This window comes from Nomascus leucogenys, chromosome 24, assembly GCF_006542625.1.
Source record: "Nomascus leucogenys isolate Asia chromosome 24, Asia_NLE_v1, whole genome shotgun sequence".
Lineage (NCBI taxonomy): Eukaryota > Metazoa > Chordata > Mammalia > Primates > Hylobatidae > Nomascus > Nomascus leucogenys.
The window spans coordinates 8,631,635-8,744,050 of NC_044404.1; the positions used below are offsets into that span (position 1 = coordinate 8,631,635).

The window sequence follows — 112,416 nt, forward strand, 5'->3', positions numbered from 1 at the left end:
TGGCTTTCTCAATAAAACGTCAACTCCCTGGGTGGCAGGGACTTTGGGCCACTGTTCTATCCCCTGGGATTCCAAGCGTCCCTACCCAGATCTGCACGCAATAAATGCTTGCTGAACGAATGCAGTTTGACAAAACCCAGCTTCGGAGGAGAGCAAGCCAACCTAGAGTATCGCTTGGAAGAATATGGTTTATTCAATACCTAACATGAACACTCACTTCACTTTTCCCCTCTTCCTTTACATACAATTTCATCCATCCAACAAATACTGAATATTTTTTTCTGTACCAGGCAGCAGAGAGGGGCGGCACTCTGCGCTGTACCTTTCATTTCTAACGTGTTGAGATACAATCTAAACTGAGATTTCAAGACATTTTTTTTAAAGGGCTCTACACCTTCCTTTTCTGAAACAGTGTCTTTTACGTTTGTCTTCCTCCAGTTGCCAAATGAATCTAATTTTAGGAAGTGCAGGGAAGTGTTTTAAGTTCTACCGTCAAAATTCTGTTTCTGGGCCGGTGCAGTGGCTCACGCCAGTAATCCCAACATTTTGGGAGACCGAGGCCAGCAGATCACTGGAGCTTAGGAGTTTGAGACCAGCCTGGCCAACACAGACCATCTTTACCAAAAACACAAAAATTAGCCAGGTGTGGTGGCTGCACCTGCAGTTCCAGCTACTCGGGAGGCTGAAACAGGAAACTGGCTTGAGCCCAGAAGACGGAGGTTGCAGTGAGCCGAAATCGCGCCACTGCACTCCAGCCTGGACGACAAAGCAAAACCCTGTCTCAAAAAATAAAAAATCTGTTTCTAAAAATCGGGTGGGCTTTTACCAGGGCTGCTTTATGGCCGGGTTCCTCCAAGTCTACCCCACTCACCTAAACAGCGGAGAATGTGGGCGGTTGGGGTGGGCTCGGTAGGTCACGGGCGGTGAAAACCGTGTGAACCCAGAAAGACGCCCAAAGCACGATGAGGACCGCTGCCGGCAGCCCGCCCCACCCTGGGCTCCTCCCCACACCCACTCGGGCAGCCGGGAGCCGCTACCCCAGAGAGCTGGCCTGGGCCGCCCCTGCCCGCCCCTAGTCCACGCCTCTCCCTCCCCCTTCTGCCCCCGCCCTCGACACCCTCGCCCCCCCGCCCCTGCCTCTCGCTCCCCACGTCTCTCGGCTCCCCCGCTCCCATCAGCCACCCCCGTCCCCGCCTCTCGCCCCCATCCGTCCCCATTTCCAGCCTCCCCCTGGCCCCGACTCAAGCCCCCGCCCCACCCCGCCTCTCGCCCCTCGCCCCTCTCTGCCCCCGCCTCTCCCCTCTCCTTCGCCGCCCGCCTCTCACGTGGAGGTTGGGCCGGACCTGCCCCGCCCCACAGAGCCCGGGTCCCGCCCCCACGTGGCTGGCAGGTTCCTGGCCCTATCATTTCTGCGCTGGCTTCAGCGGCTCCGCCCCGGCGCCGTGCCAGGGGGCGGGACACTCCAGTCGCGCGGCACAGGCCCGAGGCCGCTCAGGGCCATCCCGCCCCCTGCCCGCGCGCCGGCCTGCCGGGATTGGCCGAGCGCCGGCCTCCGCCCGAACCAGCGCGTTATGTAACGCGCCCCGGGGGCCCCGCCCCCTCGCCCTGGCTTATATAACCCGGGCGCACCGGCTCGCGCCCCGCCCCAGGGCCAATGGAGGCCTGCGGAGTTGGCCCCGACGGCCAATCGCGCGGCCCGGGGGCGGGGCCGGTCACGCGGCGGCGGGGGGCGCGGTGCCGGCTGCTGACCGGCACGCGGCGGGCCTCGAGACTGCGCGCGGGCGGCCCAGAGAGCGAGCGGCTGCGCGCGGGGCCGAGGGCGGGGGCAGCAGGTGAGTGCGCGGCCGGGCGGCAGTTCTGGGCACCCGGGCGCGGCGAAGGAGCCCCGCGAGCCCTGCCCTCGGTACTGGGGGGCCCCCGGAGCGTGGCGCTTCCGAGCCACCCGCCTCCCCGGGCCCCAGCCCTCGGCGCGCGGGAAAGTTGGGGCAGGGGTGAGGACCGCGCGGTTGGGGCGCCCCAGCCAGCCGGGCCGCTGGCGTCGGACTGTCTGTTCCACTTGTCCCTTGTTACCCTTGTCTCCTCCCCTTAGGCTGGACTCCTGAAAGTCGAGCGAGCTCCGGGTTTTGGAAATGCTGGAGGGAAAAGCTCCTCGGAGATGAGCGTGACCCCCTGGCTCGTGGTGGCCGCTTGTTCTCACTAACGCCATGGCGTGGACCAGAGTGAGAAACCGGTGTCTGTCGCTGACTGCAAAGTGAGCGAGAAGCAGGCTGCGGGCCGTCCCAGCACGACGTGGAGCCCCGCGGAGACCTCGAGATGCCCCGCGGGGAAGCTCCTGGCCCCGGGAGACGGGGAGCTGAGGACGAGGCCCTGGGCGAAGAATCGGGGGAGCCGTGCAGCCCCGAGTTCCATCTGCAGAGAAAATTGGCGGACAGCAGCCACAGGTGACGCGCTGGCTTCAGGCCCAAGGCCCCATGCGTTCGTTGTCCTTCCCTGGAGCAGGGAAAGGGGGACCTAAATCTTTTTATTCTTTTGTTTTGAAGCCCGGGGGAAAGTGTAAGGGGGAGACTTGGGCAGTGTAGGATGAAGTGATCCGTGACACTGAAGAAAATTACCGAAGAGTATCAGGAGGGAAAAGTGCTTACAAAAGTTAGCTGAGTTGGGGCTCAAGTGGATTAAGGGAAAGTAAGTGGAGAATGTTTGTCATTCACAAGTTGCTTTGCCTGGAGTTCCCCACCTGGAGGAAGAGGGGTCACCACCTTGTGGACTGAATGAACTGATGCCGGTAGAGCACTTAGAAACTTACCTGGCTTGCAGTTTGTGTTCCCTAAACTGCAAGATGCTGTTGTATTCACGGGATGAAGTTGTAATTTTTTTTTTAATCTTCCAGTGAACAGCAAGATCGAAACAGAGTTTCTGAAGAACTTACCATGGTTGTCCAAGAAATGAAAAAATACTTCCCCTCGGAGAGACGCAATAAAGCAAGCACTCTGGATGCCCTCAACTATGCCCTCCGCTGTGTCCACAGCGTGCAAGGTAAACAAGCCGGAGAGAAATTTGGTCCTACCAATGCACCAGGACTCACACAAGCAGCCAAAGGAGTGGTCAGTGGGGTCTTAGACAAATAATTTGAGCTTTTTCTGGTGCTTTGTGGAAGATGAGCAGATCTATGCCGATTCCATTCGTGTCTTAATTGTTCACATGTGAAAGACCAGGAAAATTTTATAATAGTGTATAGTAACTATGCAATGTTTTGCTCATTTGTTGCAAGAGAGTAGAGTTTAGCATAAGCACATTTTGAAGGCTGACCTTTTAAAGAAACATTGTCTTCTATGGAAGTTATGGGAAAAAAATGCATTCCACGAAATAGTTACCTTTACATGCCATACACATACTTTCAAAATGCGGTAATGAGGCCGGGCGCGGTGGCTCACGCCTGTAATCCCAGCACTTTGGGAGGCCGAGGCAGGCAGATCACAAGGTCAGGAGATCCAGACCATCCTGGCTAATACGGTGAAACCCCGTCTCTAGTAAAAATACAAAAATTAGCCTGGTGTGGTGGCGGGCACCTGTAGTCCCGCTACTCGGGAGGCTGAGACAGGAGAATGGCGTGAACCCGGGAGGCGGAGCTTGCGGTGAGCCGAGATCGCGCCACTGCACTCCCGCCTGGGCGACAGAGCAAGACTCCGTCTCTAAAAAATAATAATAATAAAAATGCAGTAATGATATATCAGGAATTTACCAAACTAAAAATGAACCATTGTAAACACTTCTCTCTGACATTTCAAGGGATTTCATTAAAGCCATATTCTGTCTAGCACAAACCTCAGTGCTTCATATATGATATGTTCCTGAATGATGGAGTACTGTTTCTGCTCCCCCCCCAAAAAAAATTGTGTATGCATCTGAAATTTTTAGTTAGTACCTTAAATGTATCTTGCTTCCTGTGATCCAGAACATGCAGAATTCATAAAATCAAATCTTAAGTTTGCACAACTATCAGTATTTTAGGTAAAAGCAGAAAATGATCTGTTTTTGAGAAAAATGCACTGAGGTGTTCTCATCCGAAAAAAATAATCCAGCTTGATAGTGATAAAATGGTTTCCTAAAGATACTGTTGTCACTGGACTACCTGTTTATCTCCCTGTGTTTCTTAGCAAACAGTGAGTTTTTCCAGATTCTCAGTCAAAATGGAGCACCTCAGGCAGATGTGACCATGTACAGTCTTGAGGAGCTGGCCACTATTGCTTCAGAACACACTTCCAAAAACACAGTAAGAATTCATGCATTTTGCCATATCAACCTGGGTGACTTTTCCTAAGGGCCTGCTCTAGATGTAGGTTTTAAGAAGGATAACAACGTTTCAGCAACCACAATTTGAAAGAAGCAAAGGAGGAACTGCTGAAGAGGCATGGTGTAGCTTCTCCACCCTTGCCAGAGAAAACATCTAAAAGCAGAAGCAGCCCATTCTGTGTGCTGTGCAGTTCAGTGACTTTGGTTATGAGATGCTTTTAGCTCCTTAGCATTCCTGAGCTCTCTTGAATTAAGAGAAAACAAAAATTACACTGCAGAGTAATTTCCTGCATCCTATTCTAATCTCCAAATTGTTAATTCCTATTTATATCATTCTTAGTTCCAATACCTACTACTTCAAGTTGTAACAACTGGATGTTATAGAACAGGTGAGTTGAGATGCTGTCATTTTTCCTAAAATTTTAGAAGAGACCTTTAGTATATCTTTTTAATCTCTCTTCTTCTTTGACAGAGTAATTGAGCCTCATATTTGGTTGATACAGTGGAGATTACTTATTTTTATGTACAGACCTCAACATAATTGTTACTTAAAGATTTTGTAATAGTGGAACGTGAGCTATCCCTACTATTATAACAGTGCCTATTTTATGTGCTGCAGGAGGTGCTATGGAGATTTTTTAAAATAGCTTAAGAAAATATTTGTCTTGTAAGGTATTTAAAATAAAGCTAGAGAGGAAAGTATGCCAATGCTAGCAAACACAAACTGCTGATTATAAGTAAGTTTCATTTATGTGTAATGGAAGAAATTAGAGCAGTGATGCTTATGTAATGAGGTTTGTCAAGGACAGCTTCTTGAAGAAGGTGAATCTTTAGCATGTCCTAAAGCATAGAATCTGCGTTGATGACGAGAACACCGTCCACCCAGGTGTATGGCACAGTTTGCAGAAAAGTTACGTGCCATACGTATGTTTAGTCTGCATAGAATAAGCTAGTATTTTTTTGGCATAGAAATTGAACCTTCAGTAGGTGAAGTGCAGGTCTTAGGAGAATATTTAAGAAGGATGTTGGAGAAAATTATTTGAGGAGTTTTGTTGCATTTGTAGGTTGTGCCTGTGTATTTTAAGATACTGATCATGTTAGAGATCCAGAAGAAATTTACCTTTCAGGGAATATTGCTAGTGAGTATCTCAATATTTGCATTTATTTTAAATGTTTTTCATAGGATACCTTTGTGGCAGTATTTTCATTTCTGTCTGGAAGGTTAGTGCACATTTCCGAACAGGCTGCTTTGATCCTGAATCGTAAGAAAGATGTCCTGGCATCTTCTCACTTTGTTGACCTGCTGGCACCTCAGGACGTGAGGGTATTCTACGCGCACACTGCCAGAGCTCATCTTCCTTTCTGGAACAACTGGACCCAAAGAGGTAACAGGACCAATGTTCAGATGTCTATCTTTCCTCATCAAGATCAGTTTCATTCTTAAAGGAATAGTACAGAAATTAACATTATTTAGAACATGCACACTATCTGGTTTTTCTTATTCCTGTTACAGAAAGTCATGTGACGAAAACAGCATTTTAAAAGCTTCTGATAACATAAAGACTCAATACATTTGTTTCCATTTTGTCATGTCTGTTTCACAGATTATATGTCGTAAATATTATTTCATTCCCAGCGTATTGTATAGTGGTTTAGTTGCTATGAAGGCTCTGTTTCCTTTAAGTTAAAATTAAATGTTTTTCCTCCTTCATGATTTCCTTGTATGAGAAATTTTACTTTGGAGATAAAATTCGGATCATTAGGCTGGGCATGGTGGCTCATGCCTATAATCCCAGCACTTTGGGAGGTTGAGGCAGATGGATCACCTGAGGTCAGGAGTTCCAGACCAGCCTGGCCAACCTGGTGAAACCCCATCTCTACTAAAAGTACAAAAATTAGTCAGGTATGGTAGTGCATGCCTGTAATCCCAGCTACTCAGGAGGTTGAGGCACAAGAAGCGCTTGAACCCGGGAGGCAGAGGTTGCAGTGAGCCAAGATCACACCGTTGCACTCCAGCTTGGGCGACAAGAGTGAAACTCTGTTTCTGGAAAAAAAAAAAAATTCAGATCATTAGCTCTCTTACAGTTTTTCTTGCCCCTGAAACTTATGAGTCTTATTACTTTGTTTTCCTTCTGGAATGCTTTTTTTCCTAATTCAGAGATGTCTGTTGCAGTTTTCTTTGTGACATTCAGTCTCGTGTGATCTTAGTTTATTTCTTTTTAGTCATCCTTTATTATTTTATATTTTTCATGAAGTATCTCTTAAAGAGCTTTAAATATATATATATATATATATATATATATATCAGCCTTCTCTTTGATTCCAAGCCTTTCTCTCTAATAAAAAAAAAAAAATTCATTGTAGTAAAAAACACATACAGTTTACCATCTGTTATGGTTTGGCTGTGTCCCCACCCAAATCTCGTGTTGAATTGTAACTCCCACAATTCCCATGTGTCGTGGGAGGAACGCTGTGGGAGATAATTGTATCATGAGGGCATCTTTCCCATGCTCTTCTCGTGATAGTGGATAAGTCTCATGAGATCTGATTGCTTTAAAAATGGGAGTTTCTCTGCACAAGCTCTCTCTCTTTGCCTGCTGCCATCCATGTAAGATGTAACTTGCCCCTCCTTGCCTTTTGCCATGATTGTGAGGCCTCCCCAGCCATGTGGAACCGTAAGTCCATTAAACCTCTTTCTTTTGTAAATTGCCCAGTCTTGGGTATGTCTTTATCAGCAGCATGCAAACGGACCTAATACACCATCTTAATCATTTTTAGGCATTCACTCCATTGCTGTGAAGGATGTTTACATTGTTATGAAACAGATCTCCATAACTTTTTCATCTTCATATCTGAAATTCTATCTACTATTTCTAATTTTTTACCCAGTAGTTAATTTAATGAAGGATAGCTTTGCATGTTTCTTCTTCCAATTATAGATTGCCCCATCTTTTAAAAATATTTTTACATAAGCTCCAGAAAACATGCGTGTTATCCCTGCTTGCTTCTAGCTCATCTCTTTTCCCATCTTTCAAAAATATTGATTTTATTTCTCATCCCCTTTCCTAAATACACATTTTCAACCTTTAATTGTCTGTATTTGTTTCTCTGCTTTTGTTAGCTGTTCATTCCATAAACATTTATTTAATAATCACTGTGGGTCAAGAACTAGTCCGGATGCAGATACAGCTGTGAACAGGACATACACAATATTGTCTGCCAGGTCTTTCCCATTTTTTCCCCCAGGTATTTTTCCTTCAGCACTGCCTGTGTCTTTTCAACCTTTTCATTTTTGCTGATTACTGGGATATTTCCCTTCTGTATCAGTCCATTCTTACACTGCTATAAAGAACTACCTGAGATTGGGTAATTAATAAAGGAAAGAAGTTTAATTGACTCACAATTCCACATGACTGAGGAGGCCTTGGGAAACTTACAATCATGGCAGAAGGGGAAGCAAACATGTCTTTCTACACATGATGGCAGGAAGGAGAAGAATGGGAGCCAAGTGAAGGAGGAAGCCCCTTATAAAACCATCAGATCTCATGAGAACTTAACTATCATGAGAACAGCATGGGGGAAACTGCCCCCATGATGGGGAAACTGCCCCCATGATTCAATTACCTCCCACCGGGTTCCTCCCACCACACATGGGGATTATGGGAACTAAATTCAAGATGAGATTTGGGTGGGGACACAGCCAAACCATATCATTCTGCTCTTGAGCCCTCCCAAATTTCATGTCCTCACATTTCAAAACACAATCATGCTTTTCCAACAGTCCCCCAAAGTCTTAGCTCATTCCAGCATTAGACCAAAAGTCCAAAGACTCATATGTGACAAAGCAAGTCCCTTTCACCTATGAGCCTGTAAAATCCAAAGCAAGTTAGTTACCTTCTACGTACAATAGAGGTACAGGCATTGGGTAAATACACCCATTTCAAATGGGAGAAATTGGCCAAAACAAAGGGTCTACAGGCCCCCTTGCAAGTCTGAAATCTGCTGAAGCAATAATTAAATATTAAAGCTCCAAAATAATCTCCTTTGACTCCATGTCTCACATCCAGGTCATGCTGGTGCAAGAGGTGGGCTCCTACAGCCTTGGGCAGCTCTGCCCCAGTGGCTTTGCAGGGTACAGCCTCCCTTATGGCTGGTTTCTTGGGCTGGCATTGAGTGTCTATGGCTTTTCTGGGCACACAGTGCAAGCTGTCGGTGGATCTACCATTCTTAGATCTGGAGGATGGTGGCCCTCTTCTCACAGCTCCACTAGGCAGTGCCCCAGTAAAGACTGTATGGGCTCCAAACCCAAATTTCCCTTACACATCTGTCTTAGCAGAGGTTCTATATGAGGGCTTCGCCCCTGTAGCAAACTTCTGCTTGGACATCCAGGTATTTCCATACATCCTCTGAAATCTAGGCAGAGGTTTCCAAACCTCAGTTCTTGTCTTCTGCACACCTGCAGGACCAACACCATATGGAAGCTGACAAGGAATAGGGCTTGCACCCTCTGAAGCTATGGCCTGAGCTATACCTTGGTCCCTTTTAGCCATGGCTGGAGCTGAAGCAGCTGGAATGGAGGGCACCACGTCCCAAGGCTGCACAGAGTAGTGGGGGCCTGGACAGGCCCAGAAAACCATTTTTTCCATCGTAGCCCTCAGCCTGTGATGGGAGGGGCTGCTGTGAAGTCTTTGACATGCCCTGAAGACATTTACCCCATTGTCTTGGTGATTAACATTTGGCTTCTTGTTACTTCTGCAAATTTCTGTAGCAGGCTTGAATTTCTCCTCAGAAAATGGGTTTTTCTTTTACATTGCATCTTCAGGCTACAAATTTTCCAAGTTCTTAGGCTTTGCTTCCTCTTTAATGCTTTGCCGTTTAGAAATTTCTTCTGTCAGATACCTAAATCATCTCTCTCAAGTTCAAAGTTCACAGATCTCTAGGCCAGGAGCAAAAATTGCCAGTCTCTTTGCATAGCAGAAGTGTCCTTTACTCCAGTCCCAGCAAGTTCCTCATCTCTATCTGAGACCACCTCAGCCTGCACTTCATTATCCATATCACTATCAGCATTTTGCTCAAAGCCATTCAACAAGTCTCTAGGAAGTTCCAGACTTTCCCACATTTTCTTGTCTTCTGAGCCTTCCAGACTGTTCCAGTGTCTGCCTGTTACCCAGTTCCAAAGTCACTTCCACATTTTTGGGTATCTATGGCAGCACCCCACTCTTTGCAGTACAAGTTTACTGTATTAGTCCATTTTCATGCTGCTAATAAAGACATACCCAAGACTGGCTAATTTATAAAGGAAAGAGTTTTAATTGACTCAGTTCAGCATGGCTGGGGAGGCCTCAGGAAACTCAACAATCATGGCAGAAGGGGACATGTCCTTCACGTGGCAGCAGCAAGGAGAAGCGCCAAGCAAAAGAGGGGAAAGCCTCTTATAAAACCATCAGGGCTCATGAGAACTCACTATCACGAGAACAGGATGATGGCAACCACCCCCATGATTCAGTTACCTCCCACCAGGTCCCTCCCTTGACGTGGGGATTATGGGAACTACAAGGTGAGATTTGGGTGGGGACACAGCCAAACCATATCACCTTTTATGTAAAATCTTAATATGCCCTGAAATAATTCTTTTGGATCTCAAAATTCATTTATGCCATAAGGCACGATGTAATTCTAGTTTACTCTTTATATTGTACTTTTGCCTTATGAATCTCAAGGATTGATACTCTTACTGAGAGCAGTTGGTTAATGCCACCCCCTTTCTAGGCTATGCCTGTGTTACCCCCTTCGATTCCTTACTGTGAGCACATAGAACATCAAGAGGACTTAGGAAGCCATCCACTCAGCTGTTGTCAACCTCTGGTCCTGTATTAGAATATGTTTCTATTTAACATGTCTTGTACAAACCTGTTAGAAGGATCTGACCATTACTTCTTCAGAGCACGCTTTTAGAAACAAGCATCACATATTTACAGCCTAGGAATGGAAATACATTGTGGGCTCATGTCTGCTGTCTTAGATCACGTAGTCTGGCTTTCAGTGGTCCAGGACTTCTAGTGAGTGCAGCTGGAGTTCAGGTGTCTGGTGTGATGAATAAATGGTATAAGCAAACTGACCTCACAGTAGAGGCCGTTTTCTGTAGAAGATTATACCAATCTTCAGTGCTTTATTAATGCTTTTTGACTCTTCGGTGATCGTCTCTTAGAAGTATCAAGACCTGGGCTGCTTATTCAATATTTTAGTTCTTTTGGATTTTCACTGTTTATGCTACCTTCAGTGTATATTTTTTGAACTTCTCACAGTTTTCCATGGTTCCTATAACTGAAGACTTCTTGTTTCAGTGAACAAATGCCCAAAAGATATTCAGGAAGCTCTAATTAGAGGAAATACATATAGTCAACAAACACTGGGCAGAAATTTCAGTCTCCTCATCTCCTAAGGCAAGTTTAGACATTTCTGAATTGTCACCTCATAAATCAGTAAAACTGGTGCAGAAATCAAAAGAATTGCTAGCAAATGATTGGCATGAGGGTTACGAGAAAACATTAATAAAACTCTGAAGATTGGTACAGTTTTCTGGAGGTTTATCCATACACAATAAAGTCATAAAACGATTCTATCATTTAACCTAGGAACACAACTTTTTGAAATTTATCCAAAGAGCTTAAAGAAAAAAAGAAAATTATATATCATATAGCTAAGAAGCTGAAAATAGTCTGAATTCCCAATTTTTTAGAAAGGTCCAGACTATTACAATGGGATGGAATATTACCACCAGAATAATTGTGTCCAAGGATCATTACATTGACCTTTGAGATGATGAACATGGGCAGTTTGGGAACTATGAAAAGTAGTAAGGAGAAGAGATAAAGCCGATTCTCACTGTTATACCTGAGGCTCACAGTTCCAGTACGAAAACCAATACTAGTATTTCCCAATTCTAGTATTGTGACTGGATCTCAAAATGAAGGAAGAGGGTTCTATTTTAATCAAGGAGGCCTCTCTGTTTTTTAAAAAATAGTTTGTTGTTCGGTAATGGTACAACATTGTTTCACTGAGAAAGACCTGGCTAAGAGGGAGTGACTGACTAGGCATCTTTCTTTCTAGCAGCTCCACGGTATGAATGTGCTCCGGTGAAACCTTTTTTCTGCAGGATCCGGTAAGTATAGTGGCTCGTGGAAGCCAGCAACAGTAGATTATGCTCTGAGTTTATTTTGCAGTTAGTTTGATTCTTGTGTATTCAGCTCACTTCTGTTGTGAGATACAAAAAATAAGACTTGGTTCTTGCCACAAGGAGTTCGTATTTTGATTGAGAAGAGACATACTCATGAGAAAACTAGATAATAATGCAATAGGAGGCTGGGCACAGTGGCTCATGCCTGTAATCCTAGCACTTTGGGAGGCGGAGGCGGGCGGATCACAAGGTCAAGGGGTCGAGACCATCCTGGCCAACGTGGTGAAACGGCGTTTCTACTAAAAATACAAAAATTAGTTAGGCGTGGTAATGCACACCTGTAGTCCCAGCTACTCGGGAGGCTGAGGCAGGAGAATAGCTTGAACTTGGGAGGTGGAGGTTGCAGTGAGCCGAGATGGCGCCATTGCACTCCAGCCTGGCGACAGAGCGAGACTCTGTCTCAAAAAAAATAAAAATAAATAATAATAATAATAAATGCGATAGGAAAAAAGTCTAGAAAAATCTTAACTCTAGGAGCATATAAGAATCACTAGATGTGAAGTACACTTTAAAGTGACCATTGTTTTGGGTGCTTTTTTGTTTAGCTTTTTGTTTTTCAGTCACATTTAAAATTAATTTTTGAAATTTTTAATAGCTTTAAAGAAAGCAAGAGATTTATATTTGTGAGAAGGATTTAAAAGATCTAGAGACAGTGAACCAGAAGAAAATAGATGAAAATTTTAACAGTAGTTGATTGCTGGTAGGAATTACTACTGAATTTTTTATCTTCTAAATTTGTTGCAATATATTATTAGTGTTCCTTTTATGTTATATACATAATATATGTAATATATTCTGTTATGTTATATATATATAAGATGACATAATATGTTCTTTCATAATAAAACAAATATTTTAAAATGACATCGTGATTGCCAGTTTTAGTATTGAAGTTACTAAATGCTCAAGATGTTTAGAGAGAAGAAAAACCCTCATGATGAAATAGTCTATTCCAGTGCTCCATGGAATTGGGGGACTTGAGCTCATAGGCTCTGGATGCTTGGGAGGGATGGCCTGAGGAAGGGCGCAGCGGTGGGAGGGGCTGTCTTGTTCCAGTGGGTCATTCACAAGTGAGTTGTATGAAGATCTTAGAACAGTTCCTGCCTCCTAATAAGTGCTATGTGTGTTTCTGATGTTAATAAATATTTTGGGGTGCTTTCTCTGAGCCAGGCACTTTATCAGTGCTGGGATCCAAACAGAGTTCTTGCCTCATGTACCTTAAATTCTGTGAGGAGGAGACCAATAATAAACACATATTCAAATGCCTGTGTTGGCTGGTGGTGATAAGTTGTGTGTAGACAGTAAAGCAAAGAGCAGGAGTTCTGGGAAGTGGGAGATTGCTGTTGTATTCAGGGTGATCCAGGAACTCTTAGGAAGCCTAATTGGAAACAGTGACCAGAAGGAGGGCTGGGGGTGAGCCACACCAGTATCTGAGAGGTGGCAAGTGTCTGAGAAAGTGTGTTCCAGGCAGAGGGAGCAGCAGGCGCAGAGGCCCTGGGGTGGGCCATGCCTGGCCTGTGGGAGGAGTGACACGCAGCTGCTGTGGCCCGAGTGGAGGAAGGAACGAGGATGGAAGAAGACGGGCAAGCATGGGCCACACCACAGGGAGCAGTGACTTCTGCACGAAGTGTTTTATTTCAGTTCATCACTTACTTATTTTCAAACATAACACAAAAGAAGAGAAGATAATGTAATGAACTGCTACGGTCTCATCACCCAGCTTTTTAAGAACTTGAACCCTGGCCAGTCTGGCATCATATCTGCCAGCACCAGTTCTTTAACCCCCTCTTCCCAGGTTACCAGGCAGCATAGCTCAGATCTCGTCTGATTTCCTGCATCAGTATTTCAGAATGTCATTCTAAGAGACAAAGTTCTCATTCACGTTTGTGAGGTTCAAAATGGTCCCATCTTTGGCCAGTAGGAATCCCTTCGGGTTGGCCCCTGTACCCTTGTGAGAGTGCCCCATGGTCTTTGACAGTTTCCATTGTTTTAAGCATGAGACGCCCCAGACTCATTTTAGACATTCCTTAACCCAGACTTGGCATCAGTCATTTCTCTAAGGATCCCTGGTTCTTTGTGGTGGGAAATGGCATTCACATTTGGAGGCCAAATCTGGATGGTAGGGATGGTTATTGCTACAGGGTTGTCATTGCTTCTAGAAATTTTCAGTGAACGGAGGTAGGAAATGTTCATTTCAGTTTCCTTTTTTTTTTTTTTTTTTTTTTTTTGAGACAGGATCTCACTGTGTCCCCCAAGCTGGAGTGCAGTGGCACGATCTCGGCTCACTGCAACCTCCACCTCCTGGATTCCAACAATTCTCCCACCTCAGCCTCCCGAGTAGCTGGGGCTACAGGCATGCACCGCCACAGCTAATTTTTATATTTTTTGTAGAGATGGGGTTTCTCCATGTTGCCCAGGCTGGTCTCGAACTCCTGACCTCAAGTGATCCAACCTCCTCGGCCTCCCAAAGTGTTGGGATTATAGGCGTGAGCCACCATGCCTGGCCCGGAAACAGTTTCCATTATGAAAGGCTGGTGTTGGCTGCAGTGTTGAAGATACTTTGGAGGGGGAAGAGGGAAGGCAGGGAGGGCAGTTGGAGGCTGTCACAGAGGTACAGGGTATAGGCCAGCGTTCTGGGGGAAGGTATAAATATTTGTATATTCTGGATATTTTTTACATTTGATCTTAGCCAAAAGGCCAAGAAGCGATATTCTGGATATTTTTAAAGAAATTACCAGAATTTAGGCCGGGCGCGGTGGCTCACGCTTGTAATCCCAGCACTTTGGGAGGCCGAGGCGGGCGGATCACGAGGTCAGGAGATCGAGACCACGGTGAAACCCCGTCTCTACTAAAAATACAAAAAATTAGCCGGGCGTGGTGGCGGGCGCCTGTAGTCCCAGCTACTCGGAGAGGCTGAGGCAGGAGAATGGCGTGAACCCGGGAGGCGGAGCTTGCAGTGAGCCGAGATTGCGCCACTGCACTCCAGCCTGGGTGACAGAGCAAGACTCCGTCTCAAAAAAAAAAAAAAAAAAGAAATTACCAGAATTTATTAATGGGTTATATTTGGAGTGAGTGTGAAGGAAGAGGAGTTTTGGGCTGGAGTTATTTTTTGAGGCAGACGAAATTCTAGGAAAAGCAACTTCCTGGAGGTGGAGGGAAAGAATGTGGTGCTTAGTTTTAGATGAGTTAAGTTTGAGATACCTGTTGAATATCCAAGTTGAGACTCTATGAGAGTCTGGAGTTAAGGAAAATTTCCAGGCTAGAGGTAGATATTTGGGTCATCAGCGTGTAAATGACATTTAAAACCTTTGGACTGGATGAGCCGGGAAAATGCATTCATGGATGTGGAGGGAAGCTGGAAGGTGTGAGCATGGATGTGGGTCGGCAGCACCGGGACACAGCTCACTTCCCGATGATTCTCTTTTCTTGGTGAAATGGGAAGCAAGGTCATCAGTTGAGGGTGCAGAGTGGGAGAAGATTCTGGAGTGTGTGGTAGAAGAGAAAGAGCAAGGTGGGGCCAGGCACGGTGGCTCACGCCTGTAATCCCAGCACTTTGGGAGGCCAAGGCGGGCTGATCACCTGAGGTCAGGAGTTTGAGACCAGCCTGACCAACATGGTGAAACCCCATCTCTACTAAAAATACAAAAATCACCTGGGCATGGTGGTACGCACCTGTAATCCCAGCTACTCAGGAGGCTGAGGCAGGAGAATCAGCTTGCACCTGGGAGGTGGAGGTTGCAGTGAGCCAAGATTATGCCATTGCACTCCAGCCTGGGCGACAGAGTGAGACTCCGTCTTTTAAAAAAAAAAAAAGAAAAGAAAAAGCGAGGTGGAAATAGGAACAGACTAGAGAATCTCTGGCAGCACTAAAGACCCCCTTAGGATTGGCAGTCACACCTTTACGTGCTGGCGAGAGAGTAAACGGGTGATTGGTAAAAGTTGGGGAGTGTGAATTCAATCTTGGGCTTTTTGACTTCTAGGTGAAGTGGCATCTCCCAGTAGAAGCATCCGCTGGGCAGCTGCAGTGGTAACACAGGGTGGTGATCTTTGAAGTCATCAATCAGAGCCGCCCCTGCCGAGAGGTTCTTTGTGAGGAGTGGAAAGGGGTGCGCCCTCTGGGCCAGGGGCAGGGCTTGCTGAGCTCGGTTTTAGCCTCAACTTTTTCTTTCCTCCTCAGCCAGATGCCTTTATAGATGGAGCGCATGACCTCATGCAAGGGCCCTCATCACTGAAGCTGGAGATGAAATTGGTTCTTAGAGAGTGTAGAAAGGGACGACTGAGAACTAGCCCCGGGGCATGATTGCAGGGGACCCTGTTTTCTCTCTTGTGACATCTGATGTAGATATGTGAAATTAGACAGTTATGCTTGTCCCTCTTCACAGCAGAAGGGGAAAAGTCAAACTGGGAATTCAGCACATGGAGGCCAGGAGAAAAGTCATGGAACCACTAATTCTGTTTTTACACTCATAGTAATCTAAGCCAGTTCTTTACACAACCTCTTACTCGTTGAATAATATCGAAAATTTAAGCTAACATATTCTTTCTTTTGAAAACAAACGTGTTTAAACATTTTAGATGTGGGTATGTCTCTCTTGGAAATTACCAATAAAATATTTCTCCCAGCCTTGTTTCGCCATGGGCTAGTAGGATGCGTCAGGACCAGCACTAATATCTTTAATCTCCTCAGTGGAGGTGAAGACAGAAAGCAAGAGAAGTGTCACTCCCCATTCCGGATCATCCCCTATCTGATTCATGTACATCACCCTGCCCAGCCAGAATCGGAATCGGAACCTTGCTGTCTCACTGTGGTTGAAAAGATTCACTCTGGTTATGAAGGTAAGTCACTAGATAAGATGCAGAAATGTCAGCAATCAGATAGGAACATGGGAAAGTCTGTTTACATCAGTCATAGAACAAAAAAAGAGCTCTTGGGTCTCCAATTTGACCCTTAAACTCTTCAGGCATTTGAAGCTGGTTTTCATTGATGTCTCTGTTTACTGACTTTTGGCTTCTTGTACGGTCATTGCCTTCATGGTCAGCATGGCTGAACGAATGGTCTCAGCACAGGACTTGGTGACAGATACAGTTTTCTAGTCCTCTCTCTGCTGGTGACCCATTCAGTGTAGCCTTTTGCTTGTGTTGTTTGAAATAAGAGTGCTGAAATTGTTTCCCAGAGAGGCCACAAGAGTGATTTTATGTTTTTGAAGTCTGAAACTCCCCGAGTAAAATGTGTATTTTATCTTTTACGAGCAGAACTGTATTTCTAAGAGCATATATCAATACATAGGCAGCTTCCACGTATTACTGAAAAGTCAGTTCAGATGTAAAATGACATATGCTTTCCTGCAAATTACCATCCTATGCAACAGTCACACAGTAAAAACCACAGGGCTTATGGGAAAAATGGGTTTAGGAGCACAAAACTCAAAAGCTTAGTTGCATATTAAAAATAAGACAGGAATCGAATAAAAATGATAATCGTGCTGGGCGCGGTGGCTCACGCCTGTAATCCCAGCACTTTGGGAGGCCGAGGCAGGTGGATCACGAGGTCAGGTGTTCGAGACCAGCCTGGCCAATGTGATGAAACCCCGTCTCTACTAAAAAATACAAAAATTAGCTGGGTGTGGTGGCGTGTGCCTGTAATCCCAGCTACTCAGGAGGCTGAGGCAGGAGAACTGCTTGAACTGGGACCTGGGAGGTGGAGGTTGCGGTAAGCTGAGATCACACCATTGCACTCTAGCCTGGGCAACGAGTGAAACTCTGTCTTGAAAAAAAAAAAAAAAAAAAAGATAATGATTTCATACATGTTAAATGATTAGGAAATATACAAACACTACAATAGATATGGCTCATACCACAGGACGGACTGAGGTAGCAGGTAGATGTTTTAGGTGTGTATGCATGTTTTTGTGTATTCTTTTTTTGTTGTTGTTTTGCTTTGTTTTGAGACAGGGTTTTGCTCTGTCACTCAGGCTGGAGTGCAGTATGTGATCATGGCTCATTGCAGCCTCAGACTCCTGGGCTTCAGTGATCCTCCCACCCCAGCCTCCAGGGTAGTTGGGACCACAGGCACACACCATCATGCCTGACTAATTTTATTTATTTATTTTTTGTAGAGACAGGGTCACACTATGTTGCCCAGGCTGGTCTCAAACTCCTGGGCTCTAGTGATCCTCCTGCCTTGGCCTCTTAAAGTGCTGGGATTATAGATGTGAGCCATCACACCTGTTTTTGTGTATTTGTAAGTGGTTCCTTTCAACTGGATGCGTTTTCTGTATTCCCTTAAGGTTTCTTGAAAATGAAATAGTGCACAAGCAAATGAGATATTAGCATTTGCTCATATTGTTCCCTAATATATCAATCACTTCATTTTTTTTTTTCCTTGAATCTTGCTCTGTTACCCAGGCTGGAGTGCAGTAGCACGATCTCAGCTCACTGCAACCTCCGCCTCCCGGGTTCAAGCAATTCTCATGCTTCAGCCTCCCGAGTACCTGGGATTACAGGCGCCCACCACCACACCCTGCTAATTTTTGTATTTTTAGTAGAGACAGGGTTTTATCATGTTGGCCAAGCTCGTCTCAAATTCCTGACCTCAAGTGATCGGCCTCCTAAAGTGCTGGGATTACAGGCGTGAGCCACCAAGCCCAGCCACACTTCATTTTTAAAGCAAGCATTAGAATGGAACTGACCATACCAATTTTATTACACAAAGAATATCCATATGGTACTAAATAACACTTGTAGTATTTTCGTTTGTTTAGTTATATGCAGCTACTAAATCTGATTAAACTTTTTAGTTACTCCAGTTTTAACTATTAAATTATTTATGATGAGCCAGGTGTGATGGCAGGTGCCTGTAATCCCAGCTACTCAGGAGGCTGAGGCATGAGAATCGCTTGAACCTGGGAGGCGGAGGTTGCAATGAGCTGAGATCATGCCATTGCACTCCAACCTGGAGGATAGAGCGAGACTCTGTCTCCAAAAAAAAAAAAGAGAAAACTATTTAATGTGCACATTATTTCTCTCTCTGTTTAAAATTGACTTTAATAGGCTTCACATTTTTACCTAATTAAAATGTAGTTAGTAATGAAATTATTATCATTTAACTGTAACAGCTTTGGCTGCTTGAAGGCCAGGCCCCTAAATGAGATTGCTACCATTTCATATAGATTTGGTTCTCTTTTTAATATGTTAAGTGGTTAGTTAGGTGGATAATTAGTTAGATATTTGCCTTTAAATGGGTCTTTGTTTTTTTTCCATAGCTCCTCGAATCCCAGTGAATAAAAGAATCTTCACCACAACACACACCCCAGGGTGTGTTTTTCTTGAAGTAGATGAAAGGTAAGTACTTCTTTAAGCCTAAAAGAAATTTGTTTCTGAAAATAAATATAAATGTGAAGTTTACATTATGTTTGCATGTTTATACATTATATAATTGAAATCTGTCCATTTGCCTATTTGATTTTTGTTACATGGAAATGTATGTTGTCTAAATTTTTAATATAAATATCTTGCATATTATAAAGTGATTACAAGTTGTATTTGATTTCTCAACAGTATGCTTTAGGTAGGCCAAGAATTATTTCATTTTGCAGAGAAGACAATGAACCCATGGGCCAGTTTGCTGAGAACAGATGTATAGTATCTGATGGCGCTCAAACTGGGACCAAGACTCTGGTCTTCTAGCACTTATTCTGGTGTTATTTCCACTTGCCAAGTGCTTCTCAGATCAGTTTATGATGAAATTTCAGTTAGTCCAAAGTGGGGGCAAAGGTGGGGAGAACAGATTATTTTTTGTAAAGAATTGTTCTTTATTTTGAACTTCTGTCCTTCCTACTTTTGGGGGATGTTGAAATAGTCTTTGTTATTTAAAGGATAGTGATAGTAGGTAGCAGTTATTGCTTAATGCTGTTTTTTAATATCTTTATTTGGAAAAAGTAAATATCAGTATCACTACATCAGTATCCCACATTTTTTCCCCACATTTATTTTAACATTTTACTTACTCATGAAATTCAAAAATCTGGGAACCAACGCACCACACCACACATAACTGTAAAGCAAAAATGTCTGTAAAGCAAAAACATTTTCTTGATAATAACAAAAAACTGTAAAGCAAAAACATTTTCTTGATAATTTTTTATTTAAAAAATTTAACATCTGAAAATCAGTGTATTTGATAGTTTACCCTGAAACCAAATAGTAATGTGTGAGATACTTAATCTGTATAAAGTAAGAAAATTCAGCTAAATATAATGCTAAAAATAGCTTGTATCTCTTGTATTAGAAAATATTTGTGGGTTTCTACACAGGGAAAATATTTATGGAATCCAGTTTTTTCTGAGGCATCCTTAGTCTTACCATTGTAAGTTTCCCGTGAACCTTTATCCTGAAACTATTTCTGTGTACTAGCTGTCTGTCTATCTGATACGACCTTTTGAGTGACATTGTTTTTTTGTTTTATTTTTGAGATGGAGTCTCACTCTGTTGCCCAGGCTGGAATGCAGTGGTGCGATCTTGGCTCACTGCAACCTCCACCTCCCTGGTTCAAGCAATTCACCTGCCTCAGCCTCCCAAGTAACTGAGATTACAGGCACACGCCACCACGCCTGGATAATTTTTTTATATTTTCAGTAGAGATGGAGCTTCACCATGTTGGCCAGACTGGTCTCGAACTCCTGACCTCAGGCAGTCTGCCCGCCTCAGCCTCCCAAAGTGCTGGGATTACAGGTGTGAGCCACCGTGCCTGGCCTAGGTGACATTGTTTTTATGTAATTTTAATTATGCTGTATGAATTAGCAACCTGCATTATTCATTTAACATCATCAGCATCTTTCTATGTTACGATATGCTTTTTGTAGACTTTTTAAATGGCAACATAAACATAATTATGGAGGGCATCAGAGTCCTCTAAGGAACTTGCTAAAAATACAGATGCCTGGTCTTATTTCCAGAGCTGCTGATTTAGTAAGCTTACAGCGAGACTGTGGATCTGTATTTTAGCAAGTTCGCTAGATGATTTTGATGCAGTGTGTCAGATAACCAACATGTGTTACATTATACAGCCATTTCCCCCAGGATGGGCACTTGGGTTCTTTGCTGTTTTTATAAATGCTAAGATAAACAGCTTTGCATAAAATTGTCTCACATTTAGAATGAAATACAGAAGTATTTTTAGAAGTATATAAGAATTACCCTGATGAGTATAACATGCCACCTGTGTTCTGTATCTGTATCCCAGAGCAGTGCCTTTGCTGGGTTACCTACCTCAGGACCTGATCGGAACATCGATCCTAAGCTACCTGCACCCTGAAGATCGTTCTCTGATGGTTGCCATACACCAAAAAGGTCAGGACCTACTCCTTTATAGGAGGAAATGTTTTTCTCTAATTGATTTGTTCTAATTTTTCTTTTCATCTCATTAGAGCACAACCTTTAACCAGAGAGGCATTATATTGAAGCTGCTAAAGCAATTGTTTTCTATTTAAACATACTAAAACAGGCCAGGCACAGTGGCTGACACCTGTAATCCCAGCACTTTGGGAGGCCGAGGTAGGCGAATCGCCTGAGGTCAGGAGTTGGAGACCAGCCTGGCCAACATGGTGAAACCCATCTATACTAAAAGTACAAAAATTAGCCAGGCATGGTGGTACATGCCTGTAATCTCAGCTACTCAGGAGGCTGAGGCACAAGAATTGCTTGAACCTGGGAGGCGGAAGGTGCAGTGAGCCAATATCGTGCCACTGCACTCCAGCCTGGGCAACAGAGCGAGACTCAATCTCAAAAAAAACCACTAAAACATTTACAAATAAATGGCTTTTTTTTTTTTTTTTGAGACGGAGTCTTGCTCTGTCACCCAGGCTGGAGTGCAGTGGCGCGATCTCGGCTCACTGCAAGCTCCACCTCCCGGGTTCACGCCATTCTCCTGCCTCAGCCTCTCCAAATAGCTGGGACTACAGGCGCCCGCCACCATGCCCGGCTAATTTTTTTGTATTTTTAGTAGAGACGGGGTTTCACCGTGGTCTCGATCTCCTGACCTCGTGATCCGCCCGCCTCGGCCTTCCCAAAGTGCTGGGATTACAAGCGTGAGCCACCGCGCCCGGCCAATAAATGGCTTAAAAAGGACATTTGTAATCAGTATCTGTGGTAAGTAAATCCTATTTTTGTCTTCTTATTTTATATAGTCTTGAAGTATGCAGGGCATCCTCCCTTTGAACATTCTCCCATTCGATTTTGTACTCAAAATGGAGACTACATCATACTGGATTCCAGTTGGTCCAGCTTTGTGAATCCCTGGAGCCGGAAGGTTTCTTTCATCATTGGTCGGCATAAAGTTCGAACGTAAGCCAGCAGTTTTCATATTTTCTAAAACATCTCTTGTATCAAATAATATTCCTTAGCTTATTGACTGCCCTCTGACTCAGTTGACACATAAACTAAATAAAGCACAGATTTGTTTTTGGTGCTTTGGGGAGTTAGTTTGACAGTGTGTACCGTGAGCCTTAAAACAAGTCATAATACTGCCTGAGGTCAGGAGTTGGAGACCAGCCTGGCCAACATGGTGAAACCCATCTATACTAAAAGTACAAAAATTAGCCAGGCATGGTGGTACATGCCTGTAATCTCAGCTACTCAGGAGGCTGAGGCATAAGAATTGCTTGAACCTGGGAGGCGGAAGGTGCAGTGAGCCAATATCGTGCCACTGCACTCCATCCTGGGCAACAGAGCGAGACACAATCTCAAAAACACCACTAAAACAAGTCATAATATCAGCCTTAAAGTAGCTTAAATGTCCATCATTAAGTAAACTCTAGAATATTTGCTTGATGTATTATTATATTGGTCAATGAAAATTTTTGCAGATATCACATAACATGGAAAAATATTTGATTTTTAAATATAAAAATCGCATACAAAATTATTTATACCTATGATTATAATTATGTTTGAAACAAACATACTATGAAATAAGGAAAAGAGAATTGAAAGGAAATAAAATATGAATTTTGGTTGAGTGTAGGTACTAGGACCTACAGGTGTTTTTTTTCTTTTTTTTTTTTTTTTTAAAGATGTCTTTAGTGAGCATGTGAAACTTTTTATATCAGCCTTCTGCCATCAAATTCCACTTGTTTGTGTCTTTTTTTTTTTTTTTTTTTTTTGGAGACAGGTTCTCCCTCTGTTGCCCAGGCTGGAGTGCAGTGATGGGATCACAGCTCACTGCAGCCTCAACCTCCCCTGGCTCAGGTGATCCTCCCACTTCAGCCTCCCAAGTAGCTGGGCCCACAGGTGCGTGCCAACACATTCAGTCCATTCTTGTATTCTTTGTAGAGGTGGGGTTTTGCCATGTTGCCCAGGCTGGTCTCAAACTCCTGCGCTCAAGCATCCTCCTGCCTCAGCCTTCCAGAGTGCTGGAATTTTGAAGGTGCGAGCCACTGTGCCCAGCCTGTGTCCATTTTTTAATACTTCTTTTCCTGCCAGCACAGCTGACACCAGCTTGTTTGCTTGCTGTTGCCCATCCACATAACAGCATCATGTGGAATGGAACAAGACCAACCTGGCCCATGACTTCTTGTAGGCTACAGTACCCCCAGGCCCTTGAATCTTTAGTCCTATTTTTTTTTTTTTTTTTTGAGACAGGATCTCACTGTGTCACCCAGGCTGGAGTACAGTGACATGATCACAGCTCACTGCAACTTCTGCCTCCTGGGTTCAAACGTTTCTCCTGCCTCAGCCTCTCCAGTAGCTGGGATTACAGGCACACGCCACCACACCCAGCTCATTTTTTGTATTTTTAATAGAGACAGGTTTCATCATGTTGGCCAGGCTGGTCTCGAACTCCTGACCTCAAATGATCCGCCCGCCTTGGCCTCCCAAAGTGCTGGGCTTACAGGTGTGAGCCATCACTCCCAACCCTTTGGTCCATTTTTAATTGAACTCTAGGCCTTTTGACCTGGCTCTAGGTTTCCCTTTGATGTCTATCTTTTTTAAGCATGGAAATTTTACTTCAGTATCATGCTGAGATCGAGAAGTTACGTTTTTTGGTATCTTGTTATACAGCATTGTCTACATGAACATGAAACTGAGAACAGTAGGTCTACCAGTAAGACGTATTTGATCACCTGTTAATATTACAGTAGAAATGATGCAGAGCCATGGTGAGAAGAGGTCTCAAGGTTGCTCTTACCTCTTTCTACTCCAGGGTTTGGCCTCTCCGCAGAGCACGTCTAGAACTTAATGGAAGAAATGGGCTCCTGGCCGCCCTAACTCATGAGACTGATTTGTGCTAGAAAACGAATTTGATTATTAAGAAATACAGCTGCCAAGTAATTACCATTTGTATTGCTCAGAAAGGACTTTGTCCCTTCTCCCCACCCCATACCCCCCAAGTATGGAAACCTATTGGGAAATGAACATGAAGTCCGATGGTTGCTTGGCATGAATGTAGGGAACCGCAGCCAGTAAGATGCCTTCATGAGGCTTCCATCTGGGGCTCATTGATGGTCTGTGTTCCCCTGCCCCAGTCAGGGTTAAAGATACGGCCTAGATTTCTGAAGCTCTCTTTTCAGTTCTTTGATGAAATATATGTGAAATTACCCAACATATAATGAATATTCAGAATGTTTTCAGTATTTTAAAAAATTACACCAGTATTTACATCTTAATGACAAAGATTATGTGAGGGAAGGGATTTAAGGTCTAGTAGGTATTAATCTTGCTCATAAAATAATTATTCATTATATTTATAAAGTATAAAGCTCTGTGTAAGACAGGGTGCCGGGCCTTGAGAATGTGATGGTAATCAAAACGTTCTCTTTACCATCAGGAAACCCACACTGTAATGGGAGAGACAGTAAATAAAAATGGCACTGTCATGTATAAGTAGAGTTTGGTAAGTGTGACAGTTGAAATGGGAAGGGGGCTGCGAGACTGTTCAGCAAGGGACCCTGCCTGTATCTCTCTCAGTCCTTCCCAGCAGCACTGCCGGCAGGCAGGTCAGGTGTCCTCAGCTCTCATTTTACAGGTAAAATCCCTACTCAGTAAACTAGAGTAGCCTTCCCAGGGATCACTTCAGGAGGAGTGAAAGTGGAGACTGCAGCCAAGTTTTCTCTCTTACTCCTGCTTCACATACACAGCAACATAATAAATACTTCATGGCATTTTTGTTGCTATTTCATGAAGGCTGTCTCCTTATTGCCTACAGATTAATCAGTTTTGCATTACATAATTACTGATTTAAAATACATTTTAGTGTCTCAAGTTTATAATCCCAGCACTTTGGGAGGCTGAGACAGGAGGATCACTTGAGGCCAGGAGTTCAAGACTGGCCTGGGCAACATAGTAAGACCCCATCTCTACAAAAAATTTAAAAGTAAAAATTAGTTGGGCATGGTGGTACATACCTGTAGTCCCAGCTACTTAGGAGGCTGAGGCAAGAGGGTTGCTTGAGTCCAGGTGTTCAAGGCAGTAGTGAGCCAGAATTGCACCACTGCACTCCAGGCTGGGCAACAGAGCAAGACCCTGTCTCTTAAAAAAATATATATATATATATTATATATATATTACATACACACAAACATACACATATATACACAATTTAGTTTTGTAGAAATTTTCACAACTAGGAATATGTAAATCTCATAAACCAATCTGTTCTATTTCCATTTCACTCAAAAAACAAATTCCAAATACCTCTGAAAGGTTTTCAAGCTCACAACGTGTTTATATTAGGAACCAGGTGTACTTTTATTCCCAGATCAATCAATAATGTATTTGTTCCTTTAGCAAATATGTAGTGAGTGCCTGCTATGGACCAGACACTGTTCTAGGTACTGAAGATCCAGGAGTGAACAAAATAGACAAAATACCTCACCCCGTGGCGCTTAACCTGGCAGTGGCATATAGGGAGAGACAGTTACATAAAACGTATAGTGTGTCAGGTTGTGAAATAAGGTTATATATTCAGGTACTGCTTGCCACAGACATATGGTGTACCTGACGCCATGCAGATAGATATTCATCTAGATACAGGCTAGATGCTAAGGGAGAGAAAGGCAATTGGTACAGCTGTTCCACTGTGATGGGAATGTGCAGGGTGAGTGAATAGTCCCTACACGTGGAGATATTCCTGACTGCTTTTATGACACTGTCAGCATCCTATGATTTTCTTGACAATTTCTGCCTTTGGGAAGCTGTTTCAGTTTTTAGGTAACTGACTGCATGTATCAGTTGAGAAACGGCAGGCTGGCATAATGGAAAAAGGACAGCCCAGGCTTGGGGGTCAGACATAGGCGGATTCAAATCCTAACTGCTGCTTCTCGGTTATGTGAACTTGGGCCAGTTCCTCAGACTATCTCATCCCCTGACTTTGTGTATCGGGGATAATTCCTACTTTCTGGGTTGTTGTGAGAACTCCGTGAGCTGATGCAGCTGATTCAGTATGCCTCATGAATGGGACTTGCTTTACCAAGGTACCCACAGGCAGTACAGTGTGGTGGCACACAGGGTGGACTCTGGAGCCCAGACTCTGGTCCCTTCGTGAACACCTGCTTCCCCCTTACCTGCCAGGCCACCTGGAAAAGGTATTTAATCAGGTGAAGGAGAAAATACGTGTAAAGCACTTGGAATAATAAGGATTTTCAAAATGTTAGGTATTCTTGTGTGTTATAAAAACTAGTACAGGCTGGGTGCGGTGGCACACTCCTGTAATGCCAGCACTTTGGGAGGCCGAGGTGGGTGGATCACTTGAGGTCAGGAGTTCAAGACCAGCCTGGCCAACGTGGCGAAACCCCATCTCTACTAAAAATACAAAAATTAGCTGGGCATGGTGGTGTGCGCCTGTAATCCCAGCTACTCGAGAGGCTGAGGCAGGAGGATCTCCTGAACCTGGGTGGCAAAGATTGCAGTGAGCCAAGGTTATGCCACTGCACTCCAGCCTGGGTGACAGAGCAAGACTCCGTCTCAAAAAAAAAAAAAAAAAAAATAGTACAGTGCCTGTCACATAGAACGTCCAAGTAAACATCAGTTCCTTCCCTTCTTTGTGATCCTCTCTGTTGGCATGTGTGCCATTCACTGTATTCAGGTCATAGATTGAAGATGCTCTAAAATTTGAGTATAAGACTGAAGGTATTGTAATAGCTACATTTTCACCACTAGGGTGGGTTGCAGAACCGTCTTAATTAGATAGCTTAAGTGTTAGGTGCAGTAAACATTAAATGTTTGGAAAACTTGGGGTCTTTAAAATTCTTACAGTAAGTTACTCAGTTACTGTCAAATTTTGAAACCAGTTATTTGCTGAAGGTATTTTAGTAGCTGAGGAGGTTACTTGTCCCTGATTTTAAATTTGTACATATATAGCACTGAAACCATTACAGAAAGATGAGTGCTTTAGAGAAACTTAAGGGGCCTGTTAATGTCTCATTTGTTTCTTATTATTTTCTGTACCTTCATGAATAGAATTCTAGCCTCATATTTTCTCTTTGGAGTCAAAGAATTGTTTTGTAAAAGCATAGATCTATTCCTGGAATAGTCTATTAAAAATCATTTTCGACTTCATTTAAATTGTTTGACTCAGTCTCTCACTGGGCATTTTCTAGGAGCCCACTAAATGAGGATGTTTTTGCTACCAAAATTAAAAAGATGAACAATAATGACAAAGACATAACAGAATTACAAGAACAAATTTACAAACTTCTCTTACAGGTAAGGTGAGATTTTTAAAAATGCAAAATTCCCTGAATTGTGTTTTGTTTTAATGCTCAGTAAAGTCACTTCACAAAAATAAACTGTAAAGGGAGACAAATCTTTGCCCTCTACATTTCGTAAATTTTTGTCTTTCTCTTTTCGTTTTTAAATTAAATTTTATCCTTTGTTCCTTATTCTGTGTTACACAAAATATTTTTGTAAGAACCCATTGTAAGACAGCAAACCATGTGACTGAGAGAATTATTGCATTCCAGAGGCACCAGCGTGCTCAGCCTTTGGGTTTTGGCGTCAGGATTTTTTAAATAATTTCAGTTTTAAAGATGGGAAGAGAGGGATGGTAGGTCTCAGTTTCTCTTAACTATTGTAAGGTAAAAGTGGGAAAATGTATGTGTTGAAATAACCAAAGGTGTTTTCTACAAGAGATTCAATGAATAAGTGGTAAATAGAACTAATGGTGTCACGTAGAGTAACTGTCCTCGGTGGTTTTCAGAATGTCTCCCATAAAATCTCTAGGGTGCATGAAACACCTGCCACATTCTTGGAAAAAGTATAATATATATTTAGTTTGTTCTCTCTATTCTAAACTGGGCATAAAGAACTAGAGTTTATTTTCCTGTTTTAAAAAATTAATTATACTGTGGCTTTTTAACAATGTGTCGTCCTGGAAATACCTACCTAGACTAGAACATAAGACCTTGCCCTTGAGAATTACCGAAATGACAGAGGAGTGCCTTTTGTGTCAGTGTCAGCATTAAAAGAACCAACCTGCACACACGTAATTTAGGATTTCAGGAATTGTCATCTTAATTTTTACATGATTCTAGGTGAGCTCTGAGGTGGCTGCATTTTAACATCCAGCAATTCTGGACTTGTTCCTCTTTGTCCTTCCAGCCAGTTCACGTGAGTGTGTCCAGCGGCTACGGGAGCCTGGGGAGCAGCGGGTCACAGGAGCAGCTTGTCAGCATCGCCTCCTCCAGTGAGGCCAGCGGGCACTGCGTGGAGGAGACGAAGGCGGAGCAGGTGCATGGGCTTATGTCACATTCTTACCGTGTTTTCTGTACTACCTCGGTTCTGCATGTGGTGACATCTTAGTATATATTCCTGACTTGAAGACCTCATCTGATAACAGATATTTTCATCCATTTTGGTTTGGAAAAAAAAAGTCTGTAAAAAGAAAATACCACCTTTGGAAAGTGATATTTGAATTAATTATATGCGTTCTAAAAATCAGCATATTGTGAACAGATTTATTTAGAATTTGTTGGTACCAGTATACTATGGCATGGTGCAGGAAACTGAATTAAAGTGATTACTGTGCTTCAGTCATTATAGCTTCAAAGAAACAGAAGCTAAGTGTATTTTCTTTATGTATCTTTTAGTGGACATTTTTATAATTTTTGAAACATATTTTATCATTCCTTTCCCTAAGATGACCTTGCAGCAGGTCTATGCCAGTGTGAACAAAATTAAGAATCTGGGTCAGCAGCTCTACATCGAATCAATGACCAAATCATCATTCAAGCCAGTGACGGGGACACGCACAGAACCGAATGGTGGTGGTGAGTCAGCGAATGGTGGTGGTGAGTCAGTGAATGGTGGTGGTGAGTCAGCCGGCAGCCCCAAGGATCTCCTCCCATGGGCTGTCACTCTCTGCATAGATGTCACGTATGTGATTCGTGAGCATAAAGTCATGACCCTGTGTTGCTGCTTTTCATATTTCTTGATTTGCCTAGATAGCAATAGTAATAGTAATAGTAGTAATAATAATGGCAGCAGCAAATACTGTTCTGAAAGGAAATGGTATTAGAATGTATTTGTAATAGTTGCAGTTCACTTTTACTGAAGAATTAACTTTTCTGTAAATACCAACAAATTATAGATTTCCCTCCCTACATGGGCATCTCTTTAAACAAAAAGAGTGGATTTTAGAATGCATTTTAAATAATGAAGTATATTAAAATGAAAATCCCTTTCTGTCATTTCAAACAAAATCTTTGTGACCTAAATTCAGTGAAAAACTTTGGCTCTTTTCTTGACATGTATTTACTTTTCTCAAATACAAGGTAAGGAGCACTCAAAAAGAGCTGGATCACTAGTAAAACTGGCATCATATTGAAAAGTTAACCTAGTTGCATTGTATGGCATAGGGGAAGTTCAATAATATAGAAATCAAATTAGATTGACATTTAAATTTAGCTAACTTTCCCTTCATTTTTCTTCCTGAATGTTAATATAATTTGGAAGTTGTGATGGATCTTGGTCACTAAATGTTATTAACCTCTATCATTTTCAAATGCAGATGTTTTACACAGTGGGGTGAAATTTCTAAGGTCAATAATGATAACAGCTATATGCTTCAGGACTTGACATGATTTACACCACAAAAAGTCAAACTGCTGCTCCCATAGGTGACATCACTGGGAACCTTCTTAGTTTGTACTGCTGTAACAAAATACCTGTGACTAGATAATGGATAAAGAACAGAAACCTATTTCTTAAAGTTTTGGAGGTGAGGAAGTCCAAGATCAGGGCACCGGCAGGTTCAGTGTCTAGTGAGGGCCAGGTCTGTGCTTCTCAGAGAACATCACTTCCTTGAAGGGGACAAATGCTGCGTCCTCACATGGCACAAGGGACAGAAAGGCAGAAAGAGACTTAGCTAGTTCCTTCTAGCCCTTTTGAAAGGTTGCAAATCCCATTCATGAGAACAGAGTCCTCATGACTTTGTCACTTCCTAAAGGCTGTGGCTGTTCATTGTCACATTGGGTTTTAAGTTGCAACATAGGAATCATGGGGGACACACACATTCAAACCATAGTAGAGCCCATAGGACTCCCCAGGTAGAGCAAGTCCTGTTCTTTCATTTTTTTTTCTTTTCACCTCGATAGGAAGTTGAGCATTCCATTGGTTTCTTCTGCTGTTACATGTAAGGGCACAAGATAGGAATAACAGCTGCTTTTTTTATTGTCCCTTGAAACCCCCACATTTCTCCTCTGCAAAAGAATTTATCTTAAATACAATTTTCACTATATAGATTATTATTCCATGTCCTAGCAGAGAGAATTCTTTTAGGAAGTTTTTAAAGCTAAAGTGTCAAAATGTTTTTCTCATTGTCTGGTCCTGCTAGTCCTGCTCACAGCTGCCTGGGCCTAGGATCTCATGGTAGTATCACAGTTTCACACACTGACCTCTGTCCTTATCTCGGTATAGCTTCCTTTCTCACTTGCTGCATTATTCAATTTCTTATCATCTACCATGGATCTTGTAATGCCATCGGTACTATTTTTTTTTTTTTTGAAGGCTATATCTTTAAGTAGACAGCAATATTCCATCATTGACTTTTTATAAAATTGAAGCTGCAGGTGGCCAGGCGCAGTGGCTCACGCCTGTAATCTCAGCACTTTGGGAGGCCGAGGGGGGCGGATCACGAGGTCAGGAGATCGAGACCATCCTGGCTAACATGGTGAAACCCCGTCTCTACTAAAAATACAAAAAATTAGCTGGGCGTGGTGGCAGGCGCCTGTAGTCCCAGCTACCCGGGAGGCTGAGGCAGGAGAATGGCGTGAACCCGGGAGGTGGAGCTTGCAGTGAGCCGAGATCGTGCCACTGCACTCCAGCCTGGGCGACAGAGCGAGACTCTGTCTCAAAAAAAAAAAAAAAAAAAAAAAAAATTGAAGCTGCAGGTAACTCCGTGTGCTTACGCAGCTACTTTTGAAACTGAAATGTTCCCACTCCTTAGATAGATTCTTACATTTGGCTCTAATAGCACACACAGGATGTGACTTTGGAGAAGAAAGATCTCTTGCCATTTGGCACAGCTTTGGAGAACCAATGTTTCTGGGAGATCTTGATTTTATTAACATTTGGAGACCTACAAGTTTAAAGAGCTACAGAAACCTTTATACTCTTTGCTTGAGAGACATGAGGATGCAACTTAAAAATGTTATAATATAAATGTTAGAAATTGACTAGAGATATATACCAGTGAAAAGGAAAATGCTTAGTTAAGCATGATCATTGTTTACATGTGTTATAGGAACTTAAGTTTAAAATTTATATTTACCTTTCTTACAACATAAGAGCAAATAATGCTTTAAAGAGAGATTTTAAAAGTTAGTATGAGTTAATATGGGAGGGCAAGGAATAACAGGGATATGTAAAGCCCCTTCAGCTACATGTACAGAGGCCAAATGCAAGAGACATCATTGAAGAAATCTGGGAAAAGTAAGTGTCCATGTCTAGGGTGATGTAATGTCTGAGTGAGAGAAGATGACCCATAAGTTGAACAGGTTCAGAGTGAGATTGCTTCCAGTTTCTGCTCAGGGATGTAGAGAGCCAGAAACAGCATCACCCCAAACTTAACAGAAAAATCTAGATGAAAGGCAAGTTCAAGACCTTTCTTGACTTCAGAGTGCTGAGGTTACAGAGCAGCCAGCAGGCCTAAAATCTAAGGAGAGAAACATATTTGCAGGGAGGAGCAAGATGCAGCACTGGATTCCAGTGCACTGACAGCCTGAGTCAAGTAACTTGCAAAAGACAGACCCTCTCCAAGGCACAATGCCAAGGAAAGACCAAAAGCTGAAAGTGAAGCAGATATTGAGAAAAAACAAAAAAATTATCCACCAAACCAGCCACTAGCTGAGGCAAGAAGTATAACTAGAGGAATCTGAAAGCTGTTGTACACGCTGTAAAACCATTACAATACTCAAACCTGGCCTAAAAAATAGATTAATTCAGAGGTCTAAAAGAAGGAAAGGCATGCCCAGTCTCTGTGTCCTACAGAAGTTACGCAGTTCTCAACAAGAAATTATGTAGCATATGATGGGCAAGAAGGGAGAAAAGAAACCTCCCAAAAGACAAAACCATCATCAGAACAAGACTCAGAGAGGACACAGAAGTTGGAACTATCTGACAGGGAACGTAAAATAATTATAAATGATGTATTAAAGGCTAGTGGACAAAGTGGGCACCATGCAGGACTGGGTGGGTAATCACAGCATAGAGATGGGCATGAAAGAAACCCTCAAATGGAAATGTAACATCTGTAACATCAATGCCGGAGATGAGGAACGCATTTGATAGCACTCAACACAGCCTGGAAAAGAATCATTATTCAAGCTGAAACAGAGAAAGAAGAATGAAGCAAACAGAATAGAGCATTCTAAGAATTTGGAGACAGCCTCAAACTATCCAACATAGGTGTAATTGGAATCTCAGAAGAAATATTTGAAGAAATAACAGTCAGGAATTTTCTGCTGAGCCAAAGACCATCAAGTAAGTTAAATACAGAACAAAAAACACTTGGGCATATCATATTCAAACTGATGGAAAAAAGAAAATCTTGAAAGCAGAGAAAAAAGACAGATTACATACAGAGAAACAAAGATAAGAATTATAACAGACATTTCTTCAGAAACCATGCACACTAAAAAGACAATAGAGTAGCATCCTCAACCAGAAAAACTGTCAGCACAGAATTCTATACCTAGTGAAAACGATCTTTAAGAAAATAAAGGTGATATAAAGATTTTCTCAAACAAAAATCATGGGAATTTATTTCCAGCACACTTATTCCGTAAGAAATGCTAAAGGAATTTCTTAAGACAGAAAGATTATGATACCAGACCAAAAACTTGGATCTACACAAAGAAGTGAAAAGCACTGGAAAGGGAATAAATGAAGATAAAAGAAATTCTATTTTTTAATTTTTAAAATTACTCATAAAGATAATGGACTAAAGCAAAACCAGCAAACTGGATTTATAGCATATATAAAAGTAATCTTTGTGACAACAATACTACAGACAGTGGGAGGAAGGTATTGGGAATATACTGTTATTAGGTCCTTACACTGTATTTGAAACAGTATTTTATAATTTGGAGGTAGACACTAAGTACTCAAGAATATATATTGGAAACTTTAGGAAAACAATTCGAAAATATTTTTTAAGTATAAATAATAAGTTAATAGAGGAAGTAAAATGGAATTTAAGACACTTAACCCAAAATGGTGGTCAGAAACCAAATGGACTGAAGCTGGGAGTGGTGCCATGTGCCAGCTACTAAGAACACTGAGGTGAGAGGATCACTTGAGCCCAGGAGTTCGAGTCCAGCCTGGGCAACGTAGCCATACCTCATCTCTAAAAATACACTTAAAAATAAATAGCAAATGGAACAAATAGAAAACAGCTAGTGGCTGGCATATTTTAATCCAGCAACATCAACAATCACTGAATGTACTGAATATGATATGAATCATATTCAATTCAATTATTCATATTCAATATTAATCTCAGTACACTAATTTACATGACTGAAATTGTCAAATTGGATGAAAAAATCTAGCTACATACTATCTACAAGAACCCATTGTGAAGATAAACATAGGTTAAAAGCAAAAGAGTAGAAAAGATATACCATGGTAACACAAAAGAAAGTGGGAAGCTGTATTATTACACAAAGTGAACTTCAGAACAAGGAATGTTAGCAAAGTTAGAAAGAGAGACTGTATAACAGATAAAGGAGTTGATTCCTTAATGTAAGACAGAACAGTCTTACATGTTTGTGTATCTAATATCAGAGCTGTTTATTCTCTAACCACAATGGATTAAACTAGAAATCAGTAACAGAGGTATCTAGAAAATCCTCAAATGTTCAGAAATGAAATAACTTCATACTTGCAAATAATCCACAGGTCAGAGAGGAAGTTTCAAGGGAAATAAAAACATTTTGGGCCGGGCGTGGTGGCTCACGCCTGTAATCCCAGTACTTTGGGGGGCCGAGGTGGGCAGATCACGAGGTAAGGAAATCGAGACCATCCTGGCTAACATGGTGAAACTCTGTCTCTACTAAAAATACAAAAAAAAAAAAAAAAAAAGAAATTAGCCAGGTGTGGTGGCACACGCCTGTAGTCCCAGCTACTCAGGAGGCTGAGGCAGAAGAATTGAGTGAACCTAGGAGGCGGAACTTGCAGTGAGCCAAGATTCTGCCACTGCACTCCAGCCTGGGCGACAGAGCAAAACTCCGTCTCAAAAAAAAAAAAAAAAAAAAATTGAACAAAATGAAAAGAGAACATAAAATATGTGGGATATACCTAAAACACTGCTTAAAGGGAAATTTACAGCATTGAGTGTTTATATGGAAAAAAGAATGGTCTCGACTCAGTAATCTAAGCTTCCTCCTTAAAAAGAACAAATTTTATCTCAAGTAAGCAATAAGAAGGAAATAATAAAGACCAGATATCAATGGAATTGAAGAGAAACTAAGTTAAAGGGTAATAAAATTAATAAGTCTTTAGCCATACTGAACAAAAGAAAAGAAAGGAAGGACAGGTTGGACTTTATCAAAATTTAAAACTTCTCCTTTTTGAAAGAGCTGATAACTATGGCCATACCACCCTGAACGCACCCAATCTTTTCTGAAAGACACTGATAAGACAATGAAAAGACAAAATAGTTGCAAATGATATATACAATAATGAAGTTATATCCAGTGTACATAAAGAACGCTCAAAACTCAAGAAGACAACCCAATTAGAAACATTTTTCCAAAGAAGATACATAAACAGCAAATAGCATATGAAAAGATGCTGAACCTAAGTCATTAGACGAAGAAAATGTAAACCATATGAGATAACACCACACATTTGTGAGAATGGTTAAGGTTTTTTTAAAAAACAGTACCAAGTGTTGGCAAGGACACAGAGTGACCGGAGCACTCACCTATTGTTGGAGGTAATGCCAAATTGTACAGCCACTTTGGGAAAGTTTGACATTTCCCATAAAGTTAGACATACTCTTACCACTGTAACTTAGCAATTCTATTCCTAGTGATGTACCCAACTGAAATAGAAACTTAAGTTCACGCAAAAACTTGTACGTGAATATTTATTACACTGTTACTCTCCAAACATAGAAACCCAAATGTCATTCAGCAGGAGAATGGATAAGCTATGTACATCCACACAGTGAAATGCTACTTAACGGTGAAGAGAAATGAACTTGATTCACAGACCATTGTATATATAAATCTTAAATACGTTTCGTTAAGTGAAATAAGGCAGAACCAAAAGGTTACATGTTGTACAATTCCATTCTGGAAAAGTGTTCTTTCTGGAATGCTGTAGCTCTGGAAAACAGATCAGTATTTACTATGATTGGGTAGAGGAGGAGGTGACTACAGAGGGACAGCTGTAAGAACATTTTTAAGTCATCAAAATGTTCTTTTGGTTACTGTGGTGATGGATACACACCTTTCCGTGCATTTGCCAAAACCCACAGATTTGTGCACTCCATCTCACCCCAAAATGCAGAGAGAACCCAAGATGAGATGCAGGCGTTGACAACTGAGTCCAACTGCATTACAGATGACAGGCCTAAACACACGGAAGGGGTGGGATAGAACGGAGTTCAGTAGCTTTGGAAAACAGTGCTTCAACTGGATCTCCTAGGGCTAAATACAAAATTATGAATGTGCACAAACACTATACTCAAGTTGGTGTATTCGTTTCCCACCAGAGTACGGGTTAGCAATTCTAAAGCGACTTTATACTAGGGTTGAACAAATTGTGGAAGCCGCTATAGATAATGGTAACCAGACTCTTCACTATCAGAGGAAAGCCACACAAAGTGGAAGGGAAGGAACTCCATGGTGCTGGATTGGCGAGAACAGTTTCAGTGTGGACTCATGCCCCTTTTGTTTAATATACAGAGGGATGGATAGACACGGGTCAGTATACTATACCAAATAAATAAAGAATAAAACAGATGGTTCAGGCAAAGATTATCAAGGAATGAAACTAGAGGTGAAAGGTTAATGGGGAACTTAAACTTTGAGAAGTTTAAAAGAAACAGAATACTTGCGTGATCTCAAAGTATTCCTCCAAAACATATTATTTGTTTATTACATTGTAAAATAGTAACTTTACACAGGACAAACCTGAGAGACACCATGTTAACCAATGAACAAGGTAACAAAACATACTGACATCATGTACCCTGGGATGATGCACGAGGAAGGACACTGCACCTCCACCGCGTTCTTTCCCCAAATGCATAACCTCGATCTAATCATGAGAAGACATCAGAGAAACTCAAATCGAAGGCCATCCCACTAAAGTTCTGACCCTGAACGGAAAAACAACATTGAGTGGTAAACTGATAAAATCCAAAGAAGGTCTGTTTTCCAGTTAGTAGAATGGTACCACTGTTCATTTCCTAGTTCGGGTCATTTTATTATGGTTGTAGACCATGGTAACATTAGTGGAAGCTGGGTGATGGGCATATAGGAACTCTATTGTACTATTTTTGCAACTCTTCAAGTCAAATTATTTCAAAATTAAAAGGTAAAAATCATTAATGAGTGAAAGGTAATACAGTCATTTTTCCATAATACCCTCTGAAAATAGAGAAGCCTCTTCCAAGCCAGCTAAAAATGACCAGTGTCTAACACTTCTACAAAACTTCTCAGTAGTACATGACATAATTGGTTACTCCTTCCTTGAGAAAGTTTTCATTCTTGGTCACTGTGAGGCCGAACCTTGCAGGATTTTCTGTTATCTTTCCAGCTGCCCTTTTTCAGTCTCCTTTATTGGCTCAATGTCCTTTATAGGAAGTTTTTAGTGCTGAAGCCTGGAGGTTTTTTCTCCTCCCTGCACCTACATCTACAATGATGTCCACTTGCCACATTTGGCAATTTAAATTCAAATTCAATACAATTAAAGGTAATACAATTAACATTTAGTTTCTCAGTTGCTCTAGCCATATTCCAAGTGCTTAATAGGTACGTTAGCACATACAGTACTAGTCAGCACAAATAATCCATCAGTCATCACAGGAAGTTCTATTGGACACAGGCTCCACGTGGGAGATGCCGTGTACTTCACACAGCATCACGTAAGACGCGCAGGTCTTCCCACATTCCACCCTTAGTGATTGCCAGGGTTGATCAATTGTACAGGCAGCATCAGCTTAACACTGGAAAGTTCCCCATCAACCTTAAACCTATGGTTTCATTCCTTGATAATCTTTGTTGGAAATTTTTGTTTCATTCCTTATTTTTCTAAATACAATTGTAGCCATCCTATGTGTAATGTGCTGTGCACCTTATTTTATTCACATTATTTGTTGTGGATATCTATTAGTGCATTTTAGATCTGCACTCATTTTTAATAGCTGCATAATATTCTATTGATATATACATGATAAAGTGCCATGATTTAATTTTGGTAAGAAAGTATATGTTCTTAATTACATGCTGGGTACTTTTAGTTGCACATTCCTTTATTCTGTTTCAGGTGAATGTAAGACCTTTACTTCCTTCCACCAAACACTGAAAAATAATAGTGTGTACACTGAGCCCTGTGAGGATTTGAGGAACGATGAGCACAGCCCATCCTATCAACAGATCAACTGTATCGACAGTGTCATCAGGTATGAGACCGCAAGTTTGGATACCATGTAAGTCTGTTCCAGAAGCATACACTGTCACTATGGAGACTTCATAGAATTTTTAATAGCTGCTCTGACTTGGTTTTTCATTATAAATCAGTAGATGTTTATGGCGTGCCTAACACATACGCTGAACATTGCAGAAGGCACAAAAAGCTAGAAGATGCATCCCTTCTTTGAAGGAACTGTGGTATAGTTCAGAAGACAAGACCTAATTTTGTCAAAATTAAATGGTGTAAGGCAAGCTTGTCCAACCCATGGCCCACAGGCTGCTTGTGGCACAGGATGGCTTTGAATGCAGCCCAACACAAGTATGTAAACTTTCTTAAAACATGAGATTTTTTTTGTGTGATTTTTTTTTTTAGTTCATCAGTTATGATTAGTATTAGTGTATTTTATGTGTGGCCCAAGACAATTATTATTCTTCCAGTGTGGCCCAGGAAAGCCAAAAGATTGGACACCCGTGGTATAAGATATGAAGGTTAATTCAAGACCACAGTAAAAGAAATGTTAGAATCCAGCGATTGAGGTTGGGATGGTCAGGGAAGACTTTATCAAAGAGGAAAGTAGAAAGTATCCCAAACACAAGTGGCATGAGAAAAGCAAAGAGATGGGAAATGGCACAGTTAGGGAACAGGTAAGAATGTGTGGCCTGATTATGTTGTTACAGATACCTGAAGAGCTACAACATTCCAGCTTTGAAAAGAAAGTGTATCTCCTGTACAAATACAACTTCTTCCTCCTCAGAAGAAGACAGACAGAACCACAAGGCAGATGATGTCCAAACCTTACAAGGTAACAAGAATGCCCCTCAGAGTTAAATTCAAAGAACTGTAAATACATCCTTCTTGTTTCTCTTTAATGTCTTACATTTATTTTGTTGTAAGCATAAAATTCTGGTTTCATATTACCTCTTTATGGCCAGTAAGGTTTAATTTCTCAGTTACAAACTTCTGTAAACTGGGTCTTTTATATAAATTTCTCGTTGGAATGTTTCTTTTCACTGTCGGTTTCTCTTACACCACCAGCTGGTTTGCAAATCCCAGCCATACCTAAATCAGAAATGCCAACAAATGGACAGTCCGTAGACACAGGAGGAGCTCCACAGATCCTGTCCACGGCGATGCTGAGCTTGGGGTCGGGCATAAGCCAGTGCAGTTACAGCAGCACCATTGTCCACGTCCCACCCCCAGAGACAGGTACCACACTCACCTCTTACTTTGAAAATATACTCAACTTTAACTACATTGTGATGAGAAAACAAAAGTCATGAACACCATTTGCTCGGTTATAACTTCCAAACTACACATTTTTTACTTTCTTTAGTTCAGTTAAAGTATTTCTGGAAACATTATCATGTTTATGTTGGTTACATATATTTTGGACAGTATTTCTCAGTTACGTTATTTGTCAGTGAAATCAGTTGACACATATAAAGCACTTAATACAGTACCTAGTAGGTAGGTATTAGCCCTCAATTAGTGTTAGCCATTATTAATGCAATTTTTGATGGGACTGTGTTAGGTTACTTCCTTGCAGACTTTTAAAGAATGTGTTCCTTTCACCTGCATTTCACCATCCTGTATTGTTGTGATGAGCTCAGTCACACATACATTCAGATTTTTGTATTGGTCTGATGGCAATGAATAGAGGACTTTAAAACTCTTCATTTAACACCATAATTTCTTGGTAAATTATTCTACTGTCTTCTTATTCCTCTTTATTGCCACTTGTCCTTTTGACATTTTCATCACTCATAACAATTTGGGTAGATGAAGGAATGGTGACGAATATGTTAAATTGGATTTTCACATGATCTCTGCTTTATCTTTGCTAGTCTTCAGTGGCCTATCAGCTAATATGTGTTGAGCCATTTCTGTGTGCCACTGTCTGCTCTTAGTTCTTCACTGGTGTGATCTCATGAAATCTTTCCAACAACCTGTGAGATGGAGAGCGTGGTACTGACAGATCTGTGGATTGGTGAAGAAAGATCAGAGAGCATTACGTTTCTAATTAGTCAAAAGTAGACTTTCACTGGAACTGAGCTAGCCCCTCCACAGAGGAGCATATGCACATTTTTTAGTGTGCCTTTTAATATTTTGCATTCCTGTGTGGGCATGTAGCTGTTCATAATACAGCCCATACAGGAAGGGAGGGTATCACCCAATATGAAAAGCTCTTTTTTTTATATTCTGCCACTCTGCTTTCTATACTCTGCTCTTATATTACCATTTTTAATGAATTTATACTAAAGTCCGTATGCTTTAGGAAATTTTTACTGCTGTTTGTTTCTTCTGATCTTAAATCAGCCTCAACATTTACAGGGCCACATCTTTATTCCATGGAGAAAAAGCAGAATCAGAGCCCAGATATTCCTTAAAACATATCTCTGTGTCTTTTGCTTTCTGAAAAGCTTATATTCATTAGCTCAGTTTGCATCCTGACTCAGATGAGTTGTGTCTAAGGACGATGGTCACAAATGCATTTCCTTGCAAGTTAATATCTTCATTTTATGTGTGGAACAATTAAGCCACAAATAGGCAAAGTAACTTAACTTGCCCAATATCACACAGCCCATGAGTAGTAGAGTAGGGAATCAAGTGTTGACCATTAGTCTCTAGGAGTCATTGCCATTACAGATATTTTGAACCTAAAGCAGGGTCTAATTAAGATGGAATGTAGGCCAGGCACAGTGGCTCATGCCTGTAACCCCAGCATTTTGGGAGGCCAACACAGGAGGATTGTTTGAATGCAGGAGTTTGAGACCAGCTTGGGCAACATAGACTGTCTACAAAAAAATTAAATTTTTTTTTTTTTTTTTTTTTTTTTGAGAAGGAGTCACACAGGCTGGAGTGCAGTGGTGCGATCTCAACTCACTGCAGCCTCCACCTCCGGGATTCAAGCAATTCTCCTGCCTCAGCCTCCCGAATAGCTGGGATTACAGGTGCCCGCCACCACGCCCAGCTAGTTTTTGTATTTTTAGTAGAGACAGGGTTTCACCATGTTGGCCAGGCTGGTCTCGAACTCCTGACCTCAGGTGATCCGCCTGCCTTGGCCTCCCGAAGTGCTGGGATTACAGGCATGAGCCACAGCGCCCAGCCCTAAAATAATTTTTTAAAAGATGGGATATGAGATACAATGACTAAGCCAATCAATAAAATGAAATTTTAAAATATACTCAATCCCAAAGAAGAACAGGAAAGGAGGAATAGATTAATAAAAAAGAAGCAGAGAGAACAAACCAAATAAGATAATAGCTCTATATCCAGCTGTGTCAATAATGACATAAAATTGACTCAACACTTCAATTAAAAGGCAAAAATTGGGCCAAGCAAGTGGTTCACACCTGTAATCCCAGGGACTCAGGAGGCCAAGGAGGTAAGACTGCTTGAGGCCGGGAGTTTGAGACCAGCTTGGGCAATATAGTGAAACCCCATCTCTACAAAAAATGTTTAAATTAGCCAGGTGTGGTGAACCACACCTGTTGTCCCAGCTACTTGGGAGGCTGAGGCAGGAGGATCAGTTGAGCCCAGCTTGAGCCCATCTTGGGTTCGTTGCTACAGTGAGCTCTGATCACATTACTGTACTCCAGCCTGAGTGACAGAGCAAGACCCTGTCTCTAAAAATAAGTAAATACATGAAAGGCAAAAATTCTCAAAACAGATTTTTAAAAATCAAGAGCTAACTATATGCAAAATACTAATGAAATTCACAAATGGATTGAAAGTAAACGAATGGAAAAAGATGCACAAGTGAAACAGTAAGCATCAGAAGGCTGCAGTGCCTTATTAATATATGTAAAATAGATTCCAGGACATCTTTTCATAATGACAAGGTGGTCAATTCATCAGGAAGACATAACAGTCATAAATGTATATTCACTAATAACAGCTTTGAAAGCTGTGAAGCAGCCGGGCACGGTGGTTCACGCCTGTAATCCCAGCACTTTGGGAGGCCCAGGCAGTCAGATCACCTGAGGTCAGGCATTCAAGACCAGCCTGACCAACATGGAGAAACCCCATCTTTACTAAAAATGCAAAATTAGCTGGGCATGGTGACGCATGCCTGTAATCCCAGCTACTCAGGAGGCTGAGGCAGGAGAACCGCTTGAACCTGGGAGGTGGAGGTTGCAGTGAACCAAGATCATGCCATTGCACTCTACACTGCAGCCTGGGCAACAACAGCAAAACTCTGTCTCGGAAAAAAAAAAAAAGCTGTGAAGCAAAAATAAGGAAATAAACTTTCCATAATTATATTTGGAAAATTGTACACTCCCTCTCTGCAACTGATAAAAACATAGAGAAAAAATAAGAAACAGATGATCCATACAACACTGTCAACCACCTTGATCTAATTGACACTTAGAGAACGTGAGACCCAGTAACTGCATAATCCACAACCTTTTCAAGTACACACAGTATGTTCACTGAGAAATACGACATGTTGGGCTATAGTATGTCTCAGATTTAAAAGGATTGATGGTGTGTGAACTGTGTTCTCTGGCTAGTGAATTAAATTAAAAAGCAGTAATAAGATGTTTCAACCCAAATGTTTATAAATCAGACAACACATTTCTTTTTTTTTTTTTTTTTTTTTTTTTTTTTTGAGACGGAGTCTTGCTCTGTCCCCCAGGCTGGAGTGCAGTGGCGCAATCTCGGCTCACTGCAAGCTCCGCCTCCCGGGGTTCACGCCATTCTCCTGCCTCAGCCTCCCGAGTAGCTGGGACTACAGGCGCCCGCCAACACGCCCGGCTAATTTTTTGTATTTTTAGTAGAGACGAGGTTTCACCGTGTTAGCCAGAATGGTCTCGATCTCCTGACCTCGTGATCCGCCCGCCTCGGCCTCCCAAAGTGCTGGGATTACAGGCTTGAGCCACCGCGCCCGGCCAACACATTTCTAAGTGTGATTCAAAAAAGAAATCACAGAGAATTAGAAAATATTTCCAAATCAATGATACTGAAAGTATAGCATACTAAAATGTATGGAATACAGCTAAAAACGGGGCTTTTAAGAAGATCAATAGCTTTAAAAATGCTGTTAGAGAAGAAATGTCTCAAATCAATGATCTAAAGTTACGGTTTAAAAAGTTAGCAAAAGAAGAGTGAAATAAGTCCAAGACAGAATGAAGGAAATAATAAAGACAAAAGCAAAAATCGACAAAATAGAAAACAGACAATAGAGAAAATTAAAGCTAAAAGTTGGTTCTTTGAAAAGATGAACAAAATTGATAAACTTATACCAGTACAGAGTGGTCTTGGTTCATGTAGCTGTACGGTAAGTCTTGAAATCAGGTAGTTTAAATCCTTCAGCTTTATTCTTCTTCAAGATTGCTTTGACTGTTAGGTCTTTTGTATAAACTGTAGACTCAGTTTCTCGGTGCCTTTTTTCCTTATTATGGGGTTGTATTTTCCTGCTTCTTTGCATGCCTGGTGATTCTTTCTAATTGGATGCCAGATACTGTGAATGGGTACCAAATATATTTGTATTCCTATAAATATTCTTGATCTTTATTCTGGGTCCCAGTGAAGTTACCTGTAAACAGATTAATCCTTTCAGGCTTTGCTTTTTAAATTTGCTAGGCAGGACAAATAGTGTGTAATCTAGGCCTATTTTTCCTCTGCTACCAAGGCAAGACCTTCCTGAGTGCTCCTTGTGGTGCCTCAGGAGTTAGGAGAGTCTCTAGTCTGGCGGATGGGAACTGGCACTACTCCGCAGCTTGCGTGAGCTTCAGCTCTTGTTCCTGCTAATCCTCTCAGATGTTTTTTTCCTCCCATGAATGCCCTGGTGAGTCCTTGGAAACCCTCCAGGCTGCACACTGGGGCAGTCCTCGGGCTCACCTCCCTTGTTTCTTATCCTCGGGGGTCACTTTCCTTCAGTGTCTGAAACCTATTATTTTATATATTTTGGCTTTTTTTTTTTTTTTTTTATCTCAGGAAGGTAAGTTTGGTCCCTGTTACTCCAACTTGGCCGGAAGCAAAGCCCCCTGTGGTACTGATTTAGTCACAGGCCACTTCTGGATGTGGAGTGGGCCACACCCACCCAAACCACCCAGATAACTGCACCACAGGGGTGAGCCAGAATGGATATTGGGGGAGCCCTCTACAGTGTCCACCACAAAATCTTTTGTTGTTAGAAGTAATTTTTTAGAAGCAACCCCAAAATAGATATAACCATTCTATATCAATAAAAGTAATTTTAATGTACAACTATTATATATCAATAATAAATAAAAAAGAGGCAACCCAAAATCCATCCACAGGTGTTCACTTTAGTAAACTGTGCTATTCATATAAACTGGAACCCCACAGCAGTGTAGAAGTATGAGACAACTGTCTAGCCACTGATAAAGTTCTCCAAGGGATATGGTAAAGTGAAAAAGGTGCGTTGATGGCTAATGTACATATGTGCCTTTGGGTAAAGATGGGGTCAGAGAGGAAGATAATCTATATTCATCCTTGTTCATATGTAATAAACTGGAAGGGCCGGGTACGGTGGCTCATGCCTGTAATCCCAGCACTTTGGGAGGCCAAGGCAGATGGATCACCTGAGGTCAAGAGTTTGAGACCAGCCTGGCCAACACGGTGAAACCCTGTCTCTACTAAAAATATAAAATTAGCCCGGTGTGGTGGCACATGCCTGTAATTCCAGCTACTTGGGAGGCTGAAGCAGGAGAATCACTTGAACTCAGGAAGCAGAGGTTGCAGTGAGCCAAGATCATGCCATTGCACTCTAGCCTGGGCAACAAGAGCGAAACTCCATCTCAAAAAAAAAAAAAAAAAAAATTAATAAATAGAAAATTTAGCCAGGCGTGGTGTGGCACACGCTTATAGTCCCAGCTACTTGGGAGGCTAAGGCAGAATCGCCTGAACCTGGGAGGCAGAGGTTGCAGTGAGCCATGATGGTGCCACTGCACTCCAGCGGAATGGTCTTCTGCAGGGGAAACAAATGAGAACTAGACAGAGCGTGGACAGGGATGAGGGGAATTTACTACATGTCTTTATTAATACTTCCTGGTTTTTGAACCACATGAATATATTACCTATTTAAAAGGTAAGTTCAAAGATAAAAAGAAATTTTGAAGAATTCAGGGAGAGAGAAAAACGTTTCCAATAAAAGCAAGATTTAAATAAATGTGTGCATATTATTACAACTGTAAAGTATGTGCATTGGTGCAGTGAATATAAAGGAAGACAGAAAATCAAGAATTTCTGTGCTAGGCTAATGAAGATTTTTTGTATTCCAGACAGAAAATCAAGAATTTCTGTGCTAGGCTAATGAAGATTTTTTGTATTCCAGCAGTTATAATAATGTTTGTAAAAATGAAAGGCAGTTAACAAAGTAAAATAAATAAATACAAATAATTGATAGGAATTAAAATTAAATATGTCTTCTTCCACCTCAGCCAGGGATGCCACCCTCTTCTGTGAGCCCTGGACCCTGAACATGCAGCCAGCCCCTTTGACTTCGGAAGAATTTAAACACGTGGGGCTCACAGCGGCTGTTCTGTCAGCGCACACCCAGAAGGAAGAGCAGAATTATGTTGATAAATTCCGAGAAAAGATCCTGTCATCACCCTACAGCTCCTATCTTCAGCAAGAAAGCAGGAGCAAAGCCAAATATTCATATTTTCAAGGTACGTAAGTTTTTAAAAATAAATGCCATTAATCTTTGTAAATGTTACAAACTATATCTAAGGACTAGGAGATAAGGAGTGAACAACAGGAGTTTTACTTGTAAGAAACTGATGGAGAGATGCTGAAACAATCCATTTACATCAACAATTTAGGTAAATTCTTTCTTAGATCCTAGATCTGAGAAACTTTTTTTGTGAGAAACTGATCGAGAGATGCTGAAATAAGTTTATTCGATAGCAAGTATTTTTATCCGGAATTTTGTTCATCTTTTTAGAGCCACTTTTTGCCATTCTGGTAGTATTGGCAAATGCGCATTCATTTGTCAGCTACCTATAACTACCTGTAAGTGGCATCCTTCTCTTCTTTTTGGGTTTAATTTTCCATAATTTGTCTCTACCTTTATCCTTCCAGGAGATTCTACTTCCAAGCAGACATGGTCGGCCGGCTGCAGGAAAGGGAAGCACAAGCGGAAGAAGCTGCCGGAGCCGCCGGACAGCAGCAGCTCGAACTGGGGCTCTGGTCCCCGCAGGGGAGCGCATCAGAACGCACAGCCCTGCTGCCCCTCCGCGGCCTCCTCTCCGCACACCTCGAGCCTGACCTTCCCACCTGCCGCCATGGTGCCCAGCCAGGCCCCTTATCTCGTCCCAGCTTTTCCCCTCCCAGCCGCGACCTCTCCCGGAAGAGAATACGCAGCCCCCGGAACTGCACCGGAAGGCCTGCATGGGCCGCCCTTGTCCGAGGGCCTGCAGCCTTACCCAGCTTTCCCTTTTCCTTACTTGGATACTTTTATGACCGTTTTCCTGCCTGACCCCCCTGTCTGTCCTCTGTTGTCGCCATCGTTCTTTCCATGTCCATTTCTGGGGGCGACAGCCTCTTCTGTGGTATCACCCTCAATGTCCTCAGCAATGAGTCCAACCCTGAACCCACCCCCTTCAGTCACCAACCAAAGGAGAGAGGAGGAAAAGTGGGAGGCACAAAGCGAGGGACACCCGTTCATTACTTCGAGAAGCAGCTCACCCTTGCAGTTAAACTTACTTCAGGAAGAGATGCCCAGACCCTCTGAATCTGCAGATCAGATGAGAAGGAACACGTGCCCACAAGCTGAGTATGTAAGTGATGCTCATTTTCAACACTCAAGTGAGAAAGTGAATATCTTGCTAAAGTTAAGGTGGTCGCGTTGGGACTCAGCGCTGACATCCTCAGTAGGTAATCTGCATGGCTACTGTGAGTGATCCTGTTAGCCTAATTCTGTGTAAACGCGAAACACATCTGCCTGGCTCTGTTTGGAAAGTAGACACGAAAGAATCATCTATATTCTAGTTTCTTACATACTTTGTGAGGTTTTTTCCAAAGTGCTATCTTTTAAGTTTTCATGTGAACTGGATTCCCTCCACTCTTTAAAATTCGATCCAGGTATTACATGTAAGTGTTCATTGCCTATAATACGTATTTGTTTACTTACAACCGGGGTTATGGTCTGGTAAGATAGGAATAAGCCATATTGACAATTTAACGATTGTACTTCTTCATGCACAGTCACAGGACAACAGGTGTGTATGAAGAGGTAGGAGCTATTTTATTTGTTGTTATCAGTAGAGTAGGCAGTTCATAGTTTCACACTTAAACATGTCATTTTTTCAAAACCAAAAGCTTTTTTGGTCCGCTTCCTTTAACTTTTCTTCCCTTTACCTAAAAAGCCATTCTCAGGTTTATTTAGCAGGTTAAACTTTGGAATCTGATGTTCCTGTATTTAGGTATAGAATCCAAGGCAAGTGTGAATATTTACACAGATTTTTCTTTGACCTTCTCTTTAAGGTATAATACCCTTCTTTAACAGATATTCAAAATCTAGTGATAGAAATCAAGAAAATATGCTCACTTTTGAAAGCCTGGTATTAGTGTGCTTACTAAAAATCTAAGGCAAGGCAGTATATTACAGTGAGTAAAGCCTGGGCTATGGAATAAGACATGGATTCAAATCCCAGCTCAGTCACTAGTTAGGAGGATTCACTTAGACAAGTTATTTAACCTTTCTTTGCCTCTGTTTCCTTATTAGGAAAATGGAAAGATGAATCCCTCATAGCTTACTCTGAGGGCTAAATGATGTATTTATATAGTACTTCTCCCTATGCAGTAGGTGCTCCTGGAGAGCTGGAACTTTGTTTTGTTCATTATTATATTCCTAGTGTTTGACACAGTGCCTAGAACATACAAAATGTTCGATATGTATTTGCTGAGTGACAAAAAAACTACTTGTGCGGGGCCTGGCATGTAGCAGGTACTGAGAAAGTAGTAGTGCCTTAATGTTACTTACAAACGAACTTATTTCTTAGGGATAGGCTGGAAAGTTTTTACTTCTTAGTTATATATGTAAATTTTATTCTGTTTAACATATGAAGTTGAAGATCTGCCAGTTACAGTAGTCTCTCCCTTACCCAGGGGATATGTTTCAAACCCCTGGTGGATGCCGGAAACCGTGGATAGTTTTGAACCCTATATACAGTATGTTTTTTCCTAAACATACTATACATATCTGTGGTAAAGCTTAATTGATAAATTAAGAACAGTAAGAGATTAACAGCAGTAACTAATAACATAGAAGAGTGATAACAATATACTCATCACAGTTTCACGGATAGAAGATTCATTCTTGCCTAAAATTGTAGCACTCTCAGCATATGGGTGTTTCCTTTCCTTCTTGAGAACTTTCACCTTTTCACTTAAATGAAGCACTTTATGACTTCTCTTTGGCATATCCCAATTGCTGGCATCACTCCTCTTGCACTTTGGGGCCATGATTAAGTAAAATAAGTGTTACTTGAACACAAGCACTGTGATAGCACAACAGTAGATCTGATAACCAAGACGGCTACTGAGCGACTAACAAGTGAGTAGCACGTACAGTGTGGAGGTGTGAAATAAAGGAATGATTCCTATCACAGGCTGGAAGCAATGAGACAGCTCAAAATTTTATGACACTACCAGAATGGCTCACAATTTTAAACTTACGAACTGTTTATTTCTGGAATTTTCCATTTACTATTTTTGGACCTCGGTTGAACACAGGTAACTGAAACTACAGAAAGCAAAACTATGAATAAAGGAGGACTACTGTATTTTGTGATAAGAAGATTAAAGTGTCTTTTCATGTGCCCTTACTTTCTAGCAGTGTGTTACAGGCAACAATGGCAGTGAGAGCAGTCCTGCCACTACTGGTGCACTGTCCACGGGGTCACCTCCCAGGGAGAATCCATCCCATCCTACTGCCAGCACATTGTCCATGGGATTGCCTCCCAGCAGGACTCCATCCCATCCTACTGCCAGTGTTCTGTCCACAGGGTCACCTCCCAGCGAACCTCCATCCGGAACTGGTTCAGCAGCATCAGGTAGTGGATCAGGACAACTAATGTTTCAAACTCCATTGCCAGGCATTCACTATGTGACGAGCTCACACTGTGTACCCCAGGCACTGATGTGGAAGTACAGGGTTTTTTTTCTTTTTCCCTTTTTCCTTTTTGTCAGGTATATTGGGGTATATTTATACACAATAAAATTCACCAATTTTAGGGGTACAAACAAGAATTCTGACAGATGTGTACCTTAGTGTAAGCACTACCACAATCACCATATAGAACATTTCTGTCACCCCAAACAGTTCTGTGACCCTCACCAGTCCATCTCTGCCCTGCCCGTTGGTCTCCTGGCAGCCAGTGGTTTGCTTTCTGTCACGTTAGTTTTGCTTTTCCTATGATTTATGTATAGAATCAGACAGTATGCTGTCTTTCGTATTAGGATTCTTTCAGTTAGCATGATGCTGTTGAGATGCACCCTCGATAGCATTTATAGCTTAGATCTGTGATCCATTTTGAGTTAATTTTTGTGTATGGTATGAGGAAGGGTTAATATACTTTCTTTACATTGGGATATCTAACTGTTCCTGCCCTGTTTGTTCAAAGGATTAATCTTTCCCCCATTAAATTGCCATGACACCTTTGTTGAAAATAACTTGACCATATATGTGTGGGTCTATTTCTGGACTGTCTTTTCTGTTCCACTGATCTGGATGGCTAGCTTTAGGCCAATACCACACTCGAGTAATGTAACTTTCAAGTAAGTCTTGAAGCCTGGTGAAGTAAGTCCTTCAACTTAATTCTTCTTTTCAAAATGATTTTGAATATTCTAGGTCCTTTGTCCATGTAAATTATAGACTCCATTTCTCAGTTTCTACAAAAAAGTCTTCTGGTGTTTGGATTGAAGTTGTATTGAATCTGTAGATGATCAATTTGTGAATAATTATCTTCCTGATGATATTGAGTATTTTGATCCACAAGTACGATTTCTCTATGTAGGTCTTTAATTCTTCTCAGCAGTGTTTTATAGTTTTCAGCCTACAGTTCTTACACATATTTTGCTAAATTTATCTCTAAGGATTTTATAATTGTTGATGCTACTGAAAATGGCATTTAAAATTTTCAGTTTGCAATTGTTTGTTGTTAGCATATAGAAATTTAATCAAATTGTGTATTTTTAACTTATATTCTGCAGTCTTGCTAAACTCATTGATTAGTTTTAGTAGCTCTTTTGTAGATTCTGCAGGACTTTTCTACATAGTCTTTATTATCTGCAAATATAATTTTACTTCTTTTTTTCCGTCTGTATGTCTTTATTTATTTGTCTTGCCTCATTGAACTGGCTGGGACCCACAGTGAAGTGTTTAATAGAAATAGGAAAATAGACACTCTTGCCTGGTTCACAGTCTTAATGGGAAAGCAGTCAGTGTTTCACCATTAAGTATGATGTTAAATATAAGTTTTCCTTGAATGCCCTTATCAGATTGAGGAAGTTCTCTTCTATTGCTGCTCCACTGAGTTGACTTTTCTGCGTCTGTTGAGATAATCATGTGGTTTTCCTCCGTTACTCTATTAATAGGGTGAATTACATCAGTTTTCTGATAATAAATTAAACCTTGCATTTGGTCATGCTCTTTTATCCTTTTTTATATATCGTTGGATTATCTTCCTAATATTTTGTTACCCATTATTGCATCTCTGTGCAGAATATTGGTCCATTTACTTTCTTTACTTGTAATGTCTTTGTCTGGTTTTGGTATCAGAGTAATTCTGGCCTCAAAAAATGAGCTAGGAACTATTCTTTGCTATTCTGTTTCCTGGAAGAGTTTGTGTTGAACTGATATTATTTCTTCTTTGTACGTTTGGTAGAATTTACCAGTGAATCTTTCTGGGCCTGGAGTTTTCTTGGTGAGAAGGATTTTAACAACAAATTTAAATTCTTTAATAGATATGGGTCTAATCAGGTTATCAGTTTCTTAGTGATCTTTGGTAATTTGTATCTTTTAAGAAATGTATCTATTTTATCTAATTTGTTGAATATATTGGCATAAAGTTTTTAATATTCCCTTTTCCTTTTAATGTCTGTAGGTTTCACAGTAATGTACCCCTCTTATTGCTGGTATTAATATTTTTCCTGATCAATCTGACTGTATATCAATTTTAATAACTTTTCAAAGAACTTTTGATCTCATTGGGGTTTTGTTTCCTATTTTTTTTTTTTTTTTTTTGGTTTTTTATTTTATTGATTTATGCTCTAATTTTTTTTTTTTTTTTTTTTTTTTTTCCCTGAGACGGAGTCTGACATTGTCGCCCGGGCTGGAGTGCAGTGGCACGATCTCGGCTCACTGCAACCTCCACCTCCCAGGATCAAGCGATTCTCCTGCCTTAGCCTCCCGAGTAGCTGGGATTATGGGTGCCCACCACCACACCCAGTTGATTTTTTGTATTTTTAGTAGAGATGGGGTTTCACCATGTTGGCCAGGCTGGTCTTGAACTCCTGATCTCATGATTTGCCCGCCTCGGCCTTCCAAAGTGCTGGGATTACAAGCATCAGCCACCGTGTCCAGCCTATGCTCTAATTTTTATTACTTCTTTTCTTTTTACTTTGGATTTTGTTTTTTTTCTTATTTCTTAAGGTAGAAGCTTACTTGCTAGATCTTTGAATTGAGATTTTTTCCCCCCAATATAAACATTTAATGCTATTGAATGCTCTAACCATTGCATCCCTCAAATTTTGGTATGTTGTATTTTTATTTTCATTCAGCTGAAATAGGTTTTTTTTTTTTTTTTTTTTTTTTTTTTTTTTTTTTTTTTTTTCTGGAACCAAGGTCTCACTCTGTTGCCCAGGCTGGAGTGCAGTGGCATGATCCCAGCTCACTGCACCCTTAAACTCCTGGGCTCAACAATCCTCTGGCCTCAGCTTCCTGAGTACCTGGAACTGCAGGCATATGCCACTGTGCCTGGCCAGTCTAAAATATTTCTAATTTCACTTGTATTTTCTTCTTTGATCTTTTGGTTATTTTAGAAAGGCTTAATTTCCTAATATTTGGAGATTTTTTTTAGATATTTTTATTTTATTTCTAATTTAAATACAGTCAGAGAACATTGTTTTATATTTTTTAAATTTACCAAGACATTGTGTAATGATCTGGAATTTGGTCCATCATGATAAATGTTTCATGTGCATTTGAAAAGAATATGCTTTTTGCTGTTGTTGAGTCATGTGTTCTGTAAATTAGATCAAGTTCTGTACATTAGATCAAGTTGGTTGATAATGTTGATCCATCCTTCTCTATTCTAACTGATTTTCTATCTGTTTTATAAGTTATTATGATACAGCTCTTATATGTCCAGGTATAAATGCGAATTTATTTTTTCTTATAGTGCAGTAAGTTTTTGCCTTATGTATTTTGAAGCTCTTTTATTAGATGCATATACACTTAAGATTATTATATCCTCTTGATGAATTGCTCTCTTTATCCTGAAATATGTCTTGCTTTGAAGTCTGCTTTGTCTGATATCAGTATATCCAGTCCAGCTTTATTTTGATTAGTGTTTGCATGGTAAATTTTTTTCATCTTTTTACTTTTAACTTATCTGTGTCTTTGTATTTAAAGTAAGTTTCTCGTAACCACCATATAGTTGGGTATTGCTTTTTATTCATGTGACAGTCTCAGCCTCTTAACTGCAATGCTTGCTTAGACTATTTACATTTAATGTGAATATTGATATGGTTAGGTTTAAGTTAAATCTTTCATCTTGCTACTAATTTTCTGTTCGTCTCATCTGCCCTTGTTTTTTTCCTCCTACCCTCCTCCTTTTGGGTTGTGTATTGGCTTCTAAGCATACCTCTTTTTTTTTTTTTTTTTAAGTTTTTGCTCTAGGATTAACTGTTTATTTATTTTTATTTTATCTTATTTTTTTCTTTGAGACTGAGTCTCACTCTGTCACCCGGGCTGGAGTGAAGTGGTGCCATCTTGGCTCACTGCACCCTCCACCTCCCAGATTCAAGCAATTCTCCTGCCTCTGCCTCCCAAGTAGCTGGTACTACAGGCGTGCACCACCACGCCTGACTAATTTTTTGTATTTTTAGTATAGACAGAGTTTCACCATGTTGGCCAGACTGAACTCAAACTCCTGACCTCAGGCAATCTGCCTGCCTCGGCCTCCCAAAGTGCTGGCATTACAAGTGTGAGCCACCATGCCCAGCCTGCCGTACTTTTACAGTGCACATCTTTTACTTATCACAGTTTACCTTCAAATATTATACCTATTGTATCACTTTATATATTAGAACCTTAAGACAGAGTACTTCCATATCCCTTTTGTCTTTTGTGCTATTTTTGTCATACATTTTAACGTGTAAAAAAACCCACAATAACATTGTTATTATTTTTGCTTTAAACAGTAACAACCTCTTAAAGTTGTTTTGTGTGGGTGTTGTTGTTGTTGTTTTGACACAAAGTCTCACTCTGTTACCCAGGCTAGAGTGCACTGATGCAATCATAGCTCACTGTAGCCTCAAACTCCTGGGCTCAAGCAATCCTCCAACGTTAGCCTCCTGAGTAGCTAGGACTACAGGCATGTACCACCACACTCAGCCAATTTTTTATTTTTATGGAGATGGAACCTCATTGCGTTGCCCAGGCTGGTTTCAGACTCCTGGCCTCAAGCAGTCCTCTCATCTTGGCTTCACAAAGTGCCAGGATTACAGGTGTGAGCCACCACGCCCGACCTAAAGATATTTTTTAATGAGGAAAATGTTTGTATTACTTTTTTATTTACATACTTACTTTTTTAAAAAAAAATTAGACAAATATTTGTGTTTTGTATTTTTAATTCCTTCAAAGTCAGTGAGAAGGATCTAGAAGGGTCAAATGCAAGATAGGAAAAGAATGATCCATAAAGCTTCATAGCAGCCATAAAGGGATGGTCCTTGGGATGAACAATTTCTCTGTTGTGACAGGAGGAAGGTGAGGAGGGGGGTACATATGTCATTAATTGTGTATGTTTGGTATCATAAAGGTGATTAATTTGCTTTCTGATGGCTTCTTTTTTCCTTAAAAAATAGGTGAGATTGAGGCAGGAAATAGGTTGCAAATAGTCATTGCTGGGGGTAGGTTAGTGCGTGACCAGAGAACTGTAGCAGGATTCCCAGGCATTTTGATGGTGCATTTGAGGTTGGTGATGATGAGTTTATTGTAGAAACACTGTGCCCTGTTATATGTGACTTTCTGTATGTATTTGGCGACTTGGGTTTAGGTAAGAACAAAGTCAATAATTGGCTTTATTGGAGTTGGCATTTTGACAGTTATGAAAAGTCAGAGGGAAAAAGAAGTCTAAGGTATTGCAAGGTGTGTTACTGAATGATGAACTGAGGACTCCACTACAGGAAGACTAAGACGCCATTAACACATTTATAGTTGAAATAATAGAACAAGCCAATGAGAGAGTGAAGCTGAGATGTTAATGATTTTGGAGATGGAACAGTTATGGGTGATGATAAAGGACAATATGTGTAGCTTTGAGAGTGACAGCTCATTAGGAATGGAAAAAGAGATCTCAGGAAGACCAAAGAACCAGGAGGCTGTCCACAGGGAGAGGAGGAAGTTTCCCGGAAATAATGGTTGGGCTGGCTGAGGAGGAGGACTGTCCAAAGCAAGAGTCTGAAGAATGAGAGCCAGTTTGGCAAATCAGTCAGACAGGTCTTTTCTAATTATTTGTTGTTGATTTTTGACAGGAAGCAGCGACAGCAGTATATACTTTACTAGTAGTGTTTACTCTTCTAAAATCTCCCCAAATGGGCAGCAATCTCAGGATGTACAGAAAAAAGAAACATTTCCTGATGTCACCGAAGAACCCATCTGGAGAATGATACGGCAGACACCTGAGCGTGTTCTCATGACCTATCAGGTACCTGAGAGGTAAGAAAGCACTTTCGAAGACCCACTTCTTATATTTTTATGGTTTCTTTTTTCCTTTTTTTTTCTGAGACGGAGTCTCACCCTGTCACCCAGGCTGGAGTGCAGTGGCGCAATCTCGGCTCACTGCAACCTCCACCTCCTGGGTTCAAGCAATTCTTCTGCCTCAGCCTCCTGAGTAGCTGGGATTACAGGTGCGCACCACCACACCTGTCTAATTTTTGTATTTTTGGTAGAGATAGGGTTTGTTTGTTTGTGAGAGAGTCTCACTCTGTCACCCAGGCTGGAGTGCCATGGTGCCATCTCAGCTCACTACAACCTCTGCCTCCCAGGTTCAAGATTCTCCTGCCTCAGCCTCCCAAGTAGTTGGGATTACAGGTATGCACCACCACACCCAGCTCGTTTTTTGTATTTTTAGTAGAGATGGAATTTCCTCATGTTGGCCAGGTTGATCTTGAACTCCTGGCCTCAGGTGATCTGCCCACCTCGGCCTCCCAAAGTGCTGGGATTACAGACATGAGCCACTGCACCCAGCCTATGGTTTCTTAATGTGTTTTTAAAGACAAAATAATTATTGAATGTTTTATAAATTCCCTTTGAGAAATGTATTTTCAAATTTATTCATTTGAAGTCGTGATGAATGATTTCTTAAAATAAGGGTGGCAGTGGTAGTGTCACCTATATTCAGATCCAGACTAAACAGATCTTACACATCATGAGACAAAGAAACAAAGTCTGTGCTTTCCAAGATGGCACACAAGTACAAGAACTTTTTGTTTTAGACTCTTGATTTTTTTGCCCCTTCTGAAAGAAAAGAGCTAAGGGAAATCTCTTTCTTCCATACACCTCATTAAAACATCATATAGATATTTTCCACCAAGAAAAAAGCCTTTACCAACTTGACAAGGAAATGATCTAGTTATTTTTTTAATGTATGCCTCATGTGTTAGAAACTGTAAGGTGTATTACCAACCAAAAAGAAGTGCTGTTCCTAGATGATAGGAAAAGAACCCTGTGTCTTATTCAGGACTGTTAAGATTCTGTTTGTTTGTTTGTTTTCAGGGTTAAAGAAGTTGTACTAAAAGAAGACCTAGAAAAGCTAGAAAGTATGAGGCAGCAGCAGCCCCAGTTTTCTCAGGGGCAAAAGGAGGAGCTGGCTAAGATGTATAAATGGATTCAAAGCCAGACTATCACTCAAGAAATCGACATTCAAGTAAGCACAGTAATAATGGCTGTCATATACTCATGTAGTTTGGCCAGGTAGTGCTTTTAATATAGGTCATGCTCTTGCATGATCCCACTAAAAACTGTAATCCTCACAGTTTGCCTCTATGGTAGGTGTTATTATTCCCTCGCTACCAATAAGCAACAGGTAAGGTATACACCTGTTAAATAACATACGAGGCCATGCCGTTCATTGGGTTTTGAATACAGATCTTTTTGCCTCCAGGTGGTTTTTTCTTCTACCAGTTGGAATGTTATGGGATGATAAAGAGTAAAAACACCTGCTTTGATGTGTGATTGACTGCATTTGATAGGTCATTTGTTATGTATTTCAAATATGTCTGCATTGTTTGAAAAGAGTTAAAAAAGATGTAAGATTCACACCAGAGGTAGTATTCATACCAAGCAGAAACTTTAATGGGACCTAAGTGTCTTTTTGCTGTTATGAGTGCTTCTCAATGAGATTATTTGTGAATAGCCTGAACAGTAAAGCTTTGATTTACCAATGGTCCCAACCAGTGTTGGTGGCAGCTGTGGTAATGGTAGTGATGGTTGTACTAGTAGTGAGATCTTTATTCCCACATGTATCAAGATATGGGAGGTTGAAGAGTCAAGTTAACAACAATAACAAGTAGGCCTAGTCCAGTGGCTCACGTCTGTAATCCCAGCACTTTGGGAGGCCAAGGTGAGAGGATCAGGAGTTAGAGACCACGCTGGGCAGCATAGCCAAACCTCGTCTCTAATAAAAATCAAAACAATTAGCCAGGTGTGGTGGCATGCACCTGTAGTCCCAACTACTCTGGAGGTTGAGGCAGGAGGATTGCTTGAGCCTGGGAAGTTGAGGCTACAGTGAGCTATGATCTTGCCACTGCATTCCAGCCAGTCTCAAAAAAGACAATTTGTGTGTGTGTGTAAAAATATTTTTAAAAAAGAGAGTAAAGTTAGGTGTTTAAAAAAAGTATGATATTAAGGCTTATGAAGTAAGCAAGGCAATGAAATTCTACTACCCCCTCTTTCTAAAAATTAACACTTTTATTGTGGTGTAATACACGTAACAGGAAATTTACCTTCTGAACTATTTTTAAGTGTATAATTCAAGAATATTAAATATTTTCACATTATGCAACCATCACCACCATCCATCTCCAGAACTCTCTTCATTTTGCAAAACTGAAACTCTGTACCCATTTAACAATAACTTCCCCATTCCTCCTTCTCCCAACCCTTTGCGACCACTGGTCTACTTTATCTTTTTTTTTTTTTTTTTTTGAGACAGTGTCTTGCTCTCTTGCCCACGCTGGAGTGCAGTGGCGTGATCTTGGCTCACTGCAACCTCTGCCTCCTAGGTTCAAGTGATTCTCCTGCCTCAGCCTCCAGAGTAGCTGGGATTGCAGGTGCACACCACCGTGCCCAGCTAATTTGTGTAGAAATGGGGTTTCACCATGTTGGCCAGGCTGGTCTCAAACTCCTGACCTCAAGTGATCTGTCCGCCTCAGCCTCTCAAAGTGCTGGGATTACAGGCAAGAGCCATATGAATTTGACTGCTCTGCACACCTGATATGAGTGGAATCATACATTATTTGTCTTGGTGTGACTGACAGACACACCTACTCTCTTGGTTACTATTTGCATGTAGTAACTTTTTACATCCTTTCACTTTTTGACCTATTTGTGTCTACATTTAAAGTGAGTAGACAGCATATATCTGAATAGTGCCTTTCAAAATCAGTTCAGTCAATCTCTGTCTTTTGATTGGAGAATTTAGCCCATTTACATTTAATTACTGGTAAAGAAGGACTTACTTGTGTCATTTTGCTATTTGTTTTCTATGTGCCTTAAAAGATTTTTTTCCCTCATTTCCTGCATTACTGTCATCTTTTGTGTTTAGTTGGTTTTTTGAAGTGAAATGTAATGCCCTGCTCATTTCCTGTTGTGTATATTGTGTAGCTATTTTCGTTGTGATAACCATGGGGATTACATTTAGCATTCTAACATATCACTCCAGTTTGAATTTATACCAGCTTAATTTTGATAACCTACAAAAACTCGCTTCTATAGCACTCCATCTCCATCTTCTTTCAGTTACTGAAGTTATAAAATTAGGTTTTTATACAATTGTGTTTCCAAAAACAATTATTTTTATGCATTAATCAAATAATATAGAAAGCAAAATATGAGATTACAAATCAAAGTTAAAATAATACTAGATTTTATAGACTACTAGTTTTCTTTGAATGTATTAGTTTCTTAAATCATGTAGAAAACAAAAAGTGGAATTGCACATCGTTGCTGCAATCATAATATTTACCTTCGCTGAGATCTTTATTTCTTCACACAGCTTCAGGTTACTGTCAGTGTTCTTTCATTTCAACCCCTCAGGACTCCTGTTAGCATTTCTTGGATGGTAGGTCTAGTGGTATCAAACTCCCTGGCTTTTGTTTGTCTGGGAATGTCTTCACTTCTCCCTTACTTTTGGCCAAAGGATTTCTTAGTTGACAGTTTTTTTCTTTAAGCACTTTGAATACACTGGGACACTGCCCTCTGGCCTCCACAGTTTCTGACGAGATATCTGCTGATAATCTTATCGAGAATCTCCTGCATGTGTGAGTCGCTTCTCCCTTGCTGCTTTTAAGATTATCTTTGTCTTTGCACGGTATTTAATTATAGTGTGGATCTCCGAGTTCTGAGTACATCCTAGTTGGAATTCATTTAGCCTCTTGGACGTTTACATTCATGTTTTTCATCAAACTTGGGGAGTTTTCAGCCATTGTGTTTTTGAATAATCTTTCTGCCTCTTTCTCTTTTCCATCCTCTGGGGCCCCCATAGTGATTATGTTGGTCCACCTGATGGTTTCCCACATGTCCTCCAGGCTCTGTTGACTTTTCTTCAGTCTTTTTTCTTTCTGTTGGTCAGACTTGACAATTTCAATTGTCCGGTCTTCGCACATGTATTCTTTCTTCTGCCTGCTCAGATCAGCTTTTGAATCCCTCTAGTGAATTTTTCATTTCAGTTTTGTACTTTTTATTTATGGAATTTCTTTCTGGCTTCTTTTTAGGTTTTCTATCTCTTTATTGATATTTACATTGTTTGTACATTGTTTTCTTGATTTTTCTCCATGTTTTTCTTTAATTCTTCTTTTTTTTTTTTTAGACAGGGTCTCACTCTGCCTCCCAGGCTGGAGTGCAGTGGCATGATCATGGCTCACTGCAGCCTCAGTCTCCTGGGCTCGAGCAATCCTCCCACCTCAGCCTCCCAAGTAGCTAGCACACACCACCATGCCCAGCTAATTCTTTAATTTTTGTAGAGATGGGGTTTTGCCACATTGCCCAGACTGGTCTTGAACTCTTGAGTTCAAGCAATCCACCTGCCTCAGCTACCCAAAGTGCTGGGATTATAGGTATGAGCCACTGCACCCAGCTTTTTCTTTTTTAAGACAGTCTCACTTTTTGTCACCCAGGCTGGAGTGCAGTGGCATGATCACGGCTCACTGTAGCCTCTACCTCCTGGTCTCAAGTGATCCTCTCAAGTGTGTACCACCATGCCTGGCTAATTTTTTTTTTTTTTTTTTTTTTCCAGAGATGGGGCCTCAGTCTGTTGCCCAGGCTGGTCTTGAACTCCTGGGCTCAAGCCGTCCACCTGCCTCAGCCTTCCAAAGTGCTGGGATTACAGGCGTGAGCCACTGTGCCCTACCAGTTCTTTGATCATCTTTCAGCTGTTTTAAAATCTTTGTCTTCCAATTCTTTTATCTGGTCTTTCTCAGAGACTTTTACTATTGGTTTATTTTTTCCCTTCGAATGGCCTATACCAGAGGTGTCCAATCTTTTGGCTTCCCTGGACCACATTGTAAGAAGAATTGTCTTGGGCCACACATAAAGTATACTAACAAACAAACACTAACAATAGTTGATGAACTAAAAAATAAGAAATCACCAAAAAAAAAATCGTGTTTTAAGAAAGTTTACGAATTTGTGTTGGGCCACGTTCAAAGCCATCCTGGGCCACGTGTGGCCCATGGACAAGCTGGGGCTGTATTTTGGCGTTTCTTTGTATGCCTTAATGATTTTTTTTTTTAATTGAAAACTAGACATTTGAATCTAATAACGTAGTAATTCTGGAAACCAGCTTCTCCCCTTTCCCAGGGCTTATTGATTCTTGTTTTTTGATTGTTGGAAGACAGGGTCCTTACTGCCCACACTGACTCCCACAAGCTTTGCGCAAGCTGCTCCAGGAATACGTGCCTTGCCCAGAGTCAGGGATGGGTAGTTGCTGCTGTGCTTCAAGCTGAAATTGACCACAGGCAAACACAGCTTACCCTCTAAGCATTTCCCAGAAAGTTGCAGGCCTTCAGATAGACTCGAGTTCCAAATAGTTACCTCGGACTGATTTTGTCAGTCCAGTTGTTGTCTAGGTGAGGAGACAGGGTCCTAGTCTTCCTACTCTGCCATGTTCTCAGAATAATCTCCCCATCTCCATTTTCAAAGAAAAGAATGAGTGTCTGTCATATAAGAATGGCTGGGTAGGGTCTCACCACAAAGCATGAGCTGGGCTGGTTATTGTAAGTGTCTCTGTTCTGGTTGTAAATAAACAGGTATATGAAAAATGAGCCCCACAGCAATTTAAACAAAAGCACAGTCCTTTCGCCACTTAGTAATGGCAATGTTTTGTGCAAGCGTCCTAGAGTGTACTCACAAGCCTCGGTGGAGTAGCTTGCTACAATCACTCCTAGGCTCTGTGGGACAGCCTTTTGATCCTAGGCTACAAACCTGTACAGCTGTTACTGTCCTGAATACTGTAGGCAGTTGTAACACAGTGGTACTTGTGTATCTAAACATAGAAAAGGTACCATAAAAATGTGGTAGGATAATCTTACAAGACCACCATCATATATGCAGTTTTGACCGAAACATCATGTGGCACATGACTGTATTTAAACAATTTGTCATTTGCCTTTTAATAATTAAGAATGAGGCTGGGTGCGGTGGCTACTACCTGTAATCCCAGCACTTTGGGAGGCCAAGGTGGGCGGATCACGAGGTCAGGGATTCAAAGACCAGCCTGGCCAACATAATGAAACCCCATCTCTACTAAAAAACAAAAATTAGCTGGGTGCAGTGGTGGGCACCTGTAGTCCCAGCTACTTGGGAGGCTGAGGCAGGAGAATCACTTGAACCCAGGAGGCAGAGGTTGCAGTGAGCTGGGATCACACCACTGCACTCCAGCCTGGGCGACATAGCAAGACTATCTCAAAAAAAAAAAAAAAAAAAAAAGTTATATTAATAATAAAGAATGAACTATAATGAAATATTTTCAGACGTGAACAAGTTGGGGAGTTAGAAACATGTGACCAGCCTTTTACTGTTTTAAAACTCTTTAGGTGACATTGACATCAAGTAACTCGCCTGCTTTTGTTCTTTTTTGGAGGCCTGTGTCACTTGCGAAAATGAAGATTCAGCTGATGGTGCGGCCACATCCTGTGATCAGGTTCTGGCAGAAGACAGCAGTTAAGTGACTGTGAGGATGAACCTTCATACCCTTTCCAAGACGTGTTACACATACAGACCTTTTTAAGTCCCAGACTTTTAAATGACCATGAAGTTATCATTGAATGTTAAGATTTTTTCTTCTTGATTTTTAAATACACATAATCTTTTTGAAGCAGACATTGTATACAAAATCTTCTCTTTGTCCCTGATATGTTAAAATGGCCAGTTAGGCTCTTTTTGTAGTTGAATTGTCTTCTAAAGAGATTGGATGGCCTCTAAAGAGGTATGTGTATCTTTATTTCAAATGTCACCCAGAGTAAATTATAATTAGAAGTATAGCTAGAATGAGCCCCAAACCTTAGCCTCATTTATTTTGTTCTGTTCATAAGTCATTTTCCTCTTAGAGTGCTTGAAGAAATCCCACCTACAGGTTGTATACTTTTCATATACTTTTCATAATGGTTTCCATGAATGTAGTACGTTCATATAGGCTTCATTCAACCTGGAGTTCCCATCCATAATTAAGATAAAACATTCCGGTTTTCTCACAACACATTAGCACATATTGTCCATTAGCATATCTGGGATAACCAGATTTTGGGGGTTGAGTTTTGACCTTCATCCTTGTAGATCCCTTTCCTATTGATTTCCCACCTTCCAGTGAAATTCTGAAAGTCTTATCTTAAAAATCGATCAGCTTACCATGGGCCTATTCTTGTGAGAGTTTCAATTAGCATTTGCATGTGTAATATTGAAATGAAAGAGCTTCTTACCCAGTGCTGTTGCCCTTTGGAATGTTTTTAAAATAATGAATGTAAAAAGTTTTACAAGTAATGTAAAAAAGCTAGTATCATTCTGTGTTTAAATTTTCATTCTTACCAAAACTAACAGTTAACTCTTTCCAATCAATTTATACAAAAAAGGTCACTCCAGCCCTACCACAGGTCTGATTGGCACTGCCTTTTGTTTGCCCTTGAACAGGGGTCAGTGTCTTGGGGACTGCAAAAGAGAAAACGTCCAGGCGAGCCCAGTTGTCCTCGCCCACGGGGCCCTGCAGGCTCCATCAGTCACTGCTTTCTATGGCATTTATAGTTGTGTCTTTTAAGAAGTGAGTGTGATTGTTTACTTGATAAATCAGCTCACTCTCTGGTGCTCTTTAGAGAAGTCCCTGATTTCCTTCGTAAACTTGGAATGATACATGAAATTCACACCCCTGCAGGTCAGAAAAAACAAATAGAAGAAAATGAAGGTTACAGTAACCTTTTGTCTTTATATAACTTGCAACAAACTAACTTATTTTTTTCTTCCTTTTTTTATGGTTTTTTAAGGAAAACACTTCTTTCTCCTTTGAAGTTTTACAGCTTTTTGTAAATGCATCCCAATAATGGTTAGGAAAATCGACCTTTTTATCCATGATGACCATCCTTGTAGCTCAGATTTCCTTTCGAAGTAGTGGTTTTCTGGATGGTAATTCCATCTTAAGGTGTCAGAACTATTTTCAAATGCTGCCTTTGACAGTTCTTGGAATTTTCTAATATTAAGCAGTTCCATGCATATATTCCTGTTTTATAAATAGCTGTCATAGTCTCCTCCATCTTGATAGTTAAGTGATTTCTGAAGCGTTTGTGTGTGTGTGGATGAGGTTGTGTGATAGTTTTGCTTGATAAAGAATCAAATTTGAAACAGTTAACCAGCCAGTAGATTGTCAGTGACCTTCTGTAGTAATAAAGTTTTTGCCAATGTAAATAAAAACGGTATCTGTAGCTATCAGGATCATTGTGCATTCATATATGCTAAGCCTTATGTTCTCTAATAGAAGCCTTTCTTTTCCATTGTTTCTGGATATTTGTATTATCCAAATGTGCTTATTTCTTTGCCTTAGCACACATTTTATGGAGTACTTGTTATACTAGGTTTGATTTGAAACTGGTGCTTGTCACAGAACTGTCAGAGCATGAGCGCTCCTCCTGTGGGTGGATGCGTTCACTCACTCACAGGTTGCACCTGCTGCTGGCAGTGAGCAGGGGGCTCAGCAGCTTGACCGCTGCCCCCTGAGGGGGCTCTCCCCAGCTTAAACTTTGTTGTTCAAATTTATTAACTTTTTATATTAAAGGCTTCAGTGTTTACATGAATGTTACCCAAAAAGCTGTGTTTTCTTTGGTCAGAGGTCAAGATTTATGAAAAACAAGATGCTGTATGAATGGAAATCCTTTTGCAATTGAGTGAAACTTCATTGTAATTCAGTGTAAATTTAATCCAAACTGAAATTTTGTTTCAACTAAGTTTATAATTAACTCTGAATTTGTTTTTAATCATTAGTAATATTTCAGTTGGGTATCTTTTTAAGTAAAAACAACAAATAAACTCCGTACATGTAAAACGTGAGAAATTGTCCTGCCCTGTGTCAACAACAAATCTTTGAATGTGTATTCTGTATCATTTAGAACTGTTTCTTATGATCTATGGAAGGGCCCTCATATTAGTTAACCTTGCGTTTCTCAGCCACATTCTGTGTTTGCCTTAGCCAATGTGTCTGAGCACCTACTATGTGGAGGATGAAGATGCAGGCACTTTGAAATGTATTGGCTTATTTAGCCCATTTACACCTAGTGTTCCATTATTGGAACGCTAAGCATGTGGGAGCTAGGGTGAACTTGTGTACAAGATCTGACTGTGTAACTGGTGGCAACAAAATCTAAATAGGGAACAAGATCCTGAAGCCAACAGAGCTTTTTAAAGTTTACAGCTTTCAGACCATGTGCACCTTTCTTTTCTATAACAAAAACCATAATAAGAGCAAGAAGAAAAATAGCTAAGTATACTTTGTGTGTATACTACTCTGACAGGTGCTGGTCTAAGTGTTTGACATGAATTATTTAATCCTCACAACTGCCCTGTGAAATAAGCATTGTTATTGTTCTCATTTTACAGAGAAGTAAACTGAGGCAGGGGGAGTCAAGTAACTGGATCAGAGACTCACAGCTGGTGTGCACTGGGAGTAGGAATCTGACCCTAGAAACCTGATGCAGAGCCCCAATCTGTATGAATCATCACCTGATACACTAAAATGAGTAGGGATTTCAGAATTCTGCAGTGAAATTCCACTTCTACATTCTGATACAGGAACAGTTTTATGGTGCCAACATTCTGTTCCAGAGAACTAGTACTGGTTTAATTTCAACACTGAGAGACACACCACAGTGTTATCATAGCTATCCTCAATGTTAGCATGTTTCTGAGCTTGTGTATTCATTCGTTTAAAACATCTCTCCCTTAGATTTGTTCTTGATGGCTTTTTTTTTTTTTTTTTTGAGACAGTCTTGCTCTGTTGCCAGGCTGGAGGGCAGTGGTGGGATCTCCGCTCACTACAAGCTCCGCCTCCTGGGTTCACGCCATTCTCCTGCCTCAGTCTCCTGAGTAGCTGGGACTACAGGGCGCCCGCCACCACGCCCGGCTTTTTTTTTTTTTTTTTTTGTATTTTTAGTAGAGACGGGGTTTCACCATGTTAGTCAGGATGGTCTCGATCTCCTGACCTCTGATCCGCCCGCCTCAGCCTCCCAAAGTGCTGGGATTGCAGGCGTGAGCCACCGCACCCGGCCAAGTTCTTGATGTCTTTAGGGTAAACTCTCTCAGACCTGTACTCTCTAGGAAACTTGTGATGGTCAGTGACAAGATTGACACAAGTTGCGTGTTGCTGTTTGGTTGGTGCAGACCCCTCTGGAATGTGGTGGGATGTCAGCTCAATGAGAGAAACGAGTTTCTCATCAACATCCAGGCCTCCCCTATACATGGTTCTGTGTGAGAACCACACACAACTCTCAGGAGTTCACACTGTGTATTCTATACATATACAAACCACATTTATACAGATGTATTCACGGAATAGAAGTCAGTACTTACACACATAGTTTTCAAAAATTCGTAAGCCAGGCTCTTTCTTCCACAATTAAATCTTGCCTCAGCTTTCTTCTCTCTGTAAGAGACAAGGTGTTTTTCCCAGTGTAAGAAACTGTGATCCTTGAGCTCACAGAAACTGAGATCATACAAGTTTCAATGTTAAAAGGTTAAAATTGTTAAGTGTTCAGGACTTTGGTCAGCCAAGAGAAAGAATCTCAGCACATGAACTTCCCCCACAAACTTCAGAAACTAAGGAGCATCAGACGCTCCCACCCTTCATCTCAGACACCCGTAACTAGAGATTTTTCCAAGCTAAGATACTGGCTTCTTTTTATTTTTTATTTTATTTTTTATTTTCGAGACAGTCTTCCTGTTGCCCAGGCTGGAGTGCAGCAGTGCAATCTCGGCTCACTGCAAGCTCCGCCCCAAAGATTCGAGTGATTCTCATGCCTCAGCCTCCTGAGCAGTTGGGACTACAGGCACCCGCCACCATGCCCAGCTAATTGTTGTATTTTTGGTAGAGACAGGGTTTCATCATGTTGCCCAGGATGATCTCAAACTCCTGGTCTCAAGTGATCCACCCATTTCAGCTTCCCAAAGGGCTAGGATTACAGGCATGAGCTACTGTGCCTGGCCATGATTTATTTTTTAAGTAATATGTTGTCTTTTTAAAAGGTTGAGAGGACATCATAGCTAAGATAATGTAGTTTATTTAAATGATTTGCCATTTAACAAGTTTAACTTTCGTGACTTTTTCTTAGTGTTTGCTTCTGTTCATTCATTAGCTTTGCTTCTGAATTTCAAAGAATTTTCTAAGGATAAATGGAAGAAAAGAATAATGATAAATTTTCAGGACATGTTTATAGGGAAAATAACCACTCATGATATGTGCAAAACATAGAGGACTTATTTTCCAGATAATAATGAACAGGGTATAGTTTGCCTAGTTTTTCTCCACGCTGTTTTCAAATCAAGCATTGTGTTATTTTTCATGTTCTAAGGTGGGTGTTTCTGAGCTAACAGATGCTCATTTCACTTCAGACACAGTATTTCCAGAAGCAATCAGGAGTCTCACGTTTCTTGTATGGTTTCCAGGTTCTGGCCAAAAGATGACTCAGTAAAATGTTGGGATCTTGTCCAGAGAAATCCTGAAACTAAAACAACCCAAAAAAAAAAAGAAAAACAGGTAAGTTACCAATGAGTGAAGATTGCTGTAAGAAAAAGGAATCTTGAGTCAAGACATTGGACTTCTTAAAAGTATTTGCGTTTTTCCCTGGACTGTAATTGTAACAAGAGTGTCCCAGGCCTGTGGGGCTCCTGTGCCCACCTCCCCACCTCTAATGAGTGTCCTTCCAGTCTGTTCAGCCCAGTGATTGTCCTGAATTTTCCTAAACCCTCATTGACCGATTTCTATTTAAATCATTTCAGCAGCTGGGCAGGTGGCTCACGCCTATAATCCTAGCACTTTAGGAGGCTGAGGCGGGCAGATCACTTGAGCCTAGGAGTTTGAGACCAGCCTGGGCAACATGGTGAAACCTTGTCTGTACAAAAATTAGCTGGGTGTGGTGGTGGGCTCCTGTAGTCCCAGCTACTCGGGAGGCTGAGGCAGGAGAATTGCTTGAACCTGGGAGGTGGATGTTGCAGTGAGCCGAGATCACACCACTGCACTCCAGCCTGGGTAACAGAGCAAGACCCTGTCTCAAAAAATAAATAAAAAATAACATGTTCTTTGCATTTATTGTCTTCTGTGTATTGTGTATACTGTATTCTATTGTATTGAGATGGAGTCTTGCTCTGTTCCCAGGGCTGGACTGAAGTAGTGCGATCTCCTCTCACTGCAACCCCCACCTCCAGGTTCAAGTGATCCTCCTGCACCAGCCTCCCGAGTAGCTGGGATTACAGGTGCATGCCACCATGCCCGGCTAAGTTTTGTATTTTTTGTAGAGACGGGGTTTCGCTATGTTGCCCAGGCTGGTCTTGAACTCCTGGCCCCAAGCGATCCGCCTACCTCGGCCTCCTGTGTGGGATGACAAGTGTGAGCCACTGCGCCCAGCCTTCTGTACATGGTTCAGATCAATGTCTAGAGCATGGCCTTCTATTAGATGTTATCTTGCAGTGCCCTTCACACTTTCCCATGCATGTGAATCACCTGGGAATCTTGTTAAGATGCAGATTTTGCTTACGCAGGTCCTAGGTGGGCCTAAGATTCTGCATCCCTCACTGGCTTCCAGGTGCTCCCGGTGCTGCTGGCAGTGGGTTGCACGTTAGATGGTGAATGACAGCACAAGTGGATGCCGGACTTGAGAGCAGGGACCTCACCTATTTTTTTCATTCTTTCACAACTTACTTGATTTATCCAAAACAGGCACTGGGTAGATTCCTGTTGCATTCAGATCTTATATCAATCAAAATTTGGAAAAATTAATGCTTTGAAATAATGCTGGCCAATTATTATTGAGATGAAGTCTCACTCTTGTCCCGCAGGCTGCAGTGCGATGGCGCGATCTCGGCTCACTGCAACCTCTGCCTCCCGGGTTCAAGCGATTCTCCTGCTTCAGCCTCCCGAGTAGCTGGGATTACAGGCGCCACCACTCCCAGCTAATTTTCCTATTTTTAGTAGAGACAGGGTTTCACCATGTTGGCCAGGCTGTTCTCAAAATTCTGACCTCAGGTGGTCCGCCCACCTCGGCCTCCCAAAGTGCTGGGATCACAGGCGTGAGCTACTGTGCCTGGCCATGCTGGCCAATTACTTTAAGGTGTGGTTTCCACCAAGAGCACTCCTCTAGTTCATGAATTCAGAGTCCTGTAAAATCAGTACAGAATGTTCGCCTTTTTAAACCTAACTCATAAATAGAGTCACTTACCTTTCTCGAATTTCCTCTTGGGTTAAAAATGTTGGTACTCGAGTCTGAAAAACAGTTTTGAAGCATCAGATCTGTTGTTTCTCTTGTATGCTTGTTTTAAAATATACAAAATAATATTACTAAATTATGTCTAGTTTCTGGTCTTTTTCCACATTGCAGCAAGCTTTTCATGAATGCAGACAGATAGGCACTCCTGTTCTTATCTCGAGTTCACAAAAGTCACTGCATTGTCCTCAGTAACTTAGCAGTCCAGTAGCTCGTCAAAGATATTTTATAACAAATAAACTCCTATTAAACAATACCTATCTGAAAGGCTCAACTTTTTTTTTTTTTTTTTTTTTTTTTTGAGACAGAGTCTTGCTCTGTCACCCAGGCTGGAGTGCAGTGGTGAGATCTTGGCTCACCGCAACTTCCGCCTCCTGGGTTCAAGCAATTCTTCTGCCTCAGCCTCCCTAGTAGCTGGGATTACAGGTGCCCGCCACCATGCCCGGCTGATGTTTGTATTTTTAGTCGAAATGGGGTTTCACCATGTTGGCCAGGCTGGTCCTAAACTCCTGACTTCAAGTGATCCGCCCACCTTGGCCTCCCAAAGTGCTGGGATTACAGGTGTGAGCCACCGCGCCCAGCAAAGGGTCAATTTTGTTTCCAGAACTTCCTGAGCATTTGTGTCAATGCTTGGAGGAATGTGGCCACGGGAGAATAAGCTGACATTTTATTAATTACTTTCTGTGTGACTCGAGCATTTTACTGGCCTTGACTCATTGACTCTTCACAAGTTACCTTCTGAGGTGGAAACTTAATCATTCCTGATTACAGATTAAGAAACTGGAGTACCGAAAGATTAATTTAAGGTTTCAGTAAATGGGAAACTAGGATTTTAAATTGCACTCACTGGAAACTGGAATAATTATCACCAACCCCTACCCCGCAAAAATAAAAGTCCACACAGAAAGACAAAATGCTGAGGTACCAAAGAGCACAGTGCGTGCAAGGAGCTGCTGGGGAAAAGAAGGTTGCACAGGCCGGGAGGGGGGAGTGTCGGTAATTACTTATTTTATATAGCTCATCTTTAGATTCCAAAATAGGGCTTTACCTTTTCCGGATGAGGACAGATGGTAAGTTCAGTAGCAATTAAATCAGACACGCTATAAACACGAGAAGCATTTTACCTGCGTTCCTGAGAATATCCCTTCTTTCTGCACCCAGCATCTCTGGCAGTATCTGTAGAAGGGAAGGTCTTTCTACCTCCTCCGGAGTTAAGCGCGCTTCTTCATGAGGTGCTACAGAGTAAAAACAGATACTTACAATTCGGTTCATCCTTCAGTTAGTTATTTGTGTTCCTTGTGTCTTTGGCGAGTACCAGAGATAGGGAGATGAACACTAGAAAAACTTTCAACACTAAGTTCATGATGTGTCATCAGTGGTATTCTTTTTTTTTTTTTTTTTTTTTTTTTTTTTGAGACGGAGTCTCGCTCTGTCGCCCAGGCTAGCGTGCAGTGGCACAGTCTCGGCTCACTGCAAGCTCCGCCTCCCGGGTTCACGCCATTCTCCTGCCTCAGCCTCTCCGAGTAGCTGGGACTACAGGCGCCCGCCACCACACTCGGCTAATTTTTTTGTATTTTTAGTAGAGACGGGGTTTCACCGTGGTCTCGATCTCCTGACCTCATGATCCGCCTGCCTCGGCCTCCCAAAGTGCTGGGATTACAAGGAGCCACCGCGCCCGGCCATCAGTGGTATTCTAAAAGAGGCGGAAATGCTATCAGCCCGTGTGCCAGCCAGCAGAACAGGAAGCCGAGAGACATGGATCTGACACCCGCATGATGCACCGAGCCCCTCAGTTGCCTTGAACGAGAACTGAGGGCTGAGCCTCTCTCAAAACCATTTTGGTTCAAAAAGTCTGACTCTCCCTCATTTCTACTTACCTACTGCTGCCTACTGCCTTTTTGCTTTTAGATATTTGGGTTGTGAAATTGGAGAGGAAAAAGAAAGATTGTTTACAATCTTCCTATAAAGCCAGTGGGATGGTATCACCTCTTCTCTTACTGAACTTCAAGATTTCAATACGATTATTATACTTAGAATCGGCTTCAAAATCATCTGTAAGGAGCTTGATTGTGGCGTTTCCTATGTGAAATGTGGTCGACCAGATGGCGTATAGAATGCATGATAAGTGTGCTTAAGGTGGTGGGAAGGGCACTCCGGAGTGTGCTAAGTGAAGTGCGTGTGACGCGTGGTAAATGCAGACCTGCTGCTGCGTTGCGATTCCAGGCTGTGGGAGTCAGGGTGGGAGGCCATGTGTGGCACTGGCGTGCCGCAGGCTTACAAATAGCTGCAACCTTGACTGGATGACAGTGAGCAGATCATCATAAAGGCATCTGAGCACATTCACAGCACTTCTGAAGACTGTTAATGAAAATCTATGAAATTTGATCATCTATAAATGCTGATAGGAAAGCTCATTTCTGGAGAAATAAATGAGAACAAATTCTGAGATGAGCTGCCACTTGTTTAGAATTTGTGTGAGATGCTACACTCATTTCATCTACGTTTCTTAAATTACTTGTAAATTTTTTAAGGTGACAGTAGTAGCTGAATATTTTCACTTATGTCATCTTGAGATGTGTGCTGTTTCTTTGTAAACAGCAGAGATTCAGTAAAGTTAATGCCTATGTTTAACCATTAGTAGGACAGCCAATGATCATCTCAGTGACTCGGGAAGTTGGTTGGCAGTGCCTGACGACAGTGCCTGATGACAGTGCTTGATGATCATCAGAAAGCTGCTCGGGATGAACTTTTAGAGACCAGAAACTATAAAATCCTTGGCTTAAAAGAGGGTTTTTTCTTTAAAAAAAGCCTAGAAGTACTCAAGATTAAAGATAAGATTAAATCTAGTTAAGTTTTTGATGGAACCTAATCCCCAAGCATTAGCCTTCTCATTTCTTAAACTAAATGGAAAGATAATGGCAAAACAAGAACCTACTTGACTGATACGTATTTCTTTAACTCAACTTAGACTTAAACTGAATTAACATAAATCAAAAGGAAACGATCAATATACTTGGAAGTCTGTGAACTCCCTAGCTCCCTAGTTTGTCATTTAAAAAATTTTTAGTAAACATTTTTGTTTCATAGAACACATATCAGATGGTTTTTTAAACATAAGGTGAAACAAATCCATTAATAATCTGTAATTAGAACAACCAGTGCTACATTCAACCAGTTCATTTAAAGTAAAAACTAAAAGTAATGATGTTTTAAATTTCATGCAATTTTTAAAATTGGAAGAATATATATATTACCCAAAACAAGAGTTTGAACTACAGAGGTAACATGAAACAAGCAATTATCGTCTTCTCCTTTTACATTGTAGAGATAGAGAAAAAAAAAACTATATGCATTACTACATCTAAAGTGTGCAGTAAGGATCCTTTAACATTCTTTTCAAAGCTGGGACTATTGATAGAACAAGACTCAAGACTCCTTTGAACAGGAATCCCATTCTTATCTCTAACATTGAATTTAAGACTGGTAAAGGCTCTTTCAAGACTAACATAAGGGGAAAAAAAAAGTCTTACCTGAGAGTTGAAAGGATATTTCCCTGGAGTCAAGGAGAGGAAGAGATAAGAGAGGATTTAAGAATCCTATGAAAAGCAAACAGCAGGAGGCCAGCTTATACATGATTGCTACAAGGTAGACGGCTTCCTTCTTGGCTTCTGTTGTAGAGAACTTTCAACTCTCTCCTTCTCATTCTGCCTGCTCACTGATTATATATATATCATCCTATGACCTTACATCATCCTCTCCAAAAAAAAAAAAAAAATTAATTTATTGGCTATGGAGGCTAAAAGGCAATCACTTTGCATTGATGTGATTTTTCAAGGTAACAAGTCATAGACAATAAATTAACTGTGTTGTTGCCTAGTGTACAAAGTAGGTATTATATAAAGAACAGTGAGTTTATAAATCTGGCGAAAGAGGTAACTTACAGCAATAAATCATGAATTAAAGAAAGGCTTGGATATGAGTTGAAGTGGCCAAAGCAAAGAGACGTGGATTTATGAGTCCGAGCAGAAGTGACGCAGAGCATCAGATGAAATACGTTGGTTTCCATTTTTTAATCTTTCATGAGTGAGTAGATGAGTTGTCATGTTGTGTTTGGGGCTGCCATTCCTGAAGAATGACAATCTGTGGATTAAAACTTAAAACCAGCTATTTCCTTTAAAACAGTGAAAAGTTAAAATACATAGCAAACATTGCTCCAGGCTCAAGACAATTCTGTACATACACATGGCTTCATGTGAAGCCACAAGCACTTCAGTCTTCAGAGAAAGGAAATAACTTCATAAAGTTGATTACTATTCAGCAAGGAGGGAGGAAGGACTTACACCAGAAAACTTGCTGATAAACATTTCCAGAATGTGGCCTCTACTCCCAACTGTACTCTGCCCAGGCTGGTCCAAGCCCGGATGGGTGGAAAGGTCCCCGACAGGCGTCCTGAAGTCTGCCTTCGGGCCTGCCACAGGCTCAGCACAGCAGAATGATGCCAGAAGCATCTGCATAAGTCAGATCATGGTAGTTCTTTGCTCAAAACTTTCTGTGGACCTAAACACAAAAGTTACAAAGATAGGCCAGGCACAGTGGCTCACGCCTGTAATTTCAGCACTTTGAGAGGCTGAGGCAGGAGGATCACTTGAGTTTAGGATTTCAAGACCAGCCTGGGCAACATAGAGAAACACTGTCTCGGCCAGGTGCAGTGGCTCATGCCTGTAATCCCAGCACTTTGGGAGGCTGAGGCGGATGGATCACGAGGTCAGGAGTTTGAGACCAGCCTGACCAACATGGTGAAACCCCGTCTCTACTAAAAATACAAAAATTAGTCAGACGTGGTGGCACGTGCCTGTAATCCCAGCTACTCAGGAGGCTGAGGCAGAAGAATTGCTTGAATCCAGGAGGCGGAGGTTGCAGTGAGCCAAGATTGCACCACGGCACTCCAGCCTGGGCGACAGAGTGAGACTCTGTCTTAAAAAAAAAAAGAGAGAGAGACACTGTCTCTACCAAAAATACAAAAATTAACCAGGTGTGGTGGTGCATGCCTGTATCACTTGAGCCTGGGAAGTTGAGGCTGCAGTGAACCAAGATCGCTCCACTGCACTCCAGCCTGGGTGACAGAGCGAGACTCTGTCTCAAAAAAAAAAAAAAAAGAAAGGAAAAAAAAAATGGTTACAACACAATGATAGAACGACTAGGGGAAAAAACATGAACACTTTCACAACCTCAGGTTAGGCAAATATTTCTTAGACAAGACCCAAATCACACAGGAAAAAAATTGAGACAGGAGGAATAAGTTCAAGAGATCTATGTACCTCAGGGTGACTCTGATTAATAACAATGTATAGTTGAAGATTTCTAAAAATCGATTTTGTGTTCTCATCACAAAAAAATGCTAAAAATGGGAAGTAATACACATGCGAATTAGCTTGATTCAGGCATTCCACAATGTATGTATATATCGAAACATCAAACTAATAATAATAATAATAATATTGGCCAGGCACAGTGGCTCACACCTGTAATCCCAGCACTTTGGGAGGCCGAGGCAGGTGGATCACCTGAGGTTAGGAGTTCAAGACCCGCCTGGCCAACATGGTGAAACCCCGTCTCTACTAAAAACACAAAAATTAGCTGGGCGTAGTGGCAGGTGCCTGTAGTCCCAGCTACTTGGGAGGCAGGAGAATTGCTTGAACCCGGGAGGCAGAGGTTGCAGTGAGCTGAAATCATACCACTGCACTCCAGCCTGGGCAGCAAGAGCAAAACTCCATCTCAAAACAGACAAACAAACAAGTCATGATGTATACCATAGATTCCATTTTTGGAAATTAATCAATAGATGAACAAAAGTGATAAATTGGACTTTATCAAAATTAGAAACATTTGCTCAAGATAATGGTCAGAAAATAAAAAAGCTAATCAAGCCGTGCTGACTCACACCTGTAATCCCAGCACTTTGGGAGGCCGAGGCGGGCAGATCACCTGAGGCCAAGAGTTTGAGACAAGCCTGGCCAACATGGTGAAACCCCATCTCTACAGAAAATAAAAGAATTAGCCAGGCATGGTGGCGGGCACCTGTAGTCACAGCTACTCGGGAGGCTGAGGCAGGAGGATAGCTTGAACCTGGGAGGCAGAGGTTGCAGTGAGCTGAGATCATGCCGCTGTACTCCAGCCTGGGCGATATGACAAAAGGTTTGAAAAGGACTTCAGGCTGGTCTTGACCTCCTGGCCTTAAATGATCCACCTGCCTCAGCCTCCCAAAGTGCTGGGATTATAGGTGTGAGCCACCACACCTGGCCATTACTATTATTATTATTATTATTATTATTTTGAGACAGGATCTCACTCTGTCACCCAGGCTGGAGTTCAGTGGCGTGATCATGGCTCACTGCAGCCTTGACCTCCCAGGCTCAAGCAATTCTACCTTGGCCTTCCAGATAGCTGGAACCACAAGCACATGCCACCACGCTCAGCTAATTTTTTTTTTCACATGGGGTCTCACTGTGTTGCCCAGGCTGGTCTCAAAATCTTAACCTCAAGCTATCCTCCTGCCTCAGCCTCAGCCTTCCAACCCTCTGGGATTACAGGCGCAAGCCACCATGTACGGCTTTTTTATTTTTTGTACAGACAGGGTCTTGCTATGTTGCCCAGGCTGGGCTCAAACTCGTGGGCTCAAGAGATTCTCATGCCTCGGACCCCTGAAGTGCTGGGATTCCAGGTGTGAGCCTCTGCACCTGGCTCTCACACTATTTCATGTATTTATCCTTTACAGTAGGCAGACTCGATAAATACTTGTTGAATCAGTGAGTGCGGCACCAGCCCTATGGGAGTCTCTGTTTAGGGGAAAGAGTGGTGAACAAAATAAAAAGTTTCTACTCTCATGAACTTTCTGACTGGAGGTGATAGACAACAACGTTAACATACGCTGTAGGAATTGTTTATTGCTATGAAGAGCAATAACAAGGAGACAGTACGGGGGCAGGTGGGCAGGGCAAGCGTGATTTCAGACAGGGCCCTCGGGGCGCCCTGGGAAAGGGGCATCTGAGCAGGAACCGAAAGGAACAGGGCAGCCATCCGTTCAGTGGTGAGTGGAGTGTGGAGCCTCCAGCGAGAGAAGTCGGGGAAGCGTGGCCTCCGAGGAGGAGGAACTGAAAGAAGGTTCCTGGACGGCAAATAAAGTGAAGAGAGTCCCTGGGGGGCCCCTGCTGCTGACAGTTGGGGAACCTTCCTGAAGGCCCAGGCTGGCTGTGTGGGAGCGCCTGGAGGCCTCGGAGGAGTGCCCAGGGCGAGTGCTCGCACACTGTCCTCTAAGATGGAAAGTGCTCGAATCACTTAAGACTTGTTAACTCTTTTGACAGATATTTCTCAGCACCCCCATGTGCCAGCAGGGTCGGACAGAGGACGGAACCGAACGTCCAAGAGAAACCACTTCGATCCAATTTAAGAAAACAGCCAGGCACGGTGGCTCACACTTGTAAGCCCAGGACTTTGGGGGGCCAAGGCAGGTGCATCACCTGAGGCCAGGCATTTGAGACAAGCCTGGCCAACATGGTGAAACCCCATCTCTACTAAAAATACAAAAATTAGCCAGGAGTGGTGGTGGGCGCCTATAATCCCAGCAACTCGGGAGGCTAAGGCAGGAGAATCGCTTGAACCCAGGAGGTGGGGGTTGCAGTGAGCCGAGATCGCGCCATTCCACTCCAGACTGGGCCACAAAGGAAGACTCTGTAGGAAAAGGAAGAAAGACAGAAAGAGAGAGAGAGGAGAGAGGGAGGGAGGGAAGGAAGGAAGGAAGGAAGGAAAGAAGGAAGGAAATAAGGAAGGAAGGAAGGAAATAAGGAAGGAAGGAAGGAAGGAAATAAGGAAGGAAGGAAGGAAATGAAGGAAGGAAGGAAGGAAGGAAGGAAGGAAAGGAAGGAAGAGAGGAAACGAAGCACGTTGGAAAGACACTGGATAGCTTCCAGAATCCCAGGAAAAGTGGAGGAGCAGGGACCAGGATCCCACTGGCCTTCTGAACTCTGCCCTCTGCCCTCAGTGACTTGACTCCTCCCTCTTCCCTCCTTCCTCTCCCTACTCACCCTTGCTCTCCCCACAATCCCCCATCTCTCCTGTAATTCATCCTTTTGGCCTCAATGCCCAAAATACGTGCATTAAGTATCAAAATGTAATTTTAGTAATCATTAAAATAGTAACTAAAAGATTATAAAAATCTGGAAAATATAATAAAAGAAGTAGAATATCAGGTAGTTACTACTATGTTAAAAAAAAAAGATGAGCTTGTGGGCAAGCACTGGTGGTGTCATTTTACAGAATTGAAAATAAAGGGATTTTTTTCTTTTCTTAAAATGTTTTGGTGGAGCATGGTGGCTCATACCTGCAATCCTAGCACTTTGGGAGGTCGAGGCAGGAAGATCGCCAAACCTAGGAGTCTGAGACAAGCCTAGGCAACATAGTGAGACCCTGTCTCTACAAAAAATACAAAACTTAGCCAGGAGTAGTTGTACACCTGTGGTCTGGGCCACTTGGGAGGCTGAGGTGGGAGGATCACCTAAGCCTGGGAGGTTGAGGTTGCAGTGAGCCGTGATCACGCCATTGCACTCCAGCCTGGGCAACAGAGTGAGACCCAGTCTCCAGAAAAAAAAAAAAAAGTTGTTTTACATTGTCTTTCTGTGTATTACATGTGCATGTTTATGCGCATGCATGTTTATATATATGTAAAGCACTCATGAAGTCTCATGAAGAGGAAGGAGGGACTCAGGCCAAGAGACAGGGGGTCTTTGAAGACCCGTGAGGACCATTTCAAAATGAGGTGGGAGGTGAACTCCTAGGCTCCAAGGAAGAGGCTGTTTGCCAAGCTTTGTCATTCCCTGGTGACTCAGGGGGTACCTCTGACAGTTATTAGTGATGGTTTTCCAGCATGGCCTAATTAAGTTACTACTAAAGGCTTACGCTTAAAAGAAAATTAGCTTCTTTCCTTCAACAGACCATCAATGACAGTGTCACCTTGTCCCAGAAATGTACTGAGCACGTCATTCCACCCTAATGGCCCTTGCATTAAGCAGCATGGCTTCACATCTGTGCCAGGACGTACATGAACAACAACCACCCTGAGAAGTGGGACTCCTCTAATTAGCTGCAAAGTACATTCTGAAAAGAAAGGGGCATTTTCTGCATGTCATAAAAAAGCAAACCATTAATATTTGGAGTGGCTTTGTCCATGGAGCACTCCTATCCACTGGATAAGCATATCATAAAAATTACAAACTTCAGTTTTTGTTTTGAAATTGATCTAAACTCCCTCTCCCTGCTGACACGTTTGTCCTTGTATAATATGGTCATAACTTCTATTAAATTTTTTTTTTGACACAGAGTCTCAGTCTGTCGCCCAGGCTGGAGTGCAGTGGTGCGATCTCAGCTTACTGCAACCACCACCTCCAGGGTTCAAGCGAGTCCCTATTCTCACACCTCAGCCTCCCAAGTAGCTGGCATTGCAGGCACGCACCACCACACTCAGCTAATTTTTGTATCTTCAGTAAGGACGTTGTTTCACCATGTTCATCAGGCTGGTCTCAAACTCCTAGCCTCAAGTGATCCACTTGCCTCAGCCTCCCAAAGTGATGGGATTACAGGTGTGAGCCACCACGCCCAGCTGGTCATAACTTCTGAATATGAGGTTACATTGATTCCCCTCGGTTGTGGGGATTCCATGAAGAGAAATTGATAGGAATTGACTTTGCCAAATATTTAAAGCCTATTCACTGATTGCCAAATAAATATCATAATTTGGGGTGATCTGTGAGGAATATGTTTGTGTGTGCTTCGAATACTGCAAAGTTTGTGCCATTTTTATGCGCAGACTTGGGTCCAGAGAAGTTCAGGATACCGGAAACAAGGGCAGCTCACATTCAACTGACATTGAACTCCTGAACTTCCTGCAGACATCATCCGGGTCCATTCTTACTTGTGTTCATGTAAAATCATAGGTTAGAGGCTCTCAGATAGACTTAATTTAATCTCATCTACATGAATTCTAGATTTCGTTTCTAGTCACCTATATTTCAGACAAGCATTTGGCTTCAGTGACTACTGAATGCCTCATCTGTCAGCTGCAGCAATAACCCCTGGGGGCTCACAGGCTCCGTGCTGGTCCCCTCAAGAGATAGTGGGGAGAATGGTGGGGACTTCACAGGAGAGGCTGTCTTCCTGCAGAGGGTCAGCACAGGCTTGCAGGAAACGTGGAGAGGGCCTCGAAGCTATCTGAGAGGAAGAGCCTCCAGGCAGGCGGAACAGTGAGTGCAAAGGCCCTGGGGTCAGAGGAGGGAACAGCCTGAGCCATGCGCCCAGCATGTTTGCCAAGGGCTGGACACAGCCAGATAAAACCAGAGATCAGTGGGGCTATGTCATGTGACCATATCGAGGAATTTGGGGTTTTGTCATTTACTAGCAATGAGGAGCCTGGGCATGGTGGCTCATGCCTGTCATCTCAGCACTTTGAGAGGCTGTGGTGGGCAGATCACTTGAGCCCAGGAGTTCAGGACCAGTCTCGGTAACATGGTAAAACCCTGTCTCTACAAAAAATATGAAAAATTAGCCAGGCATGGTTGCATGCACCTGTAGTCCGAGCTACTCAGGAGGCTGAGGAGGGAGGATGGCCTGATCCCAGAAGGCAGAGGCTGCAGTGAGCCAAGATTGCACCACTGCACTCCAGCTTCGGCAACAGAGTGAGATCCTGTCTCAAAAAAAAAAAAAGAAAAAAATACATACATATAGAAGATAGATAGATAAATAGATAGATAGATAGCAATGAGGAGACAAAAAGGGTGTTTATTGAACAGTGAGTAATGTTATTCTCTCACTCATTCAACAAACATTGAGCATGTGCCAGGGACTGTATGGGGTACTAGGGATGTAGCAATGACCAAAACAGACAAAGCCTCACTGAGTTTATGTTCAGTGTCAGGTGGTGATCAATGCCACAGAGAACTAAGTAGGTTCATATGGGTGATGGGATGGAAGGGCTCTTTTCCTGGAGAGGGTCAGCATAGGCTTGCCAGAAACGTGGAGAGAGCCTCACACCTAGCTGAGAGAAAGAGCCTCCAGGCAGACGGAACAGCGAGTGCAAAGGCCCTGGGGTGGGATTGTATTAGGCCCGTTTGAGGAACAGCCAGGAGGCCCGTGTGGTTCAGCATGATCAAGGGGGAGAAGTGTGGGAGTTGAGGCCAGAAAGATGCAGAAGGGCAGGTCACACAGGCTCCGGAAGCTACTGTAAGGACTTTCCGCTTTAAAATGAGATGGAGGTCCATTTTGAAGAACAGTATGGCACAATCTAAATTGTGTTTTATTTCTATTATTATTTTTCGAGACAGGGCCTCACTCTGCTGCCCAGGCTGGAGCACAGTGGTGCGATCACTAATCACTGCAGCCTCAAATGCCTGGGCTCAAGCCATCCTCCTGCCTCGGCCTCCCAAGGTTCTGGGATTATAGGCATGAGCCACCATGGTCAGACTGAATTATGTTTAAAAGGCTCAGTCCGGGCCGGGCCTGGTGGCTTACACCTGTAATCCCAGCACTTTGGGAGGCCAAGGCAGGAGGATCACTTGAGATCAGGAGTTTGAGGCCAGCCTGGCCAACATGGTGAAACCCTGTCTCACTAAAAATACAAAAGCTAGCTGGGCATGGTGGTGGACACCTGGAATTCCAGCTATTCGGGAGGCTGAGGCATGAGAATTGCTTGAACCTGCGAGGCAGAGGTTGCACTGAGCCGAGATCATGCTACTGCACTCTAGCCTGGGTGACAGAGCAAGGCCTTATCTTATATCAAAAAAAAAAAAAAAAAAAGGCTCACTCCAGCCCCTGTGAAGGGGTCAGATCCCTGCATCTGTTTTGAAGGAAGAGCCAGCAGTACATGCAGGAGTGCTGGATATGAAAGAGGAACACCAAGGATGATCCCAGAGTTTTGGGCCTGAGAACCTGGCAAGGTGACGTTACCTGTAACTGAACTGTGCAATGAGTTTGGAATAGGTTAGAGGGGATCGTCAGTGATTTGGTTTGGAAGTGTTGGTTTGAGGTGCCTGTTAAACCCCTGGGAGAGAGGTCAAGAAGGCAGCTGAATGCTGGCAACTTTGACAAGAGCCGTTTTGGTGGCCTAGGGGGTTAAAAGTCTGGTTGGGGTGGGTTCAAGAAACAAAAGGGGGAAAAAGGTAGAAACCATAAGAACCAAGTCTTTTGCAGAGTCTTGCTGGAAAGGGGGCAGAGAAGAGGGCCAGCAGCTGGAAGACGCTCTGGCATCAGGAGAGAGATGGTTCAAGAAGGGCGATCACGTAGCTGGGTTTTCTTGCAGTGGGCTTGACCTGATTTGCCTTTTGCACACGATGTCCTCACAGCAGCCTCCGCAGCAGACCCCAGGTCAATGCTAGTGAGTGGCAGAGCCCAGCCTGGCCCCAGGCAGACAGGCTTGGTGCCCACCACTGCCCCGTCCCTCAGAAAACAGTCCCCTTTCCCTGGGACAAAAGGCAGAAGTGAGCAGGTCCCCAGGGGTGGTTTGGCACAGCATCTGGCAAGTGGCATGGAGCGTGAAGAACATGTGAGGGCAAACTCGGTTCATATTTCTACTCTGGTGACAAGTAGGTTTTGGACTTCAGGATTCCCCCAGGTGCCAATGACCAGAATACTGGTTTCTAATAAAACACCTTTTTTTTTTTTTTCTGAGATAGAGTCTCACTCTGTTACCAGGCTGGAGTGCAATGGCACAATCTCAGCTCACTGTAACCTCCGTGCCCCGGGTTCAAGCGATTTTCCTTCCTCAGCCTCCTAAGTAGCTGGGATTACAGGCGCTCGCCACCATGCCCGGCTAATTCTTGTATTTTTAGTAGAGATGGGGTTGCACCCTGTTGGCCAGACTGGTCTCGAACTCCTGACCTCAGGTGATTCCCCCACTTCGGCCTCCCAAAGTGCTGGGATTACAGATGTGAGCCACCGCGCCCTGCCTAAAAGACCTCTTTCTTCTGAGAAAAGCAAAGCCCTCACCGTGGGCCTGCTGGGCCAGGCCTCTTCTCCTGCAGTTCTCCCGCCACGTCCCCTGCATGCTCCTACCTCTGAGCTTGTCTAGGTCCATTTACTGCTGCTGTAAGAGAATATAACTGAGAACACCTGAGGATACCTGAGGCTGGGTCAATTATTAGGTTGGTGCAAAATTGATTGCGGTTTTTGCCATTACTTTCAACGGCAAAATCTGCAATTAATTTTGCACCAACCTTAATATTAAGAAAAGAGGCTTATTTGTCTCACAGTTCTGCAGCTTGTACAAGAAGCATGGCGCTGGCATCTGCTTCTGGTGAGGGCACTCATGGCAGAAGGCAAGGGGGAGCTGGTGTGTGCAGAGACCACATGGCAGGACAGGAAGCAAGAGACGGGAGGGGCCAGGCTCTCTTAACAACCAGTTCTCTCAGGAACTAACAGAGCAAGAATTCACTGAACACCCCACACCCCAGGGAGGGCATTCATCTATTCATCGGGATCCACCCCCGTGACCCAAACACCTCCCATTAGAGCCCACCTCCAACACTGAGGATCAATTGTCAATTTCCAAACTACAGCAGGACTTTTGCACTGGCTGTTACCTCTGCTTGGAATGCTCTCCCTCCAATAGCTATGTGGCTACCCATTCACCTCCTTTCAGTCTCTCCTCAAATAAGTAGGCAATAACGTTTCCAATAAGGCCTACCCTGACAGCCGTTATTTATTTTATTTATTTTATTTTATTTTATTTTATTTGAGACGAAGTTTTGCTCTTGTTGCCCAGGCTGGAGTGCAATGGCACAATCTTGGCTCACCACAACCTCTGCCTCCCGGGTTCAAGTGATTCTCCTGTCTCAGCCTCCCAAGTAGCTGGGATTACAGGCATGCACCACCACGCCTGGCTAATTTTGTATTTTTAGTAGAGACTGGGTTTCTCCATGTTGGTCAGGCTGGTCTCGAACTCCTGACCTCAGGCGATCTGCCTGCCTTGGCCTCCCAAAGCGCTGGGATTACAGGCATGAGCCACCAAGCCCAGCCGACAGCTGTTATTTAAAATTGCAGCCTGCCATCTTTTACCCCTATATTTCCTCTTACCCTATTTAGAATGTTCTCCCATCTCACCATGTTTTACTTTTTACTGTGTGTATCGGGGTTATTATGAAAGCAGAGAGCTCTGTCTGTTTTGCTCACTGATGTATCCCAAATGCCTAGAACAGCACCTGGCCTTGGTGGGCACTCAAATGGCATTTACTGAGTGGGTGAATTTTGGGAAATCGTTTTAGCCTGGTGCATGGGCTCTGTTATTTATTTTTATGTTATTTTTAATTATTTTATTTAGTTTCCAGCCCAAATTTAATGTCTAGTTATCCATTGCTGTGTAAGAACCCCCCATCTCCACCAAAATATATTGACTTAAGACAACAACCATTTAATTGGTTCATGATTCTATCTGTGGGTGAGCATTTGGGGTTGCTGTGGCCCAGGGTCGCTCACGTAGCCCCAGTTGTCTAAGACGACATGGCTTGCCCATCTGGAGGCTGGTGCCGGCTGACAGCGGGGCCTCCCTCTCCACATGGCCTCATCCCCTGGGGGGTCTGCCCGGGAGAATTCACAAGGCATCTCAGGGCAGCAGGAGGGCAAGAGTGGAAGCGTCAGTGCATCTCGAGGCACTTCCACCATGTTCTCCAGGTCACAGTGAGGCCCCAGGCCAGCCTGGATTCAAGGGCTGGTGTGTGTGTTTGTGTAGGCTGCCGTCACAAAGTACCACGGACAGCTCCAACAATGTAAAGTTAGTTCTCACAGCTCTGGAGGCTGGAAGTCCCAGATCAAGGTGTCAGCAGGGCTGGTGTCTCCTAAGGCATCTATCCCTGGCTGGCAGATGGTCATCACAGGGACTCAGGACCTGATCCTCCACAACATGACACTTCGTCCTGCTGGACTAAAGAAGCAGCCTCCGGGCCTCTCCGACCTTCCCCCTCTCCCTCCTGTCTCTCAATCCTCGGTCCCTCCCAAAGCAGAGAGGAAGCCATCCTCTGAGGCTCCCTTGTCTGCCTCATGTCTGCACTCACCAAAGAAGGCAACAGTGGCCTCTGGTCCCTTCTTTGAGTTTTTTTTAACTGAACTCAGATCCCAGGAAGAAGGACTGATGTCTGTCAGCATGCTTGGAGAGACTTTGGTCACAAACCATTCTCTGCTCTGCAGGCCCAACAGACTTTGTCCCAGACCATTGTATGTTCTCCACGCCCATTGAATTCTCCTAAAAATCATGTACTGTCCCCCTAAAATCATTCACACCTTCCCGTATCCTTTCCCCTAAGAAGAGGGGTACGTAAGTATCAGTACCCCATGCACTGTGGGGAATCGCTCTGTGATCTGCCTCTATGCACATTAATAAATCTGTGTGCTTTTTCTCCTTCTAACCTACCTTTTGTCAGTTGATTTTCTGTGAACAATCAGAGGGTGAAGGTGGAGTTTCCCCTTGGCCCCGATAACATCTTCCCCCTGTGTCCTCCCACAGCAGTCCCTCTGTGTGTCTGTCCGATACTATCTTCCCCTATGTCCCCCCACAGCAGTCCCTCTCTGTGTCTGTGTCCTAATTGCCTCTTCTCATAAGGACACCAATCATATTGGATTAGGGCCCACCCTAATGACCTCATGTTTACCTTAATTACCTCTTACAGACCCTATCTCCAAATACAGGCTGAGCATGGTGGTTCTGTAATCCCAGAACTTTAGGAGGCTGAGGTGAGAAGATCACTTGAGGCCAGGAGTTCCAGACCAGCCTGGGCAACTTAGGGAGACCCCATCTCTTCAAATAAAATGTTAAAAATTAGCCAGGCATAGTGGCGCACACCTGTGGTCCCAGCTACTCGGGAGGCTGAGGTGGGAGGATCACTTGAGCCCAGGAGGTCAAGGCTGCAGTGAGCCAAGATTGTGCCACTGCACTCAGCCTAGTTGACAGAGTGAGACCTTGTCTCAAATAAACAAATAAATTAATACAATTCCATTCTAAGGTAGGATCTCAATGGATGAATGTGCAGGGCACACGAGTTAGCCCATGACAGGTGGGGAGAGGAGCTCCACCCCTCCATGAAGAGCCACAGGCACCATGGAAAGGGCTCTGGGCCAGGGTTAGAGGAACCGTCATAGTCGACCACGCTGACCATGCCCACGCTCTGGGCCCCTTGCCTGGTGCCCTTGTAGCCTCCTCACAGCTGAAAGTAGGCAGGGAGAAATGTCCGGTGGGCTGGGAAGAGCTTCCATTCAGCTTCACCAGACTCAGTTTCTCATCAAGGACACCAGTGACGGTAGAGGAAGTGTCAAGTGAGCGTGAGCGTGGAGAGCTACGAAGCAGCACTCAGAAAGCTGGGTTCCCGTGGGGCAGGGCCCACAGAAGAAAGTCCAGGCCCCCTCTACACAAGGCTCCAGCCCTCTCATAATCTAGTTTCACGCCAGCTTCAGAGTCATGTCCTCAGCGCCACCCACACCCATCCTAGACCCTGCACTTTCTCCTGTGCTCATGGTGCTCTTGAGTCATACAGAACTCAATCTCATCTCCAAGACGCAGCAAAGGGCTCCACTTAGCTTTCCCCCTCCTCCCTCCCTGGGAGCCTAAAGGAGGGAAGGCACTTACTAAGCTGCACGCTTGCCCGCCTCCTCCACCCAGGATAGAAGATCAGGGCCAGTGTGTGATGCTAGTGCCGGTGCCACACGAGGGCTGTGGGGTTCACCCCACTGAACCCCACCATCATTTCATCCCCAGGGCTGACCATGGTACTGGGCCTGGAAAGGGCTCTATCACTGATGATCAAATTAAGTAAGTTTTTTTGTTTTTGCTTTTGGAGACAGAGTTTTGCTCTTGTTGCCCAGGCTGGAGAACAGTGGCGCAACTTTGGCTCACTGCAACCTCGGCTCACTGCAACCTCCGCCTCCTGGGTTCTAGCAATTCTCCTGCCTCAGCCTCCCAAGTAGCTGGGATTACAGGCATGCATCACCACGCCCAGCTAATGTTTGTATTTTTAGTAGAGGCGGGGATTCACCATGTTGGTCAGGATGGTCTTGAACTCCTGACCTCAGGTGATCTGCCCACCTCGGCCTCCCAAAGTGCTGGGATTACAGGTGTGAGCCACCGCGCGTGGCCCAAATTAAGTTTAAAACACATTATTGATTCCGGTTGCAAAAAAGGGGAGATCCCCAAAATATGAAGAACTTAACACAATTAGATATTGCCTGGTGTCATGCACCGAATTGTGTTGGCCCCAAATTTATATGTCAAAGTCCTAAGCCCCAGTATTTCAGAATGTGACTGTATTTGGAGAGAGGGCCTTTAAGGACATCATTAAGATAAAAATGAGGTCAATCAGGTGGTCCTTCATCCAACAGGCCTGGTGTCCTCATAAGAAAAGGAGATTTGGTCACACAGAGTGAGATCAGACACATGCACACGGAGAGAGGACCATGTGAAGATGCAGGGAAAAGACAAACATCCACAAGCCAAGAAGAGAGGCCTCAGGGAAGCCACTCCTGCTGACATGTTGATCTTGAAAAAATAAATCTGAAGACCAGGCACAGTGGCTCACGCCTGTAATCCCAGCACTTTGGGAGGCTGAGGCGAGTGGATCCCTTGAGGTCAGGAGTTCAAGACCAGCCTGGCCAACATGGTGAAACTCTGTCTCTACTAAAAATGGAAAAATTAGCCGGGCGTGATGGTGGGCGCCTATAGTCCCAGCTACTTGAGAGGCTGAGGCAGGAGAATCGCTTGAACCCGGGAGGTGGAGGTTGCAGTGAGGTGAGATCGTGCAATTGTCCTCCAGCCTGGGTGACAGAGAAAGACTCTGTCTCAAAAATAAATAAATAAATAAATAAATCTGAAAAGGTAAGTCTCTGTTGTTTAAGCTCCCCCAGTCTGTGGTATTTTGTTAAGTAGCCCAGGTGCACTCATACAGCTGGTTGCCATGAAGATGTATTAAATCAGACCGAGAAAAAAAAATTAGAAGAGGATTGGCACGAAATAGCTCACACGTTCAAAATGTTGCCTCTCTCCCTGCACAATAGCTTCTACATCCTGAACACGAATGCATAGTTCTGCCAGCACATCACCCAAAAAAAAAGGCTGTCTTCTGCTATTCTGTGCTGTGACAATTTTGTTAATGAGGGTGTCTTGCAGGGTTAGTCTTCTCCTAATGCATGTTCCTCTCCACTTTCATGGCAGAGTCGCTACGATAATGCCGCTACTGATTTATTGCAAATAGGGTGATGGCTTTCTTGTGGGCACATACTTCATCCAACCCAGAGATAAGGCCTCATCCAGTTGCAGGAGGATGAGCTTGGGTTTTAGAGTCCTAATTTTTGCTTCGGTCTCACAGGAGGCAATTTTATAATCTTCCTACCAACATCTATTGATGCAGCCTGCAAGCACTCGGCCCTGTGGGGTAGCAGGGAGTGTGGACATCAGGAAACTGACTTGACAAGGGTACCCCCAGGGGACTGTGGGGGCAATGAGGGCCCAGCCAGCCCAGCAGACACACCCACCACAGTCCATAAGCCTGTCTTCACCCGTGAGGGCCAGAAAGCCCATGTCCCTGTTGCCCGGTGTGGCAGTGAGCAAAGAACCTAGGTGGCCTTGGCATATTCTCTATCAGTGGGATAATGATGATGTTATTAACATTTATGAAGGTGTCCCAGGGCTCTGTGCATTCTGTGGGCAGTGCCATGGACTAAATATATCCTCCAAAATTCATACAATCAAGCCCTAGTCCCCAGTGAGATGGTATTTGCAGGTGGGGCTGTTGGGAGGTGATTGGCGGTAGATTAGATTATGAGGATGGGACCCCGATGATGGGATTAGTGCCCTTATAAAAACAGGAAGACACAAGAGAGCTCTCTCTGCCTTGTGAGGACACAGGAAGAAAGAAGGCCACCATCTGAAAGCCAGACTCCAAATCTGCCAGTACCTTGATCTTAGACTTTGCAGCCTCCAAAACTGTGAAAATGAATATCTGTTGTTTAAGCTCCCACTCTGTGGTATTCGGTAATAGCAGCCGCAACAGACTAAGGCAGGCATCACATGCCCAGTGTCTCTAGGAAAGAGGTACAGAGCTGCAGCAACACCCCCTTTTCAGATGGCAGAGGCTGCCCAAGGTGGAGAGGCTTGCCAAGGTCCTGCAGCTGACCTTGATGGGCCTGCAATGGGAACCCAGGTCTGGCAGGACTGTTGGTTCCTTTCACTGTATTTGACGTCCCCTCACATGACCTTGACCATCTGGGAAGGTGGGAGGTGTGTGGCTGAGCCCTTTCAAGGGCAGCCCCTGGTGGCTGGGGTACCGCCACTGTGGAGGTGCCCAAGAGAAGCAATTGTGTGAGGTTGGACCACATGGCTCTGCGCATGCCTCCCCAAAATAGGGGTTAGCACGTGGGGAAAGGGCTGCATTCCTAGTGATGACAGTGCTATTCCACAGGCCGAGGTTTTTATAACATGCTTTGAAAAACAGGCCTTGAAAATGCTGCCTTTCTAGGGGACCTTGTGGGCAGCCACAGACGGGCTGAAGCTTAACTTCCAGGCATCATTTTTCTTGCAGAAATGTCCATCACCATCCTGGTGACCTAGAAGGCTGCTGCACAAAGAAGAATGGGCTGCCAAGGAGCGATGTTCCGGGTCTGGATTTAGTCCAACCGGGGATGTGTCACGCACCCGAGTGGTGGCCAGCGGAGAGGAAGTCTGACGTGGAAATAAATATCCGCTCTGCTTATTGATCTGATTCATCCAATTACCTAGGAGGTTCGATTGAGAGAGGTCCAAGGAAATGACTCAAATGTCACCTGAATGATGCCTGAAAGGCTTCAGCCAGCATTTTTCTCATATCACTGATATCAGCGGAGACTTTTAGTTACTGAGAATATTAATTGCTGCTGAGAGCCGGGTGTGAAGTTAAATGGAAATGAAAAACTCCAACAGCTGTGCTCTGTGTGATGGCTCGGTGGGGAGAATGGATGCTGAGCTGAACTGGGCCAGCTGGCTAATTTTACTTGACAGTTTTCATTTCTGTTTCTTCTCCTTTAACTCATAAATAATGGAAAATCGCTGTTACATGCTGAGTTGTGTCCTCCCAAAACTCACACGTTGAAGGTCTAACCCCCAGCACCTTCGAAGGTGGCTGTATTTGGAGATGAGCTCTCTAAGTAGGCAAGTAAATTAAGGTAGGCCCTGGTCCATGAGGACTGGTGTCCTTATAGAGAGGAGATGAGGACACAGATACACAGAGGCACGACCGAGTGAGGACACAGGGAGAAGAAGGCGTCTACAAGCCAAACTCAAGGGAGGCCTTGTAGGGAACCAGCCCTGTGAACACCTTGACCTTGGACATCCAGCCTCCAGGACTGCAAATTCATTTCTGTCATTGAAGCCTCTCAGTCAGTTAGTTTGTTGGTTAGCTTGTTATGGTAGCCCCAGCAAACTAAGACAGTACCCTTGACACTTCTATTCCATTTCCATTCTAATCACCAAACTAAGTAAATTCTGCATAGTGCATCAGAGGACCTAACAACTCACAGAAGAATGTGATTTTTCAGGTGAGAAAACTTTCTTGTCCACTGAAACAGTAACTAAGCTTTGATTTCCAAAGTTCTCCTTATGGTCATTCAAGGCCTTTTGCTTAACAGAGTCCTCCAGTGTAGAGATAGAGGAAGAGAATCTCTTTTCAAGTTTCTAAAAACAGAGGATATTAAACTATTGTTTCTGCTCAAATCATTTAATTTTTATTACTTTTCCATTGTCAACATTCTCTAACCAAAGACCACCAGGAGCACACTTAGAGCCAAACAAAATTGAGGTTTTTTACTTGTTTCATGAAACCATAAACCACGGGTAACCGTGAGGAGGTCTCAGTAATATCGAAAAGGATTTATAATGTCTGGGCTTGAGTTGGGTGATTCAGGGGAGGATCCAGGATGCTGTCAGGAAGAAGGGGGTGATTCTGTGCTTGGCTATCTTAATAATTCTCACCTAAAAGGCTAAAAGAACCATGTGAGGCTAAAGCCACTGTTGGCAGAAAAGCAGCCATCACTGACATCAGCCAGGATAGGCGATGAGGGATCATTTTCTTGTTTCAATCTTCTTGCTTTGGTCTGAGCAGACAAAACTGCAGGCAGAGTGGTCTTGTTTTTGTCTTGATCTGGTGCCATCATGCATGCTCTTGACCCATCCCACTTGCTACCACCAGCACTTGCATGCACCTTTTGGGGCCTGAGAATGGGTCCACCCAGCCTGTCACCACCAATGCTGGTGCCAGCATGTGCTGCAGAGGGGGGAGGGCATGGATTCATTCACCACCAGTACTGGTATCATCAATGCTAGGCAACCATGAGACCCACTCACCCACCCAGCCCACTACTGCCAATGCTGGCACCTGAGAAAATCACCTGGAGACCCAAAGATTGTCCTGCCTATACCCACTACCACTGATACCCTTATATACCACCCAGGGGCCTGAGGACTGGCACATCTGGCTTGCCACCACCACCAGTGCTGAAAAAAAATCACATAAAGACTATACTTCTGTGCCCACTTAGAATAAAAGCCAAAGTGCCCTACCCAACCAACACTATAGACACATATACAGAAAAAAGTCTTTTTCTGTGAAAGTCACTCCACATATTAGAAGAAGCAACTGTTGCACCAAATGTGTAGATATCAATATAGGAACACAAGCGGCCGGGCACGGTGGCTCACACCTGTAATCCCAGCACTTTGAGATGCTGAGGCAGACGGATCATGAGGTTAGGAAATCGAGACCATCCTGGCCAACATAGTTAAACCCCATCTCTGCTAAAAATACAAAAATCAGCCAGGCTTGGTGGCGCACACCTGTAGTCCCAGCTACTCAGGAGGCTGAGGCAGGAGAATGGCATGAACCCGGGAGGCAGAGCTTGCAGTGAGCAGAGATCACACCACTGCACTCCAGCCTGGGCTACAGAGCGAGACTCTGTCAAACAAAACAAAGCAAAACAAAACAAAACAAAACAAAACACAAGAAACATGAAAAAGCAAGGAAACATGACACTTCCACTTCCAAAGGAACACAATAATTTTCCAGCAACAGACTCCAGTGAAAAAGAGATCTACCAAATGCCTGAAAAAGAATTCAAAAGTACGATATTAAAGAAGCCTAGTGAAACACAATGGAACACAGATACACAATGCAAAGAAATCAGAGAAGCAATTCATGATCTGAATGTGAAATTCAACAATAACAAAATAGATATCATAAAAAAGAACCAAACATAAATCCTCAAATTGAATAATTCAATGAATAAAATAAAAAATACAATTACAACTTCAACAATTGACTAGAGCAAGCAGTCTAGATCAAATATTTAAATTTTGGGTACTCTGGAAGAAGAGATGGGCAAAGGTATAGAAAATATACTTAATAAAATTTTCATTGAAAAGGCTGGGCGTGGTGGCTCACACTTGTAATCCCATCACTTTGGGAGGCTGAGGTGGGCGGATCACAAGGTCAGGAGTTCGAGACCAGCCTGACCAATATGGTGAAACCCCATCTCTACTAAAAATACAAAAATTAGCTGGGCGTGGTGGCATGTGCCTGTAATCCCAGCTACTCAGGAGGCTGAGGCAACAGAATTGCTTGAACCCAGGAGGCAGAGGTTGCAGTGAGCTGAGATTGTGCTATTGCACCCCAGCATGGGCAACAGAGCAAGCCTCTGTCTCAAAAAAAAAAAAAATTTTGATTGAAAATTTCTCAAGTCTTGCAAGACATGTAGACATCCAGATACAGGAAGCTCAAAGATTCCCAAATAGATTCAGCCCAAAAAGGTCTTCTCCAAGGCACATTATAGTCAAACTGTCAAAAGTCAAAGACAAAGAGAATTCTAAAAACAGCAAGAGAAAAGTGTCAAGTCACATATAAAAGAATCCAGCAGATTTCTCAGCAGAAACCTTACAGGCCAGGAGAGAATGAGACAATATATTCACACTGCTGAAAGATAATAAAACTGCCAGCCAGGATACTATACCCAGCAAAGCTATCCTTGAAAAACAAAGGAGAAATAAAGTCTTTCCCAGGTAAGCAAAAACTGAGGAAATTTATCATCACTAGACCAGCCACACAAGAAGTGCTTATGGGATTCCTACATCTGGAAGTGAAAGGATGGTAGATACCATCATGAAAACACACAAAAGTATAAAACTCACTGGTAGAGTAAACACACAAATGAGAAAAAGAAAGGACTTAATGTTACCACTACAGAAAACAACAAAACTGCAATGATAGTAAGAGAGAAAGAAAGGAACAAAGGATAATATACAAAACAACCAGAAACAATTTTTATTATTTTTTAAACAAATTTTAAAATGACAAAAATAAGTTGTTTCCTATTAATAATAACCTTGACTGTAAATTGATTAAATTAAGTTGCCTGCTTAAAATACAGAGAGCCAGGTGTGGAGCCATGTGCCTGTAGTCACAGCTATTCAGGAGGCTGAGACAAAAGGATCACTTGAGCCCAGGAGTTTGTGTCCAGCCTGGGCAACAAAGCAAGACCCCATCTTTGAAAAAAAAATGAAATAGATAAATAGATTGACTGAGTGTATGAAAAAAATGACCCAACTACATGATGCATACAGAAAATTTACTTCACCTGTAAAGACACATATGGACTAAAAGTGAAAGTACAGAAAAAGATATTCCCTGCAAATGGAAACCAAAAGAGCCAGGAGTAGCTATACTTAGATAAAACAGGCTTTGAGTCAAAAAGTGTTAAAAGAGACAAATAAGGTCACTATATAATGATAAAGGGATCAATTCAGCAAGAAGATCTAATTCTAAATATATATGCACCCAATACCACAGTACTAAGATACATAAAGCAAATATTATTAGACTAAAGGGAGAGATAGACTCCAACACAATAATAGTTGGAGACTTTAACACCCCACTCTCAGCACTGGACAGATCATCTAGACAGAAAATCAACAAACATTGGATTTAAACTTCACTTTAGACCAAATGAACCTAACATTTACAGGACATTTTATCCAACGGCTGCAGAATACACATTCATTTCATCAGCACATTAACATTTTCCAGGATAGACCACATATTAGGCCACAAAACATATCTCAACAAATTTTTAAAAATCAAAATCACATCAAACCACAGCAGAATAAAACTAGAAATCAATATCAAGAGAAACTCTGAAAACTATACAAATACATGGAAATTAAATGACATGCTCCTGAGTGACCACTAGGACAATGCAGAATTTAAAAAGGAAATCTAAAAAGTCTTGAAACAAGCCAGGCATGATGGCTCACGCCTGTAATCCCAGCATTTTGGGAGGCTGAGGCAGGTGGATCACTTGAGGCCAGGAGTTTAAGACCAGCCTAGCCAACATGGAGAAACCCCATCTCTACTAAAAATACAGAAATTAGCCTGGCATGGTGACACATGCTTGTAGTTTCAGCTACTTGGATGGCTTAGGCATGAGAATTGCCTGAACCTAGGAAGCAGAGGTTTCAGTGAGCCAAGATTGTGCCACTGCACTCCAGCCTGGATGACAGAGCAAGACTCTGTCTGACAACAACAACAACAACAAAAGTCTTGAAACAAATGAAAACAGAACATATCAAAATCTATGGGATACAGCAAAAGCAGTGCTAAAAGGGAAGTTTATAGCAATAAATGCCTACATCAAAAAAGAAGAAATATTTCAAATAAAAAGCCTAATGATGTACCTCAAGGAACTAGAAAAACAAGAACAAGCCAAACCCAAAATTAGTGAAGGAAAGAAATAATAAAGATCAAAGCAAGGTGCAGTGGCTAACACCTGTAATCCCAACACTTTTGGAGGCTGATGGGGGAGCATTGATTGAGCCTGGGAGTTTTAGACCAACCTGGGCAACATAGTGAGACTCCGTCAATATAAAAAATTTAAAAAAATAGGCAGGCATGGTGGCATACACCTATAGTCCCAGCTACTCAGGAGGCTGAGATGAGAGGATCACTTGAGCCCAGGAGGTCAAGGCTGCAGTGAGCTGTGATCGTGCCACTGCACACCAGCCTGGGTGACAGAGCAAAACCCTGTCTCAAATTTTTAAAATAAAATAAAAATTTGAAAGGTCAGAGCCAAAGCAGAACTAAACCTAACAGAGACTTAAAAAATAACAAAGGATCAGAAAAGCCAAAATGCGACTTTTTGAAAAGATAAACAAAATCAATAAAACTGCTAGCTAGACTAACTGGCTGGGGGTGCGGGGGGCAGGAAAGAACACTAAAATAATCAAAAACATAAAGGAGACATTACAACTGATACCACAGAAATACAAAGGATCATTGGAGACTTTTATGAAAAGCTATACACTAACAATTTGGAGCACCTAGAGAAAATGGATAAATTATTGGACACATACAACCATCAAGATTGAACCAGGAAGAAAGAGAAAACTTGAACCGGCTGATAATAAATAATGAGATTGAATCAGTAATAAAAAGTCTCACGAGAAAGCCCAGGACTGAAAGATTTTACTGCTGAATTCTACCAAACTTACAAAGAACTAACACCAATTCTTCTCAAACTCTTCCAAAAGAGAAAGAATTCTTCCAAACTCTTTCTACAAGGCCAGCATTACCCTGATACCAAACCCAGACAAGGACACAACAGAAAAAGAAAACTACAGGCCAATATTCCTGATGAACATAGACATGAAAATCCTCAACAAAATACTAGCAAACTCAATCCAACAGCACATCAAAAAGATAATACATCATGAGCAAGTGGGATTTAGCCCAGGGATTCGGCAAAGATGGCTCAACATACAAATGTGATACATCACATCAACACAATGAAGGACAAAAAATCATATGATCATCCCAATAGACACAGAAAGTATTTGATAAAATTCAACATCCCTTAATGATAAAAATTCTCAATGCATTAGGCAGTGTTTTGTAGTTTTCCTTGTAGAGGTATTTTACATCATTGGTTAAATTGGTTAAATGGAGGAACATACTTTAACATAATAAAAGTCACATATAACAAGCCCTCAGCTGACATCATACTGAATGGGGAAAAGCTGAAAGCCTTTCCTCTAATAACTGAAACAAGACAAGGATGCTCACTTTCACTACTCCAATTCAACATATAACTGGAAGCCCTTGCCAGAGCAATCAGGCAAGAGAAAGAAATAAAAGGCATCCAAATTGAAAAAGAGGAAGTGAAATTGTCCCTCTTTGCAGATAACTAATTGTACATAGAGAAAATCTAAAGACTTCACCAAAAAACTCTCAGAACTGATAAGTGAATTAAGTAAAGTTGCAGTATATAAAACCAACATGCAAGAATCAGTGGTGTTCCCATACACCAATAATGAACTGAGAAAGAAATCAAGAAATAAATCCCATTTACAAGAGTTATAAAATAAATAAAAAACCTAGGAATTAATGTAACCAATGATGTAAAATACCTCTACCAGGAAAACTACAAAACACTGATGAAAGAAATTAAAGGGGACACAAAGAAACTGAAAGATGTCTCATGTTCATGGATCAGAAGAATTAATATTTTTAAAATGACCGTAGTCCCCAAAGCAATCTACATATTCAATGCAATCCCTATCAAAACGCAATGACATTCTTCACAGAAATAGAAAAAACAGCACTAAAATTCATATGGGACCACAAAGACCCTGAATAGCCAAAACAATGCTGAGCAAAAAGAACAAAGTTAAAGGCATCATATTACCTGACTTCAAAATATCTTATAAAGTTAGTAACCAAAACAGCATGGTATTGGTATAAAAATAGACACATAGACCAATGGAAAAGCACAGAAAACCCAGAAATAAATCCATATATTCACAGCAAATGGATTTTCAACAAAAGCACCAAGAACAGACATTGGGTAAAAGACATCCTCTTCAATAAATGGTGGCCAGGTGTGGTGGCATATGTGTGTAACCCCAACACTTTGGGAGGCCAAGGTGGGAGAATTGCTTGGGCCCTGGAGATCAAGACCAGCCTGGGCAACAAAGGGAGACCCCATCTCTAAAAAAACTTTTAAAATTACCCGAGTGTAGTGGATAGTGCCTGTAGTTCCAGCTACTTGGGAGGCTTACGTGGAAGTATTGCTTGAGCCCGGAAGTCAAGGCTGCAGTAAACTATGATAGTGCCACTGCACTCCAGCCTGGGCAACAGAGTGAGTTCCTGACTCTAAATAAATAAATAAATAAATAGTGCTGGAGAAACTGAGTATCTATATGCAGAATAATTAAACTAGATGCGTATCTCTCCCCATATACAAAAATCAACTCAAAATGGATTAAAGACTTACATGTTAAGACCTTAGAAGAAAACATAGGGGAAATGCTTCAGGACATCAGCCTTGGCAGATTTTATGGCTAAGACCTCGAAAGCATAGGCAACAAAAACAAAAATAGACAAGTGGGACTATATTAAACTAAAACTCTGCTGCACAGCAAAGAAAACATTCAACAGCGTGAAGAGACAATCTATAGAATGTGAGAAAATATTTGCAAGCTATTCATCCAACAAAGGACTAACATCCAGACTGTACATGGAACTCAAACAACTCAACAGAAAACAACAACAAATCATTCGATTAAAGAGTGGGCAAGCGATTTGAATAGACCTTTATCAAAAGAAGACATACAAATGGCCAAGAGATATATGAAAAAATGTTCAACATTGCTAATCATCGGGGAAATGAAAATCAAAATCACTGTGAGATACATATCCCAACTCAAATGGCTATTATCAAAAAGACAAAAAAAATTAATGCAGGCGAGAATGTGGAGAAAAGGTAGTTCTTATACACTGTTGGTGGGAATGTAAATTAGTGCAGCCATTATGGAAAACAGTGTGGAGGTTTCTCAAAAAAAACTAAAAAGCTGGGTATTTATCCAAAGGGAAGAAAATCAGTATATCAAAGGTATATCTGCACTCCCATGTTTATTGCAGCACTATTCACAATAACCAAAATATAGAATCAACCTGTGTCCATCCAGGGATGAATGGATAAAGAAAATGTGGTACATATACACAATAGAATACCATACAGCCATTAAAAAGAATAAAATCCTGTCATTTGCAGCAACATAGATTGAACTTGAATTCATTATGTTAGATGAGACAAGCCAGGCACAGAATGACAAATATTACATGTTCTCACTCAGATGTGAGAGCTAAAAATGTTTATCTCATGGAGGTAGAGAGCAGAATGATAGTTACCAGAGTCTGGGAAGGATGGGGAGGGGGTGAAGAGAGGTTGGTTAATGGGTACAAACAAACAGTTTGAGAGAAGGAATAAGTTCCAGTGTTTGATAGCACAGTAATGTAACAATATATTTCATATTTCACAACTAGAAGACTTAAAATGCTCCCAACACAAAGAAATGGTAACTTTTCAAAATGATGGATGTCCTAAATGCCCTGATTTGATCATTACATATTATATGCATGTATCAAAATATCACATGTACTGATAAATATGTTCAATTATCATGTATCAGTTTTTAAGAAATGTTTAAGGAATTGCCACAACTACCCCAAACTTTAGCAACTACCACCCTGATAGTCAGCAGCCATTAACATCAAGGTAAGACCTCCCACCAGCAAAAAGATTATGACTTCTCAAGGGCTCAGATGCTCATTGACATTTTTCAGCAATAAAATTTTTTTTTTTTTTTGAGATGGAGTTTTGCTCTTGTTGCTCAGCTCACTGCAACCTCCTCCTCCCGGGTTCAAGTGATTCTCCTGCCTCAGCTTCCTGAGTAGCTGGGATTACAGGCATGTGCCACCACACCCAGCAAATTTTGTATTTTTAGTAGAGACGTGATTTCTCCATGTTGGTCAAGCTGGTCTCGAACTCCTGGCCTCAGGTGATCCACCTGCCTCGGCCTCCCAAAGGGAAACCAAACAATTTGTGTGACTCACTTTATTGCAATATTCACTTTATTGCAGTGGTCTGAAACTGAATCTATAATGTTTCTGTGGTATGCCTGTATTTTTTCACTGATGTATCCTTATCGCCTGGAACACAATATGTGCTCAATAAATATTTGCTGGCAATGCTGAGCATTAATTAAAGAACATGTTTTCCGTGTGATACATATGTACCTGGCCAAATAACATCTGATTTTTTTTTTTTTTTTTTTTGAGACAAGGTCTCACTCTGTTGCCTAGGCTGGAGTGCAGCAGTGTGATCATGACTCACTGCAGCCTTGACCTTTCAGACTCAAATGATCCTCCTGCCTCAGCCTCCTGAGTAGCTGGGACCACAGGTGCACACCACCACACCCAGCTAATTTTTGTGTTTTTTTTTACTGCAGAGACAAGGTCTCACTATGTTGCCCAGGCTGGTCTCAGATTCCTGGGCTCAAGCAATCCTCCCATCTTGGTCTCCCAAAGTGCAGTGATTACAGGCATGAGCCATCGCACCCAGCCAACATCTGATCTTTTCTAGTAGAATATTTCAATGGCTTGATTCTCAGGACCACTTTTTCAAAAGATAATTAAGAGCAGCTTCATCCATCCAACCACACAGTCACTCATTATCCACAACCCATCCATGCATTTATCCACTCAATCTTTCACCATCCAACCACCCATTTTATCCACCATTCATCCACCTACCCACCCATCCAGCCAGCCACCCGCCCATCCATTTACCCATACACCCATCATCCATCCATCATACACCCACCATCTATCCATCCATCCACCCACCCATCCATCCACCCATTCAGCCACTCATCCATCCATTCATCCATCTGCCCATCATCCATGCATTCATTCATCCATCCACTCACCTATCATTCATCCATCCATCCATCCATACGCCCATCATCCATGCATCCATTCATCCATCCACTCATCCATCCACCCACCCACTCATCCATCCACCCACTCATTCAGCCACTCATCCATTCATCCATCCACCCACCTATCATCCATCCATCCATCAATCCATCCATCCACAACTTTTATTGCATTGTATATAATTCTCATTTGGAAAGGGACCAAAAGGGAACATCTTTGGAAAGTTTTCCATAGGTAAATTTTCCTTTCTTGTTTCTTGCTTGTCCATATGTCTGTGTCCTTGGTAGTCAACATGTAACCACAAGGCAGCCTTGGTAGGTACTTTGCTAACCAACATCTGGGTCGAGCCCATGGGTCTGGGAGGTGGACAATGGCGGCCCAAACGGAGGTTTCATGCCAGCCTCAGGGAGTATGGGATACTTCCTCCCAGGAAGGACAGGAGATGGCCTCAGTGTAGGCTGGCCTTAAGACAGGACAAGGCAGGGAACTGCGACTTGGGATCCCTAAGGTTGCCTCCAGCACAACCCACCCAGCCTCCACTCCTGCTGCCTAGAATTCTACTGAGCCTGGATAGAGACGTGGCCGGGGAGGGGAGCGAGGTGAGGACATGCCAGAGCTGGGCGGGGTCTGGCAAGGTGAAGCAGGTGAGGCGGGGCATGACTTGAAAGGGCATGGCATGGGCCAGGGGGCGGGGCCAAGGAGTGGGCGTGGCAAGGGAAGAATGGGCATGGCCTAGGGTGGTGAGCAGAGCTAGAGGACATAGTCAAGTCTGGGCGGGGCTAGGGCAATGTGGGGCAGAGCCAGGAAAGTTGATGTGGGGAAATCAGGAAAGGCGTGGCCAGGAAAGGCAAGGAGGGGCTTTTCGGGCCAGAGGCCCAGGTGGTGGTGGGGGGGCGTGGGAGAGGTGGAGGTCGGAACCCTGGGCCGGTGTGGCCCTTGTGGGGCCCCAGTTTCTTGCTCCATCCCTGGAATCAAAGGATTTTGTCTCTCGGACCCATCGGAAGTCAGCTGCACTGCACCTGTTCCGAGGTGTAAGGTATCCCAGGTACCCAGGTGTAAACCTCCATGTGGATCTGTGCCCTACCCGGTAGTAGGACTTTGACGTAGGGAAGATCTGACACAAATTGCTCCCTGCCCACTCTGAGTCTCCCCGGGAGGGGTCTCAAAACCCCCGGCTCTCTCCTGCTATCAGCACTGCTGGCTCCAAACCCATCTCGGCCCAGGCTGAGGGAACAGATGACAGCTTTATTCCAAGTGACATAAATTATTAATATTTATAAGTGGAACAGAGAAAAATATTTGTCATTTCTAAATAGCTTTATCCAACTCGGACAGGACTGCTTAATATATTGTTCAAGCTAGTGTTAATTTTAAGTAACCCACATCTGTAACTATAACACATTATTTTGAATGAGCAGTACTTGCTTTCTGAACGATGTAGAGCAATCAGTCTCCGTGGTAGAGTACATTTTTCATTAAAAGGCAGCTCACAGATGAGCTTACGGGAGCGGGTTCTGCCAGGTGGAAGTGAAACCGATGGCTCACAAAGGAGCTATTAGCAGTTGCCAAAGAATGAATTAAGTCGTCAAGACCGTGGCATTATCCCAGAGCATAATTTTCCTTGCCTTTCAGTCTTGCTCTCTCTTTCTGCTTCAGTTTTCTAATTGGCACCGCCATTACATTACACAGCAACTCTCCTACTGCTTGTTTTTGGTCAGAAAATAATCAGAGGGGAAAAAAAAGCTCGGCCAGGCACAGTGGCTCACGCCTGTCATGCCAGCACTTTGGGAGGCCAAGGCAGGGGTATCACGAGGTTACGAATTCGAGACCAGCCTGACCAACATGGTGAAACCCGTCTCTACTAAAAATACAAAGATTAGCTGGCCATGGTGGCAGGTGCCTGTAATCCCAGCTACTCAGTAGGCTGAAGCAGGAGAATTGCTTGAACCTGAGAGGCAGAGGTTGCAGTGAGCCAAGATAGCGCCACTGCACTCTAGCCTGGGCGACAGGGCAAGACTCCGTCTCAAAAACAAACAAACAAAAAAGGCTCAATCTGGCCATTCCTGTGGCCAGGCTGTTTTTTCTTTCTCTCTGCATTTTCCCTGTTCTTTACTACCAAGTGGCATGTGGGGGACTTGGACCATGACAGTATCATGAAAATTGCCAGGCTGTTTTGTACTGTTATTTGAGAGGTTCCATGATGGCATTAGGGTTGGAGCAGCTTTTTCCATTGTGGGAGCCCTACAAGTGGCCCTCCTTGCAGGCAACACCCTGCAGTGTGTCTCCCTCCACAGCAGGATGTGAGCAGCCAGAGGAGCCCCTCCATTGCCACTGGACTTGGGCACATGTTTACAATCTGGAGGGCAAAGTAGAGACTAAAAGTAGGAAAGTAGGAAGCAAAAGGATGAAATTCTTTTTCCCAATAATGAATGTAATCACACGTAACACTGAGATTCAATCTTTGTGGCTCACACCTATAATCCCAGCCTTTCGGAGGCTGAGGCAGGTGGTTTACTTGAGCCCAGGAGTTTGAGACCAGCCTGGACAACATGAGACCCAGTCTCTACACACACACACACACACACACACACACAATTAGCTGGACATGGTAGCACATGACTGTAGTCCCAGCTACTCGGGAGGCTGAGGTGGGAGGATCGCTTGAGTCCAAGAGGAGGCGGAGGTTGCAGTGACCCACCACTCCAGCCTGGGCAACAGAGCGAGACCCTGTCTCCAAAAGGAAAGAAAAAAAAAAAACCATTAAATCTTTATCTGCAGCGATAAATGTATCTGGAATTTAAAGCAGATTATAAGTGAACTTGGGATATTTATCAGTGAACAGTTTTTAAAACTGTTCTAAGTGTCTAAGCCACTTAGACTGATGTTCAATAGGATTGAATTTCAGCTGGGCTCAAAGGCAAAAGTGACCACAGCAGCACAAGGGGCTCTTTCCAAAGACCAAAGTGCATTTGTGAAAGATGTTACGAGTCTTGGCCTGGCTCTTGCCTAAGTGGTCTAAGATTTTAGGGGACCAGACTAGGAACTGAGCACATTAAACAGCTTCGCAGGTTAAACACTTGCTTCTCTCCATCAGGTGAACCAAAACAACCCAAATCCCGGATTGATTCATTTCGTTGTTGGGCCACACTTAAAGTTTATCTTTAACTTTTACCTCTCACTTTATGACTTCCACATCTGTCTCTCTAATCCCCTTTTCCACCTAAGCTATGTTTCCAGCCACACATTCATTTTCACATAAATGGCACTTTCTCCTGAAATGCAGCAATTCCAAAAGAGCACTTAGCATTTTCTTCCTTCCTCCTCCCCATCCCTCAGACTGGCTCTGCCTACATGTCCCCACACCCCACCCCATAAGGACCTCTGTTCCCCCAGAGTCCAGACTCAACTTCTGATGCGTCATCTGTGAGTCACTGCCAGCACTCATTCACTAAGGTCAGTAGTGTAACTTTTTCCGGAAAATGTCTGTACCTTTCTTTTCATTCGTTCTCCGTTTTCAGTGCTGTCACTACTCCAAGGTTTCCATTGTCTGCAGAAGCCAACTTGAAGCCCTGGCTGCTGAAAATCCTCTGGCCATCTCATCAAAGACGCAATGTCTAAGACGAAGGAGGTTAAAATTCTGTGCTCCTACTTCATCAGAGCACACAACAAGTGTGAGATTTCACGAGAACTTTTGACAAACCCAGTTGTGTCCAGGTGGAAACCATCACTTAGATTAAGGAATACTTGAGTCAACCAAGAACAATCAGCTGTGGGTTGGTTGGAGGAAGGAACACAGGAGCTGACTGTGAACATTTTGAGAGTTGTCCTGTGGACGTGGGTAGATCCATGGGGCTCTGGACAGACTTTCTGGGTGAGAATCCTGCCCTGCTTCCGACCAACTATGAGACCTTAGCCAAGTTACTTCCCTCTGCTTCTTGATTTCTTCACCAGCAGATTGTGGAAAATTAGAGCATGCTCATAACTCCTCGAGGGCTGGTGTGGGGTTAGGGTGCTCATAAAGGGAAATGTTCAACATATATTAGCTGTGACAATAATGGCAGTGGACTTCTTGATGAAAAAAAAAAAAAAGGCCCAGAGAGGACAAATGAAAAAGTGTAACAAAGTAGAATTTGGCCAGGTGTGGTGGCTCATGCCTGCAATCCCAGCACTTTGGGAGGCCGAGGTGGACAGATGGCTTGAGCCCAGGAATTTGAAACCAGCCTGGGCAACATAGGAAGACCTCATTTCTACAAAAAAAAAAAAAAAAAATTACAAAAACTAGCCAGGCATGGTGGCGTGAGCCTGTGGTCCACGCTACTCAGGAAGCTGAAGTGAAAGGATTGCCTGAGCCTGGAAGATTGAGGCTGCAGTGAGCCGAGATTGCACCACTGAACTCTAGCGTGGGCAACAGAGCAAGATCTTATCATCAAAAAAAAAAAAAAAAAAGAAACGATGAGAAAAGAAAAGAAAGTAGAATTCAACTCAATATAACAAAGATCCGGCCAGGTGCAGTGGCTCATGCCTGTAATCCCAGCACTTTGGGAGGCCAAGGCAGATGGATCACTTGAGGTCAGGAGTTTGAGACCAGCCTGGCCAACATGGCAAAACCGAGTCTGTACTAAAAATACAAAAATTAGCTAAAAATACAAAAATTAGCCGGGAGTAGTGGGCACCTGTAGTCCCAGCTACTCAGGAGGCTGAGACAGGAGAATCACTTGAACCTGGGAGGTGGAGGTTGCAGTGAGCCAAGATTATGCCATTTGGCCAGGTGCGGTGGCTCACACCTGTAATCCCAGCACTTTGGGAGGCCGAGGCAGGCAGATCACGAGGTCAGGAGATCGAGACCTCCCTGGCTAACACGGTGAAACCCCATCTCTATTAAAAAATACAAAAAATTAGTTGGGCGTGGTGGCGGGTGCCTGTGATCCCAGCTACTGGGGAGGCTGAGGCAGGAGAATGGCTTGAACCCGGGAGGCGGAGCTTGCAGTAAGCAGAGATCGCACCAATACACTCCAGCCTAGATGACAGAGCGAGACTCCATCTCAAAAAAAAAAAAAAAAAGATTGTGCCATTGCACTCCAGCCTGGGCAACAGAGCAAGCCACCGTCTAAAGAAAAAAAAATCCTCCTTTAAGCTCTCTTTAAAAATAGAGCCCCTCCTCTCTCCATTAAGAATGGAATCAAAATAATAAAAACAAAATCAACCACAATAATTATTTTCTTAAGTGCCCTAAAAAGTCTCCTCAGCTTCTTCACATTCTAAGCCTTTCTCTTGACTTAACTGCCACGGGCTAAGAGTCAGGTTTTTCTCTGCCCTTGCAAGTGAACTCAGAAGTGCCTACCCTCTCCCTAAGGGCCATGGACAGAGGGAAGCAAATACCAGCCCAGGTGGCTCTTCTGTCTTCACGGTGAAAATTTAGGAAGCCCTATAATAGGAATGTGACTCAAAAATCTTTAAATGTAGATGATCTTTGATCTGGCAATTCCAGGTCAAGGAACACATGCTAGGGAGATAACCAGAAGGTTTACAGATGCATTTACGAAGATGTTAATAGCAGCATTAAAATGATGAGGTAAATTAAACATTGACATAGAAAGATGCTCACAACCTATTAAGAGTAAAGGATATTGAGAGGCCAAGGCGGGAGGATCACTTGAGGTCTGGAGTTCGAGACCAGCCTGGACAACAATAGAGTGAGACCCCATCTCCACAAAAAATAAAAAATAAAAAAAAAAATGAACCAGGCATGGTGGCGTGCACCTGTAGTCCCAGCTACTCGAGAGGCTGAGGTGGAAGGATCACAGCACTGCAATCTGAGTGACTGAGACCGTCACAAAAAAAAAAAAAAAAAGACCTAACCACTCTGTTCCTGGGTATTTACCTGAGAGAAAAGAAAACACTTCCCCACAAAGACTCACGTACACGTGTTCCTTCCAGCTTTATTTGTGATACCCCCCCAAAACCAGAAACAACCCAAATGCCTGCTAACAAGTGAATGGGCAAACAAACGGTGGTACAGCCATGCAGTGGAATATTATTCAGCCCTGAAAAGGAATGAGCTATCGACACATGCATGGATGAATCTCCAGATCATTATGATGAGTGAAAGAAACCAGAAAAAGAACTCATAGAAGCAGAGAGTAGAATGGTGGTTACCAGGTGATGCTGAGCAAAGGATACGAAGTATCAGAGAGGAGAAACAGTTCAAGTCTGTTTTACAACATGGTGACTATCATTAACGATACATTATATACTTGAAAATTGCTGGGAGGGCCGGATCATCTGAGGTCAGGAGTTCCAGACCAGCCTGGCCAACATGGTGAAACCCCATCTCTACTAAAAATACAAAAATTAGCCGGGCTTGGTAGTGGGCGCCTGTAATCCCAGCTACTTGGGAGGCTGAGGCAGGAAAATCATTTGAACCAGGGGGGCTGAGGCTATGAAGAGCTGAGATCGCACCTCTGAACTCCAGCCTGGGTGACAAAGCCAGACTCCGTCTCAAAAAAAAAAGAAAGAAAATTGCCAAGAGTAGATTTTGAATATTCTCATCACAAAAATTGGTAAGTATATGAGCCAATGAGCATTAGCTTTCTTCAGCCATTCCATGATGTATAGATATCCTAAAGCATCATGCTGTGTACCATAAATACATACAATTTTTATTTGTCAATTAAAAAATAATTATTAAAATGTTATAAAGAAAGAAACCAGATCAAAAAAGGAGCACATACTCTATCGTTTCATTTATGTAAACTCTAGAACATTCAAGCTCATCTATAGTGACAGCAGACAGGTGAGTGCTGTCACTCACCTGGGGGATTCAAGGAGGTAAAAGGACATGAGGCCCTGGGGGATGGCTCTGCCTGTGGTCTTCATGGTGGCGACAGTTTCACACGTGTATACACATGTGCCGGCCCTCTGCCTGGTGAAGTTCCACCCATCCCTCAAGATCCAAGGCTGGGAGGACCGGCCAGTGGCCTCCCTGGGCCCCTACCTTGCCCTGCAGTAGCTATAGCTTCGTTGTGCCTGAGCGCAGCGCTGCAGAACGCTTGTCACTGCGTGGTCACTGTCGGTGCACGAGTTTCCTGTTGCTGCTGTAATAAGTTACTATACTATATACCTGGTGGCTTCAAACAACACAATCTATTCTCTTACCATCCTGGAGGCCAGGAGTCTGAAATGGGCCTCACTGAGCTAAAATCAAGCGGTCACCTGGGCTTCCTTCCCTTTGGAGGCTCCAGGGGAGCATCGGTGTTCTTGCCTTTCCCAGTTTCTAGGGGCCGCCTGCGTTCATGGGCTGCTGGCCCTGCCTCCACCTGCAAAGCTTGCGATACAGCATCTTCAAGTCTCTCTCTGACTCTGACACTGGTTCTCCCTCATGCATCTTTTTTTTTTTTTTTTTTTTTTTTTTTTGAGACGGAGTCTCACTCTGTCATCCAGGCTGGAGAGTGCAGTGGCGCAATCTCAGCTCACTGGAACCTCCACCTCCAAGGTTCAAGTGATTCTCCTGCCTCAGCCTCCTGAGTAGCTGGGATTACGGGCACCTGCCACCACGCCCGGCTAATTTTTGTATTTTTAGTAGAGGCAGGGAGGCGGGATATTGCCATGTTACCCAGACTGGTCTCAAACTCCTGAACTCAAGCAATTCAGCTGCCTCAGTCTCCCAAAGTGCTGGGATTATAGCTGTGAGCCACCTCGCCCAGCCCCACATTCCTCTTTCACTTAAAGGGACCTTTGTGATTACACCAGGCCCACCCAGATAATCCAGGGAACTCTCCCGTCTCAAGATCCTTAACTTAATCACATCTGAAAAGTCCTTTTTGCCATGTAAGGTAAAATATTCATAGTTTTTGGGGCATAGGACACGGACATCTTTAGAGGTTGTTATTCTGCCTGCATTGTTTGGTTTAGTATTAATACTTGTCTTGTGAAATCTCAGAGCAGAGGCTATGCTTTATCTTCATGCTCCTAGCTCCTAGCACAAGGAGCTTAGTAAGTTTTTGTTGGCTGAATAAAGTGATAATGAATGTTATTAAATGTCTATACTATGCTTATTTACTTTTTCTCTCTTTCGGACAGTTCGTCAAGATTTTGCAATCCTTGAACACGGAGACTGGCTCATAGTAGGAACAAAATATTAAGGGGATTTAGGCCAGGCGCAGTGGCTCACGCCTGTAATCCCAACACTTTAAGAGGCCAAGGCAAGCAGATCACTTGAGCCAGGAGTTTGAGGTCAGCCTGGACATTGTGGTGAAACCCCATCTCTACTAAAAATACAAAAATTAGCCGGTGTGGTGGCACCTGCTTGGAGCCCCAGCTACTCAGGAGGCTGAGATGGGAGGATGCCTTGATCCCATGCTGCAGTGAACTGAGGTTGTGCCACTGCACTCCAGCCTGGATGACAGAGCCAGACCCTGTCTCAAAATAAATAAATAAATAAATAAATAAATAAATAAATAAATAAATAAATAAATAAATAAATCAAACAAACCAAACCTGGGGATTTAAATGCTTCCAGAAATACCAATTTTGCAAAAATAGGTGACGACACATTGCAGACCCCCAACAGCATTGCCATGTGGAGGACAAACATCCTGTGAGGACTCTAAGACCAAGAGCTGAATATTTACTGGCCTGGTCACCTCCGTGCCTGGTTTGACACACCGTCGCAGGACTGGGAGCGGGTGCACCTAACGCGGTATTGCCCTCAAGCCTGTCTCCATAGACTCACCCATATATTTTGTTGCACTTTTTAATATTAACTTACAACCCACTAAAATATGACCGTCCTTCTCTCCCTCACCTTGAACAGAAGGAAAAAACCCACACCATCATTCACTTTTATGCCACAGTTGGGAAATTATAGATTCTTCTTTGTCTAAAAACCGTAGAGTGAGTCAGAGGCATAGCTAGAGAGAGAATTCGGGTCTGGATGCCGTTCCAAGCTCTTTCTGCCCAATGGTGGGGGTGCTTGGCCCCCTTAACTGTTGCTTAGTCACTCTGTGTCTTGCCAAAGTAAATGGAGATGTTTGAACTCTACCCCATCCACTGTTCTCTCTGGGTTTGCACCACTTCTCTGATTTTTTTTTCTTCTTTTTCTTTCTTTATCTCTCTCTCTCTCTCTTTTTTCTTTTTTCTTTTTTTTAAGATGGGGTCTTGCTCTGTCTCCCAGGCGGGAGTGCAGTGGCAGGATCATAGCTCACTGCAGCCTCAACCTCCCAGGCTCAAGTGATCCTCCCACCTCATCCTCCCAAGTAGCAGGCCCCCACCACCACATCCAGCTAGTTTTTGTATTTTTAGTAGAGACAGGGTTGCACCATGTGGCCCAGGCTGGTCTCAAACTCCTGGGCTCAAGTGATCCACCCTCCTTGGCCTCCCAAAGTGCTGGAATTATAAGCATGAACCACCGTGCCCAACTACTTCTCTGATGTCTTAGCACAAGGGCTGTGGTGAGACTCTGCGTTGCTAATGAATTCCCATGTCATTCCAGGGGTAGAGGCCCATGGACACCACCCTGAATAAACAGAATAACAGTTTTGCAATAAAAAATATGGCCGGACGCGGTGGCTCACACCTGTAATCCCAGCACTTTGGGAGGCTGAGGCGGGCAGATCACAAGGTCAGGAGATCGAAACCAGCCTGGCAACATGGTGAAACCCCATCTCTACCAGAAACACAAAAATTAGCCGGGTGTGGTGGCACAAGCCCAGGAATTCAAAGCTGCAATGAGCTCTGATCCCACCACTGCATTCCAGCCTGGGCAACAGAGCAAGACCCTGTCTCAAACAAAACCAAACCTGGAAGTTGTTTATAATCTTTTATTTATTTTTTGCCTCTATTATTTTTTATATCTGTCCAGCTGTTTAACTTGTATCTTCTTCATCAGCTTTGTGCATAAGGAGAGCACACGACTCAGCTTATGGGTTAAAATTAGGCCTAGGCCTGGCAAGGTGGCTCACGCCTGCGATCCCAGCACTTTGGAAGGCTGAAGTGGGTGGATCACTTGAGGCCAGGAGTTTGAGACTAGCTTGGCCAACATGGGGAAACCCTGTCTCTACTAAAAATACAAAAATTAGCTGGGCATGGTAGTGGGCGCCTGTAATCCCAGCTACTCGGGAGGCTGAGGCAGGAGAATCCCTTGAACCCGGGAGGCAGAGGTTGCAGTGAGCCAAGATTGAGCCACTGCACTCCAGCCTGGTCGATAGGAGTGAGACTCCATCTCAAAAAAAAAAAAAAAAAAAAAAAATTAGGCCTAAACTGAAAATGTCTGCAGTGATCTTTTTTCCCCCTCTTAATCCTATTCCCTTTAACTCTTAGGGAACAGAATGATTCAAAGCTGGTGTGCTCAGTGCAGGAGAAAATTCTCAGGACTGAGAATCTCAGTAAAAGGAAGATGAGGAGTGCAGGCTTGTTTTGAAATCAGTAAATTGTCAATTATTAATTGACAGATAACTACCACCTGACGTGATGGAAACTGAAAAATCCTCCTTCATAATAAGAGCCAAACAAGAGCTTGAACAGCCCGATCTCAATTTTTTACTCAAAAATCGCTAAAGTTCATTCAGGAATTTCATTTTGTAACTGAAATAAAAGAGTTGGATATGCTTCATGGGATCTGTGTATATTGAAAAAGCAGCTTTATGAATTATTTATAAAATTCTATTTGAGTGATTTTCACTTCCAAATTACATGAGGTTTCTGCTTCTACATTTTCTCAGTCCTGGCATATTTGAGGATATGCATCAAGCCATTATGGTACAAAGTCTGGGTTCTCTCCATTTTCCAAGCCAGTGCTGGATATGCTAAACCCTAGATGCAACATGCATCTTTATATCAGTACTTGAGATAAATGACAGTCTGTGTTCCTGTCATCAGACAAGATAACAGAAGTGGAGGGAGCAAATGCCACATTTCCCTTTCAAATGAAAATGCTCCTGAAAATGCTTCCCAAGGAAAATATTATCAGTGTAGAGTAGAATTGTTTTCTAGGTGTTATTTGAACTTCAATATCTTAGTTAAGCTCAAAAACTGTTTTCATTTTTTCTGTAATTAGATACTTGAGTTCTCAAAAGTGATATTGCAGATAAGTGGGGAAGGGATGTTTATCCATGAAAAAAAAAAGTGTCCCTACCTCACATCAAACATAAAAATCAGTTCTAGATGGATTAATTAAGACAGAGGTTATAACTTCATCAAATTAAACCTAAATCCAGATGATTTTACAGGTGATTTCTACCAAATGTTAATGTAACTGAGCATTAATCTTATAATATTATAGTATAAATTATAGGCTTTGAATACAATTTTAATATGTGTGTGTGTATGCGTGTATTGTTCTTAGTGGAAAATGTTCTTGAGGAAGCCTTTAAGAAGTTTTAAAATGTTATTCCATATTGGTTTAGAAAAATAAATTATTCTATTACATAAAAATTTTTATAATATAGTCACTGTAATATCTGATAAGATTTTCTGTGCCAGATGCTAGACTTTTTTCTAATTTTTCTTTGACAATTAGGTTCATCAGAACCTGTATATTGAAAAAGAAGCTTTTTTTTTTTTTTTTTTTTTTTTGACAGAGTCTCGCTCTGTCTCCCAGCCTGGAGTGCAGTGGTGCAATCTCAGCTCACTGCAACCCCCACCTCCCAGGTTCAAGCGATTCTCCTGCCTCAGCCTCCCCAGTAGCTGGGACTACAGGTGTGTGCCCCCATGCCTGGCTAATTTTTGTATTCTTAGTAGAGACGGGGTTTCACCACGTTGGCCAGGCTGGTCTCGAACTGCTGACCTCAGGTGTTGCACCCACCTCGGCCTCCCAAAGTACTGGGATTACAGGCATGAGCCACCGCGCCTGACCATGTTTCATAATCTTTATATATGTTGTATCCTTCTTTTGGTAGAGCATTCCTAGGTACCTTCTGGTTTTGTTGTTACTGTGCATTGTTGCTGATAGGTTACAAGTCAACTGATTTATGTACATTAATATTATGGCCAACCGTCTTGATAAACTTCTCTTGTTATTTCTAGTATTCTATAGATTTGGGGTTGTCCATGTATACAACAATGCCATCTGCAAATAAGAATGGTTTTGTTTCTTCCTTTGGAATCTTCAAAATTTAAATTTCTTTTTTCTTGTCATAAGTTACTGTCTAGAAACCCCAACACAAGTAAAATATAAGTGGCGATTGTTTTGTCCAAACCTGTGGCTGGAGTTACCCCCAAAAGTGGAGGCAGGGGAATTCCCAAAAAGGAGTACCCCAGGCTGTCCTGAGATCAGGCCAGTTAAATTTACAAAGGAAAAAAGCACTAAATGCCAGCCTGGAAAAAAGCATTTATTAGGGGAACTTACATACTGAGAACTGCAGAGTACCCTCAAGATGGACAGAGAGAAAAGGGGTGCTCTGAGTAGGTATCTCACAGCAAGGGGGCTCAGAATATAGAGTTATATGAAGGTTTGGTCCAGAGCTACGGACAATTTTTTTCTAGTAAACCTAGATACCTTCATCAGTGCCTGGGAATATTCAAGGCCCTGATTTGGGTTCAAGCCTGTTGGACAAAACCTGTACAGTTGGCTGGGTTACTATATTAGTCCATTCTCACACTGCTATAAAGAAATGCCTGAGACTGGGTAATTTATAAAGAAAAAACGTTGAATTGGCTCGAGGTTCCATAGGCTGTACAGGAAGCATGGATGAGGAGGCCTCGGGAAATTTACAATCATGGCAGAAAGTGAAGGGGAAACAGGCACATCTTACGCGGCTGGAACAGGAGGGGCAGAGAGAGAAGGGAGGTGTCACACACTTTTAAACAACCAGATCTTGTGAGACCTCATTCACTATCGTGAGAACAGCACCTGTCCCACGTCCCAATCACCTCCCACCAGGCCTCACCTCCAACATTGGGGATGACAATTAGACAAGAGATTTGCTGAAGACACAGATTCAAACCATATCAGAGAGCAGTCAAGGCAATCTGATTTTCAGTAAGAACACAGAAAGAAAACAGAGAGGCCTGAGGGACCCTACAGCGATCGTGACCATCTTTATCCTGTTTCAGCTCATAAGTAAAACACTTTTAACATTTTCTCATTAAGAATAATGTTTACTTTGGGTCGATGCAGTTAGGTGTTTTAAAAAAATAAAATAATAATGTTTACTAATTTTTTTTCTTTAGATATCCCTTATCAGTTAAGGAAGTTCCTGTCTAGTCCTTTTTATTTTTTGAGACAAGGTCTCACTCTGACACCCAGGCTGGAGTGCAGTGGCGTGATCATGACTCACTGCAGCCTCAACCTTCCCAGGCTCAGGTGATCCTCACACCTCAGCCTCCTGAGTAGCTGGGAGTACAGGCATGAACCACTGCACCCGTCCTTATGATCTTTTTAAAATGCTGTTAGATTTTGTTTGTGAACTATATTAACGTAAGAAGTTATCCCACAATTTAGTGGCTTGAAACAGCAAGCGTTTGTTATAACGTTTTCTCAGGAGTCCAGGAGTGGCTGAGCTAAATAGTTTTGGCTCAGGGTCTCTCATGAAGTTGCGGTCAATGTGTTTGTCAGAGCTGAAGTCATCTGGAGGCCAGGCTCACTGTGTGACTGTCAACATGTAGGCCTCTCAGATACAGGAACTAGCTTCCTCCATAGACAGCAATTGCAGAGAGGGCGAGAGTGTACCCAACCGGGAAGCCACAGACTTTTTATAACCGGAATCATCAGATGCAAGTCACTCCATGCTCAAGTGGAGGAAAGCTTAGCTCCACCTCCTGAATGTAGAAATATCAAATAAATGGCCAGGCACAATGGCTCACACCTGTAACTCCAGCACTTTGGGAGGCCTAAGCAGGAGGATCACTTGAGCTCAGAAGTTCAAGACCAGCCTGGGCAACATAGTGAGACCTCTTCTCTACAAATAATTTAAAAATTAGCCAGGCATCGTGGTGCATGCCTGTAGTCCCAGCTACTCAGGAGGCTGAGGTGAGAGGATCACCCGAGCCTGGGAGGTCGAAGCTGCAGTGAGCCATGACTGTACCACCACACTTGGGCTGGTGACAGAGCCAGACCTTGTCTCCAAAAAAAGAAAGAAGAAAAGAAGGAAGGAAGGAAGGAAGGAAGGAAGGAAGGAAGGAAGGAAGGAAGGAAAGAAGGAAGGAAGGAAGGAAGGAAGGAAGGAAGGAAGGAAGGAAGGAAGGGAGGGTAGGTTAAATAATGTGTGGACATGAAACACCACATTAATATTTTGTTTTGGCCAGGTGTGGTGGCTCACGCCTATAATCTCAACACTTTGGGAGGCCGAGCCAGGCGGATTACCTGAGGTCAGGAGTTCGAGACTGGCCTGGCCAACATGGCAAAAACCCCATCTCTACTAAAAATACAAAAATTAGCCAGGCGCAGTGGTGGCCGGCGCCTGTAATCCCAGTTACTCGCAGGAGGCTGAGGCAGGAGAATTGCTTGAACCCAGG

The 112,416-nt window shown here is 42.8% G+C and overlaps 2 protein-coding genes across 11 annotated transcripts; one reads left to right on the forward strand and one right to left on the reverse strand.

Annotated features, from left to right (window-relative positions):
* Window positions 1–1,735: 1,735 nt before the first annotated feature.
* PER3 (period circadian regulator 3) lies at window positions 1,736–63,675 on the forward strand. Of its 9 annotated transcripts, none has more exons than XR_004028410.1 (22): window positions 1,736–1,832; window positions 2,090–2,441; window positions 2,888–3,033; window positions 4,155–4,270; window positions 5,474–5,675; window positions 11,401–11,452; window positions 16,215–16,363; window positions 18,790–18,868; window positions 20,769–20,875; window positions 21,712–21,868; window positions 27,121–27,226; window positions 28,121–28,249; window positions 28,659–28,809; window positions 37,520–37,655; window positions 38,344–38,468; window positions 38,702–38,872; window positions 45,076–45,306; window positions 45,719–46,416; window positions 48,487–48,693; window positions 54,398–54,581; window positions 55,641–55,791; window positions 61,225–63,675. XR_004028410.1 is itself a non-coding variant. In XM_030805244.1 (22 exons), the coding sequence occupies exons 2-22, from the start codon at window positions 2,314–2,316 to the stop codon at window positions 61,306–61,308; spliced, it is 3,522 nt and encodes a 1,173-aa protein (XP_030661104.1). In that variant the 5' UTR covers window positions 1,736–1,832; window positions 2,090–2,313; the 3' UTR covers window positions 61,309–63,675. The 9 variants fall into 9 exon arrangements, 8 of the variants coding, with proteins under 8 accessions (XP_030661104.1, XP_030661106.1, XP_030661109.1 ...); XM_030805244.1 differs by having other exon boundaries at window positions 48,474–48,693; XM_030805246.1 differs by having other exon boundaries at window positions 48,477–48,693.
* On the reverse strand, window positions 61,438–72,239 carry UTS2 (urotensin 2). 2 transcript variants are annotated; one of them, XM_012498570.1, is made up of 7 exons: window positions 72,034–72,239; window positions 71,623–71,845; window positions 69,217–69,327; window positions 68,048–68,091; window positions 66,259–66,337; window positions 65,187–65,259; window positions 61,438–62,499 (listed from the first exon to the last, which is right to left on the reverse strand). In XM_012498570.1, the coding sequence occupies exons 2-6, from the start codon at window positions 71,723–71,725 to the stop codon at window positions 65,198–65,200; spliced, it is 399 nt and encodes a 132-aa protein (XP_012354024.1). In that variant the 5' UTR covers window positions 71,726–71,845; window positions 72,034–72,239; the 3' UTR covers window positions 61,438–62,499; window positions 65,187–65,197. The 2 variants fall into 2 exon arrangements, with proteins under 2 accessions (XP_012354024.1, XP_003274324.1); XM_003274276.1 differs by lacking the exons at window positions 61,438–62,499; window positions 65,187–65,259 and having other exon boundaries at window positions 66,071–66,337; window positions 71,623–71,645; window positions 72,034–72,218.
* Window positions 72,240–112,416: the final 40,177 nt, after the last annotated feature.

Coding starts and splice junctions, on each gene's coding strand:
- UTS2 (XM_003274276.1), bottom strand. CDS start 72,158: ATGGAAACCAACGTATTTCATCTGATGCTCTGCGTCACTTCTGCTCGG. Junction 71,646..72,033: donor TTAATTCATGATTTATTGCT/GTAAGTTACCTC, acceptor CCTTGACTCCAG/GGAAATATCCTTTCAACTCT. Junction 66,338..68,047: donor CAAGAGGAAATTCGAGAAAG/GTAAGTGACTCT, acceptor GGGTTGTTTTAG/TTTCAGGATTTCTCTGGACA.
- PER3 (XM_030805244.1), top strand. CDS start 2,314: ATGCCCCGCGGGGAAGCTCCTGGCCCCGGGAGACGGGGAGCTGAGGAC. Junction 46,417..48,473: donor CGTGCCCACAAGCTGAGTAT/GTAAGTGATGCT, acceptor CTTACTTTCTAG/CAGTGTGTTACAGGCAACAA. Junction 55,792..61,224: donor CTCAAGAAATCGACATTCAA/GTAAGCACAGTA, acceptor TCTTTTTTGGAG/GCCTGTGTCACTTGCGAAAA.